General features: G+C 46.9%; 2 protein-coding genes across 5 annotated transcripts; both read left to right on the top strand.

The window, feature by feature from the left end:
* The first annotated feature begins 3,431 nt into the window (after positions 1-3,431).
* On the top strand, positions 3,432-16,427 carry MSMO1 (methylsterol monooxygenase 1). Of its 4 annotated transcripts, none has more exons than XM_045552544.1 (7): positions 3,432-3,514; positions 4,294-4,330; positions 8,221-8,506; positions 10,841-10,989; positions 12,592-12,718; positions 13,980-14,134; positions 15,441-16,427. In XM_045552544.1, the coding sequence occupies exons 3-7, from the start codon at positions 8,252-8,254 to the stop codon at positions 15,634-15,636; spliced, it is 882 nt and encodes a 293-aa protein (XP_045408500.1). In that variant the 5' UTR covers positions 3,432-3,514; positions 4,294-4,330; positions 8,221-8,251; the 3' UTR covers positions 15,637-16,427. The 4 variants fall into 4 exon arrangements, with proteins under 4 accessions (XP_045408500.1, XP_045408496.1, XP_045408497.1 ...); XM_045552540.1 differs by having other exon boundaries at positions 4,294-4,528; XM_045552543.1 differs by lacking the exon at positions 3,432-3,514 and adding an exon at positions 3,720-3,743 and having other exon boundaries at positions 4,294-4,528.
* Positions 16,428-26,602: 10,175 nt separating this feature from the next.
* CPE (carboxypeptidase E) lies at positions 26,603-91,562 on the top strand. The gene is made up of 9 exons (XM_045552539.1): positions 26,603-26,870; positions 77,411-77,607; positions 80,773-80,940; positions 82,567-82,684; positions 83,238-83,420; positions 86,333-86,472; positions 87,652-87,751; positions 89,223-89,341; positions 90,883-91,562. The coding sequence occupies exons 1-9, from the start codon at positions 26,603-26,605 to the stop codon at positions 90,979-90,981; spliced, it is 1,392 nt and encodes a 463-aa protein (XP_045408495.1). The 3' UTR covers positions 90,982-91,562.
* The last annotated feature ends 22,461 nt before the right edge of the window (positions 91,563-114,023 follow it).

Below are 114,023 nucleotides of genomic sequence, written 5' to 3'. Positions count from 1 at the left end.
GACACGAGATGAAGATAAAAACAGGTAGCATTGGACCAAAAAGAAAGTCAAAGAAAAAATACCTACTCTAAGCAACTGAGGAATAAATTTTGGTTTTGATACCAAATACAGGGAATTGAGGAAATGGGGGTGCAGGAGTGGGGTCGGCAGCTGGGGTGCCGGACACAGGGAGAGGAGGGAGGGAGGGGTGGGGGTTGGGCTGTTCCTCTGGAATTTGAAAGGTTAGCAGGAGCTGCTGCCACAGCAGTTGATAATGGCGGGGGGAGATGCCTATGATAACATTTCTATTTAGTTAATATCGAGTGTTCAAATTTAAACATAGAACCATAGTTAACACTTAGTTGAACTTTCCATTATAAATGAAAATACAAAGAATTTAATCGGAAAAAACCTATGCCCACTTGATGGAAACATGAATTTAAGCAATAATGTGGCCTCCAAGCACATCCTTGTCAACAGGTATGTTCGGGGCCTGATGAGCTTGGAGCGCTGTTAGCCCCTTCTGACGGAAGCTCCAAGAAAAATGTGAGGTCCTTATCTTTACTCATCCCTTCCGAACACTAATGTTCCATGAAACTCTCTGTGTATCTATCAATTAAAAATTTATCTAACAATTTTTAAAGCTTTTCTTAAAATACAACCTCAGGCTATTATGGTACCAAAGTCGGAACCACTTAGTGTCAAATCGCTCTTTGTCTCGGCAGTGCCATGCAGCGTCTGCCAGGGTTTCCCAGCACCTGGGTTCAACACTCTGACTTCAGAGCTTTCCTCTCATGCCAACCTTTGTCCCAGTTTGAAAGGGCTTTTTTTTAAAGGCATACAGAAGCTTTTCCAGCTTGTTCTAATCCTGTATGAAAAGGAGGTCAGAAGGTAAGGTTAGAGGGGTGTCTTAGAAATCCTGCCAAGGAAGCAGCCCCAGGTGTGCGTGGAGTCCAGGCTGGGTCCCCAAACCTGCTCCGAGGAGCTGCTCTGTGGATGGAGCTGCCAGGTGGGGGCTGCGATGGCTGGGGTGTGGGTGGGCTGTGTGAGTGTCAAGTGACACTTAAGTCTCTTCCTGTGTCTTGTGGTCTCTGGCGTATGATTCATGGTATGTATTATCTCCTTGTTGTCCCTTATAGCAGGAGGACTCAGGTGTTTCTAAGCTTGGCTGCTGAGCTATGAAACGATCTATCAGGTTTGAAAGGGTAGCAATGTGCTAAGGCTGCCTTACTTGTTTGGTCTTTTTTTTTTTTTGAGACAGAGTCTCACTCTGGTGCCTGGGCTAGAGTGCTGTGGCGTCAGCCTACCTCATAGCAACCTCAAACTCCTGGGCTCAAGCAAGCCTTCTGCCTAGCCTCCCAAGTAGCTGGGACTACAGGCATGCGCCACCATGCCGGGCTAATTTTTTTCTATATATATTTTAGCTGTCCATATAATTTCTTTCTATTTTTAGTAGATATGGGGTCTTGCTTTTGCTCAGGCTGGTCTCGAACTCCTGACCTTGAGTGATCCTCCTGCCTCAGCCTCCCAGAGTGCTAGGATTACAGGCGTGAGCCACTGCACCTGGCCACTTGTTTGGTCTTAAACCGACTTCCTCCTCGTGGCTTAGGCAGCTGCCAGTACCTCACTGCAGCAAGAAGGCCACCTGGGAGGATGGAAGACACTCCCAGCAAAGACGCTGGGGTTGTCATCCTGGCTGCATCGCTGTGTGGAGAAACAGCCGTGTGGCGTATTGGGACGGGCACGGCACGGGCATCAGGTGGGTCTGGGCTTGCATCCCCCTCTATCAGTTGCCGGCTGTGACTTTCAACACTTTACTTAAACTGTGACACTTATTTTGTCTTTAAAATGGCAACCCTCGTGTCTGTGTCACAAGGTTATTGTTTGGTTTGAAAGAAATGTGTGCTGATGTGCTTGAAATACAGGGGCCCTCAATAAACTATAGCTGTTTTCTGAGCCGCCCATTTCTTCATGGTGAGGAAATGAGTGAGTCGAGCTGCAGATACGCATTTCCTTCCAGCTCTGCATCTCGAGAGGTTTAAAATAATACCTTGACCCCTCCACACACAACACCTGGCGCCGAGTGGGAAGACGTATCTACTTGGGTGTAATAGAACTCTACATCGGACGGACTAACGGTGCTTACTGAGTGCTCCTTGTTCGCCAGATAACATCTCATTTACTCATCATGACACCTCTTTAAGGTGCAGGTATTATCATAATACCCATTTTACAGAAACGTGAATAGCACTTAGAGAAGTTAAATAATTTATCTCAGAACACACTGCTGAGAAATGACAAGTCTGACCCTATAGGGCCGCAGTCTCCAACTGTGGGGCTGGGAGACCCGGTACTGGTCTGTGGCCTGTTAGGAACTGGGGAGGAGGTGGCACCTGGATTGATGGGGAGGGAGGAGGTGGCACCTGGATTGATGGGCAGGGGGAGGTGGCTGATTCTTCCAGGCAGAAGACCCAGGTTGAGCAAAGGCGTGGAGGAGGGAAACAGCGTCCTGTTTTCAGAGACCGTATACAAAGGGCTTTCACACAAAACACACAGGTATCTATCAAAACAGGTGTGCACCGTATACAGTTGTCAGTTACACCTTAGTAAATCTGAAAAAAAGAAAAAAGCCTTCAGTAGCGCAAATAGCGTCCTTGTGCGATATTCAAGGGGCCCTTTCCCAAGCGAGGGTTCTCGGTGTCACCGCACCATTGCGGTTAGCGTCACATCCGGCACCCAGTGCTTGTGCTCAGAGGGCAGCAAACAGCTCACGCCGTGACACGTGAGTGTGGGCTCCGCCCCCGGGTCCCCGCACCCGGGTCCCCGCGCCTGCGTCGCCACCCCACGGGGAGGTCGAGGTCCTGACGCCCGGGGGCGGCCACGTGCCCCGCTGTCCAATCACGCCTCAAGTTCCCCGAGCTTCTATTCCTCATCTGCAACTGGGCGTGCTCGCGTCCGCGATTCTCCGTCTCCCACAGGCCGGGACTGGTTACAGGGCACGTGGCGGGAACCAGGCGGAAGAAAGGTCTGGATCCGCAAGGTAGCCCAGAGGCCGCGGGGCCTGGAAACAAAACAGCCGCCGCTCCCTCGGCCGTTTTCTCCCCGGATTGCGGCGAAGCGGCCGCCGCCCGGGCACGTCTGAGGCGAAATCCCGACGCAGGCGCTGACTGACAGTCAGCTGGGAACCGCCGTTGCCTAGGCGACCCCGCGGCCGCGCCCGCCCCATCGCGCCGTCGCGCGCTCTCACGCGTCTCCGCCCCCCCTCCGCCACTGGCCGGACGTGCTGGTCTCACCATCCACTCCATCCGCGCAGCCAATGGCTGCGGCCGCCAGGGATCCCGCTAGTCACGCGAGGCCGGCAGATGCACAGACCAATCACTGCGCCGGGAAGGCGGGGCCGGAGCCCTCTCAGGCCAATCGCGGCAAGAATCGCCGGCCTCGCCCCTCGGCCCCACCCCCGAGCCGGGCGAGGCAAGTTCCGAGGCACCTGGCCTGGCTGGGTTTCGGCGGCCGCAGTCGCCTCGCGGCGGGACAGGTGAGGGCTCGGGGCCGACGCCCCGCGGGGCCCGGGGCGGAGGGCCCGCGGCGAGGGCGGGGATGCGTGCGGGCGGGGGAGGGACGGCGACAGTGGGCGAGAGTCTCCGGTGAGGGAACTATTTTTGCCCTTTGCGGAGTTTACTGTGCTCGGCGGCCGGGCCGTAGGAGACGGGAAAGGGCCGGGCGGCGCGAGCTCCACGGAGGCGCTCCGACCGCGGGGAGGCGCGGTGGGTGTGAGGGCCGCGGGGCCGGGAGCCGCTGCGCGGGGTCCCTGGGGGTGCACAGGAGTCGGCGGGACGACGGTGCCGGCGGGGAGCGGTGTTCCGTGCGCCGAGAGGGAGCAGCGGCAGCAGCCGCGAACGACCACACCGCAGGGCCGGGACGTGTGGGGGCGGGCGAGGGGAAGCGCGAAGGTGTGCGGGGCCTCGCGTGCATCGCCCGGGCTTGGTTTTCAGCCCGGGAACGGCGGCCGCTGCCGGCTGCGCGCTGAGCCCGTCTCTGACGTCGGTCTCGTAGGCGCCGCGTTGAGCAGCTCCGGGGCCGGGGGCGCTGGTGGACCCCGGGCTGACGGAGGGAAAGCGCCACAGCGCGGGCCCTCCTGGCTGGCGGCTCAGCTCCGGGTTTCTCGGAGCGTCCGCCGGTACCTGCGCGTCCTGGTGTCGGGTCACCGTGCTCCGCAGCAGGTCGCCCACGGGTGCGGGAAGGAAAAGAAAATTCGCTCTTCCGAGACCTTGCCCCGCCCTTTAATTCCTCTTTTTGCCTTTGTTCGGTTGGCAGGAACGTGCCCACTCCCTCCCTCGGTCCAGGAGAGCAGGTGCTGCACGTTGATTAAACCGAGAGTCTCCGGTCGGGGGCAGAGTTTGAAGGCGGACTCAGGCAGCAGAAGTGGCAGAGGCCTAGAGCCTTCCGTGTGGGGGACCAGGGAGGTGAAGGTGCAGCGCCCAACCGGGCGTTGAAGGAGGGACAGTATTTGGGCGCAGGTGTGAGGAGCAGCTGCTGAGCTCTTGGACACGTGAGTGCCACGCGCCTCCGAACTGTCGGGTGGGATTTGGCGGCTGGACTTGTGGACAGTCAGATCCTGGAGCTTAGGGGAGAGGGTTCCAGGTAGAGATGGTGGATATCAGCGTATTTCAAGAACAGAAAATAGTTAAGATCACCCGAGGCAATCTGGAATAGTAAGAAGGGACTAAGGCAGGCATCACTGGGAGATTTCCCAGCCTGTTCTGGAGTGTTCCTTTCTCAACAGCTGTAGCACGACGTCCTGAGCCAGACCGTGCGTGTCCTCTCTCCTCTCCTGGTTGAGTCTGTGGAGCTGCTGTCCGTCTGCTCAAAACGCCTCCCGCCCCCACGTCCCCGTCCACTTCGCTGTGTTTTAATCTAGTCACCTCCTCTCCTGTTCCAGGGCTCGTGTGGATAGCATCTCTGTCTAGAAGCTCTCATGTGTCCCCCTTTATTGTTCTCATCACGTAATTTTATGATCCTTTGGGTACTTCTTGGTATCCTCACTAGACTTTGATTTGTGAAGTCAGGAATGAAGGCGGCAGGTAGCATAATGACTGCACATCATAAGCACAGATTAAGTATTTGTCACTGCATACTCGTGAATCCCAAGAACCAAGGAAAGAGTATTTCAAGGAGAGAAGTATCACATCTTCCAGACTGGTCAAGTGAAAAAACTCCAAAAAATGTCTGCTGGATTTAGCAGGTGGGAGATCCTTAGTGCTTTTGGTAAAAGTAAGTTCAGTTCAGTGACTAGAGTAAAAAGAAGATTGCAGTTGCTAGAGAATAAATGGGAAAGAAAAAATGAAGACAGCTCACGTAGAATACCCTTTTCAGGAGGCTTGGGTAACTGTAAGAGTTATCCTCCTTGTAATATTTATTGTGTGCTTTATTTACTTTTGCTTATATTAGAGTATAATGGATGAGCCCATGGGACTCCCCACTTAGCATTTGTGTGGCTTTGGGAAAGCTACTTAGTCTTTCTAAACCTCAGTTTTTCATTTATGAGATGGGGATAATAAAAGTAGCTATCTTATGAAAGTGTGGTAAAGATTAAAGTGAAAATGTAGGCATGCTTAAAACACACAGTTCCTGGCACATGGAAAGTGCCCAATAATTGTCATGTTCTTGTGGCTACTGTGGGCCAGGTCTTGTGCCAAAGCACTTTACCTGCATCATCTCTTGGACTGGTTGCCAGAACTATTGTTACTATTTACTTTTGCAAGTGATAAAACTGGGTCACAGAGAGGTGACATAATTTGCTGAAGGTCACATGGCTAATAAGTGGTATTGGTTCAGCATTGTCCAACTTGGTGATCACCTCAAGAAAAACGAGGATTGGAATGTTGTCTTATTTTGCAACTTACAAGATCAGTGCTGTCGTCTTGGTATGGGTTGGGCGCGAGATTGCAAATAGCCCAGTGAGTGGTGTGGGTGCGAGTTGAGCAGCCTTCGTGTACACGTCTTCTTTAAGAAGGAAGTTGGTTGGTTCAAAGAGAGAGAAATGAGACAGTGGCTTGTGAGAGATGATAACCATTAGGAAAACCTTCCTAGAGAAAGGAAGGCGTGTGTGTGTGTGTGTGTGTGTGTGTGTGTGTGTGTGTGTGTGTATGTGTGTGTGTGTGTGTGTGTGTGTGTGTGTGTGTGTTTGGACTTGAGGGAATGGACTCAGTGGAGAGGGAGGGAAGGAAGGTGAGAAAGGGTACATGATGGACAGTTCTTGATGAGTTGAGGTGAGAACACAGGAAGGCTACTCATTCTTAGAGGAGAGGGTAGGTGAGCACAGAGGACTTCTGAGGTTGGAATGGCACGGGGTGGAGCCCCCTGAGCATGAGTAGGGTGGAAGAATGAGGACGTGCAGTGAATTCAGAGGCTTGAAGTTGGATGAGCTTCTCAGTATCTCCTGATAAAAGGTCAATGTGGGGAGTGGGAGGCATTTTAAGCACTATTAAGAACCCTTTCGGAGGCTTTAAAATGTCTGTTTTTAGCGTGGTCCATCATAATGCATAAATTAGGAACAGCAGTGAACATTTTTAGGAAAGTGACATTCTCAGTAAGTGTCCCTGTTTCTTTTTTTTCAATTGGTGACCTATTAGGCTTATTTATTATGTAAGTAGAACGTGCTCATTAAAAAAAATTTAGGGGGAGTGGCAAAGGCAATATACGTAACCTAAACTTTTTTTTTTTTTTTTTTGAGTAACACTGCTTGTAGAACTGTGTTGCCATTTTATTTTATTTTATTTTATTTTATTTTATTTTATTTTATTTTATTTTATTTTATTTTTTTATTTCAGCTTATTATGGGGGTACAAAAGCTCAGGTTATATATATTGCCCATGTGTCCCGCCCATCCCCCTGAGGTAACCTAAACTTTTGTACCCCCACAATATGCTGAAATAAGAATTAAAAAAAAAAAAAAAGAAAAATTTAAGTTGTACAGCAGGCATAACGTAGAAGGTAAGATTCTTCTCCTCTGTTCTGTAACACTCCCTCCACCTGCCTCTTCCTCCAGGTCACCACTCCACACTGTTCCCTTCTCTGTTGTGTGTCTCTGTGTGTGCACATGCATCAACACGCACAGATAAAACACACACCCTTTCTACAAACACATAAGTGAGGCTCTTGTTATACTTACTGTTCTGTAACTTGTTATTTGGAATAACACTGTGTCTTAGACATCTTTCCAAGTAGAACATACAGATCCTCCTCATTCTTTTAACTGGCTGTATAATTTATGGAAGGACTTAACAGAATTTATTTAACTCATCTCGTTGATGGACTTACTTATGTTTTGTTTTTATTTTTTTCTCTCTGTTTTTGTTATTATAAGCAGTGCTTCCTTCCGTCTTAGCATATCTGTCCCTTGAATGAGAAAATCGCTGGGTCAAAGGGTGTATTCATTTTGAAATATGATAGATATTGCTAATTTTTTCTCAAATGATAAACTATTAATAATTTATCCCCCCACTGACAATGTATGATCATGCCTGTTTCCTCACACCCTCACCCGCACTAGACACTATTAAATTTTAAAGATTTGCCATTCAGGCAAAAAGTATCTGTTTTAGGGTACATTTCCTCATTTGAGTGAAGTTAAGATTCTTACTTGTTTAGTGACCATTTGCCTTTATTTTTCTGTGAATTGCTGGTGAATGGCCTTTGTCACTTTTTTCTTAGGTTTTTAGTCTTTTTCTAAAGCACACTTTTTAGCCCTTTGTTATAAAATGCTGGAAATATTTTTCCCAATTTGTCATTTTATGTTTGACCTTGTTTATGGTTGTCTTTTTATGCCCTGGTTGGAAGTATTTAGTTTTGTATAGTCATATTTGGCAGGCTTTTTCTTTATAGGTTCTTTTGGTTATAAGTGACACTTTTAAACCCAACTATTGTTCATTTAAATTATTAATAGAAATTTTTCCATGGAGGCCACACTGGAAATGTCTTTAAAGATAGCTCAAAATTTCTTTTCTACTGTTCTTTTAGATACTGCTCTTAACAATAACATGTGGTTTTTAAAGGGTTATCTACAAATGGAGATGGTGATGCTATCCAGTAGATTTCTTTTTTAATCATGTAGAACCTGAGAAATTGGTAGTCCTTTAGTAATTACCATTTTTAAAATGATCAGAAGATGCATCTTTAAAACTGTTTTTTTTTTTTTCTTGGAAGCTCATTGTTTAGCTTATATATTTATTTATTTTACAGAATTACAGGCCTGTCTGCAGAGATTTGGAAAATGGCAACAAATGAAAGTGTCAGCATCTTTAGTTCGGCATCCTTGGCTGTGGAGTATGTAGATTCACTTTTACCTGAGAATCCTCTGCAAGAGCCATTTAAAAATGCTTGGAACTATATGTTGGACAATTACACCAAGTTCCAGATTGCAACGTGGGGGTCTCTTATAGTTCATGAATTCATTTATTTCTTGTTCTGTTTACCTGGATTCTTATTTCAATTTATACCTTACATGAAAAAGTATAAAATTCAAAAGGTGAGTATGAGGGACTAGAAATGGAATATTATCATTAGTGTTGTTGAAGATTTTGAAAGTAAATATAGCTTCGTTTTGAGAGACTCTAAATCAGTGATGCCCAAGAGAAATATAATGACACCACATATGTAATTTTTAATTTCCCAATAGAATACATAGAAAAGGTAAAAAGAAATAGGAAAATTAATTTTCATAATTTTATTTAGCTCAATAAATGTAAACTATTATTTCAACAAATAATAAAAATAAAAAATGCTTAATGGGATAATTTATATTCTTATATTAATAAGTCTTCACAATCCAGTGTGTATTTTACATTAGTTTTTAGCTCATCTCAATTTGGACTAACCACGTTTAAAGTGTTCGGCGGCCACATGTCGCTAGTTGCTCCTGTATTGAACAACACTGTACTAGATCATTATTGATAATGTTTCAAGAATAATTTTTTAAGTAAATGTGATGTTTATTGAATTTGGATTTATAAGTTTTAAGATTTAACCTAGCTGGAAAGGAAAGGTACGGTGATTTGAGGGTATTATTTTGCAGTTCCAGCCCACGAAGTTCCAGAAAATCTAAGTGGATATTAATATGCTAAGACCTTGATCAAGTTTTTTCCCCCTAAATATGTGGTAGGCTGTTCTGCAGCACTCACGTCATCCCAGATAAGGAGATGATGCTCCTAGTTTCCACGTATTGGCTTCGCTGTACGCAGTCTCTTGCGAGCCTGCCATGTACACGACCAGGTGGACTCCGCTGCTAAGTGCCGTGTAAGCGATGAGCTTGACACAGTTCTCAGGAGGAATCTGGAGTAGCTGGTTAGAGACCAATGATTTGTCAGCGCTTGGTAAACCCACGATGGTTTCCAATGCTTACAGTTTACTTTTCCAAAAAGTTATGCCAGACTGCAACTCAGGGACACAGAGTCTCAGTAGAAAGCCGACACTTGAGCGTGTTCGTCTGTGGAAGGTAGTTTGCATTCACTCAGTACAGTTGGCCCTCTGTGTCCATAGTTCCACATCCGTGGATTCAATCAACTGCAGATTATTAGTTTTAGTTGATTAAACTGTACTTTCTATAGCTACATAGGTATCAGATTCTAGCAGGAAAATTAAAAGTCTATGCAACGTAGTTTCTGTGGTGCCATTGCCAACCCAAGCCTGAATCTTCCATTTATTTTGTCCCCAGTCACAGACTGGGAGATTGAAGGAGTGGAGTCAGATGATGCTCAGAGTAGAAATACCAGGACAGTTGTTAAATTATCTTGTCAAGTCCCCTCGTTTTATTGTTGAGGGACACTGAACTGTGAGCATCGCAGAGCCGGTTAACAGGTTAGTGGCTGCCCTGGGGTTGGAGCCCGGCTCTCTGGATCGATTCTCAGTCAGTGCTTGTCCTATTTTTGTCAAGAAGGTAACTCTTAAAGAATTTTCAGAGCAGAACTGGATCTAGAGACTGAGATTTCGGTCAGTCCAGGTTCGCTGACAACTGCCTGTGTGATCCTGGCCAGGTGTTGGCCTCTTTGAGCTTCTGCGGATGAGCAGTTCTCATACTTTGAATATTGTAGTTCAGTTAAAAGAGTTTTGTTTGCAAATTTCTGAATTTTTAGGTAATGACATTTAAAACAATAACTAGTATTTATTATCACCATAATTTTGTAAAACCCAAAGCATTTTTTCTTGTCTAAGCGAAGCCCTGTAACTTGAATAAATTTTTTTGATAATGGCTTGCTAAGCAAATTGGTATCCTGATGAGGTTTTATGCACATCTCATTATATTGATCTCATTTTGACGTGAATCTGGAAACTTCATCATCAGGACACAGCTCTGTAGTTCTCAGCTCAGAGACTTTATAATTCTGTCATTGTATATGAACAAAAACACACCTTTCTTGGAGTGAATACTGCCGAATACCTGGAAGCATCGATTTACCTGTGTGATAAAGGCTTCTGGTGCTACATGTACTTCTTCAGTAATTAGGGACACCCAACTGTAATCTTAGCATAACACATTTCCTCTTTGAAACTCTGGTAAGAGAAGTGAGTGATCGATGGCAGCAAAGACTAGAGTCTTCGTGCTGTGGTGTGTCATTGGTTTATTTAAGAGTGTTATGGCTGAGTGTGTCTGTTAACAGTTTTTTCACCTGTTTAAAGTAGGCACAGTGGTTGTCAAGAAATGAGAAGGCAAGGATTCCGGAGCCTTAGTTACTATAACATAAAATTAACAATAGAATTAAGGCCCATATAAACATTAGAGGAAAATTTAGTAATTCACTTATAGTTGTCAAGCTAAAATACAATAGCAGAGGCTAATATTAAATATTGTGTTTTTTCTCCATAGGATAAACCAGAAACATGGGAAGGCCAATGGAAATGTTTTAAAGTACTTCTCTTTAATCACTTTTGTATCCAGCTGCCATTGATTTGTGGAACCTATTATTTTACAGAGTATTTCAATATTCCTTATGATTGGGAAAGAATGCCAAGATGGTATATAGATAAAATTTTGATTTTTATATTGTCATGGTTTATTATCCAATTAAGTTATGCTTAGTGTTTATCTTCTTTCTTCATTTGGTTAATGTTTGTTCTCAACTTTGGAAGTAAACAAATAGTAGAAAAGTAAACCATAGTAGAAACATAAAATGTTCACGTTTTCATATCTTTGTTTATTTTAATGTAATATTTTATTGGAAGATGAGTTTCTAGCATTGTAAGTTTCCATAACATCCTTTATATGATTATATACAGATACCCATGCTTATGCTAAGAAAAAATATGTTACATTTGAAGTCTAAAATGAATGAAACATATGAGATAGTTCGGAGGTTTATAAAAATCGTGTCCATATAAATACCAGTATGTATGTGAAGATGCACACACACAGCGGCATGTGTCGTTTAACCTATGACCGCAAAGGGAAACCTTTTGAGAAATGCGCCGTTCAGTGATTTGCCGTTGTGCAAACCTCATAGGCTGTGCTTACACAAACCCGGGTTGATAGGCCACAAACCCGTACAGCATGTTGCTGAACTGAATGCTATAGGCAGTTGTAACACAATGATAATTATTGGTGTATGTAAATATAGAAAAGGTACAGTAAAAATATGGTATTACAGTCTTGAGACCACTGTTGTGTATGCAGTCTGTCATTGACTGAGATGCCATTAATGTGGCATGTGACTATATATGTTTGTTTATATGGACACAAATTTTATTATATATTTTATTATTTTATTATGTGTATTTAACCGGAGTGCAGATATTTGCCTTCAAAGAATATTTGAATTCTACTGCCTGTACCTGATATACCTGAATATAGATATACCAATATATAGATACAGTCCATGTATATTCAACATATAAAAGAGGCCGGGCGCGGTGGCTCACGCCTGTAATCCTAGCTCCTCTGGGAGGCGGAGGCGGGTGGATCACTTGAGCTCAGGAGTTTGAGACCAGCCTGAGCAAGAGCGAGACCCCATCTCTACTAAAAATAGAAAAATGAGCCGGGCATGGCGGTGCCTGCGTGTAGTCCCAGCTACTCAGGAGGCTGAGGCAGGAGGATTGCTTGAGCCCAGGAGTTTGAGGTTGCTGTGAGCTATGGTGACGCCACAGCACTCTAGCAGGGACGACAGAGTGAGACTCTGTCTCAGAAAAAATAAAAAGAGCAAAATAAAAGAGCTTCTGTGTAGTGCATTTGTATATAAATTATTTTTTGCCCATTACACTTAAATTATATCTTCTTGTGGAAAAAAATGATCATTTTGCTATTACTAATGTTAGTTTAAGTTCTTCATCAATATTATTCTTTTCCTAGAAGTTTTGGATTGTGTTTCTTAATTCTGATTTTATACCTGTGCATTTTTGTCAAAATGAAATAGAGTTGGTGTAGCAGTCCATCTCTTTACCCTTGTTTCGGGTTATATCATGTAGCTGTATCTAGCAGTTTTGAGAATTTATTGATCGGTGTGTTCAATTAAGTCAAGCTGGTATTTGGTTTTATGTAATGTCTCCAGCAGTGATCCCAAGTAAAAGTCTATATTGTTTAAATAAAAGTTATTTCATACACGTCACCATATTTTTATCTTAAAGGTGTATGCTGTTGGCAAGGTGCTTTGGCTGTGCCGTCATTGAGGATACATGGCACTATTTCCTGCACAGACTCCTGCACCACAAAAGAATATATAAGTATATTCATAAAATTCATCACGAGTTTCAGGTATGTCAGAAGTATATTTAATAATTTTTTTCTATTAGAGGCAAAATCTCTATTTTTATGGCTTGAGCACTTTAAAAAAATTGTCAGTGATGTTTTCATTTCTTTTTCCTTTGGCATGAGTAAGAACATCACACACACACACACACGCACACGCACACGCACCAGTTCTGCAGATTTTCTGTAGCATCTAAGTTCATAATGAGTTGAGACCTGAAAGAACAATGTGACACGGACATGACATAGCTGAGACTCTCATCCCTGTGGCCAGAGTGCTGTCCTGACTCAGCCGGACACCTGGCAGTTTGACAGTGGCCAAAGTAATGTTAGGGTCATTTCAGTGAGACCCCAAATGATGAACCTTTACTATTTAAACTTCTACAACAATTATTGACTTAGTTTTAACACATTTTTATCACATTGCTAACTCCCACAAAAACAGTGATTTTTATTACGCCTGCTGTGATGTGGCTTTGTCAAGTGGGCTGTGCCGGAATGTTCCGCGTTGATCTTTACTGCGTGGTGTGCTAAATCAAGCATCCTTTTCTTGACAAAACAAAGCGAATGCATAAATAAAAATTAGAGTTCAAGACAATTATTAAATGCTTTTATCTTAAGCCATCAAAGACAGTAAGATTTTATATCCTTAGACCTTTTAATGTTTACTAGGAACAAAAAGATATTTTTATTGAGAATTGCTAGTATTATTTATATGTACACATAGCTAGATATGTTATTGTTACATATAGAAACAATATAATTTTGTAAAATATGTGCATAAATAGATGTATTATGCAGGTTCTCCAGAGAGAAGCAGAATCAGAGTATGTGTTAACACTCACAGAAAGGTTTATTGTGAGGAGTCGGCTCGTGCATGTGTTGGGCCATCAAGTTAACATCCGCAGGGCCGGCTGCAGTTGGACCCCAGGTGAGAGCTGTGGCCGCAGTCTTGGATCCAAATCCCACGGCCGCAAGCTCTGGAAGCGCAGGCAGGGTTTTTGTGTTGCAGTCTTGAGAATTCCTTCCCCAAGAAACCTCGGTCTTTGCCCGTGAGGCCTTTAACTGATGAGTTGAAGCCCATCCTCCTTATGAAGGGAAGTCTACTCAGGGTCTCCCTATCGAAATGTTAGCCACATCGGAAAAAGACCTTCGCAGCAGGTCTAGGCTGGTGTCTGGCCAAACGGCTGGGTACCAGAGCCCTGCCAAGCTGACACGTGAAGTTAACCGTCATGATATGTGAAGGAAGTTTTATCCCTTGCTTTAGGCTCCATTTGGGATGGAAGCTGAATATGCACATCCTTTGGAAACTCTGATTCTTGGAACTGGATTTTTCATTGGAATCATACTTTTGTGTGATCATGTAATTCTTCTCTGGGCGTGGGTGACCGTGCGTTTGATGGAAACTATTGATGTCCACAGGTGAGCGATGGTTTCTGTTTAGGGGTGAGGTATCATAGATACCTTTATTTTGATGGTCATAAGGTTATCTGTATTTCTAAGTAGACTAATAGAAGTCAATCTTTTAAATGCTATTTTTAAGAAAACAGGAGAACATAATCATTAGATTAAAGAAGTCCAATCTATTCTGTTATTTTCATAGTGATAATGTGTTATTTGGACAAATAAATATTTAGGAGCAACAATTTCTTTATTTTTCTGAAATAAGCCTAAACCTAACTCGTATCTGAAGAAATATTGAAACATTCAGCCTTCACCGAGTAAGACTGAGTCTTGGCTGTCCGGCCTGAGGAAGGCCCTCCCAAGCTGAAAACACGCTCCTAACACGTGCGTGTTGCAGTTGTTGCCTTGTGCTCATTGGAGGATTTTCTGTGGTAGATTACTCATAGTCAATGTCTTCTTAAATGTGTATTCTAATTTTTATTATTTAAAAATTACATGTTCATTGCATTTTGACTTTGGACTTGTTACTAGACCCAAATTCTAATAATTATTTTTAAACTAGTAAAATAGCAAACATAACGCTGTGGTCCTAGGCAGAGAATATTCTTCTATAGAAAGATTGTGAGGGGCCCCTTTCATTCTTTCCTGCCACTGCTCCTCCCTCCCTTCCTCCAGCCCCCCAAGAGGAGCGGGAGGGGCGGGGTGATTCAGTGTAACTGGACGTCTGATTTTAGATGTGTAGTTGGAAGTAAAGGAGGATCTCTCAATGGGACTCTTTCTTGAAATCACTTATGTTTTCCCAACTACAGAAAAGCACACTGGTATTTTGATTAATTGTGGTACATTTAATTCCAACTGGTCATTGCCTAAAAAATAAAAGAAGTTGCTATACAAGTGTTCTTGGGTCTGACTTTTTAATGCTTGATACTAATTTCATGTAACTTACTCTAAAAGACATGTTTAGTATTACGGGCTTGCTTTCCAACTGTTATTGACTGTCGTGGCAAATCTCCTATAAAGCTTAAAAGAAAAATAATTCTTAAAAATCTGTGTTTTAAAGATGCATAACCACTCTTTTTTATTCCCTAATGTATAACATATAATTTTCATAAATCTTTCAAGGTTTTTTTTAAATATTCTAAAAGTTTCTAGAATGTGCACCCTTTTCTGAAAGCTTTTTACCTTTTATAAACATCTCAGAAATAAAGTGATTTAGGCACCGTAGAATATCGTTTTAATTAGTTAATAAGCACATAGCTATTAAAAATGTCCCTTCCTGTGGATGTATTCATTTCTTTGCTGATCGTGGTTGTTTCTGTTTCAGCGGCTACGACATCCCCCTCAACCCCCTGCACCTCATCCCTTTCTACGCCGGCTCACGGCACCACGACTTCCACCACATGAACTTCGTCGGGAACTACGCGTCCACCTTTACCTGGTGGGACAGACTTTTTGGAACAGATGCTCAGTTTAATGCCTATAATGAAAAGATGAAGAAGTTTGAGAAAAAGATGGAATAAATACTCATGTAAACCTTCCTGAAGATACAAATTTTCCTAAAGTGAAGCTGGCAGCTCACGCAGCTTCTGGGGAGTATGTCTTGGCTACTAAGTGATACAGAGAACATTAACCACCTTTAATTATCTTCCTAGTGGGAACTTTTTCTACTTTACATACAAGTTCTGTATATGTAGAAATAAATCAGTGTATATTGAAGTAGTGTTTTCCTGAGGAAGTCTGAAAGGCTGTGTTGGTAAGCTCACAAAAACGTTTTAAGTAATGGAAAAAGTATTCTGTGATTTTCCCCCAGTGATACTGAAGTTCACATAGGTCTTTGGATCTTTAGATACATACTGGTGATTTCAGAAAAGTCTTAATAGTGATGTTGGCATATCTTTAACTTTAAACCTTTTTAAGAATTTGCCTGAAGATCAAAGAGTCGTGGATGGAACCGCGTTGGCTGGTGCATGAGCGGCCGGGCTGCTGCGTCAGGAGCTGCCCCCCCCCCCCCCCCCCCCCCCGGGAGCCCTGCCCGGTGCAGAGCCCGCAGCCAGGTGACCTGTCCTCTGAAGTCCTCCGTGACGCATTTAGCACAAAGCATTTCCTGACTAACGAGAGTGGAATATTTTAGTCTAAAGGTTTTTCAGGTTATTTGAATTTTTTAAAAAATTAAGGAGCTTTATTTCTGCTATTTACCCTTTCATTTTTGTGTATCAAGTTTTCGTTCACCTAAAGCTGTATCTTGAAACTCTGAACTGACTCGCTGTATTTGCACTTTGAGCTATTGAAATAAATGTGATTTTTGTCTGATGATCTGGTTCCTGGTACTTAACTGTCACCTTTTATTTTTAAAAGGAACAGTTCTATTTTTAAGTTCTTCATTTGCTAACCTGTTTCCTGGTAGTTTCAACATATATTTATCAGACTTATGTATTGTGGGGAAATCCTATTGACCTAGTAAAATGGCAGATATTGAAGTAGCTCTTTGCTTTGCTCAGGAAATATATATTTTCTGTACAGATGGAGGAATAGAGCTAAATTTTTTTTTTTTATTTCAGCATATTATAGGGGTACAAATGTTTAGGTTACATATACTGCCTTGCCCCACATGAGTCAAAGCTTCGAGCGTGTCCATCCCCCAATAGTGCACACCACACCCGTTAGGTGTGAATACACCCGTCCCCTCCGCCCCCTTCCACCTGTGTGACATCTGATGAATGTTATTACTATATGTGCACTTAAAGTGTTGATCAGTTAATACCAATTTGCTGGTGAGTACATGTGGTGCTTGTTTGTCCATTCTTGTGATACTTCACTTAGTAGAATGGGTTCCAGCTCTATCCAGGATAATACAAGAGATGCTAGATCACCATTGTCTTTTGTGGCTGAGTAGAACTCCATGGTATACGTAGACCACGTTTTATTAATCCACTCGTATTGATGGGCACTTGGGTTGTTTCCACATCTTTGCAATTGTGACTTGTGCTGCTATAAACGTTCGAGTGCAGATGTCTTTTTTATAGAATGTCTTTTGTTCCTTTGGGTAGATGCCCAGTAATGGAATTGCTGGATCAAATGGTAGTTCTACTTGTAGATCTTTGAGGTATCTCCATATTAGTTTCCACACAGGTTGCCCTAGTTTGCAGTCCCACCAGCAGTGTATGAGTGTTCCTGTCTCTGCATCCACGCCAACATTGAAGACTGAAATACAAAAACACCATGCAGAGCTCTCTATAAAATAAGTGACAAGAGGTATTCTTCATTCCTCGGATTGTCCATTTTGGGTTTTACCAAAATAATAGGTTGAAAGTTTACAGTTAATACTGTAATTAAAAATGAATACATGTAGAGTATGCTTAGAATTATAATGACACCATTAACTAGTATATTGCTCTTTTCTACATATTTGTCTAAAGAAATTTAGACCTTTGGACAAGACTGGTTCCGTGCATATTTAACAAGAGGCTCTTACCCCAACTCTCAGTTCTCATGCTCTTAGGTGACAGCCGGGGCTTCACAATTCCACGTTTAACTGCTGTGTCTGCACGGACGGAGAGGGGTGTCCGAGTTCCTCCACGGAGCCTGGGTCCTGCGTGCCTGTGCTGCTGGGCTGTAAAAACAACAGAACAAAACAAAAGGGCTTGGCTCCTCATCCATTCTTGCAGAAGAGCAGAATTTTTCAGCCAATACGCACAAGAGTGGTGACCCCCGGTCTGGCGAATGCTCTTTCTGGCAGTGACTGTCAAATGCTGACATTCTTACGTGAAGTCACCATGGGGCCACCGTAAAGTTATTCATTCATTTATTAATTCATTTATTTATTCATTTATTAATTCATTTATTTATTCATTTGGTCATTCATCCATTCATTCATCCATCCATTTATTCATTCAGCCATTCATTCATTTATTCGTTTATTCATTTGTTCGTTCATTCATTTATTTATTCATCTATTCATTCATTCATCTATTCATGTATGTATTCATTCATTTATTCATGCATGCATTCATTTATTCATTCAATCATTCATTCATGCATTTATTTATTCATGCATTCATTCATTCATGCATCTATGCATTTATTTATTTATTTATTCATGAATTTTATTCATGCATGTATTTATTCATCCATTTATCTATTCATTGTTTTATTCATTCATGCATTCATTTATTTATGCATTCATTTATTCATTCATTCATTTGTTCATTTATTTATTTATGTGTTTATTCATTCATTTATTCAGTCATCTATGCATTTATTCATTCATTAATTCATTCATTTATGCATTTATTCATTTCTTTATCTATGCATTTATTCATTCATTCACACATTCATTCATTTATTTATGCATCTATTCATTCATTTACGCATTTATTCATCTATTTATTTATGCATTTATTTATTTATTCATTCATTCATGCAGTCATTCATTTATTCATTCATTTATGCATTTATTCATTCATTTATTTATGCATTTACTCATTTATTTATCCATGCATTTATTCATTCATTCACGCATTTATTTATTTATGCATCTATCTATCTATTTATTTATTTATCTATCTATCTATTTATTTATCTACCTATTCATTCATTCATTTACGCATTTATTGATTTATGTATTTATGCATTCATTCATCTATTTATTTATGCATTTATTCATTTACGCATTTATTCATTTATTTACGCATTTATTCATTTATTTACGCATTTATTCATTTATGCATTTATTCATTTATGCATTCATTCATTTATGCATTCATGCATTCATTCATTTATGCATTCATTCATTTATGCATTCATGCATTTATTCATTTATGCATTCATGCATTTATTCATTTATGCATTTATGTAATTATTCATTTATTCATTTATACATTTATTTGTTTATGCATTTATTCATGCATGCATTTATTCATGTTTTCATTCATGCATTTATTCATTTATTTATTCGTGCCTTCATTTATTTATTCGTGCCTTCATTTATTTATTCGTGCCTTCATTTATTGATCCATTCATGCATTTATTCACTCATTCATTTATTCATGCATGTATTCATTCATTCATTTATTTATGCATTTATGCATCCATTTATTTATTTATTTATTCATTTATTCACGCATTCATTCATTCATTCATTTATGCATTCATTCATTCGTTTATTTATTCATGAATTCATTCGTTCGTTTATTTATTCATTTTTTATTTATTTATATATTCATTTATTCATTCATTTATTCATTTGTTCAGTTGTTTATTTATTCATTCATGCATTTATTTATTGTTTTATTCATTCATTCATTCATGCATTTATTCATTCATTCATTTATTCATTTATTTACTCATTCATTTATCCATTCATTCATTTATCCATTCAGTTATCCATTCATTCATTCATTCATTCATTTAGACAGAGTCTCCCTTTGTTGCCCGGGGTCACAGCAACCTCAAATTCCTGGGCTCAAGCGATCCTACTGCCTCAGCCTCCCCAGTAGCTGGGACTACAGGCATGCGCCACCATGCCCAGCTGATTTTTTCTATATATATTTTTTAGTTGACCAGATAATTTCTTTCTATTTTTTAGTAGAAACGGGGTCTCACTCTTGCTCAGGCTGGTCTCGAACTCCTGAGCTCATGCGATCCACCCGCCTTGGCCTCCCAGAGTGCTAGGATTACAGGCGTGAGCCACCGTGCCCGGCCTATTTTTTTATTTATTTTGGAGACAGAGTCTCGCTCTGTCACCCGGGCTACAGTGCCATGGTGTCAGCCTCACTCACAGCAACCTCAGACTCCTGGGCTCAGGCGATCCTGCAGCCTCAGCCTCCCAGCAGCTGGGACTACAGGCATGCGCCACCACACCCGGTGATATTTTCTAATTTTAGTTGTTTGGCTAATTTCTATTTATGGTAGAGGCAGGGTCTCGCTCTTCCTCAGGCTGGTCTCGAACTCCTGAGCTCAAGCGATCGTCCCGCCTCAGCCTCCCAGAGTGCTAGGATGACAGGCATTAGCTACCACGCCCGGCCGTGAAACCATTTTAAATGATCAGGCAGCAAACCGCCGATCTTCTCAAACTTCGCAAGTCTGTCTTGTGTGGGCTGGGGTTCAGTTTCTTCAGAGAAGAATCCTCTGGTCTCTGTCAAGGGCAGAAACTGCTCAGCTGCACTCATTCTGGGAGTCCCGGGTGTGGGAAGGAGCCTCCCACGGGGCCAGGATTACAGGCCTGAGCCGCTGCCTGGCCTCCTCTTTCTCAATGTGAGTGTGCTTCACTTTGCTATGAATTTCCCTCTTGGTGCTGCTTCCGCTGCACCCGTGAGTTTTGGTATGTTGTGTTTTCACTTGTCTCAAGATATTTTCTAATTTCCCTTTTGATTTCTTCTTTGACCCAATGGTTGGTTAATAGTGTGTTGTTTAACTGTCATACAGTTGTTAATCTCTAGTTTAACCTTCTGTTACTGATTTCTATTTTCATTCCACTGTGGTTGGAAAAGATACTTGGTATAATTTCAGTCTTAAATTTGTTGAGACTTGTGACCTGACATGTGATCTATTCTTGAGGATGCTCTGGGAGAAGAATAAATATTCTGCTGCTGTTTGGTGGAATGTTTTGTGTATGTCTGCCAGGTCCACTTGCTCTGTAGTGTTGTTCTACTCTGCTATTTCTGTACTAATTTTCTGTCTGAAAGTTATATCCATTGGTGAATGTAGAATATGAAATCTCCTATTTTTATTGTGTTGCTATTTCTCTTTCAGATCTGTCAAGGTTTGTTTTATATATTTTGGTGCTCTGATGTTGGGAGCACAGATATTTATAATTGTTATACCTTCTTGATGAATTGTCATTTTTATCATTAAATAATGACCTCCTTTGTCTCTTGTGGCAATTTTTGACTCGAAGTCTATTCTGTCTGATGTGATTTTAGTCATCCTTGCTGTGTTTTGGTTGTCATTTGCATGGGACGTCCTTTTTTATCCCTCACTTTCAGCCTATGTGTGTCTTTGATTCTACAGTGTGTCTCTTGCACACAGCATAGAGTTAGATCTTGTTTTTATCCATTCAACCACTCTACGCCTATCTGTTGGATAGTTAATCCATTTATATTTACACTTAAATTATTGAGAGGTAAGGATTTACTGTTGACATTTTGTTAATTGCTTTCCGTTTTGCAGCTCTTTTGTCCCCCTTTTCTTCTCTTGCTGTCTTCCTTTGTGTTTCGTTGATCTTTTTGTAGTGACACGCTTTGATTCCTTTCTTTGGTGTATGTACTTGAGGTATTTTCTTATGGTTCCCATGATGTTTACACAAAACATCTTATGATAGTCTGTTTTAAGCTGATGGCAACCTAACTTTAATTGCACACAAAACTCTACGTTTTAACCCCCTGCACACACGTCGAGTTGTTCACTTTCATATGCTTTCATGTGGCTGTTCAGCCTCCTTTCCTGTCAACGTGAAGTTGACAAGTTAGCATTTCCTATAAGGAAGTTCTAGTGGTGATGAACTCCCTCAGCGTTTGTTGTCTGGGAAAAAATCTCCCTCTGCCCTTCATTTCTAAAAGACAGTTTGGCCAGTAAAGTATTCTTAGTTGGCAGGTTTTTTTACCCCTAGCACTTTAAATAAATCATCCCACTTCCTTCTGGCCTACAAGGTTTCTGCTGAGAGATCTACTTAATAGTCTTATGGACGTTCCCTTGTCTGTGATGAGTGGCTTTTCCCTTGCTGCTTTCACGATGTGTTTGTCTTTGGCTTTTGACAATTTGATGATAATGTGTCTCAGTGTACACTTGTTAGGATTTATCCTACTTAGAATCCCTTGAGCTTCATGAATCTGGATGTGCATTTCCCTTCCCAGATGTAGAGAGTTTTCAGCCATTTCATCTTTAAGTAAGCTTTTGTTGCCCCTTTCTCTCTTTCTCTTCCTGGATGCCCATAATACACATATTTGTTTGGTTGATGGTGTCTGATAATTCCCTTAGACTTTCTTCACTTTTTTTCACTCTTTTTTCTTTTTCCTGTTCTGATTGGGTAGTTTCACATGACCTATCTTTGAGTTCAATGATTCTTTCTTTTGCTTGATCAAATCTGCTGCTGAACCCCTATGGCGCATTTCTTACTTCAGTTATGTGTTCTTCAACTCCAGTATTTCTTTTTGGTTCTTCTCTATTGTTTCTGTTTCTTTCTAATATTTTTGTTTTGTTTATATATTGTTTTCCTGATTTTGTTTAGTTGTCTCTCTGTATTCCATTGTAACTTGCTGAGCTTCTTTAAGATGATCATTGTGAATTCTTCATAAGATAATTTAGAGATCTCCATTTCTTTGGGGTTGGCTAGTGGAATTTTGTTGTTTTCGTTCTTTTGACTGTGCTTTGTCATCCTGATTCTTTGTGTTCCTTGTAGCTTTGCATTGGTGTCTATGCATTTGAAAAAACAACTCCCTCTCCAGTCTTTATGAACTGGCTTTGATTGAGAAAAATCTTTGCCAGTTATCTGAGGTGGAGTTTCTGGGCCTTTGCTCCTAGCTCCTGACCCCAGGCATCCAGTCTTTTTTTTTTTTTAAGTCAGTGCCAGTAATCTCTTGCTCCCTCTGGTTTCTATATAAGTTCCATCAATGCTCCCTGGGAGGTGAGAGAGAAGCAGCTCTTCAGGAAGCCCAGTGAAAGGGTAGGGGCATTCGAGTTATGATCCACTCCTCCTTCTACCTGGAGGGGAGGCCTCAGCTCTATGATGTCTTCAAGTCTCTGAGAGCCTGGCCAGCCATAGAAATGCGCCCATCCTCTGAGCTCTCCCAGGCATCTGGGCTATTCTACTTCTTTTAGCATTTTGTGAGAGGCAAGACAGACACCAGCCACTTGGGGAATGTACTGAAGGGCTAGAAATGTGGGATGCTTGCCCCACTCCCTACCCTCCCCAATCCACCCCAGGGAGGAGTGGCAATCCCTCTTGATGCTGAGCTGTGCCAGCAGGTGAAGCGACATAACTCTTCCTGTCTGTTTCAGTGTAGCTAATCTTGCTTTTGGGTTTGTCTGGGGTACTGAAACTTCTTGATTCTGGGCTTCTTACAAAGTTATTTTTGTTACTTATATCATTGTCCAGTCTATGTTTCTGTGGAAGAATGAGAGCTGGGACTTCCTATTCTGTCATCTTGCTGATATCATTCTATCCTCTATGATCTTGGGGTTATTTATGTCTACTGTATGTGTATAGGAGAGATGCCGTATGTATCAGTTATCTATAGCTGTATAACAAATCACGCAAACTCACAGCTTAAGACAACAAACGTTTACCATGTACCTGCTGCTGTGGGTCAGGAAACCGGGAGCTAATTAGCTGGGTGGCTCTGGCTCCGAGTCTGACGAGGCTGCAGTAAACCTCGGGGACGTCAGACGTCAGAGATGGAGTCCTTTCAAGGCCAGTCCATGCTGAGGGTCTGCTTCATAGCCCACTTGCATGGTTGTTGACAGGTCTCAGTTCTTCACTGGCCAACGGACTGAGTATGTCAGTTTCTTCCAGGTTCTTTGTCAGATGCCGAAGTTTCTTGCTCTGGGAGCCTCCCCACAACGTGGCCCCCAACTGCCCCAGAACTAGTGATGGACGGCCGCTGGGAGGAAGAGCGCGAGCGAGCAGGAGAGCACGCAAGCATGAGGGAATAATTGAGATGGAAGCTGCAGTCCTTTTATAACCTAATTTTGGGTGACAAATCCCATCACTTTTGCTGTGTGATGTTCATTTAAACGACTCGCTAAGTCCTCAGATGGAAGGAAACTAAGTTTCACCTCCTAAAAGAGAGGAGTGTCAAGAGTTTGTGCCCATCATCACGCTACTGCCCATCTCTCCCTGACGCTGCCTCAGTGATGCCACATGGGTGACTGGAAATCAGCCACTGTGGGAGCATTTACACCATGGAAGTCAGCAAACATTCTAAACCAGCCTCCCCCCCGCCTGCTCCCCTCCACCGAGAGCTGAGTGTTGAACATTTACCAGCACACGACTGGATGTGCACAGAGCTATGCATTCGCAGGATGTTTATGGAGATGAATTTTAGAACGGGCTTTGGAGGAAGGGAACAAAAGTTTATTGGTACAAGAAGGAATTTGAAGATAATGAAGGTGAAGCAGGAAGTGAGGGTTTGGGGAGTTTAAATATGCTCATATAAATGTCCAGAAGTGACATTAAAAAAAAAAGCTCTCTTTCTCTCTTGTGTGTGCATATGTGCACATAATTTAAAATGGAGGTTGCAGACTAAATTTAACTATGGGCACGCAAACACATTAAAGATTTGGCATGCAAGGTTTTTTATCCAGCAGACAGAATGGGTACAACCTTTTGCATAATTGCCTGTGAAGCCACAAACAACAAGTAACAGCTGACCTGCACCTAAAACAGCCCAGACATTTGAAGACCAAGTTTTAGTTCCTTCAAACGGATGCCTTGGTGTATGTAGCACGCCCAGTAATTCATGAGGAGTGCTACCATTTACCAGATGAGTGGGAATTTGCTTCCAACAGAGAACTTCCAGAACGTAGCATTTTAGATCTGGAAGAGACCTTAGAGAACTTACAGGATGTTACTTCTCAAAGTGTGTTTGTCAATCAAACATTAAAATTAGAAACAACTGCTTTTCTTGTTGAAACCTAGAAGCTCGTTAATACGGGAAACCCACCTCAGACCTAATGAATTGGTAGGGGCCTGAGAATGTGCACATTTTGTAAACTTTCCAGATACTCTGTTGCACTCAAACGTTACAGAATAGATAATATAATCCAAACTTTTCATTTTATAGATTAGGGAAACAAACATCTAAGCTGTAAAGAGACCCCTCAAATGAGACCACATAGCAGGTATGATTCTACCCATTAAAAAATATTTTAAAAACCCCATAAAATTGACATTTTGGGGAAAATAGAAAATTTGCCCTTTCTTGAAAGAGGCAGCTGAGGAGCAACACAGGACGTCAATGAGAAACATGTTGTTTACATGTGTAGTTACTAGTCAATATGCCCCACCTAGCCACAAATTAGTGTGGTTACTTTAAATTACCAACATGAAACTCTTAACCTCCTACTTCTGAAGTTATTGGTTTTAGCTACTCTATTTTTTTCCCCTATGTTTCCAAGGTTGCTGTTTTGGGCATGATTTTAGAAATATAATTATAACTCTGGTTTCAAACTTCTGGACCATGTAATCAAACACAGACTGGTCATAGTGGAAAATATACAGTTCCCAGCTCTACCTACACTGAGGAGGAAAATGGCTGGACCCACATCAACTCTACTGAGCGGCATGTCTACACTGGCAGCTTCCCCCAAAGAAGATCCGTGCTGCTGGGGGAAGTGTAGACAGTCAGGGAGGTTGCAGCCACCCTCTCCTTGCCAACCGTGTCTGTGCTTTCAGTTTTGATGCAGTAAAATCATCTAAATATCTGGATCCTTTTCCAGGTGAAAGTTCTTATTCTGTGCAATGCATTGTTAAACAGGTGGAGAAGGAGCAAGTTTAGAAAAAAAAGTCTAACATGAAAAATTACCCACGTGGTGTCCAGTTTCCCGCTTGGCTGCAACACCCAGTGGATTATGTATTTAGATTCGTGCTGTCCTCAGATCCAACAGCCTCCTCAGGGCAACATCGGCTGCAGGAATATAAATCCTGGCTACGGGCGGGGCACTTGAAGCTGCAATAATTTTATATTTTTATAATAGCTTTGCGAAAGGAATGGAGGTGTCCCTTATCACCACCAGTTTCCTTTCTGGAACAGGGTTTAATCTCAGTGCCCAACTACACCCTTTGGCGAAGCCGCAGTCGTTGCGCGTGGCTGTCTCCGCGCGTGACAGAGGAGGCCGGTGCGCGCACAGCCAGACATTCCTATCTGGGTTTTTTTCTGTACTTTTCTTTTTCCAGGAAGAATCCAGGAATGTGCACAAATATAATTAAAGACAGTGTCTGCAAATTGCTAGAAAGCATTTCTATTCTCTTAAACTTCTTAATAACAGGGCCCGGTGTTCTGATTTCTAGCCAGACTCTGCAGTGAGCGAAACCCGCCCCTGGGCCGCGTCTGGGCGGCGGATGCGGAGCGGAAGGCGAGCGGCGCCTCCCTTGTCCCTTTTCCCTGGAATAGCCTCCAGTTTTGGTGCAGGATGGACACCGATGGGCTTGGAATCCATGTCCCTTTAAAAGGCTCCGCTAACCATCCGGGAATATTTCTGCATATGCAGCGTCGTGGGTGGGTCACGGGTCTCTCGACGTCAGCGCCGCTCCGAGCCAGACCCCGGCTGTCGCCTCACCTGCGCGCTGCGGGCGCCATTGGCTCCGGCGGTTCCGAGCCTGCGAGTCCTGCGCGGCGCCGCCCCGCAGCGGTTCCCTGGCGCGGTCCCCGGTGCGGTCTGGTGCGGGGCCTGCGGTCCCCGGCGCGGTCCCCGGCGCGGGCGGTGCGGAGCCTGCGGTCCCCGGCGCGGTCGCGGGCACACCGGTGCGGAGCCGGCGGGAGGCGGCGGGCCATGGCCGGGCGCGGGGCCCGGGCGCTGCTGGCGCTGGGCGCACTGGCCGCCTGCGCGGGGCTCGTGGGCGCCGAGGCGGGCGCGCGGCGCCGGCGCGGGGACGGCCTGTCCTTCGAGTACCACCGCTACCCCGAGCTGCGCGAGGCGCTGGTGTCCGTGTGGCTGCAGTGCACCGCCATCAGCAGGGTCTACACGGCCGGGCGCAGCGCCGAGGGCCGGGAGCTGCTGGTGCTCGAGCTGTCCGACAACCCAGGTGTCCACGAGCCAGGTGAGGCGCCGCGCCCGCCCTGGGGCCCCGGGGGCGCGGGACGGGGGCTGGGGAGCCCCCGGTGCGGTGTCTGGGGCGGGAGGCAGGGGAGGCGGGAGGTGGGGAGGACCCGACCCAGGGGCTGCGGGAGGCCGGGGCCGTCCCGAGACGTCTCCCGCGGGTGTGGGCTGGGGGTTGCGGGGGCCGCGCGCTCAGTTTGCGGCAGGAAACTCCCGAGGGAATAACTGTCAGCCCCCGGGGAGGTCTGGGGGCGTCGGCCCTCCTTGCTCAGCGGGTACAAGGATGAAGTGCAGAAGGAGGGGCTTAGAGGACAAGGCAGAGTCGTCTGTTAGGGTTCCTAATTCCCAGGACCGGCTCCTTGGGTCCCGCAGGTTCCGCGCGCGCATCTCCGCCTGGACGTGCGCGGGTGGTGCGCTCGGGGGGGGGGTGGTGTGCTCGGGGACGTTGAGGTGCTCGGGATTGGGGTGCTCGGGGACGTTGAGGGGCTCGGGATTGGGGTGCTCGGGGACGTTGAGGGGCTCGGGATTGGGGTGCTCTCGGGGACGTTGAGGTGCTCTCAGGATTGGGGGTGGGTGGGTGCTCGGGACCTTGAGGTGCTGTCGGTCCGGGGCGGTGGTCTGTGTGGACTCGCAGGTCCTCCTACCAGGGCTGAAAAGTGGGCTCTGACAAGCGTTCCTATTTTGAAACTGCACGTGGTCTTTCTAAGGAGAAAGGACAATTCCATTTTGCCTGCTTTTAACCAGGTAAGATGAATAGTTTGTCACCTGGTGTTTATTCCAACTGATATTCCCAAATAGCCGTGGTATGCATCTTCCTTATGAGTATGTCAAGGCACATCGTAATTCATGTTAAATGTGATGCATTTAGTATTAATAAAAAGGTGTTTTAAAAACGTTCTAGGGGCTTTTTTCATTACGTTCAGCTGTTTGGAAATGATTTAGGCCTGGTCTTCTGATAATCAGGTGCTGAGTAAGCCGGGCTAGTAATATCAGCATGCAATGTTTATTTTTTTTAATGACAAAGGAAGCAAGAAAAATAGGCTAAAAATTCTCAAGGAAGGGCCAGAAGAGTTCTGTAATGATACATAGGGACGGAGCTGAGAAAGGATTAAAATAAGTGGTCAATAGACATTTTGATTTTCAATGTATATATATGGGTTGATCAAGAATAAATCTTCAGGAAATATTTCTTACCTTCAAATAATATAAGAAAAAAGGTTTGCATAAATTTGCTTTCAAAACCCCAAAATCAGATCCCAGAAAACATTTAATATAAGGTACTCTAGTAGGATACAGCATGTAGAATAAGAAATTCTGAAAATTAGTTCATGCTATTTTCTGAAGATAAAGAAAAATGTAAAATGAACAACTTATTTTCAGCTAAATCAAATAAGTGAGGCCAAGACATCCCAGGCATAGTTAAAACTAATGTAAATATTTGTGATTATCCTGCTGCTACTTACTTAGAACCTTTGTTATCTACTTTTTGTAGATTGGTCCTCAGTTTGATACATTGTTACTTCAAAGAGATTACGTGAAAGCTAATGTTTAACTTTTTGTTATCTTGTTTCAAATTTGGAAACAAAATGATAAAGTGATGTTACTGTTAGAATGTGATATGCTTTTGAAAATGAAAACAATGGTGGTGGCTCACGCCTGTAATCTCAGCACTCCAGGAGGCCGAGGTGGGCAGATTGAGTTCAGGAGTTCCAGACCAGCCTGAGCAAGAACAAGACCTGTCTCTACTAAAAATAGAAAGAAATTATATAGACAGCTAAAAATATATATATAGAGAAAAATTAGCCAGGCCTGGTGGTGCATGCCTGTAGTCCCAGCTACTTGGGAGGCAGAGGCAGGAGGATCGCTTGAGCCCAGGAGTTTGAGGTTGCTGTGAGCTAGGCTGACGCCACGGCACTCACTCTAGCCCAGGCAACAGAGTGACACTGTGTCTCAAAAAAAAAAAAAAAATGAAAACAGTGATTCTTTTGCTTCAATATTTGGAATGTATAGCTCATGAAGATTTGCAATCCCTGTTTTAGATTGTGAGCTCTATGATGTAGGGACTTTTTCTCCAGCATCCAGCTCAGATTTGGCACACAGCAGGCCTGAATATACATTATGGAGTAATATATATTATGGAAAAAATTCAATATATATTAATATTGTGGAAAAAAGAATCAGTCAATAGCTGGATAACAGTGTTTTAATATAAAATGTTTTATTCCTCATACACACAAAACATGTAGACTTAGTTCATCTAACAAAAACAGTCTCAAAAATGTACAATGTGAGCTTTACAATTTCTTGTTAAATGAAGGAGACTTTAAGCCCATGGTATTCCTTACTAGTAGAATATAGAATGTTTATATCCATTGTATTTTTAAAAATAGAAATAAGCTATTATGAACCAACAGTAAAAAAACCTGTAAGGGTGATTTTCCTTCCACCACCTCTTATGAGCGGCAAGTAGGTTAGACACTTTCAGAAAGCTCATAAATCAGAGGTCTGGTCAGTACATAAGTTTGACAGTACTTGTGTGAATTCACAGGAAGTTTGGATAAAGGAAAATGTCCACCATTCTTAAGTGACCTTCAAATTGCTTTTGGATCAAATTTTTTTAATTAAAAAGGAATCTCCCTACTATTGTGAGACAGAAATGTGCTCATTCAGTGTTTTTTGAGCACCTGCCTCTCCATGTGGACCTGGTGTCTGTGTGTTGCTCAGTGACACACTGGGGAGCAGCCCCGGCCCGCAGAGGACACGAGAGTCTGGAGCTTGAAGGACAGTGTGAGGACATGTGGGGGACTCAGGAAAGAAAACTGGGGATTGGGTTAGTGATGAATGGAGGACAAGTGTAGATTATGGAAATCTACATATTCCAAAGCAGCTCATATAGATGCATCTTTACAGAGCCCCTGCTTTTGGAAAAGGGCAACTAACTGTCTTAATTATTTTAGCCCTTTTGTTTGAAATAACATTCTGATTCAGCTTTAGAAAATAATATTTAACTTAAATTCATTTACTTGACTCAAACTTGGATGAAGTTGCTCACGCCCATTTTATTTTCCAGCAAGAGAGAGGTGCCAAGTTTGTTAATTAGTTTTCTTAATTTAGATTCTTTTCCTGAACTTCAAAAACAATGTAGCTAATTTCTAAGGGTTTAGTTATCATAATAGAAGAACTCCAGCAAAACGAAACAGTATGTTCCTGTACAGCACTTCCCAGTGGTAAAGCCAGTTAGAGGCGTACTTGGTTAGATTAGCGGTTTACGTACGGAGAAGTTTGTTGACACACCCAGCCTCTTCCTGAGCAGAAAGAAGTGATCTTATACCGGTTGGTGCAGGCTGGGGGCTGCACTTGAATTTTTCTCCTGAATTGATTCAATCAGATGTTCAACATTGAATTCATTACAAAAGAAAGAAAATTCCATTTCGACTTGGTCAGCAAGGACCATCTACACCCCCATAGGAATCAGCTTGGTTCTTGCCCAGCTGAATGTTGGGTCTCAGTCGTCATTTTGTGTCACTTCGGAGATCTGCAAAAATCCGTGGGAGGAGGGTTGTGGGTATCAGCCAGCTTCAAGCAGCAGGACCACAGAGGGTCCTGACATGGGTCACGTCTCCTTATACCCTGAGTCCAGACCCTGATGGGTTCCCGCTGTACTGAGGGTTTGTGCTTGCCACCAGCTTGGGGACCGGGTGAAGACTGTGCTTAGACGGGGCCAGGGGCTGATTCCAGGCGCTGGGATAAATCCCCACTGGATGTGATACCTGCCAGGCATGATCATTTTCCTCACTTTCCTTTCCTTTTACTTATATTTTATACTTTTTTCTTATTTCCACACATAGGGACCCATGTGTTCAAAGCCAGACGCATGTTTTCCTAGGCATGCGTATCCATACTGAAACACAGTGTTCATGAAAGAAACCTTCATTGTGTCTGAGCGATGGAATCGCGTTCCCAGACCACGCCTCCCAGAGTGAACCGCGAGTTAAGATTTGTTTATTTGAAACACTATTTCTTTTATATATAGTTCAAGATTGCTTTTGGGAAGTAAATCTGACTTACAGCTGAAATGCTATCTCAAAAACATTCTTTAGAGCATGGATTTTTCTCTCTCGAAGGCTGTAATGATTATTTTGGACTTATTCCTCTCCTCTCCCTTCCCTCTGAATTTATACGCTTTAAAGTTTGAAGTGTATACATGCCAGCATGCATTGGGCAAATATTGTGATGGAACATTTAATGTTGGCAAAATTTCTACACAACTTGGACAAAAAGAGCTGGGGATTTTGATTATTTGTGTGGCCTCTTTTCGTAACAGACTAGTATCTATTTGTGGGAAATGATTACAATTAAGTAACACCTTACAGGTGGTGAAGATAGATGTTAGATTTGGGGGAAGAATCTAGATTTACCTCATGTGGTGAAGAGCTATTTTTAGACGGAGTGCGTCAACACAGCTTTTGCCAGAAGTCATGCTCTCGACTGGCTTGTGATTGGCTGATGGATGGGGGGGGGGCGGCTACCCAGCCTTAGATCCTTTGCTCGGGGCGGAGGTAGCTTCTGAGAAAGCTGATTTGAGAGGGGGCAGGTAGATCCCTGAACCTGGCTTGCCTGGGGTGAAATCTCCACGCTGCACGCTCCTCCTTTGGGAGAGATACTAGTAAGAAATACAAAGTAGCCCCCATAAGGAGTGACACACCAACCCAGCTTTTCCCAAAGCGTATTCAGTGGAGCCTTAGCTCAGCATGGTTTGATAGGTATTAGGTAAAAAAAGATAAACAGGTTTGTATGCTGCAAGGCTTACCAGAGCTCTGAATATGCTAATGTATGTTTCAAATCTCCAAGTTAGATGCACATTGGGCAGTATTTTCCAATCATCTTTCACCATGGAGTTCCCAGCCCCCCTTCTTATTTAGAAAGGAAGCTGATCTTGAAGCTGGTGCTGCACCAGCTTGAGAAACAGCCTTGGTGGCAGCACTGGTCACCGTGGCGCTAAAAGTTGGAGCGGGGGGTGGGGGCGGGGGCAAATCTCCAGCAGAGGGTTTCGTGCAGGGAGCACTTCCCAGTGGGGACTATGTTTCCCATTTTCCCCCACAAACAGCTGGGATAGTGGTTTACGTACAGAAAGCTCTTGAGATTACACTTACTGCATTCAGAGCTCGATTCTGAGGTAACGAGACTTGGACATACGACAAATCATTCTGACTGGGAAGATAAAGTTAGACAAATGCGTCCCAGCTCATCTTTGATTGTTAAATAGCCTCATGCTTCTAACTTCTGTTTACCTCCTTTTCTTGTCTATAAAATGGGAATACTTTAAAACTCAGACCTCACAGGATTGCCCTGAGGCCAAACTAACGTAGTATTAACACGCAGAAATAAACTTAATGAAGTTGCTTACATCTGGTTATTAAGAAGATGGGCTAATGTGTAAACTTTTCTTCCTTTACTTTCAGTTGGTCTGAAAAGTGTGCTCCCTGGGGTTTATAGTCATATAGTGTGGACACCCTGGGGTCTGTCCCCCAGCCTACTGCACGCTGATGCCCGAGGACAGCGCCCACAGGCCTCGCTGACAGCCCCAAGGACTCTTCCCTCTTCTCACTATTTTCTCTTCCTCCCTCCCTTCCTCCCTTCCTTCCACTGGAGTGCAGTGGTGTCGTCATAGCTCACAGCAGCCTCAAACTCCTGGGCTTAAGCGATCCTCCTGCCTCAGCCTCCCAAGTAGCTGGGACTACAGGCATGCGCCACCATGCCCAGCTAATTTTTTCTATGTATATTTTAGTTGGCTAGCTAATTTCTTTCTATTTTTAGTAGAGACAGGGTCTCGCTCTTGCTCAGGCTGGTCTCGAACTCCTGACCTCAAACCATCCTCCCGCCTCAGCCTCCCACAGTGCTGGGATTATAGGTGTGAGCTACTGCGCCTGGCCTTCTCGCTCTTTTCTTGTTCACAAATGTTTGTTTTTTATCTATTTTTAAAATGTAGGGCATTCCTGCCTTTCTTCTGTGTGACATCCTATTTTGCTTTACTTAGCAGGAATAGTCAAAGTGTTCATCATTATTTGAGAAAGTCTTTATGATTGTTTCTTCAGGTGGCTAAATAAATCTAGGGCAATTTCAACATTTTTATTGGCAATCTGACTTATTTTCCCAAATAATTTATGACGAAACTGTTCAGGTTCTGACTTATTCTTTTACAGTCTCAGTAGAAATGAAAGATTCTCGAGACGTCCCTTCTCTTCCCTCCCTGACTTTCTCCCTGGCTGCAGCTCCGGCGCTTCCCTCATCCTTGGAGACCTGTGGCTGAAGGTTTGCAGTGCAGGCTTTGATGTCGGGGGGCTTGGGTTCAAATCCTGACGCTCTTGTTTTTATCTGAGTGCTCCTGGGCAAGTCCATGAAATTCTTTCTATGTCTCAAATGCATCATCTAGGAAATGCAATGTGCTACTTAAACGAGGTGGTAAATAGAAATTCTTAATTCACTGTGTGGTAGCAATTATCATAACCTCTGTAATGGCATTTTCCATTGTTGGTCTATGTGTTCCCTGAGTTGCTCGTGCTCAGGGATAGTATTTTGTTTATTTTTTATCCCAGTGTCCAGTGCTAAGGACACAGTGGCACTCGGGATATTTGTGCACATCACAAAGCTGCGCTGAAGGTCAGCGTTGACACGACACATGTTCACATGCAGAGTATGGTGACCAGAAAGGACAGAGGTGGTGTCTTTCTTACGTGAGCGCTTGACTTTTTGTGCTGAATTCAGTTCTCACGATGGAGGGGCCCAACCACACATCTCTTCAAGCTTCAGCCATGGCGTTGCCGTAGTTGTTGTCTCCCGTAACCGGATCAGTAAAAGGCTCTTTTCCTGTTGGCCTCTTTTCTTCTTCAGACATTTTAGAAAGTTAAGCTGCTTTTTAAGTGTTAAATACAAGTTTTTAAACATAATCGGTAAGAGTTTATTGAGTAAAATTTTTTTTTTTTTTTTGAAACAGAGTCTCGCTCTGTTGCCCGGGCTAGAGTGAGTGCCGTGGTGTCAGCCTCACTCACAGCAACCTCAGACTCCTGGGCTCGAGCGATCCTCCTGCCTCAGCCTCCCGGGTAGCTGGGACTACAGGCATGCACCACCATGCCCGGCTAATTTTTTCTATATATATTTCTAGTTGTCCAGATAACTTTTTTATTTCTATTTTTACTAGAGACGGGGTCTCGCTCAGGCTGGTCTCGAACTCCTGACCTCCAGCGATCCACCCGCCTAGGCCTCCCAGAGGGCTGGGATTACAGGGGTGAGCCACCACGCCCGGCCTATTGAGTAAAATTTTGACCTTTTAAAAATCTGCATGAGCCGTTGGCGTTGCGCTCCCGGACCTGCGTGTGCTTAGCGGGACGGTGCGCGCCGCCAGCCCCTCCCTGTGAAGCCGCCTTGAATCGCTCACCTGGACGCACCGCAGGGGAGGAGCTCACCTGAGAGGCGGCTGCTGGGTCAAATGAACTTCAACGGGAAGCGTGTTTAAATCTGCTCTTCCCTTCCCTTCCCGTCCATTGCTGGTGTTGTGAGTCTGCTGCTCTGTGGATGTTTCTCTTTCTTTTAAACTCCGGGGTGTGGGGGTGTGGTGTCTTGCAAGTGATGGAACAGCGTGATTTCCGATCAAACATGGCCTCTGAGAAGAGCCTGTCTGTGCACCTTTGATTATCTTCACATGATTGATCTGCTTTAACTGTCCCCAAATGCGTGATCTCTGAAGGATGAGGTGGCACAGGTAGAGTGTCACAGGGTTGACTCTTAAACAAGAATAAATGACTTAATTCTGATAATATACCCTGTAACAGCTTCCCACTGCTAGCAAATATTTTGTGTTTGTTTTTTTTATAGAAATCTATTTATTATAAAATCATTGCTAAGTATTGAAGTTCTATGATAATAATAAAAAAATTCTCATTTAAAAAATTTCATTTCAAACAGTGGCTGTTTTTTTTTTTTTTTTTTTTTTTTTTTTTTTGTGAGAGTCTCGCTCTGCTGCCCAGGCTAGAGTGCCGTGGTGTCAGCCTCGCTCACAGCAACCTCAAACTCCTGGGCTCAAGCGATCCTCCTGCCTCAGCCTCCCGAGTAGCTGGGACTACAGGCATGTGCCACCAGCCCAGCTAATTTTTTCTACATGTTTTTAGTTGTCCAGATAATTTCTTTCTATTTTTAGTAGAGATGGGGTCTCACTCTTGCTCAGGCTGGTCTTGAACTCCTGACCTTGAGCAATCCGCCTGCCTCGGCCTCCCAGAGTCCTGGGATTACAGGTGTGAGCCACCGCGCCCGGCCCCAGTGGCTGATTATCTTAAGAATGGATGCAAATCATTTATTCTCTACCTGAGCCTAAATATAACTTTACTTAAATTCAGGTTGCTAAAAAAAAAAATCCCTTGCTGTGGTTATACATGTGAAGGTATTGAGAGAAATGACAATTATCTCATTTATTGGCCCGATGCAGGCAGCTCCTCATATGTTCAGATCCCAAAGTGATGATGTCTGATTGGACTTACCCAGTTTCTCTTCCTACACAGCTTAAACTGTTCAAAACCAGAAAATCTTTCCTTCACTGTGCAGCTGCTATTTGCTGACATTGTATAATTTTTTTCCAAGAAATATCTTATTCTAGAGATAATTCTCAACAGCTTAACAACTTGCACAAATTATAATCTTTTTTTATTGTTGTTGAGACAGGGTTTTGCTCTGTTGCCCAGGCTAGAGTGCAGTGACATCATCACAGCTCACTGTGGCCTTAAACTCCTGGGCACAAGGGATCCTCCTGCCTCAGCCTCCTAAGTAGCTGGGACTACAGGTGCCTGCCACCATGGCTGGCTAATTTTTCTATTTTTAGTAGAGACAGGGTCTTGCTCTTGCTCAGGCTGGTCTTGAATTCCTAGTCTCAAGAGGTCCTCTTGCCTCGGCCTCCCAAAGTGCTAGGATTACAAGCACGAGCCACTGCACCCAGCCTCAAATTGTAAACTTTGACCATGAGTTTAGGGGACCAAAACTGCAATACAAGAGTTGGGTTGTCACCTCCCTGGGTATGTCCTGAATACCCTTTTTCTTTTTCTTTTTCCTAGCCAAAGGGTAATTTCTAAAACAACCTTTCCTCGTAACTATTGCTGCGTAGCATTCCACACTGAAATCGACTTTCCGTGGTGAAAACATAGGCCTTTGTTAATATAATTAATAATTTCCGTTTAATTTAGGGAACATTTAATGAACACCCACTATGTGATGCTGTTTTACTTTATCTGGTGGTCACCCTTTGAAGCAAGTCTTGAAATGTGTTATTTTATCTCTTGCTTTGGATTCACTGTTTCACGCACACTGGCCCGCGGGCACTGTGTCGTTCTGCGAAGCCTTGCTGTGTGTAGACACAGAGGTTGAAGGCTTCCTTCCATACCCCGTCCTTGACACAGCAAACACAAAGACAGTATCCGTGGGGGAAACTGCTGAGAATGTTACAGACATTTGCAAAATAAAATATTTTTTGTATATTTTGTGTGTGTGTGTTAGGTGTGGTGCTGGACATCTGACTTTAAAGTACAACAGCCCTGTTGAAATAGTTCCATTTGCTTCCAATCGTGACATTGCTCAGCACAGATTTTTTTTTTTTTTTTTAAGTTTACTAGAGGAAACCAGCCTTACTCGTTGTGGGAACTCAGTAAACGTTAAGCCAGATTCTCAACATAATCGGCATCATGGGAATTAAGTTAATGCACTTTTGGAAACTGCATCAGCTCCACAAGGTCTCACACAAAGAAATCAGCGTGTTAAACGTCTTTTCTCAAGAATCAAATGCAGTTTTTGGAAAATACCAAAGCAATAAAAAAATATAGATATATGATTCTCACGTGAATACTGTGTGGATCTATAGTGAGGGATACTCTGTAGACATGTAGACTAAAATGCTATCTGGACATGAAAGCTTTGTCTAGGTTTTGATAGTGGCCAGATAATTGTGAATGCAGAAGGCATCTTAAATTGTTTTAGATTTAAAATTAGTGTAAGTATTTATAGATTTCACTGGGCTCTACAAAATAACCTTTTTTTTTTTTTTTTTTTTGAGACAGAGTCTTACTCTGTTGCCCGGGCTAGAGTGCCATGATGTCAGCCTCGCTCACAGCAACCTCAAACTCCTGGGCTTAAGCGATCCTCCTGCCTCAGCCTCCCGAGTAGGTGGGACTACAGGCATGTGCCACCATGCCCGGCTAATCTTTTTCTATATATATTTTTAGTTGTCCAGCTAATTTCTTTCTATTTTTTTAGTAGAGACGGCTGGTCTCGAACTCCTGACCTCAAGTGATCCTCCCGCCTTAGCCTCCCAGAGTGCTAGGATTACAGGCATGAGCCACCATGCCCGGCCTGAATATATTAAATTTATATATACTGTTTGAAATGTTTAAGATAATTTACTTATGTGGTCAAATCTCTTTTTAAAGTGTGTATAGAATTTGTTATATTTTAAATAGGTTAATATGATTTGTAAACTGGAGACCCCTTTTCCGTTACTCCCAGGCTTCTGGGACGCTGTTTGCAGTTGGTGCAGCTTGCTGGGTAGACGGGTGTTGAGGGCGCCTCCTACTGTTTTAACAAACATTTCCCCTTCGCCTTTGATGCAATTTCAGTTTGCACAAATTGTATCTTGAAAAATCACATCTAACTTTCAGGAACATCAGTTCAGTGTGAGTTTGGAGATTTTTTTTTCCTGAATAATTTAGAAACTCTTATTTTTGTTGCTGTTATTATTTTAACATTGAAGCTGAACCCAGTGGTTGCTGTAATTCCATGACCTCTCTGCACAGGGAGAGCAAATGAATGGGAGTGTGTTTCCTAGAGGGTGTTCAGGAGGGTCAGACTTGCCAGTATTTTCTCAGAAATTCACGGGGTACAGGAACGTGTTTCCGGGCTGCATAAAGACAGTAGCATAAGGAAATCATTCATCCCTCTGCCAACATTTCCAAAAGGCCAGGAGGGCTCTCCTTTGTGGAACCCACGCTCTTTCCAGGCTGTTCTCGGTTCTCAGGCCGAGTAACAGGAAAGCTTTGCTACGGAAAGGCCCTGCCAGCAACTCGCAGGTGTGAATCATCCTAACTGGACAGGTCACTGGGAAAAAATAAAGATATTCATTCAGCAGGTGTTTGGAAACACCAGAGAGAAACGCTCTCAAACCAGTTCTGGTTCGGAAATCTTGCTCAGGAGCAGGGGTGGCCGCAGGTGAGGTGCCGCGTCTCTCGTCTCTGCGTGGGTGTGTCTGTAGCTCCACGTGCTTATTTAACCATGACAGCTTGGGGCCTGCTCTGAGTGGCATTCTGTGAATCAAAGAGACATTTCCAAAGGGAGAGACAGCAACAGGCTTTCGCCAACACGCAGTGGGGGGCACTGACCCCGTCCTCGGGGCTGTGACGGCGGGAGGTCAGCAGGGGGGGCGTTTGGGGGCAGGGGGGGTTTGAGCAGGACCTGAAAGACGAATGAAACCTGGGATGCAGGAGCGAGGACGTCACTCTAAGCTGCGAAAGGTCATTCACACTGTGTCCTTTTCCTCATTGTCTGGAGTGTGGTGACAGAGGAGCACTCAGCACGCGTGTGCCGGACAGTTGTGTCACGTTCATGTAGAATCTTCATCTTGTTGGAGAAGACAGTTTTCAGGGTGTCGGCCTCTGGGGTTGGTTTCCCTCATCTGGGTGGTGGAACTACTTGAATGGAGCTTGTACTAACATGTATGTATGTTAGCACGTACGTGTGTAATGTATGTAAGTCAAGCACACAATATGGTTATAGTACATATTATATAAGTATATATTAGGCATGTAATGTATTATTAATGTGTTGTAATAAGCAACAATGGATTACTAATACTTTTCCGTCTAGGCAGCTGTTACTGAACACTCTCTAAAGTCATGAAGGAAAAAGATGTAATTTTGTTAGGCTAATTTCCAGCCATTACATACAAGCTCAGTTCTGTTCTGTTTTGACTATATAATTCAAAAGCTATGTTTAAAAACAAAACTACAAAAATAAGAACAGCAAACAAAAAACGCCGTGTAGTTTGAGTTACTGAAGGGGAATTGAGCGCAGAGCTGTTCTCCGTGCATTGGCAGCTGTTCTAGAACATTCCTCCAGCTGCGTTTGAGTAATGATCATGTAGCTTGTCAGATGCCTTGGGAGAGAAATTCGCTATGCGGAGATATTTAGTGCTTAACCAATGTTTCCAATTACAGGCTTTTGATTAGGGTGAGTTTATACTGAGTTACTCCTAAGGTCAAACCCAGTCTTCGTTAGTGTCCCATAGAACAGAATTTTCTTTCCCAGCTGGAAGGAACACTCTCATTTTACAGATGATGGAGTTGAGCTCTAGGGAGAGATTAAGCAACCTGCCCACAGTTGTGACCCGAGGAGCCTGAACTTGTTTCCTGCTGCACGGCAGGTGCTCCCTTGAGAGCCTGTCCCATGACGAGGCACACGGAGGTGGGGAACATAACTGCTTCTCCTGTGGTCATCATGAGCTGCTGAGTGAACTGAAGTCTGGGAGGGGTTCTCTGGAACATGACTTATCAGTGTGTTTTCAAACCTTCAGGGCAGAGCCTCCTCCTGGGCTCTGTGAAGGGTCTGGGTGAGGCGCAAGTGGGTGGGTGGGCCCAGGTACCAGAGAATCAGGAAAGCGCTGACATAAATCACTCCGGCATGTGTGCGCTCTCTGCAGGCACATGCAGAAAATGCTGTTTTTCTTGGCAGCAGAATCCATTGTCTAGGAAGAAACAAGCTTTTGTTGGAAGACTGCTCCGATGCAGGGCTGGGTCTGCAGGGCTGAGGAATGAGCTGTGCTGGATGGAAAGGAGGCCGTGTCCAGAGTCAGAGGAGGAGGGAATGACGTAGGGCTGGTGGCTTCAGAGGGACTTTGGGGGTAAGAGAGATGTTGCATGGGGACGTCAGCAGAATCTCTTATGCTCCACAGTGATTTGTGGAGTGAATTTCTTTGGAAGATGGGATGAAGTGTTCTGTCTTGCTTCAAGACAGGCATTGGCAAAACCCAAGATTGTCCAAGGAAGACAGTTTCATGTAAGTTGCAACATGACTGAGAGAGCTGTGAGCAAAGATCAGAAACCCATCACACTACCGTGCTTCCTAGAACACAGACACGTAATCTCAGGGGGAACTTAAGCCAGGAATCTCCCACTTCCCTGACCATTCAGGTGCCTGAATTATGTAGTCCAGATTGGACTCTTGGTCCCCCTGGGCCTTTAGGATGGGCGCTGTGGCTTGTGAGGGCAGCCGTCGGTGAGTGCCACGCAGAAGGAGTCGTGTGCTGCAGTGCTGGCAGTCAGGGGTGGATGATATCGATGGCTGAAATTGGATGAGGCTTCCTTTCAAAAAATCCTACTTGTGTGGGCCCGTTCATGTGTCTGCATTAAATTTTAATGTGGAAATGTTATCTGTGCTCAAGGGGATGACATATGTGTTTAGTATGTTTTGCAAATCAATGATCATTACGCAGTTTCTCAGGGAACTTTATTTCCATATTTGTGAATGTCTTATAAAACATGTTAAATGTCATAAGAATTATTGATGTTATATTGCATATTTAATAAATATCCTTTATTAAAAAGAACAAATATGTATAGAAACTATATCTGGAATAAAGGGGCCTCCTTAAATTATAGTGCAGATAATAGTGGTATACATCATTAGAATTTAAGAATATATATGAAATACATGTGAGTGACATTTTTTGTTTTGATTTTTGTCCTAAGAGTAACTCCACCAAAATGATTAGATGATACGTTCTGTGGGTGGCTCATGGTCAGGGTATCGGCCAGCAAAACACCCCAGACTCTCCAGGCTGGTGTTCCAGTGACAGGGTGAGTTCTCACGTGAGCAGGAAATGGACGAATGAAGAGACTTGAGATAATTTTACAGTTAATTTGGTGTAAAATGACTTTCATTTTGATTACCATATTACGCCTGGTGAAAGTATTGGGTCTGAATTATTCAGACAATTGCTGTAATTGCCCGCTGCATCTGCGTGTAGCCATAACCTTGGGTGTTAATGGGAGTGGGGTCGGGACCCGGTCGGGACCCAGTCGGGGGACGGGGTGGACAAGAGGTTCTGTGTGCAGGGTTGGTGGTCACCGCTGGAATGATCCAACTGGGCAGTCTTATTAGCAGCCACTTACTTGACAGACTAATAACAAATGACTTTCGGGGGCCTTTTTTCAACTTCTGTTATGTAAATAGATTATGATGAAAAGAGTGTGTACCAAATTTCATCTTGTTTCTTGCTTTCTGTTAAATATGTTATATTCAGGTTAGAAACTAAATAGCACAGGATAAAACTTGAAATAGTAGGTTCTGTGCATTATATGTAGTTCAAAGGTATTACATGTTAATTCACATGTAGAGAATTGTACAGGACAGTTGGGAAATGTCTTTGAACCCTCAGAGGAAGCTCCCTGGGCACACACAGACCTGTAGATGCCTGAGGTGCTTTGGGAGCAGAATTGCTAAAAAGCAAACTTGCAGTGCAAAGCGTGTAATACAATCTTGCAGGTCTGCTCAGAGCACGGGGCTAACTCTAACATGAAGATGAGTCCTCCCTTCTCGTAAGTAACTAAAACACTAGATGGGTTTTTACCCAACCAGTTATTCTAAATCCACGACAACTTTCTTCTCTCACAAAGAGGTGTTGCTTTAAAGATGTTTCATTTACTTTGCCCTCCTTTTTCCTACTCCCTCCAAAGGAAAAAAGTGTGTGGGGGTTGAAATTTCAAAGATAGCAGAGTTTTCATTAAAAAAACAACCACTTTTCAGACAATCAGATTTGTTCTTTGCACATGAGGTTTTTAGTTCCTGGGAGACACGTGACATCATGTCCCTGAGCTGGTTTCTGGAGTCCCGGGTAGCAGAGCTGGGTCCCTGTGTGGTGCGGGGGCTGGGTGTGGGCGGCATCAGGTGCTGACGATATCACATAAGTTAGGATGATAGAGATGGTTAAAAAATACGAAGACGCAGAAAATAACATTGAAAATGAAGGAAGAAAGTGAAGGCAACTGAAAACAAAAAGCTTTAAAACACAGAGTAAGTTAGAAAATAAAGGGAAAAAATTAAAGTTTAAAGATGAGCGGAGCAAAAATGTTTAGGTGTTGTGAAGAGAGAATGAATCCTCTTTACATGTTTTGCCCACACTTATGTAGTGGTTAGTGTATGCCAAGCACTGTTTAAAATCTTAACTCATCCGCATAACCCATAACCCGGGTGGGGTTGGTACTGCTATTATTGCCACCCTACAAATTAGGAAACTGAGGCCCAGAGGGGTTCAATGATTTGTTTAATATCATGGGTTTGTAAGTGGCAAAACCAAGATTAGACCGTGTGTATGCATAGCTGCCTTGTTAAATAAATGCACAGCTCAGTGATTTGGACACCTGTTTGCTTTGTCTTCCTCCCTTCCGAGACTGGCTCCTCTCTGCTTGCCCTTCTCTCTGCCCTTTGTGGGTAACTGTCCCTTCTGACGAAGTGATTTGAGCGGCAGTCCCTGCCCTCTTTCCAAGCTCTCAACGCACACATCTTTCTACCCCACCTTCGTATCTCAAGTCTACATATATTTCCAGACGTTATCTTAGATTTTCTGCATTTTCATCAGATAAAAAAAATATAACTCCCTTTTGTGGGTCAAATTGTCATTGCAGCTTAGACATGGAGCTGTATTAAAAGTAAGATTTAATTGTTATTTTGAACAATTCATATGAGGTAACTTACAGGCTAGAAGCAGTAATAGTATTATTCTGATATTTTCTACCTTATTTATTTCATTCATTGTTCACTGAAGTCGGAGACACTGTTAGTAAAAGACGGATAAGACCGTGTACCAGTGAGAATTTTCTAAGACATCAACATCTGTCTTTGTCTTTAGGACTGTTAGCTCACAAGTGCAGGCACAGCCACGCACACACGTGCTCCTTCAGGTGGAGCAGGTTAATCTAAGAACGCAAGGAAGTCAGGAACCGGATGGAGACGAATATTTAAGAATGGAGGAGCACATGGCTTTTCAAGAGAGCCCTGGTTTGAGGTCAGTGAAAAAATCTAGGCAGTGACAATACTTTAGCTAAAGTATCTGATCATTATAGCTTCGAGGATCTGAAATTTTAAGGTGGGTGGCTTATTTCACTCGAAAATCCAGTATTTTTTCTGAAGTAGGTGTTGCCGTGGTAACGGAATGAGACTGATTTCACCGGCTTCCTGTTTGTAGCATGAACACGTGGCCTCCTGCTGTTTTTTACTGCGGAGACCATCTGGCAGGGGCTGCGTTAAAGGCACCGCTCTGTTAAGAAGGCAGGTGAGGCACACTCAGGTGCTAACGACAGGCTTTGCAGACATCAGTTGTTTTAACCAGTCCGTGACCAGGAAGTTCCCCTTCAAATCCCTGCCCATTGTAGCCGATTAATTTCATGACTCTAGGCTTTGACACTAGAAATTAAAGGGCTAAACGTTCGTCCTCACTGGAATGTTGGAAAAGTCTCTTTAGGGAGGCGCCACGGGAACGGGTGGTTTGTGGATAATCTCGGGCCTTCGCTGCCAGTGGTGCAGTCCCAGAGCAGCACTGTCCCTCCTTACGTCTGTGTCGTCACAAATGTGCCTCGCGCCGCTGAGCTCTGGGCACGTGGGCGCGTCGTGGAGGGGACAGTGCCCTGTAGGCGGCGGGGCGGGCCCAGAGTGGCCGGGTCACTTCACCGAACACGGGATGGGTCACTTCACTGAACGCGGCACGTCGCGGGGGGCGGCGGTGAGGGTCCCCCGGGTCAGGTCACTAAAGGCGGGATGTCGCGGGGGGAGGCGGTGAGGGTCCCGCCCGCCTTGCGCGCAGTCGTGATCCGCAGGTCGAGGCCGTTTGTAGGAGAGACTTAAAACTAAAGGATGGACTCAGTTTGACTAGTTTTTGACCCTGAGTGTTTCAATGCGCAGATGAAATCTCGATAAGGAAAGATCGATAAGAGTGATGTGTCAGCGTTTTCTACCGTGGTGGCCTTGCCCTGGCTCCAGCGTGGATGGACAAGCCGTCTTGTGCTGCGGTTTGTTTATGCTTTGCGCCGCCCGGACCCTCCCTGCTGCTGAATCTGTGAAACTGCATCGCGGGCCCGTGTTAACGGGGTCTGAAGGATGTCGGGTGCACAGCAGTTGGCCCTCCTTGTGGAATAGTTTTACCTGCCACCCGCACAGGGCTTTTTCAGAAAAATCAGAGATCTTAATGGGTCCATCTTGAACTATATGAACAACTCGCTCAAAAAAAAGAGAAAAAGAAAAAACAAACAAAAAAAAACCCTTCAATTTATAAAAGGTTGAAAAAAATCACTGAATTCCAGAGCTGTGAACGGACTCCTCTTTGCTGCGTCCTGATTACTAACAAATGTCTCGTGGCAGCTGTGCCCGCCCAAAGTGGGACATCACAGCCGTACCGCGTGTGTAAACGGGGGAGGCCAGAACTCTTCCACGGACCCAGCTATTAATGGTGACTTATTTTTGTTACACATTTGGAATCTTATCCCAAAAGGAGCTGAAATAGAAACTTAGTGAAACTCAGTTTAAGAGGCAGAAGTCTTATAAGTTTACAGCTATTAAAAAAAATAGAAAAGGGAAACTAAGAAAGGAGAGGGGACCGTGTTTGTCATTGCGTTGGTTCGTTCCCACATGGAAGGCAGAGTGATTTATTAGAAGATATTTTAAATATCCAGCCGAAATCCTGAGATTAGCTTGGAGAATGAGAAAGTCTTGCTCAAAATTAATTTTCATTTTCTTTCCATGTACGGTGCTACTGTGTGCTCAGGTTTAGGAAGGCAAAGAAGGTATGTGTGTGTGAGCGTGTGTATGTGCATGTGTGTGTGCACATGTGTGAGCGCCTGTGTGCATGTGTGTGCACGTGTGAGCGTGTAAGCGCATGCATGTACATGTATGTATGTGAGCGTGTGTGCATGTGTAAGTGTGTATGTCCACGTGAGTGTGTGAGTATGTGTGTGTGCACGTGTGTGAGCACACATGAGCATGCGTGTGCATGAATGTGTATGTGCATGTGTGAGCGTGTGTGCATGCATGTGTGAGCATGCGTGTGTGCATGTATGTGTGCACATGTGTGCACACGTGTAAGCATGCATGCGTGCACGTGTGTGCACATGTGTGAGCGTGTGTGCACTTTGGGGTCACATTTCTGTGGGTGCGTCAGGATCTGAGGCTACAGGGCCAGCAGAAAGCCGGGTTTTAGAGGATGACAAAGGCACCTTCCCGGCCTCATTTGTGGATAAATCTGAGAGCACAGAGCAGGGTGAACAGAGAACGTCGCGTAGTCTTTCTAGTCCTGAGGGACAGGGGAGTGATCCCTTCTCATGCCCGGGGGTCTTGGCCGTAGCATTGCTCAGGATAAAATCCGCCTCACTGTTTCTGGGAGTTGGTCTCTCCTCTCTAGCGGGATTCCCTTCCCCACTTCTTTCCCCACCTCTGTGGAAAGAAATTATTAAAACAAAAGGTATGTTGGAAGGGAGTTTTTAGTAGCGTCAGAGAGGTGCTGTCGGGACTTGATTGGAAAGTGGACTGTCTTTGTCGACTTCCCGCTATCATCCCTCCTCCTCTCCAGCCTCCTTCTGTACTCCCTCCTCCCCTCCCGCCTCCCCCTTCCCTGATCCCTCATTTTTCTCATTCTGCGGAGCTCACAGGTCACGGGGTGACCTCCTGGTAGGTGCACTTGATATTCTGCGCAGCTGGAGGTTGGTGCCATGAAAGTTGTTCCGTGACCGGCCAGGAGCAGCCGTAACCGATGAGCGATCTTCTCATCTCACTCTCCTGACCAATGAGCGATCTTCCCATCTCACTCTCCTGACCAATGAGCGCATCTTCCCATCTCACTCTCCTGACCAATGAGCGCATCTTCCCATCTCACTCTCGGTAGCGTGGAGGCGGGGCTGGCCTGCTCCGCTGCTGGGAATGGCCCTGGGACTCCCATTCCCTGGAGTTCACGTGGAAGCCCTGCGATGTGCTTGAGGGCTTGTCTCGGGGACCTGGACACTGTCAGGAGGTCCGCGCTTGGCAGGTGTTTTGTTTGTCTGATCAGTGATCAGCGCGGTGAAGCATCGTCAAAATGCAGCCCGTGGTGAACAGCTCGGATTCCGGCGCCGCCCAGGGCAGCACCGTGCTTGCTGCCCGCGGGGAGCCCTGGCTTCACCGCAGGGAGCGGGGCGGGGCGGCGCGGGGCGGGGTGGCTGCCCGCGGGGGGCCCGCACCGCCTCTGTAAGTGGCAGCGCTTTCTGTGCACGGGGGAATCGTCTCTGCAATCACCAGTAACTAACTGTCTTGGCGCAGTGAATGGCTACATAGCAGCCACCATGGTTGGGGTCGTAGGTCTTTCCCAGGTGTCGAGCCTGCTCCCGACTTTCACCCCGGAACAGCCGCTGTCTACAAGCACAGCAGATTCGGTGAATCTCGGCGTAGGGGCCTCAGCCGGCCTGAAAGTCAGGGTTTGCAGACGTGCTCAACAGAAGGTTTTGTCTGAAAGGATAAAGTGCCCTGTGGAAAAGTCGAGGAAGAAACAAAAGTGAAAGAAGCAAACTTTATGTTTGTAAGAACAGAAATGTGCTTAATTTAGAGACTAAAGACTTTTAAAAATGTGATTTGTTTGATGATGGAGAAATTGTAGATATTAAATACCTTTTTATAGTTATATTGACACCTTATAATGACATAGCCCTTTATAATTTTCAAATAAATACTAACATTAATAAGCATCTGCTATATACTGGACAAAATTCTAGATGGAAATAGGGTAACAAATAAAACAGGCATTAGTCCGTTAAATCCTCTCAGGAAAGCCTACAGATCAGGTACCATTGGTATTTCTCTTTTACAGATTAGGAAACTGAGGCAGAGTTGCATAACTTGCCCAAAGTCCTATAGTTAGGACTGGGGGAGTTGGACTAAATCCCAGACTCATCCCAGAGCTGTGATCTGCACGACTGCACAGCCTGCCTCAGGCAGGTGGCACTGTCCCCGTGTGGCTTATCTTAACCTTAAAAACATGCCAGGCGTGGTGGCTCACACCTGTGATCCCAGCACTCTGGGAGGCCGAGGTGGGAGGATCGCTCGAGGTCAGGAGTTTGAGACCAGCCTGAGCAAGAGTGAGACCCTGTCTCTAATAAAAATGGAAAAATTAGCCGGGCATGGCGGCGCATGCCTGTAGTCCCAGCTGCTCGGGAGGCTGAGGCAGGAGGATCCCTTGAGCCCAGGAGTTGGAGGCTGCAGTGAGCTGTGATGACGCCACGGCACTCAGGTCCAGGTGACAGAGCGAGACTCTGTCTCAAAAAACAAAACAAGCAAACAAAAAACCCAACTCCTGAGGGAGGCGGGAAAGGTATTTTTCTTCATATTTTTCAAAAAAGAACATATTTAGAAAACTGAGAAGTGACCTATTGAAAGTCGTGCGTTAGGAGAAGTTCTAGCGTCGCCTCCTCCACCTCTTGCCGTGTTGACGCCTCGTCACTGGCGCTGCGAATCGGCCCCGTTCCTGCACTTCCCTCCTCCACGTCATGGCAGAGTGAGGCTCGCACATGCGAAGTCCGTGTCGCTCCTCTGTCCACACTCCAGTGACTCGCTGGTGCACCTGGGGTCAGGCCAGGCTTGTCCCGAGCTGCGTGACACTCCTGGGAGACCCTCACCTGTGCGCCCCGCCCCCAGAGCCGCCCTCAGGTGACAAGACGCACAACGCTCGTTCTGCGTGTGGCTTCCTCTGCCTCAAACGTCCTTTCCTTCCCCACCCTCTTCCTCTGCGCTTCCTTCTTCAGTGGCTCTTCCTGTTCCTTCTTTAAATCTCCACCCCGTGCCACCTCTCCACCACGCACCGGCTCACTCACCACCTTCCCCGGCTCGGGGACCGTGCGGTGGGGACAGAGTGGGGCGGGTCACACCGTGCCCGCCAGCACCCCCTGCGTGCCACAGAAAGTGACGTGTCTGCACAGTGGATCAATTGACAGACATCTTCTGACCACCGGCTGTATCAGAGGTGATGCCCACTTTGGGGCAGAAACACAGTATAATGGAGAATTTGAGAGCTTTGGAGTCAGATGGCTCTTAGCTGAACCCTGCCTTTATGACTTATTGCCTTTGGGCCTCTAAGCAAGTTACTTAACTTTTCTGAGCTTGTTTTCTGAAAAGGAAGGGTCACTAAAAAGCTTGGAGATGTCTGTGCCGCGAACCGGTGTGTGAATAGGTGATGACAGTGTGTGCTGGGTGCTGTGACACGGACAGGAGCAGAGTGCTGTGGGGACACAGGACAGGACGGCCAGCACAGCTCACGCCGGCAGGGAAGACGTCATCAGCTTTTCTTTGTCCTTCTCAGGGCTTCTGGCACAGACGAGCCCCAAATACCCGAAACCCTGGGCTGCTGCTCCTCTTTCTGGAAATGCTTAGTCAAAGGTCTTTCTCAGCAATGATCTTCCATTCATGCATATTTATGATTCTGTTCTAAGTTAAATTATTAATAGCACTTGAGAAATACTCTATTTTAATATGGACAAGAAGAATGTTCAGTTTGAAACATTTCCTGAGCCTGCCTATAGCATACTGAGAAAAAAATGTCTTGGTTTTATTATGTTCTCAAAAGATTTGTATGGTTTTTTTCCTGAAATATAATAGCAAAAATAAAATTCATAAAGGATCTAGAATGTTAAGGTTATATAATTCATGTTCTAAGCCTTTACTGTTTCATACATTCCTATAATAATTTGAGGAATTACTGCTTAAAGAGAGGCTTCTCTATCAAGTTGATCAGATCCAATCTATCGTGAAAATAGTTATGCATCTTTGGATAAAATCTGTTTTATTCCAAAGAAAGCCTTTTTTATGACAAATAAAAACAAAGGTATACATTTTTAAGAATCTTATAAGGAATAAGATGACCTGCTTTACAGAAGGGTGAATTTAAATAATCTGAGTGTACTTGTACACACCTTGAGGTCAGATGTTTGAAAAAACAGTGATGCAGCCAGGAAGATATGAATATTTTCTTGCATAAATTTTGTGAGTGTGTGTTCACACGTGTGTGCGTGCATGTATGTGCGTGCATGTGCGTGTGTGTATGTGTGTGTGTGTATGTTAACAGCTTGAATGGTATTCTCTGACAGGCCCCCTGGTTCTACCATTGAGGTAGTTTGATGAATATCAACTGGTTTACACAATTCGACTTAAGAAATGTTGAACAAAAATAACCCAGATGACATGTATGTAGTACAGTAATTTATATAGACATGTACATTGCATATACATACATACAGTGTGAATATACAGTAATTAGAAAAATTCATCCAGAAATAAAACTGAGCTTCACAAGCACCACCTCACCTACTGCAGGGGCAGCTGGTTATTTTCTCAGGATCGATTTGCGTTTTGAAGTGAGCTGCAGCGACATTGCAAAGTGCCAGATTTGGAAAGCAGGAAGCCAATTTTTTAAAAAAACAAAATATAATCACCACTGGAAGAATGAGTTTTCTCATAATTACCTCATCATCATAAATTAATTCAAAATGAATGTGCTTGGACGAGACATTGGTTTTGAATCCTTCGTTCATTTCGTCCTTAGCCTTGTTGCTGACAAATCACAAATGAGTAAAATCAGTGACGACAGCGTCAAACCTGAAATGTCCCCAGGTCACTAACCTTCTGAGTGGTGGAAAAACCTTCAAAGAAAGATTTTACGAGTTTCCATGGCAGTGAGTTAATCTGCGTCTTCTCTAGGGAGCTATTGTGTAAGAACTGACTTCAAAAGCCACTGCTATCTAGAGGGTAATTTTAATAAATTCTTTTGTCACTTGGATTAAATGCAGCAAATGAGAGCAGTATTATTCAAAGGAGCTGAGCTGTCACCACAATTTTTCATATTTTCTCCCTATAATTTCCTTTAAAGTATATTTCGGGACAATAATGACTAATACTGAAGTTTTCACTACGAGTAAAAGCTTTTTGGTAAACATTTATATTCCATGTCTCTCTTATTCCCTAATTATTTCACCTAATCACCTAATTATTTCATAACCCAAAAGCTTATAAACTATGTAGAAATGTACAGATCAAAATTAATACAAATACATTCATATAGTGACATATTACGTGTTGTATTTGTCACATACGGTCCTTTATCTTCCTTTCAAGTGATGTGGAGAAGGAACTAAACATCCCTTTGTTTTTGTGTCCAGTGCTCAGGTGAGAAAGGTCTTCTGGCTTGTCTGTTTGCTTGTTTGGTTTCCTTCGGGATCTAGAGCCACCAGAGGTAAACACTGATGCAAAACAGGGAGTAGAACCTGGCTCTGGGTTGTCCAGTCCTAGGCATGGCGTTAGTGCTTTCTCGGACACTCAGGGCCTGGGCTGGCCCAGGGGTGCTCCCTCTGTTGCTCCCTCTGTCCACGCAGCCTCCTCGGTGCTTCTGCCAACTCACCCTGACTTCAAATGGGACCGAATCACGGCCTCAAGGTCAGGTGTAAGGAAGCTTTGTGGCCTCGGGGAAGCTGAGCCCAGTCTTCCAAGCTGGGCAGTGGGGGGAGAGGGGACAGCCTCTGGCCCTGCCCCTGCCCCCCCACCCCATTCACTGGCCCCTAGGGGTCCCCACCTGTTGCCACGGCCACTACTGGGCTAGCTGGGGGTTGGGAGTTGTTTCTTTTAATGCTTTTCCCCCTGGTTGGGGGACACAAAATACTGTTTTAAATTTCCAGCAGTGTAGCTCATGGCAGGGGAAGCGCTTACACCAAAGGGTGCTGGAGGCTTCGGGGTACCAGGACGGAAACCAGCAAAGGGAGAAAGTGCGGAGACAACTTCAGCTCTTCGATGTAACTGGCTCACGTCCAGAGCCCGAACTCTGTCCCACCCCAGGCTGTGCACATGCTGTCTGTTTCCTCGCTCGTGCGGGTCTTGCCGTCACCGCCGGGCTGTCTTCCTCCCCGTCACTGGATTTTAGTGTAGGGGCTCTGTCTTCCTGACCCCCAGGCCTGTCCCTATGTGGTCCTACATGTGCCTCCTCAGAACCCGGGTTTGCGGTTTGTCCTGTCCCCACAAGCTCAGTGACAGCGGGCACCTAGTCTGTGTCAGCACCTGGATAGGGCCTGGCACACAGTAGGTGCTCAACAAACACTTTCCGGTGAGTTGAATGAACAAGTCAGTGAGAGAACAGAATTCCAGAAAAAAGGAGTCAAAATTCTGATATCCAGCTTCTCCTCACCATAGGGGATGCTTCTTTCACGATAACCGTGCAGAACTGGGGGTGGGTTTTATTTACGAAGCTGGCAGGAAAGGCGCAAATCAACCAGTGGGCTTAGGAGGAAGAAAGAAGGGCCATTTTCTCAGACTAGAAAATGGTGCTATGGAATGATTAGGGGTGGAGGGAGGAGCGGGTGAGGGGGGAGGACCAGAGGGCATCGATGGTTATGAAAATTGGGAAACTGTCCAAGTCTCCTTAGTTTGAACTTTTTTTTTAAAAAAATGAGTGAATTTCCTAGAAGCCAAATGTAGCCATATAAAAATATTTGAGCCAAGTTAAATACAATTGCCTTGATATTATTGCATGACATTTGACTTAGAGACAGAGCTGTTCATCACTGAGCGATTCCCCAGGGTCGGGGCTTCGTGGAGATGATCTCCCTTAACACAGCCGTGTGCTGAGCGGGAGTCACGCTTCTGCGTCACAGACGAGGACACGGGCTGAGAGTGACGGGTCGCTGTGGGGCTGGGGACCTGCAGAGTGGCAGCCGCCCACTCATTCTTTCACTGCACACATTTACTGGCAGAAAACATTTTTATCATTAGTTTCGTCTTTTTTGATGGTAACGAGTGCGTTTCACTTAGAACCGTGATCTTATCCCAGAGAAACTTCGCAGAGACAGCACTAGATTAAGTAGGTCACGTGGGCCCGTGGGGGAAGCCTCCCACCTCACTTGTCCCTAAGTGTCTGGGCCTTAAGTTCATTCCTTTTATTCCCACTTGAATATTTTGTCCGTTTTTGTTTGTTCGCTTGGTTGGATTTGCCCCTGAGTCCCCAGCCCCAGAAGGGTGCCCGGAGCTCGGCGGAGACTCAACAGGTAACTCATAGTGGGTGGGAAGACGGGGACCCGCAGGCACGTCCTGCTCAGGACTACAGAGTCTGACTTTGTGGTGGTTGTTCTGTGCGAGGACGTCGACTCCAAGGTCAAAGCCACGTGTCGCTGCCACACTGCTGTTGGAACCGAATTAGGGAGGGAGGGTTTTGTGCTCTGACCTTTTGCGCTGAGACACACGACATCCATGCGGGGAGTCATCGAGAATAACGGATTCGGGGGGCAATGAATGTGCTGCACGGACCAGCTCTGTGCAGACACCTCGCGTGGATGAGAACCGCCCACGACACACAGGGCCCTGGAGAAGTCCGGAGTTGCGAGAGTGGGGAGAGCAGGGAGCCGGTTGGATGGGAGCAGAGACCCAGAGACCTAGAGGGCCGGAGAGCGGTGGGGGGAAATGCCAGACAGCAGCCTGCAGGAAAATAAGCAAGCCCAGAAAGCTCCCATTTGGCCTTAAAGAGAGGCAGATGGTGACAGGAGTGTTCAGTGAGGAGGGATTGTGCTAAAATCACGAAGACTGCAAAATTATCCATCTGTAGCTTGAGGTTTTAGGGCAAAATGAAAACTCTTTGCTAGTATTTCACGGAAGGGGGTCGGTACAGAAACAGAATATTAAGTGAGTGAGTATTTGTGTACGGATAACAGGATGTGAGATGCGTTTTTCCATTAGAATAGAAGTTTTGTCCACTCAGAGACTGTGACCAAAATTATAAAAAGTGTTTTGTTTTGCATGAAAGCAGCTGGATTTGTATGAAATCTGTTCTTTTAACATTTTTTTAATTTTTTTATTATTTTTTTGAGACAGTCTCGCTGTGTTGCCCAGGCTAGAGTGAGTGCCGTGGCATCAGCCTAGCTCACAGCAACCTCAAACTCCTGGGCTTAAGCTATCCTACTGCCTCAGCCTCCCGAGTAGCTGGGACTACAGGCATGCGCCACCATGCCCAGCTAATTTTTTCTATATATATATTTTAGTTGGCCAGATAATTTCTTTCTATTTTTAGTAGAGACGAGGTCTCGCTCTTGCTCAGGCTGGTCTCGAACTCCTGACCTCGAGAGATCCACCCGCCTCGGCCTCCCAGAGTGCTAGGATTACAGGCGTGAGCCACCGCACCTGGCCTGTTCTTTTAACATTTTTGATGTAAGAAAGGATTCCCCTAAGGATGTTAGTAGGTTGCTAAGGTAGCAATGATAATTTTCTAACTAAAAGAACATGTTATACATTCTTCCTCCCCCAACCTTTTTTTCACTTAGAAAGATCTTTGGAATGGAGTTTAGAAAATGACAAACATAACGTTGAGCTTGACAGTAAAAAATTTTAATTCGAAAGTTGAGAAAAAATTATAGCTGAGGAAACTGGTAATTTGGAATGGTATAGGGACAATTTGAAAAAAAATTCATTGTAGATGTTTTAAGATAGACATTACTGAACATTTAGAATGGGGAAGAGTTTTTAAATTAAAGGACCTGGTTTTCTGTGCTCAAATGTTAATTCCAAATTACTTATTCCATTTTCATGTGGCAGCCTCCAACTTCAGTAACCAAATACGCCTGGGATTTTACAGCCCTCTGCTCATGTGTCCCGCGATGTACTTGAATATAAGTCTTTGATTTCGTGCACAAGAACTATTAGACACACCATTCTCCTTCTTTAGAAGAAATAGCCATTTAATATATTGGGTTCCTGTCTGTTTTTGTTGTTTATCCCTTGGATTTTTAACCACACTTACTCAAGAGTAAGTTTTATATTTTGAGTTTAAATGAATAAAGTATGATGCTGGTAGGTGTGTGGGTGGTGAGGCTTCTGCCCTTTTTCTTGACAACTGAAGGGAAAAAAATTAAATATATTATAAAAATTTGTTTTACTTTTAAAGACATGGTTTTCCAGACAGAGAAACAAGCTCATGTATCCGTATATTTTTAAATGAACTAGAACATGAAATCTAGGCACTTTACATGTGTCATTTTACTTAATCTTCAAAGTAGTCTTTTAAAATATTAAATAGTTATTTTCATCCGTGTTTTATAATTGGGGAAATGGAAGCTATTTCTCCTAAAGTCACACACCTAACAAGTATTAGCAAGCGTCAGGATTTGCACTCGGTTCTGTCTGCCGAGCCCTCCGCGTGGCCATGCTCCCGGCAGGAGGGGCTCGCGCGTGGGACTGGGGTCCCGTTGTCCTTTGGCTCGATCGGGGGTGCCCGGGCACGTGTGTGTGGACCAGGCTCCGGGAGATTCTGATCCGAACCTGTAGTTGGAAACTGCCGCGTCCAAATCTTCACCAACCGACCGAGCAGCCCTCATTGCGTGGTGGCAGGTGAGGGCATGAGCAGTGTTTCTACAGTTGCTGCCAACTGGCTCAATCTTCTCTACGGAAGGATGTTTTTAACCACAGATTTAGAATGTCTTTTTATCAAGTATGAAAATAAAAAGTAGGTTATTTCTGAGAAACACACACATGATTGTTTCTCACTTCTTGTGCCTACGCCATTTTTTTTCCCTTTTGTAGTCTTGTGTGTGGATACCTCTTAATGTCTCAAAGGACCAGTGCCCTTAGATTTCATCTCTTTAATAATTTTCTTTGTTTTGTTATTCCCACCACTGCGTCTTCTAGGAGGTCTTCAAATCTTTTATCATGTACCAAAATTTCCCTCTTTTATTTTGAGGGAAAATGCACCAAAGTATGAGTCTTGGAAAAATGAAAATATTTTACATCTTTTGTTTCTCAGAAAAGTGTAGCAGTTATGTTAATATTGGTAGCATTTCCTCATTATAGTCATCACTATACAAACAGTATTTTTATTGCTGCTGTGGATAAATGCTCTTTCATTATATTTATAACTCATTATTGCTGGAGTAAAAGAACGATTGATTTTTCATATAAGTATCTTGGTTTTGGCCATTTTGGTGAACTCTGAATTCTAATGGCTGTCCGTTGATTCTTTCTGTTTTTTTCTGAGTATCCTGTATAATTTGTACCCAATGTTTGCATTTTATCTTTCAAAGCTTGTACATGTGATTTACTCGTGAGCACGAGTGAACAGTCGGGGGCGCGGTGACTGCGGTGGGCACCTCCCCTGGTGTGAATGTCCCTGCAGGCCACACGCACTCCCCTGCTGCCGACCACACTTCCCAACTTGCAGATCGGATACGTTAGGTATTCGGAATAATTCATTAGTTTTCATTAAATGTCATTTTGATTTGAGATAAATTTTTATTTAAATGATACTAGGAATAAACTCTTGGGTGTGTTATTCTTTTAATGTGTTTCTATTTTCTGATACTTCACTTAGATTTTCATATCTATGTTCATAAAGGAAATTGGCCTATACTTCTCCATTTTATACAGTTTCTGTCAGATTTAGAATTAGAGTTGTAATTTATTTTCAGAAAATCATTTCATTGTGTTCTACCTATTTATAAATGCAAGGTGAAACGGCTCATTTAGGTCTGTGTCATGCAGGAAAATTATAGTTCCTAACACTCTACCTGATCGTTATAATAGTTACTTCTCCTTAATTACTGGTTTCTTCTCCTTAGCTACCTAAGACTGAGCAAATTAAGCACGATCTTAAGGCAGAGACTTCTTGAGTGTGCACAGAAAGTAGAAAATATTTTACAGTTGCTGTTTTCTAACTCCCCTGCTAGGATTTGGAGACGTCATTGCTGTGCTCTGCGGGCTGGTGGCAGCCACAGGTGTGTTAGTGAGGGGGGCACCTTCCGGGCTGCATGCCTGTCTCTCCTCCCCGTCCCCCAGGGGCAGTTGGGGGGGGTCTGCAAATATCTTCTGCCTCAGTTCCCTCCCCGGACTTGGTGTTCCTGACTCTGCCCTCTGTGTCTTGCTGACAGAGGTGAGGCTCGTTCCTAGACTGGTGAATTCCTTGTTCTCCAAGTTTGCCCACGGAACCCCTCACATTGACCTAACACCCCCTACTTTTCCTGCCCGTACAGTAGAGATCCCCGAAGTTTCCTTGTCACCTTCACCCGGGAGAGGACAGTTGGAGTTGTAGTTACAGAATGCTCACCTAACGTCTGATTTGGGCTAAACTTTTGTGCTCACATTTTCATTCCTCTGACATGTGTTTATAACACCGTGCCCGGGTTTAGAGCACAGACTCTGTGAACGGGAGGCACGTCTGGGTGGCCAGGGCCATGTCATGTCACCTTCTCCCGTTTAAATAACGCCCAGTGTGCACAGAATTCCATGTTAATGCCTTTTCCTCTGTTTCTCAGTATTTCCATTTCATTGTTGCTAATCTAATTGTTTTTTTTTCTTTAATCGTTTTGCAAGTTTGTCTAGTTGAGCATTTTGCAAGCTGTCCTCAGAATGCTAAAAAAGATAAATAAGCTTGGGAAATTGCACTCCCACCCTTCTTCAGGGTTCCGAGGACATAGTAACATAAGAAAAGGTCCCAGAAGTTCTCGAGTAAAAGGAAAAACTTTTGAAGTCTGTTTAGTGATTCAGAGAACTTAAAAATAAAAGAACTTATTTGTGTAGATGGAGACTTTTTCTTGGCACAGTTATTAATATCCTCTGGGATAGATTTTCATTTTTTAACACCAGTTTCAGAAGTGCCGATCTGTTTCATCATCACTGTTGTTTAAATAAGGAGCTTTGGGATTTACTTATTCAATTCATTGCTTTTCTTTCTTCTTACTATTTTCACATGTATTTAATTATTTTTTTTACCTTTTTAAAGGAATTTTTTCTTCTTTTTACAATTTAAAAATTGTATAGTTCGTTTATTTTTATATTTAAACAGGGAAAAGAATTAAAGCTATGACAATGTCTCTGAGCATGCCTTTGAACAATCCTAAAGGTTTTGATGTTTAGCAACCTCATTATTGCTATTTTATAAGCTATTTGTCTTTAGGGTTTTTTTAATCTTAATTTTTAAAGAAAAAGTTTTAAATTTTCCAATTTTGTGCCTCTTTTCAAGGTTTTATTAATATCGGTTTCATTATATAGTTATTAGAGACTGTGATCTGTATTCTTATTTATAAATTTACAAAATTTGTAAACTTTGCTTTTTAAAATTTATCACAATTTCCCTGTGACCAATTATACAGTTAGCCATTGTATTTCATGCATATGCTAGAAGGTGACTTATCTGTTTCTAGGTTATCAAGATGAGTATGTTCTAATTAATTTTGTTTTTCTTTTTGTAATCTCTGCTGTTGTTGTTTTTGTCTGCTTGACCTACTGTACATATGGGCAGGTGGGTTGGCCTCTGTGTGTTCAATTAGGTTTTGCTTCTACCGTATATGTTCTTGTTGCATTATCCATCCCATTTACTCATATTTTACCTTCTCAAAATATATTGTCTTTTCACCTGCTTACTGCTTTTTAAAGAAATGGTAAAGTTTAAGATAATTAGTTTATCTTTCTTGTTTTATATTTTTGGGTTTACTTGACATGCAGGTACATATTCTGTTTGGTTTTTTTTTTTCAGTCTTTCCATGTCATTTGTTTTAGGTGTATTTATCAGAAGTTGCAGATTAATTATTTCCCCGCTGGGTCTTAGGCTTTTTCCCTGTGACAGGAAGATACAAATGATTTATGTTGATAGCCATAATTATGACGTGTTATCTTTTTATTTTATGGTTTTATCTTTTCTTATTATTTGTTTTCTCTTCTGCATTTTGCAATAAAGTACATTTTTTTACTTTCTGTTTCTGTAATGATTTAAAAAGTAGAAAACTTTTTAATTCCACTGTTGCTTACTGTAAAGATAATATAGATTTATAACCTCTTTATTATTATGAAAATATAAATCTTCTTTCAACATTTATTGGTTCTTTGTATTGAACTCAGGAGGTTTTACTCTGATTTTTAAGCCTCTATATTTTTATCTTGTTAAAAAACCATGACCAGTGCTTCTTTATTGGATCTTCTAGTTCTTGAATCAGTCCCCTGGCTCTAAGGAACTTGCAGAACTCCGCTGCAGCCGTATCTTGGCCCGATATTCCCTTTCTGTGCTCACAGGCGGGAGATGGGTGAAGCCAGCTTTGCTGTCCCGAAGGTGCCACGTGCTCGTGTCCTAGTTAGACAAACAGGAGCAGGACGAAAAAACAGTCTGCCAGGGACACCAGACATTGACTATAAAATCAAATCATCAAAAGATTGATTAAAATCAGATCTGTTTAAAAGCAGAATATTTTCTCAAAATATTTTGTTTCCACTTAATTCCAGTAAAGTCGGAGAAGAAATTTTAGGTTAGTGGTTCTCAGCTGGGGGAGGGTTTGCTGCCCAGGGGACCTCGGGCTTGTCTGGGGACGTTCTTGGTGGTCACAGCTCTGGGGAGGGGGTTGGATGGGGCTGTAGGAGGTGGGGAGGAGCCATAGACATTGCTGGACATCCCACAAGGCACAAGGCAGCCCCCCAGCAGACAGCGCTGGGTCCCAGGGTCACGCCCGCTCTGCCCTGGGTCCCAGTGTCATGCCTGCTCCGCCCTGGGTGGTGCCCGTCGGTGCCCGTGTGAGTTACCTGCAGGCTGTGGCAGTGAACCTTCCTGGTTCTTCTCTGTCTTTGGGATTTCCGGACTCTCACAAGCTGTGCTCTGGAGTCTTTAGCCAAATCAAAATAACTGATAATTTCCCCCCCACTGAAAAAGAGTTTTCCAGGAGAATGTCTTCCAACCCTAGAGTTTTAAGGCCCTATTCCTAGAGGCTCAACCAAAACTTTATGTACATTTGTAAATACTGTTCCTTCAAGAAGGATATTGTAGCAAGCTTCATTTCTGTCTCTTTAAAATGTAAAATGGAAGGTTAGGTTATTGGAGCAATTCTTTTACCTGAATTAAAGTTTTAGGTTAGCCTTTGTGTCATGGAATGACTTATTCTGTTTAAACGGGAAACATGCAGAATGCAGCATCTGGCTACAGTGACGACGTCATCCCAGGTGCTCTTGGGCGTCTGCCCCCCCCCCACCTGTTTCTTTCCTGCTCCCCAGAGTGTGGTCCCTGTGCCCTGGCCCCCCCAGCCACTGCCACACCTGAGGCTTGTGGGCAGTGGGGGTCCTCTGCCCCCACCAGACTCCCACACCAGAAGCCGTGGTTAAGAAGGTCCTCAGGTGGTTCATGTGCACGTTGAAGTTTGATGTGCACCTCTTTTGGCCTTGGTTTCATTTTCATTTTCAGTGGTCTGTTTCCTGTAATAGAAAACTGTCTCAGCTGCCTCAAATTTAGAAGTAGGAAAAGGCAAACATCTTCTGTGTCTGCATGAAGTAGGCCATTATCTGATTTATAGAAGAAATACATACAGATGTTTGCAAAAACTCAGAAAAGTGTAAATAATTTAACCACAGCTAACCTTCGGCAACTACCTTTTTGTCTTTTTCCTATGCATATGTTACAGTTTTGTCCTGCCTTTTTAAAACATCGCATCGTGAACATTTTCTCAACCATTTTCTATAGTTGTTTGTAGGACATAATGGTTGCATAATATTCCATTTCATGGACACAGCATAATTTACTTAATCATGTTGTGGAGTAGAATTTCTAAATTAAAAAGAGAATATTAATATGGGCATTGGCGTAAGAACCTACAAGTATTTTGAATTATTGTTTTCAGAGCATTAGCCCCTCTAAAGGAGACGCTGTCTTCTGCAGTGTGCACAGAACTCCTTGTCTGTGCGGCTTTGCTCTCCCGAGACTGTCAGGAGTATCCCACTGTACCAGCCACGCAAAACACTAGTGCATGCAACACTTCTCGGTATTTTCCATGGCATTTCTTCTGGAAATAGGTGAGAATGATTTAGAACCTTCATTAAGTTCAAGGTGTAGTTCAAAGCACCCATATCTTGCACATTTGATATTTATTTTAGATATAATTTTCTTCTTGGAAAAAAAAAATCATGTGAATTTGTATTGCATTCTATAATACAAAAATAATGTTCTTTATTACTTACTAGTGACATAGACACTTTTCCATAAGTTTTCCTTAAGATTATGCATCTTTATGCCGTATGTTCTTAAACTCCTTGTCAAGGTATCAGTACTCCAGGGTGAAAGCACATTGTACCTCCAGAGAACTCAACTTCTGCTCAAAGAAAAAAGACTCACCTGTAATCGGAGGTACTTTGCCCTCAACATCACAGCACAGAGACACGCAATGTGCTGTACACAGGTGTTCCCGTGGCAGTATTTCCTGTCCTTTTAAATGTACTTTAAGAATAGCAAGCCTCTGTCGTGTTACAAACACTTCAAGTTCATAGGAAGGATGACATACACATACACATAACATGAAATCAGTAAGAAGCAACCAAGATGAAGCGTAAGAAATTACAAATATTTGCTTATGCTGTGCTTGTGCTTGGGTTGTTTTTTTTTTTTTTTTTCTAATGCCGTATAGATGACTAACAGGTAGAAAAAATTTTATGCTAACATCTAATCCTTAAGGAGATCACAACCTTGGTTGGCATCAGGCCCTGACTGTGCTGGGAGAGATTCCGCAGCTAATTTCCAACCACCGAGAGAATTTCTGATTATTTGAAAGCTGAACGGAAATATCAAAGAAAAATAAAAACAATGATATTATTATTGTGCTCTTTAAAATGGATTGATCGTAATCTCACTTATTTTTTAGTAATTACAGAAATCACATAGTGTAGAGGCAGTTTTCATCTCTAAAAAATCACTGCTCACAAGTCAGCATATGTGGCCAAATGGATCACATGTGTTGACTCAATCTTTGGAAGAGGTGACTTAGTCAGATTTGCTACAAGACCTTCTTGTTCTCTGAGGAAAATGTCACTTCAGGAAATTTACAGGAAAACTTTCAAAGTGGTGCAAAACAACACGTGACAAAATAGCATAAAAATTATTTTTGGCTTGGTTTTCCAAATGCAAGTGCTCGTGTGGGATTCAGAATGACGGTTATACACGTATCAAGCAGGATCTCACTTCGCTGACGCTGGGAGGGAACAGACTAGAGGTGTTACCAGTCAATACTGAAACTTTGCCATTTCTGGCGCAAATCCCAAAAGGACGATGATAAGGACTTTCAAAATTTCACAGTATGATTGATTGATGGTTGGAACCGTGTGGTAGTAAAATATACACTTTTCACTCCACGTTGGGAGCACAGAGGAGGGACGGGCCGGGGTCCCTCCCAGGGAGCAGCAAGGAGCTGTCTGCACCTGCCCAGTGGGGTCACTGGAAAGGTGAGAGCAAGACTTGGCCAGGAGCAGCCCCTGGGGCAGTTCCCCCCATGCCGTCAGCTTCTATCCTTGGATTCCCCGGGACTGCGCCTGCATTTTGCAACCTTGGTGTCTAACTATTTAACTTATATCATTTTCTTATTTTTTTTTTTTTTTGCTTTTTCTGAAATACATTAACTTCTTCACCCTAAATTTCATTCTCTTAATAGGTCTGAAAAATACATATCCTTAAATAACTTCCTTTTTACATTTCTTCTTATGAGGCATATATTAAATATAAATAAAAATCGCTTTCATATAGATTTGTATTTTTTCAAACCCCAGAGCCCGGTCCTTCCTCTGCCCCCTGGGAGGGAGCCTGAGCGACCCAGAGCAGCTGTCAACACAGGTGCAGGGGGAGCGGCTGTCAACAGGGATGAAGCCTCGCTCGCTCACCTGCTGCTGCGGCCGATTCCTAACAGGCCACAGATGGCACCGGTCTGTGGTCCAGGGGTCGGGGCCACAGATGTAGGTGACAAAGACGAGAGAAGTGGATGTAGCAGATAGAAAAACAACATTCAAACGTCTCCTTCCTTTCCTGTTAATGTCCCTCCGTTAAAAACAACACCTAATGGAACGAGGAATGTAAGATAAACAAGATCATCAGGATAATACCAGAGAAAAAGAAGGTCAGGGAAGAAAAGGCAGTTCCAAAATATATTTTCAGTACCCAAAACACAAAAAGCCGACTGCGAGGGAAGAGCTGTTTGCTCCTGTCCTCTTCACAGGCTGTTCTGTGTGGGCCAGGAGACAGCATGAGGAGCTGGAAGGAATTGCAGAATTTTTAATAAAACTTGTCAATAGGCAGAAAAATTTCAAAGCGTGGAATAAGAATCTGGGAGTCTCCCTTCCCCCAGCAGTTTATATTCCGGGTGGATCCTTCTTGCTTGTCCCACAGTGCAGCCCTCCTGATCCACCCCACGACCCTGTTCGTTCTGACTCCGGCTGCCTACGCGGCTCCCCCAGGAACCCGGAGTTATTCCCGGTGCCGCCTCCTCCCTCGCACCAGCCACCACCAAGCCCCGTGCGTCCCTCTTCACTTTCTCGCGTCCCCACAACGCCCACGGCCACCTAGTCCAAGCCAACAGCAGCTCCTGCTCGGACTTGTCAAAAGACAAAGTCACAACTCGAAGATCTCAGTCGGCTTCATTGCGAATCGGGCAACACTTTCTTTTTTCCACGGAACAGAACAAGGGTCCTTGCAGAGCAGCTTGGCTTCAGAGACAGAGGACGGGGAGAGGAAAGCAGAACACAAGTGTTTTGTCATTTCACAGTCACATTCCCTGTCGGGCAGGGAGACAGTGGAGCGAGAACCGACTGGTCAACATCGGCTGCCGCAGTGAGGGCTCGGACAGGGGATTCAGTTCATGTCACCTGGCTTGTTGGGGAAATCGGCCATTCTGTCCTGATTTCGCAGAAGTTCGGGGTCACTGGGTTTAGTGACGAGGAAGCTCCGCACGGGTGACTCCATCTGGTCTGTGGGGCCCAGGGCAGGGCTCGGTCCCAAACACCGGCCTCTTTAGTTTTCATTTAACAGAATCTCCTGACTCCTTTTCCTCATTATCCTCCCGGCGCCCTTCCGCCCCTAATTCGTTCTTTTTTTTTTTTTTTTTTTGAGACAGAGTGTCACTTTGTTGCCCGGGCTAGAGTGAGTGCCGTGGCATCAGCCTAGCTCACAGCAACCTCAGACTCCTGGGCTTAAGCGATCCTACTGCCTCAGCCTCCCTAGTAGCTGGGACTACAGGCATGAGCCACCATGCCCGGCTAATTTTTTTGTATATATATTTTTAGTTGGCCAGATAATATCTTTCTATTTTTAGTAGAGACGGGGTCTCACTCTTGCTCAGGCTGGTCTCGAACTCCTGACCTCGAGCGATCCACCCGCCTCGGCCTCCCAGAGCTAGGATTACAGGCGTGAGCCACCGCGCCCGGCCCCTAATTCGTTTTTAACTCCAGGTGTCCACACAGTGTTTCTGGAAAGGGCCAGATAATGACGGTTTCCACCTTCTGGGCCGCAGTCTCGACGCTGCCACCTGTAGGAGAAAGTGGCCACGACCGGGGCGTCAGCGGCTGCCGGGGAAATGTCACTCACCAGACAGACCACGGCAGGGTCTGGTGTTCCAGTCCTGCGTCCCCGGTCCCCAGGCCACAGACCGGAGCCAGTGCGTGGCCTGTCGGGCACTGGGCCCCACGGCAGGAGGAGAGCAAAGCTCCATGGGTGTTTGCAGCCGCTCCCCAACCTGGCATCGCCGATGAGCCCCACCTCCCGCCAGACCAGCGGGGGTTTGGTCCTCATAGGGGTGAGAACCCCACTGTGCGCTGCCATGCGAGGGGTCTAGGTCATGCTCCTTGTGAGAATCCCATGCCTGGGGATCTGAGGTGGAGCTGAGGCCGAGAAGCCAGCGCTGGGAGCGGCTGCAAACGCAGATTGTCACCCGCAGAGAGGTTTCCCTGCATAGTAAATGTGATGCGCTTGGATCATCCCGAAACCATCCCCCAGCGCCCTCGGTCCTTGGGAAAATTGTCCTCCACGAAACTGTCCCTGGTGCCACTGAGGCTGGGACGGCTGCTCTCGTCAGGCTGTGGAGGGTCCTGCCCTCTGCAGCTCGTGGTCCTCGGCCAGCGCAAAGGGGTCCCATCAGGCCCTGGCGAACGCGGTTTGGCCACCGCTCTCTGCTCAAGGGAAGGAACTGGCAGGGCCTTGCACCCTCATCCTGCCGATTCCAGCCCTTCCTCCCTGCTCCGCGTGCCCCTGTCACCGTCCCTCACCCCGACCTCGGCTGTCTCCTGACAGCGTCTGCGCCTGCCGTGTGCCCGGGGCTCCCGGGCTCCTCACTCCCACTCAGCCTGTCCTCAGCTTCAACGTCACTGTCTCAGGAAAACCCTCCTTGTCCTTCCAGACGAGTTTGGCTTTTCTTCTGCTAGACCCACGCTTTTTTCACAACTTCTATTTCAATTTTAATTAAATAGAAGCATTTGTACGATTTTTGTCTAATATTTAGCTCTTGGGGACCATCAGCTCTCAGGGTCAGGGATCATGTCTGAATTCTCAGCATCTTGCCCGGTGCTTTGCGCCGTGGGCACTGAGCAAATATTGCTACATAAATACATTTAAAGCTGTGATTTCTGTCTACAATGTGAAAGCTGATGTCAGAGGGACGGTTGCGAGGGGGCAAGCCAAGGTGGAACAGAGACAGCGCAGTGTTCAACTTGCACCTGCAGAGAACACACAGGGTTTGCAGGAGAAACTTCTAGGTTGACCCCCATGGAACAGCCCATATCTGACTATTCTTGACCTACAAAAAGCCTGTTTCGTGTGCCCCAATCTGACACTAAACACCAGGTGCTCCCTCCCTTAGCACCTTGGTTCCAGCACTCACAGAGCCCAGGGGGATGGTGAGCACAACGTCACCACGGCGTCCATGGCCCGTGTGGCCTCGAGCACTGTGTTTAATTAGCTCCCGATGGACAGTTCTGGAAGTCAGAGAGAGGGACCTGCGGTACCAAGGTGCAGGCAGGAAGGGCTGAGTGCGTGATAACGACACGCGTCTGTGACAGTCTGGTCTGTCTGTCTCCTCCGAGTCTCACGTGGGGATTCGGTCCTCAGTGTCGGGTGTTTGGGTCACGGGGGTGGATCCGTCATGAAGGGCTTAGTGCCATCCTCGCAGTGACGAGTGAGCTGTCACTCGTTAGTCTCCGCGAGAGCTGGTTGTGAGAAAGCGCCGGGCACCTCCCCTCCGTCTCTCTCCCCCTGCGATCCCTGCCCACGCCGGCCCCCCTCGCCCTCCCCCATCCCTGGCAGCAGACGCTGGCGCCAGGCTTCTCGTACAGCCTGCAGAGCCGTGAGCCCAGCAAACCTCTTTTCCTTATGGATTTAGTGTGCTGTCTACAATACTGCGTGTGCTGAAACACATTCTGTCTGTTACTACGTTCCTGTGTGCTGTGAGCGTCTGTCTGTGCCGTTTTACTGCAAAGACTTTGTCTTTGGTTCCTCACCCCCCTGCCGTGGATCGATCCCAGTGAGGCCCCCACCGCAGCTGCACTGAGGACTGTCACCTCCCCACTGCCCAGGGCCCAGTGGCCGTGTGGCTGGATGGTTGCCAGCTCGCTCTTTCCATCGTAAAACCCTCTGTAACTTGGTTTCTTGGTTCTCCTACTCCTGGCTCATCCTTTCCTGCTTTCTCTGATAGTTTCTCCTCAACTTCCCAAACTCGAGTATTTAGAGACTCCAGGACTCTGTCCTTGACCCTCCTCTCTTTCTGTTTGCAGACGTTCTTAGCTCAGAGACTTTCCAACCTATTTGATTCCCATGCATAAAACATGCATTTTATGACATTGCAGGTGTGCACACACGCACACGCACATGGAATCCAAGTCCTCACTAAACAAGGCATTTTGATCTTCCCTTCCCTTCCTTTCCTCCCCTTTTATTCTCTTCTTTTTTCTATTTCACTAATTTTTCTTCACAGCCACTAAATTGACTTCACTACCCACTTCATGAGTCACAATTTGCAGTTGAGGAAACATTTTTTCTAGGTGGTCTCATATAATCTCATGTGTTAGTGGGAAAAACCCAAACTCTGTAAAGTAATTTAAAGAGGTTTATTGTGAGCCGAGTGTGTGTGACCGGCTTGGAGTGCGTGGCCTCGAGAGGTCCAGAGAGAATGTGCCGGAGGCGGCCGGGTTACAGGCTAGTTTTGTATGTTTGTGGAGACAGGAATTACGCTTAAAATCATGCGTCAGTTCATGGAGGGGTACATTGCTTTGACCCAAAAATGTGGAGCATCTTGAGGGGGTGGCTTTCAGGTTTCAGGCGGGTTCAAGATTCTTTGATTTGTGATTGGTGAGAGACATGAAGCTTTGTCTGAAGGCTGGGGCTGTGCAGGTTAAGGGAGTCTGTTATCAGAGACAAGTCTTGGCACATGCACCAGACCCCGGTGGTGTGTTCAGTAAATCGAGGGCCTGCAGGTGTGGCTTAACCTTCATCTTGGGGCAGTCGGTCCTGCTGGTGATTTAGTGTCATTGTCACAAACAGTAACTCCAAAGGGAGGTGGGCACAGGGAGGCCGCCTGTCTGACTCCCCTGTGCTCATGGTCAGCAACTCAGCTCTGCAGTTTTTTCCTGGGGTCCCCTTGGCTGGGGTCGGGGGAGCTTAGGATTTTATTTTAGCTCACAAAGTGACTGTGCGTTGCACAGAAATCATGTAGAGTGAGCCTCATAAACAACATGATTGTTTCATGATGTTTAAAACTTAAAAAAAAAAAAACATTTAAAGCTCACACCGTGGTGTGGCTGCATTCCAATAAAACTTTATTTACACAGAAGTAGGCGTCCAGCCCACGGCCTGCAGTTTGCCGAACCCACGGTCTGACTGTTCCAAAGACTTTCTGGCAGGATCATTCTGGGCTCATCTTAGACACAGAAAAATCTCTGTTTTTAAATGAGTCTTTGGACTGAGGAGAAGTGTCTGTAGGTCTGAAGGGGGGGAGCTTCCCCTGGGCCCTCTGAAGTTTCGCTGGAGACGAGCTCACGAAGGCAGGTCAGGAAGGGAGATGCGTGTGACATTCGTTCAGGCTGCCCGAGCTCGGGGACTGCGGGGGTCACCCAGAGCCCGTGAGGTCCCAGTGCCGACACCCTTCTCCTCAGGGCGGGCGGACGGGGTGTGGGGGTGAGGGCATCTGCTTTTGGATCAAAATCTGGATTCCAGTATTGCAACTGGCTAGCAAGGCGATCTTGAACAGGTCGCATCCCTTAGTTTCGGTTTTCTCACCGATTAAGTGAGAACATTAATGCAAGGTCTGCACAATCAGAAGCTTATAGTAGGGAGAGGCAACGGTCGCTATGATAACATACTGAAATGAATGAATTATATGAATATAAGGCTTTTTTTCCCTACTTGCTTCCTGGTGTACAAGAATTACTCAGTCTCTATTTCTCTACAGTGTACCCATTTCCTGAGAATTAGCAACTTGCATTCTGAGTAAAACCAGTTCAACTGCCCTGTTGAACGTGGGCAGCATTTGGGTGGGGTGGTCCCGTGTGTTGAGTCCTCCGTGCCAGGCTGGGGACACGCTCCCCAAGCGTCCCTGCCTTCGTGCTGAGCTGTGGATGCCCCAGGGCTCCGTGCTCCCGGGCTCCCTCTCGCACCTGCCCCCATCCTGCCTGTTCTGCGGTGGGGTTTGCTCCCCCGGCTGCGGACGAGGACCCGCAGGACAGTGGGTTCCGGAAGCCCAGAGTGACAGGCCCTGCCCTGCTCCCAGCCCCAGCCCTTGCTCGTCTGTGGATTGGGTCAGAGGGGACCGAGGTTAAACCAGTGGCCGCTGAGACCCTCATACCAAAAACGCCTGTTCTTTCAGGCATCAGGAAACACCCGCCTTGTCTCTGGGAGTTTGTATCAATGTGTAACTTCCCTCTCGAAGCTCTGCCGCCGAGTGGGTTTCCTCAGGCCCGTGTATGATGCTTTTATTCCGCTCAAAACACCCCTAGACATTTTTCTGTTTCCTGTCAAAACACATTTGAAGAATAACATTATGTATCATTGGGGCAGAGATTTTCACAGCACAGACAATTTCCTATTTAGCCTATTTTAGAGACAGTCCAATGGACACAGGATTTTAATAATTTATGTAATCGTCCTTTTTGTACCTCAACTGAAGTCATATTACAGAGAAACTCAGGGATTTTTTTAAAAACAAATTTTATTTCACTTATGGAGAAATTATGACCTTCACTAGTTAGTATTCTCCACTACTTTTTGAATTCGAAATTGGCCTGGTTAGGGAGCTTGATATCGCAAGTGACTGTTTAAGTTGGACACTGAGTTGAAATGTTCATAGCAGGTGAGAGGCATCCCAATTCTAGAGAAAAAGAGACTGTGCCGGCCACAGAAAGGACAAGTCCCGGGCCGGCACTGGCTTCAGGCATGGCTGGATCCAGGGAGGACGTGGGGCCCGGGGGGCGTGGCCAGGGGCACTGCCGCTCTGCCTGCTGTCTGCGCTCTCAGACGGGGGCTTCTTCCAGAAGGATAAGTCCCCACCACAGTCCTTAGCTGAGTTTTAGTGGCTGGCTTGGGTCACGTGCGTGTGTCTGAGACAGGGGCTGAGGTCTGAGAGACGGAGGAAGCTGGTCTGCTCGGCCGCGGCCGTGACTGGACGGCTTTCTCGTTTCACCACTCGGGTCAAGGAGGTCGCTTCTGAGTGTGAGTCTACACACTGTGTCATCCACAGGGAAATGCTGGCTGGCCAAAAAGTGTCACCTGAACGAAACCACGTTTTGCAGGATGTGATTAAAATTATCAACCACATTGGAGTACCTGCCCTTAACGCACGTCTATTCACGTAGCTCTGTGAGGAGAAGGACTCTCTTGAAAACTGTTTTCCAAAATAGATACATTTACTACAAATCGCAACAGAATGTGTTAACGCGAGAACCAGCAAACCCTGGGTCGTTATCACCTGCCAAACTTGGGGTCCGTTCACACGTTTCCCTGCCGCCGGCTCACCTCACTGTTCCATGCTTGATCTCCTAACGGATTTATCATTGCATTTTATCTTATTTTATTAGATAAGAATATTAGTGAAAGACAGCAGAATCTTCCAAGAGAGTTATCTAAAATGACAAGAAACTAATACTTCTAAAATATGCTTCACGGTCCAAAAACCCTCGACAGCAAATACATGCACAAAGCCATTCTGATAAGCATTTGATGAAGTCAGTATCTATTAGATTAAAGAAAACAAATTCTTGGTCTTTCTTAGTGATTAATATTTACAGAAAGATTGCAAATCACAAAACTACCTCAGGGCGATCAATTATCTGATTTGTATCTTGAAAGTTCTCTGTACTCACTTAGTGATGTTCTTAAACAAATCAAAGGTTTTTCTGCATCTAAAGGCTTTCATAGGCAGCTTCTCCTTGGATTGTAATAACAAAATGTTTCACATTACTAATTTTAAATAACTAATTTCTGTGAATTTTAAATTATGAATTTCTATGCTATGAATGAACACAGAAATTGCATTGCTGTTTTTATGGTGCATTTAGTCTTACAGATCAAGACTGTGGGGAGAGCAGAGGAAATTTGAATGTCTGATATTATTGCTAATAAATATTTTAGACAAACTATTGTATGGGTTCAAGTAAAATTTCTTCCTTGATTTATTATGGCTAAGTTTAGAGCAAAGGGTGATATGATCTGGTGAATTAGTAACTGCTGACATCATTTACTCAGTCAACAAAGACTCCCTAGCTCTCTTTACCTTTCCCTCCCCCTGAGTAGAATTGACGATGGTGCGGTGCTTGGAAACGGTTCTGTATCAATACAAGAAAAACCCAAACCAAACACCCTCTTTTACTTCTTCCAGCCTGAAATGAAACATAAGGAAAAGCAAGAGGGTAGAGGCTAGTCTGATTTCATTTCTTATAATGTGCTTGAAAATTCTTCAGATTTCTTAGGCCTCAGTTTCCCTCTGGCAGAGCCCACGGAGCAGCGGGAAGCTGGTGTCTACCCCGGACGGCTGCCCTCCGTGTGTGCTGGCTGTGGGACGAGGCTGGCACTGGCTGGCAGGGCCCTGTGTGTCATTTTCAGGAAACGTGTGAGCCAGGTGACTTCACGCTGGCAGCTGCGGGTTTGTCCAGGTGGGCGTGGTCGCAGCAGCAGCCCGACCTTCCTATCACCAGGGACCAGTTTCTTGGAAGACAGTTTTCCACGGACGAGGGTGGGGGGGGGGTGTTTCTGGACAGATTCTCATGAGCAGCACAACCTAGATCCCTCCCACGCGGTTTGCGGCGGGGTCCGTGCTGCTGTGGGAACCTAATGGCAGCGGGCAGAGCTCGGTGACAGCGCTGGGGGCGGCTGTGAACACAGAGACCTTCGCTCCCTCCCCCCCTGCCGTGGGGCCCGTTCCTAACCGGCCACGGACCTGCACCCAGACTTCCACCGTGACATGGGCCCTGCTGCAAACCAGAGCTCCCCGTTGAGCATTTGCCAGCACACGCTGTGTGTGAGGCATTTGCAAGAAGTTTCTAGCATACTTTTGTGAAGGCATCAGATATTTTCATCTCAAAAAGTGAAGGCATTTCTGTTCCCATTGGAACTCTGACATTTATAACTTGTGAGGCTGGAAATGTCTTCTGTCCCTTGTTTACCCCTGTTTCTTCAGTTAGGCTCGCACTGGAAACATTCTAGATGTCATATGTAAGAGAACTTTAAAATTATATTAATGGCAAATACATAATATTTTAAAAAATAATCCCGTGATACATCTCTGCAGAATAATTCTGTAACGCATTCCGATTTGTGCATTAAAATCAGATGGAGCAAGACTTCACTCTCCAGATGTCCTGTGGTCTTGCTGTGCTGTAAATGCCACTCTGAAGGAAGAAGCGAGGGGAGAGGACATCAGTATAAAATGCTTCCACACCTGTGATTTCTTTTGCAACCACTTTTTAAATTCTTTCCCCTTATCTTGGTTTCCCTTCCTCCCTTCTAATGTTGCCCGTTTCACTACAGTAATATTCTTGATGACTTTGACTCCTGAAAGTAATTTTGAACATCAGTATCATATTCTGTTGTAATAGCCTGTAGCTTATTTTTTATTCACTTTTTGCCTTAGAAATTCCTCCGTCTTACAATAACAACAACTACTGTTGTTTTGTGTCAGTGCTGTCATTGCGTCTTTGCGTGACAATCCCCCAAACCCTGGCTCTGCTCTCAATGCCTCGGCTACTTCTCTTGCCTGTTTATAAAACCTAGCACGACAGAACTCCACACAGGGTCAACGGTCTCTAAGGGGGAACCCGACACTTTTTAATTCATTTTACGCACTGCTTAGTAAAAGAGGAATCTATTTTTATAGCCATTCCCATCCCTGTTATTCTTTATTGGGCCCCTGGAGATTCGCATTTCCTTTAGGAATACGCTCAACATTTTTGGCTGCTAAAATGTACTAGAACACGAGCCAGTTAATGACGTTCCCATGACAAGTTCTAGGCAAACTGCAGGGTTCGGTTCTGCAAGGATGATTTACGGCTGCCACAGGCCGGGACGTCAAACAGGTGGAAGCAATTAGCAGCCCTACTGTGTTCAGCCCAGGTTCACCAGCGGGGGAGGAAGACCACGGTTCAAAGGGCGTCTGTCCAGCGATGTGTCCGGCCCGCAGGGCAGCTTGTGAATCACGTCCGTTCAGCGACTGTCCTGCTTGGATAGCCCGTGTGTCTGTCTCTCAAAATTGTCGCTTGTGTGCGCATTTTTCACGGTATCTTTGCGGGATGGAGTTTGGTTTGCAAATACTGCCGTTGTCCAGCAATGTGCTCAGTTCATCACTTGCACCAGGTACCGGGATTTTGGAATTGTCACCAGCTCTAAGAATTGTGTCATCCGTGAGCTAAATGCACACCTTGCAGATGAGTTAGTGGCCTTCTGCTTTGGCAAACGTCTGCCGTGGGAGGAAGAATAGATGCATCTCGGTGTGAGTTTCGTCTCTATTTTCAGGATGAAAGATGGGAGAATTCGGTTACTATAATCAGGTTCCTTCTTAAAATACCCTTGACCTACTTTTCCCCTAAATAACGATGTTCCACTTGTTACGTAGAATTTCACAACTTACAACCCGTTTTCACATTTGTAATTTCATTTTCCTTTGCGTATTTCCTGCCTGCTGCTTTCTCCCTTCGAGGTCCCTGAGTAACTGAGCCTGAGGTTTGAGAGGGCTGAGACGCCGTCAGCCGAGCAGGTTCTGTGCCTGCAGGTCGCCTGTTTCCAGGAGGGGAACATGCAGGGTGGGTGGAATAGACTGACCGTGAGGCCACGTAAGGGGTGAAAGTAAAGTTTCTTTTTTGTGGGGGGAGGGGGGCCAGACAATAGTGCTTTTTCTTTTGCCTGTGTATTTGGTCATTTCCTTCAGGGTCACCCTGCTGGGCCTGTGGCCTCCTGACCCAGGGGCTCTCCGGTCACGTTACGGCACAGATTCCCCTGATCGTTCGGGGACATTGCTAACTTCAGGCATCACCTGTACTGGTGTGGATTTCTGGGGCGTAAAACATTAACATTTTATTTTTGAGGCCATAGAAATGTCTTTAAGTTGCTTTTTCCTGATTTGGTTATTTCGAATCATATTATTATATAATTGGGGTGTATTGATAGTTATAAGTTTGGACTTAAAATCGTTTGTCTGCTCTGGTTTGGAATTTGTGTAGTTATTTCTTTTTTTAAGAGACAGGCTCTGGCTATGTTGCCCAGGCTGGTCTCGAACTCCTGGGCTCTAGTGATCCTCCTGAGTCAGCCTCTCTGGAAGCTGGGACTGCAGGCGGGTGGCACGATGCCTGGTTTATGTCGTTAGTCATTGCTGACTTCATTAAGACGGTGGATGTTATTTTTGAAATTCAGAAATTGTTCTCACCTTGTTCTGATGAGAATGCAAATTCAGTCAGGCCCATTAATTGTTCTGTGACACAGGTGCACAGACAGAGACTCGGGCCACCCGGCTGGTTCTGTTTGTGAAGTGATTGTCTTTTAATGTTCGCTCCCCGGATGGTCGTGTGACACGTGACGTAACGGGAATGATGATAATCACGTGAATTGCGGGAAAATCGGCGCAGCAGGGAGGCGGCACTTCCTGAGCCGACGCCTGGCAACCTGCGCAAATGCGAAGCTTCCTCAGTTGCGAGACAGAGAGCTCAGGGCCACCGTGCGAAGAGGAGAATGAGCCAGCGAGTGAGGAACATAAGCAGCAGGGGGACACAGCCACCCCAAGTGCCCCAAGGATGGGGATGCGCTGCCCGCTGCGTCCCCGTCGCCAGGGGAGGAAGGCGCTGGGCGCCAGGTGCCTGCGCGTCACCGCAGCCGCTCGCAGGGACGCCCCTGGCAGCTGCCACCTGCCCAACCTGGGTTTGTTCCGGGTAAACACCGCGCACGGAAGGCAGGTGTCCGTTCACCAGCCTGCCCTGACCTCTTTCCTGTGTCTTTGTAGCCGCAGGAAAGAAAGTTCAGTGGTGATAAAAAGCTGTCACTCCTTTTTTAAAAAAAGATAAATTGAAGGTAAACGATTTATGGACTCAGGGACGGTCATTCAAAGTCCAAAGTCTTCAGTTGCATCCCGATTTCTGGATTAAGGATTCTGAAGGCGACGTTTCTGCAGAATCTGTTTAGACTTTACAGCAGAAACAGCCGTGGGGAGCGGCGCTCGGGGCGGCGGCTTCGCGGGGACCGTGGAGACTGATCTTCCCCCGGGACCCCCCGGTTCACAGCCTGCTGCTTCCACTCGGGGACGTCTCCTCCCGGCTGGGACGCGGAGCGCAGCAGCCAGGGAGGCCCCGCAGCCCCGCGTGGCGCACAGCCCCCCCGGTCCCGTCCTTGCTCCCCCCGCTGCTCGGGGAGGTTGCAGGGGCCGGGCTGCCCTGCCTCCCGGGGCGAGCTCTGCAGCCCCTCGCGCCACTGGGACAGGGGTGAGAAGCAGGACATCTGTTTGCTCATTTACTCAGGATTGACGGAGTCGGTATCTGTTGTCCCCTCACTGCGCTCTAGACCAACGCCGGCACCAGCGACACCCTAGTGAGCCACGTGGGTGCCGTCGGGACTGACAGGCCTCGAGTCTGGGCGAGGGAGGGTCAGTCAGACAGTCCCAGGGACCGACGTGTGTTTCACGTGGAGGCCCCAGAGCAGTAAAGGAACCGGACCCAGAGCAGCGATGGGGGGGATGTGAGGGCGACGTGTGTGCACGCACATGTGCGTGTGCATGTGTATGCACGTGTGTGTGCATGCATGTGTGTGGGTGTGCATATGTGTGCACACGTGTGCGTGTGCATGTGTGCGTGCGAAGGGGTGCACAGTCTGGGCGAGGGGCCTGCGGCTGGGGGAAGCGGCGGGGTCTCAGGAGGCGGGAGAGGCGGCCGGGCGGGTCTCGCAGAGGCGTCTGCCTGCGGTGGCAGCGCAGGGAGGTCACCGGCGGGTCATTACGCAGAGGAGGCCTCACGGCTGCTGTGGTTTAATGAGATAATCCCGGCTTTGGGAGGAAAAGCGGCTGGAGGGAGGCCAGAGAGGCAGGAGGAATATCCCAGTTTAGAGTCTGGAGCTGGTGAGTTGTGCGTCCCAAATTCCTTCCTTGCTGCCTCACTCCGGAACGTTGTCCACGTGTCTGTGTCCTGCAGACCCCACGTCCCTGCGGCTCAGGGACACTGACAGTTGCTGGGGGATCCCCTGGAGAGGTCTGGCCGTGGGATTTGCAGGTTACGTTCCACAAACGCTGTGTTCAAACACCGCAGCTCTTCTCGGTCACACGAGACGTGCCAGTGAGCTGGAAAGAACTTAGCTCCTCCGTGTTCTGCTGAAATGTGGTGGCATCGTGCAGTGACCTGACGTGCTCCTGAGGACAGAGAACAAACGATGCTCTTGCCTTTCTTTTGCTAAGTCCCAGCGCCTTGCGTTTATTTCTGCACATTGATTTCTTCAGTATAATGACCGTTGTCCTGTGTTCATGGTGACCTATGGTGTTGTCATTGTCACATTATTACTCTCTGCTCACAAATACAGCAGAGATGTTGGAGGAGATTCGTCCTGAGAGGAGTTTCCTGTGGAGCTGAAGAGAAACCATATTGGAAATTGACTCTGAAAATCAGGAGCCGCCAACGTCCATGAGTAAAGCAGCGATAGGGAACGGTGCGGCCTACGGCAGAACTGGGGAAACACACTCTACCCAGTGCGTTCACACCCCGATGCAAAACACACTGTGGCAGCCAAACCAAACGTCTGGGGGGCAGGTTTGGCTAAGTGACTGTGAGTTTGGTATTTCTCCTTTAAACGATTAAAAAAAATTTAAACCCAGAGAAGTAATAAAAAAATTTCAGTATACTTTTGGGTTACAGGCCAAGCCCTTTCAAGTGATTTAAAGCTTCAAAGCTGTTAGGGTAAAACAGCAGGACCAGAATGCAGCCTGCAGTGCAAAGTTCCCAGATAACTCTGCAAAGCGGCTTCTAGATCCCTCTGGCGTCCACCCGGTCTCTCTCTGTAAGGGGACGCTGCAGTTTCTCCCGTGCCCCAGTCAAATCAACACACCCAGTAAGGGAAGGTGTGAAATGTAAGTTTAACAGAAAGGAAAAAGGTTATTACTTTTAAAATCAGAAGCCAAGGAAACATCTTTTCTCCTACCGTTTGGGCATGTCCCAGGGGGCAGTTTTATTAGAGTCTCCCTCAAAGCAAAATGAGGGCTATAAATAGCCCTGACCCCGCTGCACCTGACCCTTAGATTAGGATTAGCTCAGCTCAGGCCGAGCGGTCACACAAGGACACGGCTTTCTGGCTGAGTAGCCAACTGAAATCCGATGCTGGGGAACCTCGTGCAAAGGATGCTCAGATGACGTGCTTCCAGGAGAAAAATAATCCCGACCTCCTCTCTGATAACCAAGAGTGAGCAGTCCTAGCGATTCCGTAAACGGGAGACCCGTCCACCGCAGAAACGGCCCGTGGGACGGATGAAGCAGAAAGGGGCAGAACAACAGGCTAGTTAAGGTCACGGAGCGGCTGCTCAATGTCACTACTGCTCTTGAAATGCCATGGACAGCAGCACACACACGGTGACAGTGACTCTTAGAATTCTGAGCCCTTCAGCAAAAGCCTTTCCTCCGTGGGCTGCACTCGTACCATAATGAAAACCCCAGTACCTGTCTTCCATATTTTAGTGGGCTGTTGTGAAGAGAAGATTAGATTGTGTGTGGTAAAGCACCTCACAGTGATGAGATAATGCGACATAATGATAATAATAATAAAGATAATTATATGCCGGGTGCGGTGGCTCACGCCTGTAATCCCAGCACTCTGGGAGGCTGAAGCGGGCGGATCCTTTGAGCTCAGGAGTTTGAGACCAGCCTGAGCAAGAGCAAGGCCCCAGCTCTACTAAAAAAATAGAAAGAAATTAGCTGAACAACTAAAACTATATAGAAAACATTAGCCAGGTGTGGTGGTGCATGTCTGTAGTCCCAGCTACTCAGGAGGCTGAGGCAGGAGGATCGCTTGAGCCCAGGAGTTTGAGGTTGCTGTGAGCGAGGCTGACACCACGGCACTCTAGCCCGGGCAACAGTGAGACTCTGTCTCAAAAAAAAAAAAAAAAAAAAAATTGTAGCAAACACATAGCACTTATTATTTGCCAGCACTGTTCCAAGCATTTGTGTTCATTATTTTACTTAGTTCTTATGGCACCTTCCTTATGAAGCAGGATCACCTTTGGCATTCTCAGGTTTTCCAGGTGGGGAGACAGAGCCGTGGGTGACAGAAGAGCTTGCGCGCGGGCCGCCGGGGGGACTGGGGCTGGGTTTGAACCCGGGCGTTCTGGCTCCTCTCAATCCCTGCGGTTAACGGGAAATACCAAAACCAAAACCAGATCACAGACTGTCGGCTAAACTGCACGGCCAGCATCTGAGTCCTGGCTTCACGGGCTGTGTATTAATAATTCTACAACCCATTAATGTATTAATAATTAATAACCCATTAATAACTATGGCCAGGCTTCTTACTGTGAACTTCAGTTTGCTGATTTGTAAAATGGAGATGGATGGTAATATTAACACTTACTTTTAGGTATGTGGTGAGGATTGAATAAGGAAACATGGAAGTCGCGGTGTTTGGTCCACAGGAGGCAGGTGCTGTGCTGTGATTACCTGCTGGGGGTGGATGGGGCTGCCCTACTCGGCCGGGCGGCCAGAGCCAAGTCCCACAGAGCGGACACTCACACGCAGAAGTGAGTTTTCTCGCAGTTCTGAGGACCGGAAGTCCAGCCTCGAGGTGCGGCAGGGCTGGCTGTGCGAGGCCTGCCTTGCAGGTGCAGCCGCGGGTGCGACTCACGCCATTTTCCTCTGTGCGGAGGAGAGAGGGATCCCCGGTGTCTTCTTTGTCCTGTGAGGACGCCAGTCCTGTCGCACTAGGGCCCCACCATTACGACCTCATTTAGCCTTATTACTTCCTTACTATGGTCACGTTGGGTGTTAGGCCTTCAGCATATGCATTTTGGGGGGACAGAATTCAGTCCATCCGGGGGCAGCTGGGGAGGGAGGAACAGATGGATAGAAGGTCGCACTCCGAGCATTCCGATGTGTAAGGTCAATTTTGTAGCCGTCAGCTCGTCCTAATAAATCAGCAGGTGCATGACATATTCAACACAGCGTGTCACTTGCCTGCTCTTTGCTGTCATGCAAAATGTCCCCACACCGTCTGCTTTGGTCCTCCAGGTGAGCCCGAGTTCAAGTACATCGGGAACATGCACGGCAACGAGGCCGTGGGGCGGGAGCTGCTCATCCTCCTGGCCCAGCACCTGTGTGACGAGTACCAGAGGGGCAACGAGACGGTCGTGAACCTGATCCACAGCACACGCATCCACATCATGCCCTCGCTGAATCCCGACGGCTTTGAGAAGGCGGCGTCCCAGGTGAGCCCTGGTGGGCTGTTCTCCTGTCCTGCATGTCTGTGCACACGCGTGTGTCTGGCAACAGCCAGCACCTGGCCACAGCTCACACCTGTGCCTGGGTGGGGGGTAGGAGCACCTGACCAGAGCTCACACCTGTGCCAGGGTGGGGGGGGTGAGAGCACCTGGCCAGAGCTCACACCTGTGCCGTGGGCGCGCGGGCGACACAGGACCTGGCCAGAGCTCACACCTGTGCCGTGGGGCGGGGGGGGGGGTAGGAGCACCTGGCCAGAGCTCACACCTGTGCCGGGGTGGGGGGGGGTAGGAGCACCTGGCCAGAGCTCACACCTGTGCCGGGGTGGGGGGGGTGAGAGCACCTGGCCAGAGCTCACACCTGTGCCGTGGGGGGGGGTAGGAGCACCTGGCCAGAGCTCACACCTGTGCTGTGGGGGGGTGAGAGCACCTGGCCAGAGCTCACACCTGTGCCAGGGTGTGGGGGGTGAGAGCACCTGGCCAGAGCTCACACCTGTGCCGTGGGGGGTGAGAGTACCTGGCCAGAGCTCACACCTGTGCCGTGGGGGGTGAGAGCACCTGGCCAGAGCTCACACCTGTGCCGGGGTGGGGGGGGTGAGAGCACCTGGCCAGAGCTCACACCTGTGCCGGGGTGGGGGGGGTGAGAGCACCTGGCCAGAGCTCACACCTGTGCCGTGGGGACCCGGGCGACACAGGACCTGGCTCTCTGCTGAGCAGAAAGGTCAGAGCAACAGAAGGAGGGTGGGTTTCTTCAACAGAGAGCGAATGAGAAATGTTGTTAAAAAGTGAATACTTTAATGCTGCTTTGTCTGTGTTGCTAAATAAATCATATTTATTCCCCCTCCTTTGTGACGAGGTGAGTTTTCTCCCACATCCCGCAGCGCGCCTGGCTGAGCCGGCAGCGCCCTCTGCTGGATCCTGGGAATAACGACCGTGGCCACGTGGACGCTTAACTGATGCTTCATCCTCGGTTTTTATATGGGATGAACAAAGTTGGGCAAACAAGTAAAAGCCCTACCTCGTAACTAAAAATAATTTAATGCACCTTAACTTTTAAACAAGCTAAAAATTAATAACTTCTTAAGATAATGTTCGCGGTGTGTGTTCTCATTTTGATTGCATGGTGTGAGGAATGTTATATTTGCTGTTTTCTATATTTTGCAATAATTTTCTTATTTTATGGGGACACATTAAAGCAAATATTTAGTATGTTTATCTACAGCTAAAAAGATCCATCAACATTGTAAGAAACTCAGATAGTGAATTTCTGTAAATAAGTGTAACATTGATATAATTTCTAAAGTCGTAAGAGAAAAATTCTAGTAACGTACATGATTAAATTATTTAACATTTTAGGGTGATGTTAAGAATTGTAAGACAGGTGGGCAGAGGATTATCATTGCTTTATTCTGTCATATAGCTTTTTATTCCTCATAGTCCAAGGTATCTAAGCTTACATGATTTAAAAAGTATGGGAAATATGTCTATATCATGTGATACAATTTAATAGTAAAACAAGAAAATTCACATTATAAAATAAAACTAAATATGTTGGAAATTTTTGAATTTTCTGGGTTGTACCATTAGTGACGTGAGGGGTTTAAATTAAACAGAAACTCCTCAGGTAATAAAGCCCCAGAACTTCTGTTCCAGAGCTCACATTTCTCCATGAAGAGTGGAAAAGGGAGATAGGTTATATAAATATGTAAGTAACTCGTGTTCTCTCCATCGTAAGCGTCTAATCTTATTTATTTATTCTTTTGAATATTTTAAAAAAACAAGTTGCTGTGACTTACAGAGGCCACATGCATTTTACATAAATCTAATTACAGAATGTGTGGTTTGAAACAGGTTAGCTCTTGCTATGAATATATGTATCGACCTTTTTGCAATATGATGATAAATATCTCTTAAACATTATTACTGGTAATATTTAAAATACCATTCATTGAAACTATTTTCAAAATATGTATAACAAATACACTCACGTGTTGCTTAACAACTGGGATACATTCTGAATAGTGCCTCGTTAGTGACTTCATCACGTGTGGGTGTCACGGAGCGCACTTACCCAGACCGGGTGTCACGCCAGCCCCACTCCCCGGCCGTGTGGGCCCTACTCCCCGGCTGTGTGGACCCCACTCCCCGGCCGTGTGGACCGCACTCCCCGGCTGTGTGGACCCCACTCCCCGGCTGTGTGGGCCCCACTCCCCGGCTGTGTGGGCCCCACTCCCCGGCTGTGTGGACCCCACTCCCCGGCTGTGTGGGCAGCCGAGCTCCTAGGGCATGAGCCTGCACAGCCTGCTGCTGTCTGGACACCCCAGGCAATTGCAACGCAGTGGCAAGTATGTGTGTATCCAGACATAGCAAAGCTACAGTAAAATACAGAGTGAAAGATAAAAAGTGGTTCTCCTGCAATAAATACTTGCCACAGACAGAGCCTGCAGGACTGGAAGTTGCTCCGGGCGCGCTGGTGGGTGGTGAGTGAGTGAGGAGGCCCAGGACTCCGCAGTGTGCTGCTCCCGAGTTTGCTACAAACAGCGTCTGTTTAGGCTGCACTAAATTTGTAATGAAGTATTTTTTCTTCAATCACAGATTAATCTTAGCTTACTGTAACTGTTTTACAGTATAAATTTTTAAATTAAAAAAAATTTTTTACTCTTGTAATAACACTTAGCTTAAAACACATACTGTACAACTGTACAAAGATATTGTCTTTCTTTATATCCGTATTCTATAAGCTTTTTTTCATTTTTAGAATTGTTTGTTTATTTATTTATTTTTACTTTTTAAACTTTTTGGTTAAGAGCGAGGACACAAGCACACACATGAGCCTGCACAGGGCAGGACATCAGGACGCCGCCGGGCCAGGGGGAACTTCCAGCTCAGTGTGATCCTGCGATATGGCTGTCCTGCATGCCGTCCATTGGTGACCGAGATGTCACCAGGTAGTGCGTGGCACACTTTAAACCTGACACTTGGTGCTTGTGTCGGTCACGGACTGAAAATGCCATCACGGGAGAATATTGTTGAAATAAATAGTTAATCTTAGAACATTACTTTTAAAGCATTAATAGAGAATGCTATTAACTATTAACCACATAGTGTCAATAATATAAACAACTGATGATTTTTCCCTTTGGTTTTGTTTTTTAGCCTGGCGAGCTCAAGGACTGGTTTGTGGGTCGGAGCAATGCCCAGGGAATAGACCTGAACCGGAACTTTCCAGACCTGGACAGGATAGTTTATGTGAATGAGAAACAAGGTGGCCCAAACAATCACCTGCTGAAGAATATGAAGAAAATTGTGGATGAAAACACCAAGGTAGGAACACGGAGTGTTCTGGGTTTGTCCTCTTGCCCAGGGACATGTGTCCTGACGTCTGTGTCCCAGCGCAGGGCGCAGGAGTGAGGTTGGAGCGTGGGCAGTTGGCCGGGCCGCGAAGGTCAAAGCTGGGAGGGCTGGAGCCTTGAGGTCAGTCCCAGCCTTCAGGACCGGCCACCTCACCCCACTGAGCCCCCCGCCCCCCGCCTCCTGCTGAGACCGGTGCAGTAACCTCCGAGTTCTGTGTCCAGCCTCTGCCAACTCTGTTCAGCCTTCTCACATTCCTCCAGAGTGATCTTCACACGCAGACTGTCACCCTTTTGCGTAAAAAACCTTGCCAGCTCTCCTGTGCCCAGAGGATAAAGTGAAAATTCAATACAGCAGAGTAGCCTGAGGGTTAAGTGTGGAGACCCTGGAGGCAGCCACCTTGGTGCGAATCCTGCCTCCATACTTGCTGTGTGAACTTTGGAAAGTTTCTTAACCTCTCTGCGCTTCAGCTTCTTCGTCTGCCATAGGGAGAGGACAATAGGATCTGCCTCATAGGATCTAACAAGGGCTGAACACATCCATGTGCACAAAGCACATTTGAACCCACAGCCGCGTGATCTTGGACGTGTCATTTACTGACAACTCACCCGCCCTCCGACCCCTCCCCTGACATGGGGTGCGCATCTCTGCGTATCCAATGGTGATGTCTCCAAGCAGGACAAACAGTCCACATGAGAGCTACTCGTGACCCGACAGAGACACGCATATACAGGATCTCTCGTCACACCGAGCCCTGCTGACGCGTGAGAGCCTCTGCCCCAAAGAACAGTGCAGTCGCGTCCCCGTCACACCATTCTTTTAATCAAAGAGGTGCTTGGCGTTTGAGAGTCTCCTAGTTGCTGTTAAAAACTCATCACATGAAAGTATCAAGCTTTGGCTCTGGAGTAATTCTTTGGCATACGTTTCTTTTCTCCTTTGTTTTGTTTCCAAGCTATGCGGGACTGCGAACCGTTCAGGAGACTTAACATGAGTCCTTGAAACTCGTGCCTTTGTTCTAAAGTTTAAGACGACTGCTCCAAAGCAAACTCATATTTTATGTTCAGCTCTAATGCAGACCCAATCTAATATTCTTTTCCAGGAACGATGTTTGAAGGAGTTGAAGGAAATTGGAAAAACCGTGGGCAAAAAGGGGAACTAAAATCTACCCCCTTTGAGCCCCGTAAAGGGCGAGCTTGCCCCTGCGGTCTGGCTGTTTCTTTTCTCCTTGTCTTATTCGCAACTATTTAACAGGACGTGTGACCTCGCAGACCAGACAGAAACACTCCCAGACGTGTCAGTGCTTTCAATGCTGGATTTCAAGTTACAAAGGGAAAAGAAAAGAAACAAAAACCTGGCAGCCCACAAAGAGCTTTGAAGGGAATTTAAACGCTATGGAAATAGTAGTTTTTTACTATGCGTTTGAGGAAGGCGGGGCGTGGGGACGCTGCTGCTGTTACAGAAACCCTTTTGTAATGAAAATAACCACAAAGTGGCTGAAACGTGATCGGCTTTCAGCCTCTTTTCTCTGCCTTGTCTGTGTCACGTGACCAGGCCGGCGACTTCCCGACTTGTAACCCTCTGACTCTGTCCCCGCTGCAGCTGGCCCCGGAGACCAAGGCCGTAATCCACTGGATCATGGACGTGCCCTTCGTGCTTTCCGCCAACCTGCATGGCGGGGACGTCGTGGCCAACTACCCCTACGACGAGACCCGCAGCGGTGAGTCCCCGCGCCCGCCGGCCCCGCCTTTGCCCAGACGCCTGTTAGACCCAGAGACGTGTGGTTGGCTGGTGACAGGGACGCCGTAGGCCTGGCAGGGTTTATAGGGCACGGATAAGAGTGCAGTGCATCCAAATTTATATTATTTATTTTATAATACACATGGGAGAATTTTTAAAAACCATAAACTCAGACGCGGAATAGCGTGTGAGAGTGGTTCACGGTGGCTGCCAGGTGGGTACGGGTGCGTTTTTTAAATTAAAGATTTTAACGATGGGAATCTTGACATCCTCCCAATTTGCTGGGACCTTGTCCCTTTCTCTGTGAAACTGTCAGTGCGTAGGTGGAATGTGCCTTCTGCCTAGATTCTGCTTCGTAGCGTTAGAAACGGAGTCATCCAAGCTAAGAACTGAGTGTCATTGTTCCGTGTTAAGCCTTTGCCCCGTCCCACACCGAGGCAGCTGAAAACCGCGTCAGCAAGAGCGCGACGCCGTGTCACCCTCCCGAGACGCGGTCTGTGCCAGCACCCGAGCCTCGTGGGTTTGCCTTCCAGGTCGTGCCCACGAGTACAGCTCCTGTCCCGACGACGCCGTGTTCCAGAGCCTGGCCCGGGCGTACTCGGCCTTCAACCCCGTCATGTCGGACCCCAGCCGGCCGCCGTGTCGCAAGAATGATGATGACAGCAGCTTTGTAGACGGAACCACCAACGGGGGCGCTTGGTACAGTGTGCCCGGCGGTGAGTCCCCGCCTGCTCCCTGCCTGCAGCAGCAGCTTGGTCCCAGCGGCCATGTGGGTGTAGACAGGGACCTAGATTTAGAGCCTCAGTCCCCCTTGGTCACTGAGGGGATGGAACCTGGAGTCCTTCCCCGCTGAAGCTCATTGTTTGCATGAATAGTTACTACGTGCAATTTTGTTGTGTTTTTAACCGAGATGCTAACTGAAGAGATACAGGGAATGAACTGGGGAAATGTAAACTGAACGTTATTAGCTTCCTTACTTGTCAGAGTCTGGCCCCAGGGAACAGGAGAGCGCCCTCGCTATATGCTGGTCCAGGCTTCGCTGCAGGTGCGTGTGCTTGGGCCTGTACCGCACCTCCACGCACGAACCTTCCGTGTTACCTTTGTAAATGGTGGGATCACGGGGACTAGTCGACACGGAGCATTTAGTTTATGTTCACTGCAGGGCGGTCCCCAACCTTTGTGGATGGGTTTCAAGGAAGATGATTCTTCCACGGATGGGAGTGTTGGAGAGTGTTTTTGGGGTGATTCAGGCACATCACATTTACTGTGCAGTCAAAGCTCTCTGCTAATGATAATCTGTATTTGCAGCTGCTCCCCAGAGCTAGCATCACCGCCTCAGCTCCACCCCAGGTCATCCGGCAGTAGATTCTCATAAAGCGCACAAGCTACATCCCTCCATGCACAATTTGCAGCAGGGTTCGTGCTCCTACGAGAGTCTAATGCCGCCGCTGATCTGACAGGCTGTGGGGCTTACACGGTGATGCCAGCGATGGGGAGAGGCTGTAAACACAGTGGAAGCTTCACTTGCTCTCCCTCGGCTCACCTCCCGCGGTGCAGCCTGGTTCCTAACAGCCCAGGGACAGGCACTGTGGCCCAGAGCTTGGGGACCACAGCAAAATGGTCATCACAGCTGTCAGACCAGGTGGCTTTTCACCTTCGTGGAGTTTAAGGGAGCAGCCCCGCGTGGGCAGAGCGGGAGGGAGCCCCTTCCCGGCAGCCCCGGCCGCTCCTGCCTCCGTATGCCCACAGGACTGCACAGACCCCTTGTTTTTATAGTTGCCGAAGGATGAAGATTGAACTGTGATGACGTATATTTATGTATAATAATATGTTATAAAAATATAATATTTTTATATTAATTATAGAAATTATTAAATATTAATATATTTTTCTTTTCTCTTTGCCTAAACAATTTTCCATGGCTAACCTGGAAATAAAAAGAGAATTAGGGAAGTAGCAGCATTAGCTAATTATTTTGTTTGGTTGGATATTCTTAATTTCATTGAATTATGCCCTGAGAAAAATATTCTTCCTAATTATTTCTTCCTGATGTGTGTTAATTCTGTTTTTATTTGTAGTTTGCATTTCAACCAGATCAGATTTAGTACTTTCTCCCTTATAGCTTGAAAAACATAGTCTATGTCAGATTTAGGACTTAGGGTATGTGAAGTACATCAGCTGGGAAGTAATTTTATACGTTAGATTTTATAAAAACGATAGCAATTCCTTGGGAATTACCTTTTTGGACAAATGGTATAGTGTCTACAGAATGTCAAACAAGCTATATCAGTACAATACTGATGATAATAATATTAACAATAATAGCAGTCTCAACCTTGTCAATGATTATGTCCTGCAATAACTGTGAGTCAGAAAAGCTCTGACAGTCTTTAGCCCTCTCTACAGTGAATAAAATCAGCGTCTCAGGCCAGGTTTTCTGCAAGCAGAGCTTGAGGCAGCGACTCGGATGCTCGTCCTTTGTGGAGAGGGCACTTGGGGAAACTGCGGGGAGTGCGGGGGGTCGGGTGAGGCAGGGTCACAGCCGAGCAGGGATGTGGTCTCTCGGGTCTCGCGGGTAAAGTCGAGCCTTGGCCCAAGCCTACGTGCAGGCAGGGCCGTCTCCCCGTTGGCTGTGGGCTGCCAGGAGGGGGTGCCCAGCTCCGAAAAGCAGCCTGGTGGCACCCACAGCACCCACCACTGATTCCAGTCAGATTCATGTTAAAATTGTTCTGGATGCAGAATCTTCTTCTCTTTGGTACAGTTTGAAGTGCTATAATTATGTCTTACACACAGTAGCTGCTCAGTGATTGTTGAATTAATATATATTGTGATACATATATACATAAACATATAGACTTTTTTTTTTGTTTAGTGACAGGGTCTTGCTCTGTCACCCCCAGGCTGGGGTGCAGTGACGCCACCATAGCTCACCGCAGCCGTGAGCTTCCGGCTCAAGCCACCCTCCCACCTCAGCTGGGACTACAGGCATGAGCCACCACACCTGGCTACCTTTTTAAATTTTTTATAGAGGTGGGGTCTCACTATGTTGCCCAGACTGGTCTCGAACTCCTGGGCTCTAGCGATGCCACCACCTTGGTCTCCCAAAGTGCTGGGATTACAGGCGTGAGCCACGGCGCCTGGACAACATATAATACCTTACCAAGACTCTCAATCCCTCAGGAGCACGCCACAGTATTAGTGGGACGTAAGGAAGGACACGGTAGGTCAGACCATCTCACACGATGCGCCACAGTCTTCCCTGATGGAAAGGGGGCTCAGAGGTGTGTGCGTTTCCGCAGGTCAGTAGGGATTGAGTCTTTTATCCCGTGTCTCCTTTGAAGCTCATCCCACAAGCGTGGGACGTGGGTGACGTCTGCTTTGGCACCTTAGCAGCAGCGCAGCCTGCAAACCAGAGCTCAGGAACCCGGGACGGTGTGTGCCCTGCAGGTGGCGAGAGTCTCCCAGGTGCACCGTCAGCTCCTCAGAGCAGGGGACGTCCCTGGGTTGTCCCGCAGCGCCCAGGTGCCCCGGGTGGTGTGTCTGCAACGTGCTCCCAGTGCCGCAGAGTGGCCTGAGCGGGGCATCCGTGCCCACACGCGTGTGCTGACTTTCCCGTTGTGCTCTGCAGGGATGCAGGACTTCAATTACCTCAGCAGCAACTGTTTTGAGATCACCGTGGAGCTCAGCTGCGAAAAGTTCCCACCTGAAGAGACGCTGAAGGGCTTCTGGGAGGATAACAAGAACTCGCTTCTTAACTACCTGGCACAGGTAAACCGTTCCCTGCACAAGAACTCGCTTCTTAACTACCTGGCTCAGGTAAACCGTTCCCTGCACAAGAACTCACTCCTTAGCTACCTGGCACAGGTAAACCGTTCCCTGCACAAGAACTCGCTCCTTAACTACCTGGCGCAGGTAAACCGTTCCCTGCACAAGAACTCGCTCCTTAACTACCTGGCGCAGGTAAACCGTTCCCTGCACAAGAACTCGCTCCTTAGCTACCTGGCACAGGTAAACCGTTCCCTGCACAAGAACTCGCTCCTTAGCTACCTGGCACAGGTAAACCGTTCCCTGCACAAGAACTCGCTCCTTAACTACCTGGCACAGGTAAACCTGTTCTCTGCACAAGAACTCACTCCTTAGCTACCTGGCTCAGGTAAACCGTTCCCTGCACAAGAACTCACTCCTTAGCTACCTGGCGCAGGTAAACCGTTCCCTGCACAAGAACTCGCTCCTTAACTACCTGGCACAGGTAAACTGTTCCCTGCACAAGAACTCGCTCCTTAACTACCTGGCACAGGTAAACCGTTCCCTGCACAAGAACTCACTCCTTAGCTACCTGGCGCAGGTAAACCGTTCCCTGCACAAGAACTCACTCCTTAGCTACCTGGCGCAGGTAAACCTGTTCCCTGCACAAGAACTCACTCCTTAGCTACCTGGCGCAGGTAAACCGTTCCCTGCACAAGAACTCGCTCCTTAGCTACCTGGTGCAGGTAAACCATTCTCTGTACAAGAACTCTGCTCCTTAGCTACCTGGTGCAGGTAAACCGTTCCCTGCACAAGAGCTCGCTCATTAGCTACCTGGCTCAGGTAAACTGTTCTCTGCACAAAAACTCACTCCTTAGCTACCTGGCACAGGTAAACTGTTCTCTGCACAAAAACTCCCTCATTAGCTACAAACACGACAGACTTTTCACGACATGGGAGGGACTTCAAAGCTTTTCTTTGACTCAGGACACGATACTAAGTTTCAGAAGGTTACTTCTCATTTCTCTGTTTAAGAAAAAGCAGAGTAAAAAGTGCACAAAAAATTCAGTGGCCTTTTGAGCAGGTTTTGATTCTCACACGAGGAGAAGCTGTAGTATTTCACTGGAAAACAAGCAGATGCTCGATATGAAACAACTTTAGGTCATTTCTAGTACGAATTTTGTTTTTCCTTGGCCTTCACAGATACACCGGGGAGTTAAGGGGTTCGTCCGAGACCTGCAGGGGAACCCGATCGCCAACGCGACCATCTCCGTGGAAGGAATAGACCACGACGTGACCTCCGGTGGGTGTGGGTCTCGCCCTGGGGGCTCTGGCCTGTGTACAATAGCACCAACAGCACAGTGCTGTAGCGACGTCTCTCTGGTGGGCCGGGTTGGGGGGCAGCCCGGCTGGTGACGTGTTCAGGTCTGGGAGGGCGCGGTGGCCTGGCCTGGCCTGGGCTGCCTCACCCCGGGACTCACAGCAGTTCAGGCAAAGGAAAGTGAACTCTCTGGAGTCAGAACACCGGTGGGTTCCAGGCTCTGTAGGAGGCGCTGACGAGCTGTGAGCCGGCGGGAAGGAAGGGGAGTTGGGCGGCAAGATTGGAATTCTCACACGCTCACACTTCTCCATCAGTCACGCAAGGCTAGACGGGTGTTATGGGATGGAGTGAGATGTTAGTTATCTCTGGGTTTGGAGCCCACGGTCGTTTGGGGAAAATGATGCATTTTCCTGACGAATCTTCCTGCTCCTGTTAATAAACATCAGTCCAGCTTATTTTAGTTTGTCCTTTGTTAGGATGTTTCCAGTGACAACAATGACGTTTTTAAGCTATAGACTCCTTATGGCATGTCTTGACCTCGTAATGAATTAGCCTTTAACTTATTTCCCAAATCACACTGTGTCAGACATTGCCTCTTTCTTAACTTTCATATTAGTAGTTCGGCTTTGTTTTCTAAATCTTTATCATTTGTCCTCTAAAACTCTATTTATTTAACAAATGTTTATCGACAGCCCACTAGACGTCAGCTTCCCACCCAATACTCCACGACGCTGCCCCCCGGCCCTCGGGAGGCCATGGGAAGCCTCTTCCGTCTGTCGGCCCTGGCGTGCTGCACAAATGTTATTTCCTCTGCACCCCCTGACGTGAAAAGTTTGGGGAAATATAACCTAGGGGACAAATAGGTAGAAGAAATGAAATCTGAGGAGTGGGCCCTGGGATGCCCCAGATGTCCGAGGGCAGGGTGATCGGGAGAAGCCGGAGTGAAGTGGGAGGTGGGAGGGAAGTCAAGTCTGTTGTCCTGGAGGCCTTGAAACGTGTCAGGAAGAAGAAATGAAAAAAGGGTCAAGAAAGATGAACCATGTGACTGATCATGGACTTGGCAGTTTGGAATCTAAGCTTCTAACCAGGGCTCAGGGATCCCCATGAGGCCACCCTCCGGTCTTCCCGGGTCCTCACCTGTCCAGGCTCAAGCCATGGTGCTGGGATGCTCCGACCTGCAGCTCGCAGACGTCTGTCTTTTCACCTAAGCCTCTGACCGATTAGAAGACCCATGATTTGGGAGGTTTAGTAGACAACTTAACCTTATTATCTGTGAAGTAGCTGTAAGAAATGGGGCCTGTAGAGAGACTCACACCCTATTCAGTAGAATTTCATCGAATTCCCTATGTGACTATTTTGAACATGGGAAATCGAAGCAGCTGAAGCTTTCCTTGGATGCACAATCATGCATTTCATGTACGTGCCTCGCGGTCTGACCTTCTGTTCCCTGCAGCAAAGGACGGTGATTACTGGAGACTGCTTGTTCCTGGGAACTACAAGGTCACAGCCTCGGCCCCCGGATACCTGGCAATAACCAAGAAGGTGGCGGTTCCGTACAGCCCTGCCGTGGAGGTGAGTAGTGGTAACAGTCATTAGGCACTTACTATCGCCAGGCATGTTTAAGTGACTTATGTTTCCTCTTCATCACATCCCTGTAAGGTAGGTGCTGCTGCAATCCCATTCAACAGACGAGAAAACTGAGGCCCAACAGGGTTAAGTGACTTGCCCAAAGTCTCACTGGGTGACTTAATACCACTCAGTGTGGAACTGTCCCCATTTCTTAGCTTTTGAAGAGATCCACAAGAAAATAAAAATTTCTTTTCTTTCTTTTTTTTTTTTTTTTACCACAGACCTCAAGTAAATAAAATTTAAAAAAATTGAATTTTTATTTGCTGACCTTGGTACCTCGATTTCAATTCAGCTGGGACTCTGTTCCACGTGTCTTTTCCATTTCCGGCACCCAGCACCATGCCTTGCTCAGTGAGCATTTGAAGTAAATAAGTGATGCATACAAGACAATTTTAGGCAGGAACCAAACATTTATTAAGCACATGTTATAAGTAAATCTCTGCATGTTAAGTGTTCTGGAAAACCATGTCTTATCTATTAGATCACAGTTATTTTGCTGGGAAGGTGATGAGACCAAACCCTCCGTAGAGCAGAATTCACCTCCCGCTTTGTGTTATGTTGCTGGAACCAGGCTGGAGGCCTGTGGGATTTCTAACCAAAAGGCTGACTTGAGAAGAATTCATTGTATTTCGTTCATGCACCAAAGTTTAGAGAATAAATGCTTGGCCTTTGCAAACAAAATACCTTGCGTGTTTGGTGTGCGGTTTGGATGGTGAGCGTGTGCGCAGCGGGCCGTGTGTCCCGGAGTCAGGATGCCCACGTGGGCAGAGGAGACCCAGAACAAGCCCCAGGAGCAGGGTGTAAAGGTTTAATGACTTTGAGGTCTAGCTTTCCAGCACGTGTTAGTCCGAGGACGTGGTGTGTGTAATCGCGTCCCCAGATAACCAGGGGTCCCAACAGCCCAGCCGGGAACCTGGGTCCCGCTGGGCTGAGCCTGGAGGAAGCGGGTGCAGGTCTGAGCAGGCTTTGTGCCGAGTGTGAGGGTCCTTCACAGACCGGCCAGGACGCCGCCCGCAGGACAGGGGCTCGGAGACGCACGTGCTGCCCTCCGTGTCTCCAGCACACGGGGACTCAGAGCAGCAGAGCGTGGTCTGGGGACACAGCACAGCGACCCGAACGCGTCCGCACCTCCAGCCACCAGGACAGAACTCAAGGCTGCCGGAGCTCACTGAGCTGTCACAGGCAGAAAACTGCAAGTGACATCTTTCTAGGAGGGGACAGATCAGGGGAGGGATTTTGTTGAATTGTGTCTTCAAAGCTGTTAACTCAAAGCACATTTTAAACACAATGGCTTTTGATTTTTTTATCCCCCCCTGAAAGTATTTTTTGTTTATCACAAGAGATTTTTTTAGGATCTACCTTAATTCAAGTGGCGGGATTGAGCTTATTCTATAAGCTCTGAAACTGCTTTGTTTTTTTTAATTTCAGTTTTTAAAAATACATATACAGTTGGATAACAATGTGCTCTTGACTTTCTCCTTCAGGTTGATTTTGAACTGGAGTCATTTTCTGAAAGGAAAGAAGAGGAGAAGGAAGAATTGATGGAATGGTGGAAAATGATGTCAGAAACTCTGAACTTCTAAAAAGGCTTCTAATTAGCTGCTTTTAATCTACCTATATAATGTAGTTTGATGTAATGTGGCCATATTATTTTACATTTTGTGCAGTTAATATTTAATGTTGGCTTATTTTTAATCACTTAAATATCAATTGATGTTACTTAAATAGAATGTTAGGTGAAAATATAAGAACTTGATCTATTTCATTCGCTTCTATAGCATTAATTTCCTACATCAGTTACACAGAGGACTGCAGGAAGGTTATTAAGTGATCTTGCCATTTTAGGATTAAATGCAACATTCCAGGTGTTATTTGCAATACCAGAACTTCTTGAGTAATTCTAGCTTTTAAAAATTAGTGAAGTTCTTTTAATGTAATCAGTGACAATGTCACATAGTTAATGCCATTGAAAAGGCTGACATGCGGCGTGGAGCGGTGAGCACGCTGCGGCCAGACGTCAGCAGTTCCCAGTGTGAATTGTCATTTCCCTTGTGCTGAGCAGCTATCTACGCATGATCTCGTGAATGCATTTGTGATGGTGAGAAATGTACGTGTTTGCTGGGAGATTTGTGAACAGAATAAAGACTGACTTGCGTGTCTAACACATGTGGGGTGATGTCGTTTGTCACTTAGTCTGTTCACCCTCCACAGAGGTCCAGGTTCCCTCGGCTGCAGAGCGGCCCGGAATCACGTTCTGAGCGAATAAAGGGTAAAACAGCCCCGGGGGTGTTTCAGTGATTTTGTTCTCTGTGATTTCGGTCCCGAGTCCTGGTCCCGCCATGAGGACAAGTGTCCCGTGACGGCGCCCTCTCATCTGCACCTCCTCCACGCGGCGAAAGGTATTAAGTGACTGCTGTATGCGAGGGCCACGAAGGCTCTGCGTCCCCTGTGTGGACAAAGACTCTGACTCCGTGGATCTTGGGGGTCAGACGTGGACACGGACTTTACATGAATCACACACAAATTACCACGTAATCACGCATCATGCGAGCAAGGTGACAGGGAGGGACAGGGCACGGGGAAGAGAAGGACAGCACGACTGGAATTAGACTGGTGCGGGGTCGGGGCGGCGGCGTGATGCTCACAAGCCTAGACCTGAAACGCGAGCGTGTGAGCGGTGCGGGGACCGTGCGGGTGTGGGTGCGGGTGCGTGTGCGTGTGGCAGCCATGTGAGCGGCGGGGGACCATGAGGGTGCGTGTATATGTGACGGCGGTGTGAGCGATGCGGAGACCGTGCGGGTGCGTGTGCTGTGGCGGCCGTGGGTGGCTGATGGATGCTGCGGGTTCAAGTTGTTGCTAACACGGCGCTGACCGCTGTCAAGACAGACCCCGGACAGACAAGGCCTTGGACTCAGCGCAGGCGCATTTCCGGCTCCGGCGCGGGTGGAAAGAGGCGGCGGCTTCGCCCCACGTCGGGGCCCTTCGGGGAGGCCCGCCGTCTCCCGCGCGTGTCCAGAGCTGCCGTGGTGTCGTCCCCGCCGCGCCAGTGGGGGAGGGGCGCGAGCGGGGGCGGGGGGGGGTCCGTGGCAGCCCTGGGAGGGGTCGACGCTGCGCCTGCTCCCGCCACGTCGCCGGGACCCGCTGTCCCCGCAGCAGTGACGGCACTGGGCGCTGTGGCCCGGCCGCGCGGGGAGGCAGGACGGCGGGTGCGCAGGCCCCGGGCGGGCCCACGGCGGCAGCACGGAAGCAGCGCCGGGAGAGGCGGGAACAAAGCCCAGGAAACGGACAGAGGTAGAATCGTGCTGGACTCACCAGGGTTCGACTTGGATCTTTCTGCTTTACGATGGGTTTATCCGGCCGTGACGCCGCGGTGAGTCGGGGGCTCCTTAGCACCTGCGGGCCCGGTCTCTGCCGGACGCCCCTGCGCTTTTGTGCCATCGTCAGGTCGGGGCCAAGCTGAGCCATCGCGGGTCGGGCTCGGGCTGCTGTGTTGCAGCCGTTAGTGCGTTTTTGGACTTACCGTGTCTCCACTTGCGGTGGCTTTATCGGGATGTGACCCCATCGCACACCGAGGAGCGTGTGTGACTGGCACACAGATAACGTGGCCGAAGAATTTAATCTCCCAAACGGGGGCAGTTTGGAGACTCGAAGGGGCATCCCCGGCTGTGCCAGGGCGGCAGGTGTGACTCAGAGCCGTCTGGGCAAGCCTGGGGGCGGCCGCCGCAGAGGGACGACCCGCAAGGCCGAGGAGGCGTATGAAGTCCCCAGGAGGAGCCCCTGGAGTGAGAGGGACAGTAGGACGGGGCTGGGCTCTGATGGGACAGGCCGGACCGCGCGGCAGGGGGGCCCATCCCGAACCTCAGCGGTTTAACTTAAGGGTGGTTTATTTTCATGAAAAGTCCGCAGGTCCGTGTGACCCTGCAGGAGCTCTGCCCTGCGCGCAGTGCGTCCGCCCGCGGCTCCCACCTCGGCCCGCGGGGTCCCCCTGCTGCGGCCCGGCCACCGGCAGCCGCCGCCTCTCCCGCCCTCGTGCCCGGGAGCGGGTCACGCGCCCGTGTGACCGCGGTGCTCGGCGCGCGGCCCGTCTCCGCCAACACGCTCCGCTCCCCTTTGTCCACGCGAGGGCTCAGTCTACGCGGAGGCAGTCACATCAAAGCTCGACCTTGAGCTTCAGTGTCGGGAGCTCTGACCGATCCCACAGCAGTCTCTGTGCCGGGTCTGCGTTGGGCCAGTCCCGCCCCAGAGACCGGGAACCGAAAGGACAGGCTGCGTGGTCCCCGGCCCCTCCACGCGTGGTGGGGCCGGGGCAGGACGCGCCACCAGACGCTCCCGGGAGGATGACAGGTGCGACCTGAGCTCTCCCCGAGCAGGTGCGTCACAGGCCTGCTACTTGGGGGCTGGAAGTGGCTCCTGATCTCAGAGCCGACTCCACACCGTGGGAAGAGCCCCCTTCCTTGCTGCTGCCGGGACTCCCCCGGCCACTCGGGCCCCAGGTGGGCGGAGGCCCCCCCTGCACGGCCGCTCCGTCTGGAACACGGGACTGACTGGCGCTAAGAGGGGACTTGTCATTGCCTCAGCCTGGAGGGGACACACGTCAGTTCTGCTCACGTGTCATTGTCCAGGGCAGTCACAGGCCTTGCGCGACCGCGGTGCAGGCAGGACCGGGCTGGGGCTGGCGGGCACCCTGCGGCAATTGGCTCTTTGGTCCAGAAATCCACCTTCCCTCTCTGCAGGGAACTAGCTTATCAGCAGTAAAGCTGCAGTTTAACCCCTGTCTGTGGGACCTCCTGTGTGTTATTTTTCAAGTGGTTCTGCATTCAGGAACGGAAGAAATGGGTAATTTATGTTGAATCCCTAAAATCTTCACGAGGCATATTTTAATATTTTGGGTGTGGCCTTTCCTTTTGTAAAAGTGAGGTGGGACCACGTTTTCTCTTCGTCTGCTGTCCTGAGTCTCCCAGTACAGTCCGCGGTCACACGGTTGCCTCGTGTGAGCTCAGATTGAATGAATCTCTGAGCTGAGATTTTTGGTTTGGTTTGGTTTGGAATTTAGGATTAGAGCCGCTAGGCACACGGAGAAGACACGAGCTGAGATTACACAGATCTGAACTGTGAACAAGAGGGTCAAACTGTTTCAGGCAGCAAAACCCAGAAAGGGAGGGGACTGAGTGGTTGATTTTAATGCAATAATGAACACATTTTGAGATCTGCCTTTTTTTCCCCTTTGTTGACAATGAAAATCAGACACATTACTATGGAAGGAATAGCTAATCTTAACTCATATTTTGATTTCCAATTTGCATAAGCAAAGATAAACATTACTTGCAGAAAGGGAACTATGAACTTCGATATTCACATTTTATTTATGCAGACAACCTCTGAAATCTTTCCACGATTTGGCGTTGTGGGAGCCAGAAAACCATCGTTTGTTCCAGCACATTACTCACCCTTTCTTTTCAAAACGCCCATGAGGCTTGTCTTCTGCGGTTAGCGGGGGATGGCAATTGGAGCTTCTGCCTCAAAATGTCAGGAGAGACTCGAACTCGCGTCTCACCTGGGGATGCTGCTCCTGCACGAATGTCACCGTGGGTGCCTGAGACGGCTGATTCTCCCCCTTCCCGTGGGACCCTCGGCCTGTGAACCGCCCCGCGCCTGGGCTTCTGGCCGGAGCATAACTCAGCTCCACGGGACTGAGTTCAGTCGTTGCGAAATTCCCCGGGACGAGAGATTTCAGAAACGCGAAGATTGGGCTCAGCTGGGTTGGAGGTTACAGTGAATGCGGTCCGCAATGATGGCTCGGAAGGAAACATCCCCCAGTGAAGCTCGCTGGGGACTTTCCTGGTGCCAGGGCGCAGGGCTGCAGTGTTTGCCGGGCGCCGTCTAGATTCTTCCAACTCAGGCTCAGGTGGACGCCCTCCCCCCCCCCCACCCCCCGTGCCGGCGCCGCTCAGGTCCGCGTGACCTCGCTTCCCCAGCGTGACCTGGGGAGCTGCGCTCTTCTTGATTAAACGTGGCTTTGCTTTATGACATACTCTTTCGACTGCTTCCCATGTGCTGACTGCTATACTCTGGGTTTGGGGGAGTATTTACTACCCATTCTAAAACAAGGCCCCTTAAAGGTGATTTTAAAACATTTCATTTTTCAAACAAATACAATAGCTGCCGCTTTATAGTTTCTTGCCACAGGAGTCCCTGTGAATTCGGCCAGCTGGACCAAGGTCCCTGTGGACGCGGTGATTTTGGCGCGACGTCCCGGGTGGTCCCGACCTCACTCCGCAGGGGACGCGTTTCCGGGTTTGCGGGCCGGTCTGTGGCTGTCGCAGACCAAGAGGAAGCCCCGGCCTCGCAGCTCCCGTCCTCCCGCCCACGTGGGGGGCCGCGGGGAGCCCACCCGGCGCGGGCTGTGGCCGCGGAGTCCCGGTCGGGCAACCGCAGCAGGCGGGGGCTGGGCGGGTGCAGCATGAGCCATCGGGGGCCCGTAGTCGGGACAAAGTGGCGTAGATGACGCTTGCAGACCGAGACACAGACCCTCAGCTCGCTAGGCGAGGCCTCTGCTCCGGACGTGGCTTCCCCGCCGGTTCGGGCTGGGAAGGCGGGAGGCGCGGAGGCCCCGCGCTCGTGCAATGCGCTAACGTACGTGCACTGCGTTAACGTACGTGCAATGCGCTAACGTGCGTGCAATGCGACAACGTACGTGCAATGCGCTAACGTGCGTGCAATGCGACAACGTACGTGCAATGCGTTAACGTACGTGCAATGCGTTAACGTACGTGCAATGGGCTAACGTGCGTGCAATGCGTTAACGTACGTGCAATGCGCTAACGTGCGTGCAATTCGCTAACGTATGCAAAGCAGGTAGAGAGCCCAGCGGCCTGTGATACGTGCTCTAAAACGCAATTCCTGTTATTACTAATATTATATTATTATCACTCAATGTGTCGTTACTCAAAGAAGTGTTATTTTTATGACTCAAAAATGTGTTTTCATTTTTATTCTTGCTGCCATTATTGAAAAGTGAGCTGTGAGACTTGGTACTTAGAACGGGGACTGGGGAAGAAAACTAGATGAGAGGTGCCCAGGTGAGGCCGGTGCTCAGAGATGAGGGGAGCGCGGGGCTGGTGCTGGGTGCAGACAAGAGTTTTGGAGCTGTTCAAGTCTCTGTGTCAGACCGAGCTGGGTGCAGGGACTTGCCGGTGGCTGCTAGACCTGCTTGGAACGGTCGGCGTTTCTGCAGGGTCACCACCTAAGCGGGCACCTGGGGATGACGGCGGCAGGAGGTCAGGGGACGTTGCCAGGCGTCTGGGTGGCTGGAATGTAGTGGCTGTCCTCAGACGCGGTTGCGGGAACTGGCGTGTCCTGAGGGTGGTGGGGACAACACCTGCACAGAGTCACGCGGGCCTTACCACCGCAGCATTCAGACACATCCAGAAAACTTAGTGGGAAAAACCCACTTACCAATGAAATAGCCATGACCTTGTCCTTTTTGCTTCACAAACATTCAAAATTTACCAGCTGCAGTTGCTATAAGATGGGGAGAAATGTGGTCTTTTTCGCAGATTTCGTTTCTATTTAATTTCTTAGAATGAAATCATTACTGGCTTTGTGTCTTAGAACTGCTCCGGCTGAAATCCTGTTCCCGGACTTTAGAAAACTGACCTAATGACCAGGATATTTCATGAGTTACGAAGACATCACTAGCTGATTACCATAACACAAAGCTTAACACGTGCACAAAACCTGCAAGACGGAGAACGACAGCGCGGCTCTCTCTGCGCAGCCGGGTCAGTGGCCGGGTTTGCCAGCCTCAGGGTCTGAGCATCGGTGTGGCTTCCTGCCGTCCCGATTGGTGACTCACAACTTCCCAGTGGGCCCTCCGGCTGCGACTGCTCTTTCTTCTTACCCACACTCGCCCTCATATTTATTCTAGAAATTCCTAAAGAATCGGCCTGACTCTACCAGGCCCACGTCTGTTCTCTGCCCTTGTTCTAGAACCATCTAAAGCAGCGGGACTGTCACTTGCCCACAGCTCCCTTTGCTCCGGAAACTGCTGCAGCTTTCCTCGTGTTTACTTTAAATTTGAAGGGCGAGGTGACGAGGAAGTAGCCTTGAATCCAACCAGCGCTTCCCAAATTTGTTGCCACGGCTTATCCGGCTACACAAACCACTGCTGAGGGATTTGGGGTCTGGTTAGGGAAGATTAAAGCAGTGGATGGTGCAGCGTTCTTTGCTTAAAAGCTAAAATGTTCTTCCTTGTGTATTAAATACGCAGAGGTATTTCGAAGCCAAGCATGTGTGTCATTAAAGTGACAAATGCCAACTTCCTGGAGCTCCCGCTGCATGTGCTCTGTGTCCCCCACGGGAGGTGCCAGGGGACGTGGGAAGGAGGTGGCACTGGGTTTGGTTGGGCCCCTCGCAGGGAAGGGCCCTGCGGGCTCTGGCCTGTGCGGATGGGGTGTGTTGTCTCCTCCCTTTTATTCACAAACGCAGGAGGGCGGGCGCGGCTGCTGGGGTCACGGCACAGGTTCTAGATCCTGACGTGGCAGCCGTGAGCCACCCGCTCCCTCAGGCCGATGTGGCCTGCTTGGGTGAACAGGCCGCTGGCCCCGAGTCACCTCCCAGAGTCTTCGGGGCTGTCCCTACACAAAGCAGCGGAAGAGCAGAAAGTCATTTTTGTTTTCCATCCGGGAAAACCTTTCGAGCTCAGTGTCGCTGTCCATGAGTTTTGCAACACAAACCACGACGCCCACTTTGCTGGCGTTTCTGCTGTTCTCCTAATCACCGGTCTCTCGGGCTCATTTGCCCCGTCCCGAGCTCCCCACCTTCCCTCTGCCTCCCTTTTCCTCCTCTGTGTCTCGTTCGGGTGACAGTGTCACCTGCTGCAGCATGAAAACAGAGTCCCCAGTGAGCTCCTAGGTCTCAATGGAGAGAACTCCACAAAGAATGTGAAAAGTGCCAGCGTGGTTCTTATTTACCTGTGATACGGTAGGGAAAGAGGGAGATGAACCAAAAACAAACCGTTCACAATCCTAATATTTTCGAATGAGTCTCACAGACCCTCTCTGATAAACAGTAAGACTTTAAGAATCTAATAGCACCGTCTCCAGGCCCAGGACAGAGACCTGCACGTCTCGAAGTCTGTGGGTGTCTCTCTTGCCTAATGGGGGAATCCCAGTGAGATGCTCTCTGTCCCCTGCCCATGCCACACCCGTAATGCTGATCATCCTGCTCACGAAGAACACTCTATTCCCTTGAGTACAGACAGTAAGAGACGTCCTCGCTTCTCAGACGGGAATCACCCGCTGGGCTGCGCCGGCATCTCTGTTCCGTCCTGGGACTCAGCGTCGTTTGGTCTGCGGAGCTCCCCTGGCCAGGTTCAGGCCGAGACCCCCATTTCCCCAGGTCTGTCCTCGGCAGACGGCGGCCAGACAAGGCGACCTCACAAGCACACACCAGGGCTTCCTCGTTTCCACGAAAAGCAAGTGAGCATACCCCAACCTCCGCGTCATGCCGCGTGTTTCTTGCCATGCTGTCCCCGGAAGTGAACGTGGGCATCGCTGAGGACAAGATGAAGCCAACCAGACCAGCCGCCCTTATCGTCCAGAGCTAAGTGTGGGGAGAAAGGAGGGTGCACGAGCTCGCAGTGCGGCTTATTCGGCAGGCACAGAGCAGCTCTCTGCAGATCTCACCGCTGTGCTGGGTGAGCCGCGGCACGTTGTGGGCTTGAAGACGGTGTTTTCCTTACCCACAAAAGCTGGATAAACATCTCTAGGGGTTTAAGAGACAGTTGAGAGCAGTAATGTACATTTGTTAGAAGATACATAATTTTGTATGACTCAGGCATTTTATGATTATAGTCAAGGCCAGAAAATAAGCAGAAACATTTGTGTTCTCGCACATGGAAATGGAGAGAAGTCGGCCGAGATGCCCCCGGCCCCCGTCCTGGGAGGAGGGGAAGCGAAAGTGCAGGACCTGAGACCCCCCCCCCCCCCCGGCCACCAGGCAGTCAGAGGAGGAGGAAGATTAACGGATTTCATTCCCCAAATAGGGCGTTTCCTCCATAAATCCAGTTGCAGTGATTTATTAGCAAGGACTTGGTCATAAAAGTTGCCTATTTGGCAGATAAAAAGTGTAAGAATTCACTTTTTCGTGCTGGGTCGTGTCAGGAGCAGCCTTGGCCCAGCAGAGCCCCGGGTGGCCTGGGCCCCCGAGTCCCAGCGGTGCGGCGGGTCGGGGCTCTGTGGTCGCCAGGGGGCAGTGTGCACCAAGGAAAGGCTCGCACACCCCGTTTCCCCAACTGCAAGCAGTTTAATGTGCTTTCAAAGCAGTTTGACAAGACTCTGGAGAGAGGTGGCTGTGTGCTGGGAGTGAGGAAACGTAAAGCTGTTTTTTGCAAAGAGCTGCAGAACCTGACTGTCCTCGAGAGTGAGAGACGGTCTCAGTTCTGCAGGCTTGAGCCCTCAGACAGTTCGAATCCGTAAGCTGGTTTGGAATAAGCTGCAATAATCTTGTGATGTTCTTTCTTCTTCCCTAAGGAAGGTCTGACGCGTCCCAGATACAAGAAAGTGTGTGGAGACGGAACTGCTTTAGTCACATAAAGAAAAGAGAGAGGGAAACACTGGACCCAAGCAAGTCACCCTCCGCACGCCGCCCAGACCACCCCATTCAGATGTGACCGCCCGTCCTTGCTTTGGGCACCGTGTCACCTGCATGGTCTCACCCTGGTCTTCAGTCTCCTCCTAGTGTGTCCAGAAGTCCCCCCTCGTCTGTCAGAGCGCCCCGTGGAGCAGGGGACCCCGTCGAGCAGGGGACCCGCTCCTGGCGCGTCAGGAACGTGGGGCCGGGCTGGACTCAGCGCTGAGGTCCCGGCCCGCCGTCCCCTGCACAGGCGTCTGTGAGCATCTGCTGAGTAACCGCAGAGCAGGGGTGCAAAACTCAGTCCGCACGTCGCTTATAAGCCGGCAGCAGAGAGAGACATTAAGTAAATAATCTCGTAAGTAACAAAACCAGTCAATGAAAATTATGAGAAAGGCTATGAAAAAGCATAATGTTATGTGATTTTATAATGGGTGGTCCGACTTGATTCATTCCACAAATGCTCACCGACTGCCCACCCCGTGCTGGGCATGAGTTTGTGCAAGGACACGGCTGGCTCTGCCCGAGGAGCACATGAGGGTACGGTAGGTCACTCACGGTGTGTGGGCTGAGTGACGGTGAGACTCCGATACGCAGCAGCTGTTGCCGTGTGTGTGGGTGTGAATCACCCTGGGCTCAGTTCTCGAGAGGCAGGACGTGGACGTCAGACGTATTTCTGGCTGAGAAAAACAGAATAGATTGGACAATAAAGTACCTATTTTGCCATTTATCACGGTTTTACCTGGACTCCCAAACAGGGAGACTGGAAAATAATAACAGATACTTATTTAGATCTTAGCGCAAGTGAGGCACTGTCCACGTATTATAGTGCTCACCACCCTGGAGGGCAAGTCGAATTTCCTGTCTCACAGATCAGGAAACCGAGGCTTGGAGTCTTGACTGAGGGGGCAAAGCCAGTGAGAAGCTGACCCAGGATTTGAAAGAGGTTGTCATCTTTCAAGTTCTCCGACCCAATAACTCATCTTTCTCCTGACACAACCTATTTTAGTGGATCACATCTGAAGTACACTGCTGGCAGCCGAAGCCTTTGACGCAGCTATGCACTTCTGAGGATCGTGAAGACAAAACCACATGAGAACACCAATGTAGACGTATGTACATACACATATAATTTTTTTTGCAGAAACTAGGTAATTGTGTTTTCACACAGGTATTTGCTCCTGTAAAGATTCTGAGACTTGGGCAATTCTCTCATACCCACCTAGACTTCCAAAGGCAGCCAGACCTCTAAGATGCCTGACCTTGGAGACAACGCGCTATGTGGCAGGAGCCGCTGGTTGGCCCGGTGACGGTGGGAGCAGCTGAGCCAGGTTGTCCCTCCTCTGCTCCCTCACTGGGTCAGGCCGGCCGCCCTGCGCCGTGGTGGCCTTACACGGGCTCCCCGCCGACGTGCACAGAAGCCAACACCGTGGCCCGAGGTTTGAGGAGAGAAAAAGTTTATTGTGAGCTGACCAGCAAGGATGTGGGAGGCAGAGCCCAAGTCCGTCTCCCCAGGCTGGGGCTTGGGGTGCGTTAGTGGGTCAGGGAGGACGGGCTGGGATGCGGGAGACTGGCGGGGCCGGCTTTGCTTGGAAGGACTTCAGACGAGACCATTATGGCAAAGACCATTATGGAAAGGGGTCTTGTCTTTGCACATTCCTAGACAAGGGACCCCTCACTTGTGAAAGTATCCCAGCGTTCAGGTTCCAGTCACCCCCCAAACTCTTGGTTTCATTGAGGAGTGGTGAGACTTCAGGTCAGGGTGTTATCTGAGGTCACAGCATCCTTTTCTGCCCATGCCCTGGCTGATGGCTGCGACTCCTCGGCTCTGCACCCGGACAGTAACCTGACGTCCCATTACCAGCAGAGGAGGGCCGGTGACAGAGGGTCTGGCGATGACAGCGGTGCTGTGTCATGGCAGTAGGACCCCTCTGAAGTCCATGTGCTCCACAGAGACTGGCTCAGGATCCAATCTGAGTCGCTCCATCGGACTTTTATATTATTATTTTCTACAAATAACATTAGCTTCCTTCCGAAACCAGCCGAAAACCACATCTTCCAGGCACTGCTGGAAACTGCCCTGAGCTGGGCTGTGCCGATGTCAGCGCCACGTGGGGGTGGGGGTCTATGCCGCGTCGCTGGTTCTGTCTGTTTGAGACGTACGCTCAGTGCTCGCCTGGCGGGGCTGGCAGAGGCACCAGCTTTGGGAAGGAGATCTTGGTATTCCAACGTAAAGGCAAAACACCAAATCGTCTACTGACTGCGCGATTGGAAACTTGGGCTCGATCTTTATCGGTTAACTCTGTGCCTTCCCCGGACAAGTTTCCAAGCAACAGCTCCAGGGCGAAGGGGACCTTGCTCTGTTCTCATTTTTCTCGTAGCATTACATGTGTTTGGTCTGAAAAGGCCGCATTTTGGAGCACATCCAAATCGCTGTGTGCGTGTTCCTTTCTGGACCACAATTTCTCCAACACAAATTAAATTTAGAAGCTTCCTATAGTTCCAGATGGTCAGAATCTGAACATATCTAATTACCATTTCCCGCTGGAATCAATGCCAACTGGGGCTGAGCTTCTGTCCGAGGACGTCGACGTTCTCTGGGTAAGTTCTGTCCCCGCACCTGCCTGTCCCCAGTTAAGGTGAAATTGAAACGTTCACTCGGTTCACGGGATTCCTGCCTTCATCGAGCTTGTACAATTGGAAGAGGGAAGCGGCAAAGCTTCTCTTAAACTGTTCAAAATGGAGGAATTTCTACATAGAACACAGAGCTTCGAAATATCTGTTATTTCTGAATTTACTCCTCTTCTTTTTTCCTTATTCTGAATGAAAGTTGCACAGAGCTTGTTTAGCTAATTACTCCCCCTCCAGGTATTGTGGTTTTTTTTTGAACTCTGTTAGCTATTATGGGAGATACAAAAACGGACAAGATTTAATTCTATACCCTAGAAATTTATAGCTTTGTAGAGAAACAGATCTGTTAAAAACATAATATAATATCATAAAGAATTAATGTCTTTAGGGAAGAGATTAGGGTTAGTGGTGGACCAGAAGTTCTCTGTGTAGCCTGAATGGGCTTTTTCTACTTGGGGAGTTACAAATAATCCAAATAAATTCTAGCCATGTTTTAAATTTCTTCTTTTCCTTTCTTTCACTCTGAGGCTGAGGCGGAAGCATCATAAAAACAGCGCAACACCAAGCCCTGGGCCTCCCCGCGGGGGCTGGCGAGCCTCCTCCCTTCCCTCCGAACGTATCTGGGGATCCTAACGTGCTCCGGCTGGTGCCTTGTTCCACTGAAGATGCGACATGAGCTCGTGACATCTCGAGCTGATGTAACTGCTTTGGTGCATATGACACAGACGATGTTCTTCGATTTTTAAAAATGTTTCCCACCTCTTTTACCTTCAGCAAGTCATCAAGCTGTGAAGTCTAATATTCACACCCCTCAATTAGAGCTGTGGCTAATCAGGTCAACGGCTCCAAGACATTCATGTGGAAGAAAACGGCGCTTTCATCGGCAGCGTGAACTGTTCAGACAGGTTCCTTCCAGTCAGTGTCTCTAAGAGCGCCCAGTAAACAAACGAGCAAATGCCAGTGTGCAAAGAGCCAGCTGCCAGTGGGTTCTGATCCGTGGGTCACTCAGGGCCTGATCTCTTTCCTTTTTAGGAAATACTGTCCATCAAGTTCAAGTGTACAATGGTCAATGTGGATAAAAGACCACCAGGCATTTACATGAAACCCCAAGACATCTTTTCACCTGTCATTTCAACCTGAAGTTTGAATCCAAACTCATCAAAGGCAAAAAAAAAAAAACTATTAAAACATTACACATTCTTTAAAGAAAGATTCAGTATTTTACTTTTCTGACAGTTGAACAAAAGGATTTAAATATATTTCAAATGGAATTTGAGGTATTTCAAATGGGAGAAAAAGGCTTTCATCCCTTTGTGGACTTGGGAGACAGACAGACTGTCCCGGGAAGACGCCACAGACCAAGGGAAACCACGGAACACGTGGCCCGTCCCGTGGGATCAGAGCACAGCGGCCGCTTCTCTGTCATCTTCTCCTCTCTGAGCCGGTCACCGCCCACGAGGGTCCCAGGAGCAGAAAATTCAAAGCCGGCTTCTGGATGTTGCTTCCTCGGGCGCTAATTCACCTGGGGGTGACTCAGAAGGTGCCGAGTGGAGGGAGTGACGTGTCACTTTGATCAAACTGCGAGGCTGAAGCAGAACAACGACCCTCACCCTGGCTAAGCGGGCAGCGCCCACCGGAGACCCACGCGGTGCGGCCTGTGGGTGCCGCGTGCACTTGGGGCTCACCACACTGAGCGAACGTGTGTTTTAATAAATGCCCTCATATGTGCACGTGAGACACAGCGGGCACTCAACCGTTTGTCGATGAGCATAACAATGTGTCACCTATAAAGAGAAACCTGGTCTGATGCCACCAGCAAGCACCCAGGCTGGGTGGTGCTGCGCTCGAGGCCTCCTGAGCCCACAGGCGCCAGTGGCCGGTCCCCCATCGTGACAACCCAGAGTGTCTCCAGATGTCACCGCGTGTCCCGGATAGCACTGAGGGCTCGGCTGTCACCACGTGTCCCGGGCAGCACTGAGTGCTCAAGGACTCCAAGGTCAGCGCAGCTGTTTCCAGAAGCGTCCGGGGCGGCGGGAAGGACGGCCCCTTCCATTCCAACCGTTAGTGAATAAACTCAGTTACCAGCCGCCCGGGGCCACCGCAGCCAGGTACCACCAGTCGAGTGGCTTAGCGAGCAGAAGGTCACCGTCGGCTCTGGAGGAGACAGTGGGAAGGCGGGTGCTGGCGGTATCGCCTGTGCCATGGCTGGGGCAGCCCCAGGCCGGCCTCTCCCAGCTGTGGTGGCGCTGGGGACCCTGCGGCTTGTAGCTGACCCTCCCTGTGTCTCCGCGTCGTCCTCCTCCTGCGTGTGTCTGTCCAAACTTCTCTTCCTGTAAGGACGCCGGTCGTGCTGGGTTGGGGCCCCTCCTTGGTGACCTCAGTCTAAGCTGGCCGCTCTGTGACGACCCAGTTAAGGTCACTAGGGTCCTGGGGGTTCTGCCTCCAGCATGGCCTTTTTGGGAGGGACACAATTCAACCCAGAACAGTGGGATTATTATTTTTTTAGAGATGGGGTCTTGCTGTGTTGCCCAGGCTGGTCACAATCTCCTGGGCTCCGGCAACCTCCGGCCTTGGTGGCACACCTGGCCCCACGACAGCGGGACCGCAGCAGCTGTGCGCTTAGTGCAGGAAGCGAGCCTGGGGCGCTGAGCCCCTGACGGCTTCAGTTTCCAGTCCTCGGTCACATCTCTGCTTCCCAGAGGACACAGCCGCGGGACGGGTCTCACCGGGATCTTCCCGGCACCTGCTGGGGCCTTGGCGGAGGCCAAAGCGGGTGCAGCAGACCCGCTCCTCGCTCGGCCCTCGGAGCAGCTTCCATCCCGACTCTCCGTCCTCCTCTCACGCCAGACCAGCGCTGCCTCCTTCTGATTACGCATCATTTTAAATCCATTTTCATTTTCAATTGGAAAAATTAAATGTACACGTATTTCCTAAATGAATGAGTAGAGCACATTCAAACAGAACGAGTGTGTGCAATGAAGAATAAATCCTCCGGCTTTAATTCTCCGATCTTTGTCTCCAAAGGCCCCAGTTATTGGCAGTTTCTTGTACGTCCTCCCAGAGTGTTCTGCGCATGGAGAAACATGCTCGCATCAGTCTTTCTGTCCTCTGACCCTGGGTGCGGGTCCCCCGCCCCCGAAGACAGACACAGCGTTGGTGACTCGTACGGGTGGGAAACAGAAGACGTAAGTGCAGGATCACCGTAGAACACTCGGGAGCGATCGGAAGTCACCTTTGCGTCTGCTGCCACCAAGGAGCCACAGACGTTCCGGACGCCGGGAGGTGAGCGGGGCGGTCAGGTGGCTACGAGGGTCCTCGGGGGCCCGGGCAGAGCCGACCCCTGCGGGGAGGCTGGGAACAGCCGGGACCGTCCTGCGCAGCCGCCAACCAGGCCCCGGGCCAGGCCCCTCGCAGCATCAGCTCTCAGAAGAAGCACGAGGGGCCGGGCGTGGTGGCTCATGCCTGTAATCCCAGCACTCTGGGAGGCCGAGGCGGGAGGATCGTTTGAGCTCAGGAGTTCAAGACCAGCCTGGGCAAGAATGAGACCCCGTCTCTACTAAAAATAGAAAGAAATTAGCCGGGCATGGTGGCGCACACCGTGCACACCTGCAGTCCCAGCTACTCAGGAGGCTGAGGCAGGAGGATCGCTTGAGCCCAGGAGTTGGAGGTTGCTGTGAGCGAGGCTGATGCCATGGCACTCTAGCCCGGGCAACAGAGCGAGACTCTGTCTCAAAAAGAAAAAAAATAAATAAATAAAAGAAGCACGAAGACTCTGGGCTGGGTGGTTTCTGCCACAGATGAACCTTCTCTTGACCTTCTCTCAGGGAAAGGCCACTTGGAAGACCCTCGGTGCCAGCCCTGCCGGGCAGCTCCCGCGAGCATGTCACATGGCCCCTGGCCTGGCCGCGGCGGCCCGGCTCATGCTGCTCTGGGCCCTGCTCCTCACGGGGAGCCGGGTGAGTCTGAGCCGCTGGCGCCGTCCTTAGGAACGACCTTTGCCTTTTAAGGGTCGGGCCTCGTCTGGACGTGGCCGCTGGGTTCTGTGTCGAGGTGGGGGCAGGAGCCCGGCGGCTGGTCTCACAGCTGGCACCGGGCAGGCTCGGGCAGACGGTGCTCACGGGGCAGGTGTGTCCCTGAGACTCTGGGCGGGGAAGTAGAAGACCTGTGGCCGCTGGCGCCCGGATCCTCCCGTTTACTCACAGTGGCTATGAGTTTTGACAGGTCAAACGTCAACATTCTGGGCTTCAATGTCTGCTCTGGAAACCGAGTGTTTCAGCGGTAGGTTTCTGCTACTGCTTAAGAGCTGGGTCCTGCATTTCTGAGACTCTGCATTTAAATCCTAAAGCCCCTGTGTGGCCCACAGGGGTCCGACTGCCCACCTGGCCAGAAATAGCTGATTGTTTCTCAGTGACAGGCTCGCTCTTGCGTAATGAAAACAGAAACAGGCCTCACTCGACCTGCATCCTCCGGGCAAGAGACTCGCTGTTCTGACCCCGCTGATTGCAGGACCCGGATTCTGTCACCAGGGACGGCTCGCCCTCGTGTGGGACTCGCACCAGCCGCCCCCTGCGCCCACCGGCAGCCTCCGACCCACTCGTCCCCGGAGCCTTGGCCGCGAGTTTCCTTCCAGCCCCTGTCCTCGCCATGGTGACCAGCTCTGGTCAATATTAACTCAACGACCAGAATAATCTCCTTAACAGGGGTATCTTCGCCTATGTGTTCTTTCTTAAATCCAGTCATTAGTGTTATTGAGGGCATATTCTAGGTTTTTGTGTAAAAGTTCCTTGATTAATAAACTTTCCAAGGCTTTGTTAAACCTGAGAATGTCTTTGTGTTGTATGAACAGATGAATGATAAACTCATCTGTGTTCAGTCACTGTGGATAATCCATTATTCCCAAATATTTCTGAATCCGCCTCTCAGTGTTTTCTGATATTATTTCCAAAGATTCTTTGGTCTTTACTGCACAAATATAATTTTGCTGCTTGGAAACATACAATTTTAGTTTTCCTTTAAGTTCTATTTTTGTTGTAACATGCTTGATCTCAGCACTCTTATTACTCAGTGCTACTATTATCTCTTCAAGTGCTGATTTTTACCCCATACGTTTTGGAAATTCCTATGATTAGCAATGCGAAGGTAGTCTTTACCTCACAATACATTATCTTCCGTCAGATTATTTTGGGTATTTATGTATTTGGACATTTTTCTTGAAATTCCCTGTCTTTTGTTTATTCGATTTCTGTACTCTCTTTCATCGTATACTTTATACATCAAGTCTCTTGTCACCTAGAATTTCTTATTGTTTTCACGTTGTTTTTATTGCTAAAAACATTTATAGATCCATGGTTAGTTTTGCTCCATGATAGATAAAACATTAATACATATATTTGAATATAACTTGATCTTTTTGATGGGGAGCAGTATTTTCTCATTTAAATTACATGACATGGATTTAAGGAAGGAGACTGGTCACTGCTGCTCCTACCACCGCTGCTGAAGCTGCAAAATCATGTGTATTAAATATTATTAATTTTTCTCGTTAGCACACAGTTGTGAATGGTACTTGTGATTCTGAGCCGCAGGTGAGCGAAGTTTCCCAGGCTTGTTGAATTGCTGGAGCTTCCTACACAGCCCAGGCTCAAGAGTGTCGAGAGACAGGGCGAGGCTTGTCACGGCTGTCAACGTGCCTGTCACTGGAACCGCCTCTTCCCCTTTGCCCGGCGCACCCCTGTGATACCGCGGGTCTTACCGTCACGAGCTGGGAACAGGGTGGCCAGATTTATTACAATAATGGCTATGTTGGCTCTGAGTAAAAACTCGAAGGGCTGCTTTAAACATGGTCATTGTTAGCAGATAGATATTGCAATACTTAGAGGTTTGGTTCAGGGAAATGTTTGCTTATTTACCTATTCTTTATTCTGTTTAGATCACTGGGATTTCCAGATAAATGTGGTGTTGCTATAGTATTTTTCAAATGTGCGCTCTCTGGCCTGCGAGTGACTACTCTGTGGATTTCACTGCGTAAAAGACAAACCTCCTCTGGCGTAGCAGCTGAGCCTTCCTGCTCCCTCGCTCAAGTTGGAGGGATAATGAATATTGCATTTAATGCTAATTCATCCTGACAGTCTTGGTGAGATCTTGGAGACGAGTGTTTCTCAGGGAGCAGAGTTCTGCGCCCCAGGAAATGTGCTGGGACTTCTAGAAGGTCACATGGTGTCTCGGGTTGGCTCAGCTGAGGCTCTGCAAGGACTCTTGGCTATCTCCCGGGTGAAAATCACAAGGCTCACGTTTAAAGTTAAAGAAACTTTATGTAAGGCCCGAGGGGGAAAAAACTAGCTGGCTTTACATAGGAAAAAAAAAAAATGAAGAAATTCAAGGTCACTCAGAAGAGATTCCAGCGCCAACACAAAGAACGTCGCAGACAGACGGTTTCCCCTGAGGGAGCGTCTTCCTACCGAGGCGTTTTTCCCTGGGCTGTGTTTAGCGCAGGAAGAAAGTTCTAGGTGAACAACAGGCTGCAGCTGTTCCAGTCACTACTAGTTAATGAGATCATTAAGGATCAGTGGTGTAGTTTGTCTAAGACAAAATGGAAAGAAAAATATTAGTAAATATGTCAGTAAAAGAAAAATAGAGAATGGTTGTATATTGTACATCTTGTTGTAACTGATTTTGCCAGTGGCATTAATATAGAATTTGGAAGTGTGAAAGGTAGATAAAGGGGAAAGGGGTGACAAGATCTGAGCCCGGGAAGGAGGTTGAGATGTGGGAGGCATTTCAACTGCGGCACAGCTGAAGCTGGGAGCCTGGACCGACGGGGGTCTGTGTCCGCCATCGGGGGGGACAGGGGCCACGTTCGCCGTGTGCCTTGTGGGGCGAGGCCGGCTCCCCCTCTGACTGGGAAGGTTCACTGAATGGTGAACTTACAGTGAGAGAAGGAGATTTATTCACTGTGCACGAGGGGAGAAGCAGAGTGGTTGCCGATGCCCAGCGGGTCTGGACGTTCACAGAACCTCATTACAGAGGAGGAGACGAGGCGGACAGTGACTGTGGAGTGGCAGCAAGTGGCCACAGGGCGGGGGGACGGGTACTTGGAGAACGAATGGATGGGAACAGACTGACTTATAAATGATGCTCTTTGGAATTAAATTAACCCGAGAGACAGGTGTCATATTTAAGACGATTTGGGCCGGGCCTGGTTGCTTTCTTGATCTTCTTTCCCTGCAACAGATTGAGATAACAGCGAGGGGAAGGGAAGTGAATTGCTCTTTTTCATGGATCTGGTTTTCTATGAAGAAAGAGGGTAAGTCCCTTCCAGACCTGTTGATCTCTAAGGGCCTTTAATTCAAAATACTCTTTATACCAAGGAGTCCTATTTTGGGGTGAAATTTCCTGCTCTCCTTCAGTATCCATGTGTCATTAACAAGTCATGCCGCGTGATATCTAGGAGTATGGGCTTTGGAGTCAGACAAAACTGTATTTGAATCACAGTTTTCTGACTTACAAGTTATGTTAGGGGTGTTGGGAGGATTAAAATGGAATCATTTTTCCGTACCAGTCAGAATTTTTTTTTTTGCCTTTGCATCAGAGAAAATCCAACGGTAAATGCCTGAAACATTAAGGAAAATCTTACATAAAGAGAATATTGGACGTAGGGTCATGTGGGCTGATTAATTCAGGTGCTTAGCAGAGACGCCAGGTTCTCTTTTTCTTTCTGCTGTATCTGGCGATTTAACATATGGTTAATAAACGGCTATTGAGTTTTTCGTTAAAGAATTTTAAGATGAATGTGTCAGTTTAGTAACTAATGGAAATGTACAAATGTAATTCTGCACATCAGTTTTTTGTTTTCTCTCTTTATTTGCAACAGAGTGAACAATGCTGCTATTTCATGTTGTTTAATAGGGCCTACAATGCTACATATGTGAAGTTAGCTACAAATGCACAAAAGTCCCTGATTAGTCCTTTAGTTAGAGCCTGGCAAGGCACACACAGCTGAGCAAACTAGGAAAATGGTGAAAACACCTTCAGTTAAGGGTCTGTCCCATTTACAAATCAGAATTTAGGGGCCTGGGGTAGGATTGACTTTATTATGTTAAAAAATGTACTTAGCACTTTGCTTTTTCCTGTACAGATTTAAACCAAACATAAGTAAGTTTCTTATGGAATTCATGGGGAATGCTTTGAAGATTTTCATTTCTAAGCATAAAACATTATTCAACAAGAATGTGGCTTCAACACTCTCTGAGTAAGTATGGGTTTTTGCCCAGTTCTTTCATTTTCTTCCTTTATCAATCCTGTTATTAAATCGGAAACTATGTCAGCAATCTCTCTCTCTCTCGTGTGTGTGTGTTGGGGAAAATCCTTGGAAAACGTGAAAGTGAGGTTTGAATGCATGTCGTTCAGTTACTTGTTTTCAAGAATTGTTTAACCATGAAGACTCTCAGGGTTCCTTCATTTTCCCTGGTATAGGTGGGAATCAGAGAAAACCTTAGTCGTCAGAGTATGGCAACAGTTATGGTAACACAATTAGCACAGTCGCCGTTTACTTGCTGATTTAATTCAATTATTAATGTCTTAAATATATGGGTGATAGCTGCTGAGTATGGCTACTTAACTTATGGTTATGACTTCTGGTTTTGGTGATAAACAATTTATGCAGCAACAAAAGGTTATATTTTTAGAAATCTTACTGTGCCTTGGACCATGAAGAAAGGAATTGTATTTTATATGCACGCTACCCAAATTATCTCATCATGTAGAATTTATAAGTAAAATGCCCTGCTTGGTTATTTGTTGAAAGAGGGAAGTGAGGAAGGAAGGAAGGAAGGAAGGAAGGAAGGAAGGAAGGAAGGAAGGACCCTCTTGAATTCCAAATTGGGTAATAATAATATTAAATACAACAATTGAAAATGCACGTTTAATTCCTACTATAGCACAGTATGTGGCCTATAGTATGTGCTCTAAGTATACAGTATGTGCTCTAAGTATTCTGCATATACAAGACTGCAATTCTTTATTCATGATTCTAAAATTCAAAAAGTTGGTTTTAAGCTCAATTAACAGCAAGACAAGATGCCACCTGAATTAATGTGGTGGCAGAAATTGTCTTGAATGGACAATTTTTAATTTTTAATTTATAATCTTTATCTCACTTAAGATAAATACTGTAGGCTCTGCAGACACATTGCTTTGATTGCAGAGTGTTACTGAACATGGTGATGCAATGTACCATCTCTCCGAAAGAAAAACAATTCTGAATGCTGAGACACTTTTGTCTATGTGAGTTTGTATGATAGTTTCATGTTAATACTAACTCATTTCAGCAACTTTATGAGGTTGGCACTATTATTGGTTCCATTTTACAGGGAAAGAAGTAGAAATGGAGAGGTTAGTAAAGGAATATTTACCAATAATGGGTGTTCTAAGGTCTGTAGTTCTCTGGTTAGAAAATTCCTTGAAAATACTTTTTTACAACGGTTTTGATGTAACATCAGTCTTCATGATGCCTTTCAAATTTACCAGAGGAGAGAGAAAAGAGATGATCCTGACTACTTACGTGTTAAAACTTCTGGGATTTATTACAATAATTCTGCTACTATTTCTAGGAAGTTCCAAATGTATTAGGATAAACATTCAGAAATATGTTTATTTTGGGTGTTTTTTTACTGCCAAAGTGTAATGGTTCCCTCCCACGTGGAGCTCAGTAATGTGGTAACAGGGGCCATTTCACTGACATCTGGCTTTATTTTTGCTCGTTGCATCTTCCAGACCCCACCCTCGCTCACTTTATGTAACAGCTCACTACGCTGTGAGAAGATTAAAAAAAAATTGCTGGTGATAACTAATTAGCATTTACTTAATTCATGGCACAATGGTAGTCTCGTTTAATATAAGGCTCTATCTCTAGTAACTATCATGGGCTTTTGCATTTCTATAGTTATTGAAATTTTACTTTAAGTTGCAACGTAATCATGTTTTAAATCAATTTTAAACACTTTCTATGTGTAATGAGTCTTTTCCTAAATGAAATTTTTCCCAACTCAATTATATAAAGCAAAGCCAAGTTGCTCTGCTTCAGATCAGAGCAGGAGCCTGAGGCCCCCCCCCCACCTGGTGATCCCGCCTCATTTTCTTCTCCAGAAACTTCTCTCTCCTTCAGATAACACGCCTAGGACTTAGGGGAGCAGCTTTGAAAGACCAGATTGACACCTTATTGGTAAACTTGGAAAAATAAGTCGTCTTCTGATTGTCAGGAAATGTTCCATTTATTAAATGCATAAAGCATCCCATTCGCAGCAGCTCCCACAACAATGATTTAGAGTCCAGCCAACTACAACCTGCCGGCCAGGTGCAGCCACCACCTGATTTTGTAAATAAAGTTTTATTGGGAAATGCATATTTGTTTATGTAGCACTTATGGATGTTTTCATGCTACAACGTCAGAGTTTAGAAGAGGCTGGACACCCTGCAGAGCCTGAAGTATTTATTATCCGGCTATTCAAATAAAATATTTGCCGGGAAAATACTCCCTGGGGGAGCCGTGTGCTTAGCCCTGTAATAAGCACAGTTTTTGTTACCCTGCGACTTATGAATTGCAAATAAGTGATTGAAGACATTCGAGTAACGGCTGTGGCTTAAGTCTGGTTTCTCACTCTTTGCCCTTTTGGAATGCGTTGACATTTAAAGTTGACATTAAATTTTATTTTAATTTTATTCCCTTTAAGTTCCGATAAGATTTGTCTCCACATTTCCAGTTTACCCCTCAAAAGAGGTGAATTCCCTGCTGACAGTCTCAGTCTAGAACGGGCTGTGCGGAGTCCGGACGCGGTGGCAGGATGTGGGAGTCACCGAGCACCACGGACGGGGACCCTCCCGCCCCGGCCCGGCCTTTGACTAACTCCGGTCGATGTGCGGCTATGTCCCTGCTTTTATCTAACCTGAACAAAGCCACCGAGCCAATGGCTCTGAAAAGCTTCCCAAGTCGGCCCAAGATGAAATAAATTCTCCTTACAGCAAAAAAAAAAAAAAACAACAACAAAACAAAAAAACGGTGCCCTGCAAGGCTATTCTGCAGCACGGGCCGTCAGCAATGCCTTCCACTTTAATAATGCATCACAGCAGAGAGAAAGAGGGGACGGAAGAGTCGGCTTTTACTAGCGAGAAAGATCTGAAAGATCTATATCCTCGTAAAGGGATGCTCCCCTCGGACCCTATTCTCTGAGAAATGCCAGTAACAGATAATCTAAGAAAAGGGGAAATCATTTGTTGGCCATCTTCAAAGAAAAGTGCTTATTTAGTTGAAGTGGCAAAACATTTTAAATTGACGAAGGGCTTGAACAGATGTTTGTTGTTTGTTCAT

This window comes from Lemur catta, chromosome 5 (assembly GCF_020740605.2).
Source record: "Lemur catta isolate mLemCat1 chromosome 5, mLemCat1.pri, whole genome shotgun sequence".
Taxonomy (NCBI): domain Eukaryota; kingdom Metazoa; phylum Chordata; class Mammalia; order Primates; family Lemuridae; genus Lemur; species Lemur catta.
This window is presented reverse-complemented; position numbering and strand designations above follow the sequence as displayed.

Coding starts and splice junctions, on each gene's coding strand:
- MSMO1 (XM_045552541.1), top strand. CDS start 8,252: ATGGCAACAAATGAAAGTGTCAGCATCTTTAGTTCGGCATCCTTGGCT. Junction 10,990..12,591: donor TGGGAAAGAATGCCAAGATG/GTATATAGATAA, acceptor TTTATCTTAAAG/GTGTATGCTGTTGGCAAGGT. Junction 12,719..13,979: donor AAATTCATCACGAGTTTCAG/GTATGTCAGAAG, acceptor CCCTTGCTTTAG/GCTCCATTTGGGATGGAAGC.
- CPE (XM_045552539.1), top strand. CDS start 26,603: ATGGCCGGGCGCGGGGCCCGGGCGCTGCTGGCGCTGGGCGCACTGGCC. Junction 77,608..80,772: donor TTGAGAAGGCGGCGTCCCAG/GTGAGCCCTGGT, acceptor TTTGTTTTTTAG/CCTGGCGAGCTCAAGGACTG. Junction 82,685..83,237: donor CTACGACGAGACCCGCAGCG/GTGAGTCCCCGC, acceptor TTTGCCTTCCAG/GTCGTGCCCACGAGTACAGC.